Genomic DNA, 144179 nt, shown 5'->3' on the forward strand with positions numbered 1-144179 from the left:
CTGTACTTAAAATCTATGATACTCCCCCACTTAACATACTGTTTGGCTAGTTGGGCCCAAGCTTGCTGTACAACAGTAAGACCTATTCAGTCTGTCTACAAACAGGCTCTCAAAGTGCTTGATAGGAAGCCCAATAGCCATCATCACTGTCACATCCTTAGAAAGCATGAGCTCCTGAGTTGGGAAAATCTTGTGCAATACACCGATGCATGTCTTGTATTCAAGATCCTAAATGGCTTGGCTCCCCCTCCACTCAGTATTTTTGTTAAACAGAAAACCCAAACATATGGCAGCAGATCCACAAGGTCTGCCATGAGAGGTGACTGTGTAGTTCCCCTAAGGAAAAGCACCTTTAGTAAATCCGCTTTTTCTGTGAGAGCTTCCCATGTCTGGAATACACTGCCATCAGACACACATAACTGCACCACATATCACACTTTCACAAAATGCTTGAAGACATGGCTAAAGGTCAATCAGATTTGTGAACATGGTCCCTAGCTGTGTGTTGCCGTTTTCCATGTCTGTTGTCTGTAACTTGTGAGGTGTGGAAACACTTTGTTGCTTTTATGAATTTTGTCTTGCTGCTTTTTGTTCTATGTTGCTCTGTCTGTATGCTACGTCTTGCTTGTCCTATGTTGCTACGTCTGTATGCTATGTCTTGTTCTATGTTGTTATTGTCTATATTGTAATTGTTTTTAATAACCTGCCCAGGGACTGCGGTTGAAAATTAGCCGGCTGGCTAAAACCGGCACTTTTACTGAAACGTTGATTAATGTGCACTGTGTAAAAATAAACTTAAACTTAAAACGTTAACTTAATCCAATTGAGAATCTGTGGTATGACTTACAGATTGCTGTACACCAGCGGAACCCATCCAACTTGAAGGAGCTGGAGCAGTTTTGCCTTGAAGAATGGGCATAAATCCCAATGGCTAGATGTGCCAAGCTTATAGAGACAAAAATCCTACAATGTGATTTTCTGGAAAAAAAATTCTCATTTTGTCTGTCATAGTTGACATGTACCTATGATGAAAATTACAGGCTCATTACCTGTATTAACTGCACCTGTTTGAACTCATTACCTGTATAAAAGACACCTGTCCACACATTCAATCAAACAGACTCCAACCTCTCCACAATGGCCAAGACCAGAGAGCTGTGTAAGGACATCAGAGATAAAATTGTAGACCTGCACAAGGCTGCGATGGGCTACAGGAAAATAGGCAAGCAGCTTGGTGAGAAGGCAACAACTGTTGGCGCTGTTGAGGGAAGGAAGTTGTTGGCCAAGATCTCGCGATACATGGCCCCATCCATCCTCCCCTCAATACGGTGCAGTCGTCCTGTCCCCTTTGCATAAAAGCATCCCCAAAGAATGATGTTTCCACCTCCATGCTTCACGGTTGGGATGGTGTTCTTGGGGTTGTACTCATCCTTCTTCTTCCTCCAAACACGGCGAGTGGAGTTTAGACCAAAAAGCTCAATTTTTGTCTCATCAGACCACATGACCTTCTCCCATTCCTCCTCTGGATCATCCAGATGGTCATTGGCAAACTTCAGACGGGCCTGGACATGCGCTGGCTTGAGGAGAAGGACCTTGCGTGCGCTGCAGACGGCGTAGTGTGTTACTAATGGTTTTCTTTGAGACTGTGGTCCCAGCTCTCTTTAGGTCATTGACCAGGTCCTGCCGTGTAGTTCTGGGCTGATCCCTCACCTTCCTCATGATCATTGATGCCCCACGAGGTGAGATCTTGCATGGAGCCCCAGACCGAGGATGATTGACCGTCATCTTGAACTTCTTCCATTTTCTAATAATTGCGCCAACAGTTGTTGCCTTCTCACCAAGCTGCTTGCCTATTGTCCTGTAGCCCATCGCAGCCTTGTGCAGGTCTACAATTTTATCTCTGATGTCCTTACACAGCTCTCTGGTCTTGGCCATTGTGGAGAGGTTGGAGTCTGTTTGATTGAATGTGTGGACAGGTGTCTTTTATACAGGTAATGAGTTCAAACAGGTGCAGTTAATACAGGTAATGAGTGGAGAACAGGAGGGCTTCTTAAAGAAAAACTAACAGGTCTGTGATAGCCGGAATTCTTACTGGTTGGTAGGTGATCAAATACTTACAGTGGGGGGAAAAAGTATTTAGTCAGCCACCAATTGTGCAAGTTCTCCCACTTAAAAAGATTAGAGAGGACTGTAATTTTCATCATAGGTACACGTCAACTATGACAGACAATATGAGAAAAAAAAATCCAGAAAATGACATTGTATTTATTTGCAAGTTATGGTGGAAAATAAGTATTTGGTCAATAACAAAAGTTTCTCAATACTTTGTTATATACCCTTTGTTGGCAATGACACAGGTCAAACGTTTTCTGTAAGTCTTCACAAGGTTTTCACACACTGTTGCTGGTATTTTGGCCCATTCCTCCATGCAGATCTCCTCTAGAGCAGTGATGTTTTGGGGCTGTCGCTGGGCAACACGGACTTTCAACTCCCTCCAAAATTCTCTATTGGGTTGAGATCTGGAGACTGGCTAGGCCACTCCAGGACCTTGAAATGCTTCTTACGAAGCCACTCCTTCGTTGCCCGGGCGGTGTGTTTGGGATCATTGTCATGCTGAAAGACCCAGCCACGTTTTATTTTCAATGCCCTTGCTGATGGAAGGAGGTTTTCACTCAAAATCTCACGATGCGTGGCCCCATTCATTCTTTCCTTTACACGGATCAGTCGTCCTGGTCCCTTTGCAGAAAAACAGCCCCAAAGCATGATGTTTCCACCCCCATGCTTCACAGTAGGTATGGTGTTCTTTGGATGCAACTCAGCATTCTTTGTCCTCCAAACACGACGAGTTGAGTTTTTACCAAAAAGTTATATTTTGGTTTCATCTGACCATATGACATTCTCCCAATCCTCTTCTGGATCATCCAAATGCACTCTAGCAAACTTCAGACGGGCCTGGACATGTACTGGCTTAAGCAGGGGGACACGTCTGGCACTGCAGGATTTGAGTCCCTGGCGGCGTAGTGTGTTACTGATGGTAGGCTTTGTTACTTTGGTCCCAGCTCTCTGCAGGTCATTCACTAGGTCCCCCCGTGTGGTTCTGGGATTTTTGCTCACCGTTCTTGTGATCATTTTGACCCCACGGGGTGAGATCTTGCGTGGAGCCCCAGATCGAGGGAGATTATCAGTGGTCTTGTATGTCTTCCATTTCCTAATAATTGCTCCCACAGTTGATTTCTTCAAACCAAGCTGCTTACCTATTGCAGATTCAGTCTTCCCAGCCTGGTGCAGGTCTACAATTTTGTTTCTGGTGTCCTTTGACAGCTCTTTGGTCTTGGCCATAGTGGAGTTTGGAGTGTGACTGTTTGAGGTTGTGGACAGGTGTCTTTTATACTGATAACAAGTTCAAACAGGTGCCATTAATACAGGTAACGAGTGGAGGACAGAGGAGCCTCTTAAAGAAGAAGTTACAGGTCTGTGAGAGCCAGAAATCTTGCTTGTTTGTAGGTGACCAAATACTTATTTTCCACCATAATTTGCAAATAAATTCATTAAAAATCCTACAATGTGATTTTCTGGAAATTTTTTCCTCAATTTGTCTGTCATAGTTGACGTGTACCTATGATGAAAATTACAGGCCTCTCTCATATTTTTAAGTGGGAGAATTTGCACAATTGGTGGCTGACTAAATACTTTTTTCCCCACTGTATGTCATGCAATAAAATGCCAATTAATTACTTTAAAATCATACAATGTGATTTTCTGGGTTTTTGTTTTAGATTTACAGACCTCTACATGCTTTGTAAGTAGGAAAACATGCAATATCGGCAGTGTATCAAATACTTGTTCTCCCCACTGTACATCAAAAGCAAATATATACACTACCAGTCAAAAGTTTGGACACATGTACTCATTCAAGGATTTGTCTTTATTTTTACATTGTAGAATAATAGTGAAGACATCAAAACTATGAAATAACACATATGGAATCATGTAATAACCAAAAAAGCGTTAAACTAATTAAAATATACTTCAAATAGCCACCCTTTTCCTTGATGACAGCTTTGCACACTCTTGGCATTCCTGGAAGGTCATTCCAGTTATTTGTTGAACTGCTGTTCCCATGTTGACAGACTTCTCAGAAAACTGCGGAAGTATCTTAGGGACAGCTTCATAGAGTTCCTACAACTGAAGGGTAAACTAAACTCAACAAGCCTTTATTCTTACAACCTGCATGACCTGTCAAGGTGGCTTCAAGACAAGGCCCAGCAGCAGCGAATCTCAACCAGACTAGTCCAGCGCAATCATCAAAAACATGGGTAGAGCACCCGCAGAGAGAGGCAGACCCCCAGGTCCAGCATTACATCACAAGGTGCCCAAAGAATCCAAGAGCAAGACAGAGGAGTGGATTAAAGAGGGCAAATAATGTTAGAAGTATGGCCGGACCCACTTGCCTGAAGAGTGTAACCTGAAGAAGCCATGTTACGATTGTGGTGGGATACATTTACAGGTGCTTCATAGTGTGGCCCAGCAAGAATCCTCTGCTCCCCCAATGCGTGTACCTCGCCCATTCCAACCAAGTTGGTCGGGTTCTCCTGAAGGTGGTTCCAGTGCTCTTGAGAAATGCATCCAAGTAATTCACGACTTTTGCCATTCTAGATGATGGAGTAGAGAGAACAATGTTATTATTGCCTGAAGCTGCCCAACAACTCCAACTGTCAGGAGAGCAGGATACCCTTATCCTCCCTACTGTCAGTACTGACGTCACCCATCTCAAGGGCACAACAGTCAGCTTTGAGAGAAGCACTTTCTCCAAGCCTAAAAATAATAAGAATAAGTATGTGATCCATGGTGCCTTCACTGCCACAGAGTACACCTAGGCACCAAAGGAGAACCAGCAGCAGTCCATACAAGACTAGTGCAACAGTGCCATCTGACTTCCGCTGTCATGCCCTCTTAGACCCTGTACTGTCAAGTGGAGAAGCCAAGTTCACAGGTACTTGATGACCCTGCAGAACTAAAAGGACTCACCTTCTGCAGCTTTACTGTCACAGACTTAAAGAACCATATCCCAGATGCTGCTTAGTATGCTTCTAAAGGCACAGAAAACAGTTCCTCGGAGTAGCCGGCTCCGTAACCTTGCTCCTGAGCTGGACTACACAACCGGTTGTCACGTTCGTTTAAAGAAGGGTCGGACCAAGGCGCAGCGTGATATGCGTACATGTTTATGAACGATAAACACACGACAAAACAACAAAGGAAACGAAACGTGAAGTCCAAAGGTACAACACAACAAACCTTACACGGAACAAGAACCCACAACTAGACAGTGCCAAAAGGCTGCAGACCGCTCTGGCTCCGGAGTGGAGCCGCTGACCGGAGCTGGATCAGACACCGATGGAGCGGACTGCTCTGGCTCCAGAGTGGAGCCGCTGACCGGTGTCGGACCAGGCACCGGTGGAACGGGCACGGGCCGTGCCGGACTGGCGACGCGCACCATTGGCTTGGTGCGAGGAGCAGGAACAGGCCGGGCTGGACTGGCGACGCGCACCACTGGCTTGGTGCGAGGAGCAGGCACAGGAACAGGCCGGGCCGGACTGGCGACGTGCACCACCGGCTTGGTGCGAGGAGCAGGAACAGGCCGGACCGGACTGGGAACACGCACCACTGGCTTGGTGCGAGGAGCAGGAACAAGCCGGGCCGGACTGGGAACACGCACCACTGGCTTGGTGCGAGGAGCAGGAACAGGCCGGGCCGGACTGGGAACACGCACCACTGGCTTGGTGCGAGGAGCAGGAACAAGCCGGGCCGGACTGGGAACACGCACCACTGGCTTGGTGCGAGGAGCAGGAACAAGCCGGGCCGGACTGGGAACACACACCACAGGCTTGGTGCGAGGAGCAGGAACAGGCCGGGCCGGACTGGGAACACGCACCACTGGCTTGGTGCGGGGAGCAGGTACGGGGCGTACCGGACTGGGAACCGGCGCTGGAGGTCTATGACTGTCTCTGTCCTTTACACTCCGCGCCCTGTCCTCCTCCAGTGAGGACTCCTCCTTGAGCCCCCACGAGTGCAGTGGTCGGGGCTCCTCTCTTGGAGGTGGTGCTGGGGGATGGAATGGACGGACCCTGACCCGGACGTCCGCGGGTGGCCAACAGGTTATCCAGCCGTATAGATAAATACACCAGCTGGTCGGGGGTAAGGGTGGTGTCCCTGCATGCCAGCTCCCGACGAACATCCTCACGTAGACTAAACCGGTAATGGTCGATCAGGGCCCTCTCATTCCATCCCGCGCTGGCAGCCAAGGTCCTGAAGTCCAGTGCGAAGTTCTGTGCGCTCCTCTTCCCCTGTCTGAGGTGGAACAAGCGTTCCCCCGCCTCTCTCCCCTCAGGTGGATGATCGAAGACCGCCCGGAAGCGGCGGGTGAAATCCTCATAGCGAACCAACGCTGCATCTATTCCTCCCCATTCGGAGTTGGCTCTCCCCGAAAGACAGGAGATGAGGGCAGACACGCTCTCGTATCCCAAGGGAACCGGGTGGATGGTCGCCAGGTAGAGCTCCACCTGGAGCAGGAACCCCTGGCACCCGAATCCTACTGGGTCGAGGTGACGGAGGGGTGGACATCGGTGTGGGTTGATCTGAAGTTGATGGGGTTGTGGGAAAACCCACTCTCTCCCATCGCTCCATGGTCTGCAACATGCGATCCATGGCTGTGCCAAGATTCTGGAGCATCGTCGCGTGCTGCTGGACGCGCTCCTCCACTGGTACCGGAGGACTGGATGCACCTGCTGACTCCATGTGTTGTGCGTGTTTCTGTCAAGTGTCCATGTGCAGCGGTAGGACGGAGTCAGGCGCAGGACACAGAACTGAGTAAACAACGTACTTTACTTGAAAAATAAACAACCCTGATTTCCACGCAGGGAAAACACACCAGCTTACACAAGACTTAGACACCAAACAAAGAACAAACACGCACAAAACCATGTGGAACCAGAGGGTTAAATAATATAATGTAATGGGAACCAGGTGTGTACAATCAAGACAAAACGAATGGAAAAAGAAACGCAGAACACCGCCCGAACAAGGAGAGGCACCAACTTCGGCGGAAGTCGTGACATGTGGGCAGAACTGAAAAAGCGTGTGCGAGCAAGGAGGCCTACAAACCTGACTCAGTTACACCAGCTCTGTCAGGAGGAATGGGCCAAAATTCACCCAACTTATTGTGGGAAGCTTGTGGAAGGCTACCCGAAACGTTTGACCCAAGTTAAACAATTTAAAGGCAATGCTACCAAATACTAATTGAGTACTATTATTCTGACATTTCACATTCTTAAAATAAAGTGGTGATCCTAACTGTCCTAAGACAGGGAATTTTTACTAGGATTAAATGTCAGGAATTGTGAAAAACTGAGTTTAAATGTATTTGGCTAAGGTGTATGTAAACTTCCGACTTCAACTGTATGTGTGATTGACAACAGTAAAGTTTATTTACAACCATCAAATATGTTAGTTTACGGTCCACAAAGTGCCTGTAAATTAAACCTTCCTTTACAATCTGGAGCAAAGTCTTCAAGGGTTCATCAGTTTCAAACATATCATAAGCCAACATTGGACTTTCAATAAATTACCCTGGCATATGGAGCTAGTTTCCACGTTTTTAGAATGCTATTCACTACTACTGCGCTCCTCCCAAATGTCCACGTTGATGCATTCTGTATGTTACAGTAAGCAATACCATGTGTGTGGAGAGAACACGGCGAAGGAGAGGTACGATGAAGCTGCCAGTAGTAGTAAAAGAGAGATAAAACAGGTCAAATCCAAGACTGGGTAACGCTTTACCATAAATTGCCTTTTCCCCTTGTGTATTTACACAGTAATGATTACAGTGAGCTTAGTTTGTTACACAGTGGTATTATGTTATTACACCAGTGGAACTCCTTTATTATGCAATTATAATTAGATTACTAAGTAGCTACCACAACATGTTAATACTATGATGCTACAACGACAGGATCAAGCTTGGTATGGAAACACAAGCCATGCACTCCGAACTTCCAAGTGAAGTAAACCCAATGCCCAACAGTACAGTTGAAACAGTTACTAGGACAGATCGTCCACTCTTTTTTTTTTTTGCATGTTCCAAAGCTCTGGCCTTCATTTTGCCAACCAGGCAGACATGGGAGTGGGTGAAAATATAAACTAGACCACCACTTTCAAGGCCTCTGGATTCTCTGCTTCCAATAAGAGTACAAAGGGACATCCCATTTACATTTTACATTTTAGCCATTTAGCAAACGCCATGCTCTACCAACTGAGCTACATCCCTGCCGGACATCCCATTTACACAGAAATATAGAATATCTTTTTTTCCCCCACTTTCCATTAGTTTCCTAGACAGGCAATAGGTTTTTCTACATTTCCTAGAGGCCATACTAGCAGGATGAGGGAGTGTGTGAATGGGACGGCAAAGATGGATGATGTGATGATTTTCACAATATAAAGGTACAATAAATTGATGTTGCTTTCCCTGGGTTGCAATTTGCTATCCTTTTTAATGTATTCACAGCCTCTTGGGTGTTTTCAGTGTGACTGAACTGGACTGTATGCATGTCTGAAACAGTTCTATCATGTATCTCAAATAACACTATAATTTTACAATTATGAAGCAAGGAAAACAGAAAAAAATACTGGATTTGGGAAAAAACAAATACTATGGTATGTGAATACCCATGCTGAGAGCAAAAGTAATTAATTGATATTCCACATCACCTGTGAACCTATGGCATGTCTTCAAGCTGTCCTCTCACATGTGGACCAGTTGCCACCTTGACGTCTGGGTGTATTGTTGGACCTGTGACCCCACAAAATTCCTCAGGAATCAGAATATCCTAAATGCATTATGATAGTTTAGGGTTGTGTGACTAGTTTATCACTTTCAGAAAAACTAATAAAATAGATCAAATCATGAAGAAATGGTTTTCAGGAGTGTCGGCCGGTGTTACTAAAGGTTTTCAAGTTTGCTTGTAAAGATGATAGCAACTCCCATACATGACCACAACAACAATGTTTTCAGTTCATGGTGCTCTTTTATATTTTTTAAAAGCCTTTTTTGTTTTAGAGCTAAGAGTCCTATAAGGGTAAAAAAAAAGGGGGAATCCTTAGGGTGTCGTGTCCAACCATATGCGTCTCTGGCAAAATATTCCCAGTAAAAACAGCTTAGTTCGTGGTGCATGCCCAAAAACCACTGGTCATACCAAGACCTCAATATCAGGCGGTGTGAAAGGAAGGCCCGGAAAATCGTTAAAGACTCCAACCACCCAAGCCATAGACTGTTCTCTCTGCTTCCTCAAGGCAAGCGGTACTGGTGCATCAAGTCTGACACCAACAGGCTCCTGAACAGCTTCTATCCCCATGCCATAAGACTGCTAAATAGCTAACTAAATAGCTACGAAAATGGCTACACAGACTATCTGAGTTGACTTTTGTATTTCATTCTTATTTTTGTCTCTATGCACACTCACTGGGCCCTATACATTACACACACTGATACTCCAACCCACATACAAACACTCACTCCATCATTTGCTCACACACACATAATATGCACATACATTTATACTGACATTAAAACTTGGAACTTGGTATGCGAGGCTACTTTCCAAAATATGCACTGTGATTACAGTATATGTCCAGAAATGCATATATGTCTAGATGCAGGACAACCTAAAGATTTACCAGAACCCTTTAAAATGGATGTATGCATTTTGAAGCCCCTGCACTGTTGTGAACTCCCAAGGTACACAATGTTCAAGTACTGAATTAAAGAGGTGGTTGCCTAAAGAAGACTGGTTTGTAAGTGTGAGTACTCAGAAAACAGACAATTGCTAGCTAAAAGATAATGACAGAGAGCCAATGGTGTGATGCTCAAGAAAATAGGGCTTGTTACCTTGTCTCTGAAGAATTTTAAATTCTTCAAGGTCTGATTTTACAAGAAATACACCTGATATGTGTGACGTGTAAAACTACATTCTTCTAATTTTTTGTTTAATTTTTTATTTATCCTTTATTTAACCAGGTAAGCCAGTTGAGAACAAGTTCTCATTTACAACTGAGACCTGGCCAAGATAAAGCAAACCAGTGCGATAAAAACAACAAACACAGAGTTACATATGGAATAAACAAAACGTACAATCAATAACACAATAGAAAATCTATATACAGTGTGTGCAAATGTAGTAAGTTATGGAGGCAAGGCAATAAATAGGCCATAGTGCAAAATAATTACAATTTAGTATTAACACTGGAGTGATAGATGTGCAGAAGATGATGTGCAAATAGAGATACTGGGGTGCAAATGAGCAAAATAAATAACAATGTAAATAAAAATATGGGGATGAGGTAGTTGGGTGGGCTAATTACAGATGGGCTGTGTACAGGTGCAGTGATCGGTAAGCTGCTCTGACAACTGATGCTTAAAGATAGTGAGGGAGATAAGTGCCTCCAGCTTCAGAGATTTTTGCAGTTCGTTCCAGTCATTTGCAGCAGAGAACTGGAAGGAATGGCGGCCAAAGGAGGCGTTGGCTTTGGGGATGACCAGTGAGATATACCTGCTGCAACGCATACTACGGGTGGGTGTTGCTATGGTGACCAATGAGCTAAGATAAGGCGGGATTTGCCTAGAAGAGATGACCTGGAGCCAGTGGGTTTGGCGACGATTAGCATAAGCCCATGACTGAATTCAAATTCCAACTTGTTTCGCACTGTATAAGTATTGTTTTGTAGAGTAAATGTGCTTTCCTGCTCTTCACAAACAAGGTTGTTTTTCCACATTATCTACATCTTTTTATAGGCTTTGATTCAATAGAGTAGTGTACGACCAACAGTCCCTTAACTCATCTGTTTACAGTTAGGTTCACTCAGTGTGCTCGGATCAACACAAACTCCCATGTACACAGAATTCAAACAAAAGAATGACTTGTACACATTTACACATTGTAAAATGCAGTTCCTAATGACCAACATATGAGAGCGATGTCTTATATGGTAATTTATGAGTGCTTGTCAAATGGTCAGTTTGTGAAGGATTATTATATTTTTTTCCTTGTGTTTTATTAGGATAACCATTATCTGTTGTGAAAGCAGCTGCTACCCTTCCTGGGGTCCACACACACAACATGAAACATGACATAATACATACATTTAAAACAAAAGGACAATTTAGGTTCACACAGTGTGCTCTCTCTGATAAAACCAAAACTCCATGTGCATTGTTTTGCAATGAAAGTAATAACTTGTACACATAGTACACAGTGTCAAGTCATGCAGTTCTTAATGAACAACATACAGGGCCTACAGAAAGTCTACACCTCTTTGAACTGTTTTCACATTTTGTTGCATTACAAAGTGGAATTCAAATATATTTATTGTAATTTTATGTCATTGAACTACACAAAATACTCCATAATGTCAAAGTGAATAGAAAATTCTACACATTTTTACAAATGTAATACAATTAAATAAAACAATAGTCGTTGCATAAGGATTCAACCCCTTTGTTTAGGCAAGCCTAAATTAGTTCAGAAGTTACATTTTGCTCAACAAATCACATAAGTTATATGGACTCACTCTGTGTGAAATAATAGGGGTTAACATGATTTTTGAATGACTACCCCTTACTCTGTCCCCCATACAACATCTGTAAGGTCCCTCAGTCATGTATTGAATTTCAAGCACAGATTCAACTACAAAAGGCCAGGGAGCTTTTCGAAAGCCTCATAAAGAAGGGCAATGATTGGTAAATGGGTGACAATAATACATCCAACATTGAATATACTGTGTCTTTAAGGCCAGGCACAACACCATAATAGGGACCCCCCCTTTTCGAACCAAAGTACGTTCATCTCTAGGAGGCAGAACGCGTCTCCTTCCTGAGCGGTGTTACGGCTGCATGGTCCCATGGTGTTTATACTTGCGTACTATTGTTTGTACAGATGAACGTGGTACCTTCAGTCATTTGGAAATTGCTCCCAAGGATGAACCAGACTTGTGGAGGTCTACCATTTTTTTTCGAAGGTCTTGGCTGATTTCTTTTGATTTTCCCATGATGTCAAGCAAAAAGGCACTGAGTTTGAAGGTAGGCCTTGAAATTCATCCACAGGTACACCTCCAATTGACTCAAATTATGTCAATTAGCCTTTCAGAAGCTTCTAAAGCCATGACATCATTTTCTGGAATTTTCCAAGCTGTTTAAAGGCACAGTCAATTTAGTGTATATAAACTTCTGACCCACTGGAATTGTGATACAGTGAATTATAAGTGAAATAATCTGTCTGTAAACAATTGTTGGAAAAATGACTTGTGTCATGCACAAAGTAGATGTCCTAACCGACTTGCCAAAACTATAGTTTGTTAACAAGACATTTGTTGAGTAAACTGAATTTAGACAACCAAACGTCAAACACCTATTTAAACCCAATCACCATCTCTTCAAAGTAAGTTACTACAGACAGTATGGTCCAGTTTGTTACATTCTCGATGAAATGGCTATTAAATTATGAATGTCATGAGCTTTTAAATTATGGAGGCATGTCCATTTTAAAGTGGTTAGTATCCATGACATTTTGATGATAAACTATTTTTTACATTTTTATTTACTTTTTGAAAACACTAATATTAATGGACCAAAATACCAACAAATCTCAAAATTGATAGGTAGATGCAAAAATGTTATTTCAGCCTGTGGTGACTGGCCTTTAGCATGGTCAAGTTAATAATTATAATAATTTAATTTAAAATAATTATGTTGTGGATGATGTATTAAACCACCCATACACATTAAAGATGCAGTCGTCCTTCTGAACTGAGCTGCAGGACAGGAAGGAAATTGCTTAGGGATGTCACAATGAGGCCATTGGTGATTTTAAAATAGCTACAGAGTTCAATGGCTGTGATGGGAGAAAACTGAGGATGGATCAACAACATTGTAGTGACTCCACAATGATGCCCTAAATGATAGAGTGAAAAGAAGAATAAAGATATACTGAATAAAAATATTCCAGAACATGCATTTACAGTATATGCAACAAGGCACTAAAGTAACACGGCAAAGGAATACACTTTTTGGCCTAACTGCAAAGCCTTATGCTTGGGGGCAAATCCAACACAACACGTCACTAAGTAACTGGGGAGACTGGGGAGTTTTTCTGGATGAAAAGAAACGGGATGGAGCTAAGCACAGGCAAAGTCCTAGAGGAAAACATGCTTCAGTCTCCTTTCAGCAGGAGAATAACCTACAACACAAAGCCAAATCTACACTGGAGTTGCTTACCAAGAAGACAGTGAATGTTCCTGAGTGGCCAAGTTACGGTTTGACTTAAATCTGCTTGAAAAACTATGGCAAGACTTGAAAATTGCTGTCTAGCCATGATCTCCAACACCTTGACAGAGTTTGAGGAATTTTGAAAAGAATAATGGGCAAATATTGCACAATACAGGTGTGCAAAGCTCTTATGAGACTTACCCAAGAAGACTCCAAAGGTGTTTCTAACTTGTATTGACTCAGGGGGTTGAATACTTATCTAATCAAGGTACTGCATATTAGTGTTTTATTTTTCATTTATCTTTCAAAAATGTTTGAATTTTTCTTCTACTTTGACATTAGATAGTGTTTTGTGTGGATAGTTGACCAAAAAAAAGACAAATCCATTTTAATCCCACTTTGTAATGCTACAAAGTGTGGAAAAAAATTCTAAGGGGTGTATACTTTCTATTGGCACTGTTTGCCATATATTTTTCCACCAGTGTATGTGGTAATATATGCAGGTGTGTCAAATGGTCAACTTGTGCTTCAGGAGAATTTTCCTTAATGTTTGGGTGTGAACTTCAATGCTCTCCGAGGAGCTATCAGTCCAGGAGAATCTATCATCTGCTGATGTGTGCTAACCTTGCTACCTCGTTTACAACCTGAATCATGCATCTGTCGTCTTTAAACCTCTAAATAATTTATAACATGAGAGGGACCACGGACATGTCCTTTGTTTGATGGAAACCTGAATCTCTCCTAACTCTCTCCTTCGCTCAAAATTCTCTCTCTCCCCTCGCCTATACAGTATGTGATTTAAGTCCTCATTCGTTCTCATTCGGACCTACCAAACAACAAGATATTCGGGTTTAACTTATGAGGGCTGTGAAAAACAGGTGCAGCAGACAGCACTAATCAATGCGTATGGGCAGATACTAGCGTGTGAAGGGTTTGGGAGGCGGTAAGATATAATAGTGTGAATGTAAATCATTGAAACTGTTGGAGCAAAGCCAGATAAAATTGTGCCTCAAGTGAAGTGGAAAGTTTCTATTCCACTGGGTGCATGCCAAAAGCCCTGCGTCTATGACACTGAATGTGCATCCCAAATGACACCCTATTTATTATTTAGTGCACAACTTTTTTACCAGAGCTCTATTAGCCCTGGTCAAAAGTAGTGCACTACAAAAGGAATAGGGTGCCTTTTTGGGACGCAACCCATTTGTGCCAGACGGGTTAGCATTGATTTACAATTGCCCCGGCGTCTAATGTCTTTAAGGTGATGGTAACACGGCTCGTAAACTATGTTAATGTCTCGATGCAGGGAGAGATAGCAGAAAACATTGAAGCTGGATTTAAAGGCCCAGTGCAGTCAAAATTCTGTTTTTCCTGTGTTTTATGTCATATTGTACAACAGCTGATGGAACTAACTGTCACGATCGTTGAGAGATGGGTCAGACCAAAGTGCAGCGTGGTATGCGAACAAAACAATAAAACAACGTAACGTGAAGTCCTCAGGCTATACACATACAAGCCTAAACACGGAACAAGATCCCACAACTAAGGAAGGCAAACAGGCTACTTAAGTATGATCCCCAATCAGAGACAACGAGCGACAGCATAGAAATACAAAACCTAGAACACAAAACATTTCTAGCATAGATTCTCACGCCCTGACCAAACCAACTAAAGACAACCGGCCTCTCAAGGCCAGGGCGTGACAGTACCCCCCCCAAAGGTGCGTACTCCGGCCGCACCAACCTGACACATTAGGGGAGGGTCCGGGTGGGCATTCAGCCTCGGAGGCGGATCCGGCTCTGGGCGTGACGACCTCTCCCTCTCTGCCTCCCCGTTGCGCCCCTGGTCTGGTCTGGACCTCAGCGCGATGCTTCCCCTCTCCTTCCTCCCACAATGCACCAAGCCCTGTCTGGACCCTGGTGTGGGAGACCCCGTACCTGGAGAGGGGCTGACGTCTGGATCTGGATCGGCAATCCTCCCGCGATGCACCAGGCCCTGTCTGGACCCTGGTGTGGGAGGCCCCGACCCTGGAGAGGGGCTGACTTCTGGGTCTGAAGTGGAGCCGCTGATCGGAGCTGGACTGGGCACCGGTGGCGCGGACTGCTCTGACCCCGGAGTGGAACCGCTGACCGGAGCTGGACTAGGCACCGGTGGAGCGGACTGCTCTGGCTCCGGAGTGGAGCCGCTGACTGGAGCTGGACTGGGCACCGGTGGAGCGGACTGCTCTGGCTCCGGAGTGGATCCGCTGACCGGAGCTGGACTGGGCACCGGTGGAGCGGACTGCTCTGACCCCGGAGTGGAGCAGCTGACCGGTGCTGGACCAGGCACCGGTGGAATGGGCACGGGCCGTGCCGGACTGGGAACACGCACCACTGGCCTGGTGCGAGGAGCAGGCTGCTCCTGGGCACGCTGCTTGGTCCGTTTTTGGTGGGATCTTCTGTCACGATCGTTGAGAGACGGGTCAGACCAAGGTGCAGCGTGGTATGCGAACATGTTTATTAAACTCAACACACATAAACAAAACAAGAAACAACGTAACGTGAAGTCCTCAGGCTATACACATACAAGCCTAAACACAGCACAAAATCCCACAACTAAGGTAGGCAAACAGGCTACTTAAGTATGATCCCCAATCAGAGACAATGAGCGACAGCTGTCTCTGATTGGGAATCACACCCGGCCAAACATAGAAATACAATACCTAGAACACAAACATATAATTTCTAGCATAGATTCTCACACCCTGACCAAACCAACTAAAGACGACTGGCCTCTCAAGGCCAGGGCGTGACACTAACACTGTAAATGTGTGATTTGTATTAATCTGTGTTATTTCCTGATAGTTGCTGGTTGAATATACAATCTACACAGGACCTTCTAATCAGCAGGTTTGCATGGGCGGGAGTTTCAGTTTTCAATGGTGACATCACCATGCAGTAAATTAGTTAATAACAAAGAGTGTTCCAAACCTCTCTGCCAATAACAGCTAGTTTCCCCTTCCCCACTCAGACCTCTCCCAGACAGTCCTAGCAACATTCTTGCTTGAGAAATAGTTTGTTTGAGGTACTTAATTGTTACAGAGAAATAATTTGATATTAATACAGGTACTTACAGTAATTGTTACCCAGAAATTATTTGATATTACAGTTTTTCTCCATTGGTTTGGCTCATTTCTTGAAACAGAAATTACATTCTCAAAACTACATGGACAAACCTCCAAACCACTTGGCAATTGTTCACAACAGAATTGAATTTCTCATTCATTTCATCAAATTGCAAATGTCTAAGTACATGTCTCAATGTCTCAGTACATCTTTGCAAATGATTAAGTACAGGTAGCCTACATTTAGCACAATTTCCAAGTGAATAGATCTTGTTGATCTAAACTGATTGTTGATTCTCAGTCTAATGGTTGTTCGCTCCAAAACGTGTCAGCGTCATTTCATTGTATAAGTCATCACATGCACAATAGTCTGTTCAATTGTCAAAATTAGTCAAGAACATAATACCATGAATACCATATATGAATCCCTTGGAACATTTGATAAATTTATTACAGCAATTGACAGTCAGGTGAAACTAGAACTTGACTAACGAAGGAGGAGTTTCACACATCTCAGATGACCAATCAAACAGTATGTTTAGTTACCTGACAGGTGCTGTCCATGACTGTGAATGCTGCCAAACATGTATGTAAAGAGCTTGACCATGCAGGACCAGTACAATTTCTGAACATGGAGGCACCTGGCCAAGTAAATGAACAAGGGCAACTGCCTGCTCGAGGAAGAGGAAGAAGAAGAAGAGGAGGAGGAGGAGTAAGGGTGCGTGGTGGTGGAATAGGGGGAAGAGGCCGAGGAGCACGAAGACACCATGCTGTCCCGGATGAAATTCGGGCCACAATTATAGACCATGTCATCAACCATGGCCTCACAATGGCGGAGGCAGGTCGCCGAGTGCAGCCTAATGTGCCTCGCTCAACAGTCTCCTCCATCATCCAAACCTTTCGCAGGGAAAACAGGTATGTAGTCAGTCAATGATGGAATTATATGTTGTATAGGACAGGACACTGTGCATAGAGCAAGAAATATATTTATTTACATATTTACCTATTCATTTAGTGTGTGTGTGTGATAGGCCTACAGTAATATCTTACCTCAATGGGATGTTATGATACTAAAAATGACAAGAAAAACATTGGAGAAAATAAACTATGGAATAGTTTATTTTCTACAGTATTGATGATACAGTTTACAGTAGTATTCCAGTCACTGTGCAGTGATGCATTAGAATTGTGGTAAAGTTACTGTAAGTAAAACAACAATACAATTACATAGGTAACTCATTCTGTAAGGAATACATAAGGTATACATTACGAATGGAGTGTTGTCCTTTGACTTCTATATCTAGGATTGGACGACAACCTTGCACAGGTGGCAGAGGAAAACTTCTCAATGAACAACAAGAACAAGAGATCTGTAACATGGTGATGGCAAATAATGCCATCACATTGAGACAGATCCGCGCTGCAATCCTACAAGACAATGCCATATTCCAAAATGTCAACTCTATAAGCATCTCCACAATAGACCGGATATTGAAGAAGCATCAGATGACAATGAAGCAAATTTACAGGGTACCATTTGAGAGGAACTCTGATAGAGTGAAAGAGCTGCGGTACCAGTATGTACATGTAAGTCAGTTACTGGTTGTCCATCATTATAACATTTTTACAATTAAGCAGTGGTTCCCAAACTTTTTTGGCTTCAGTACCCACTTTACCTGATTTGTGTATCCAGGTAATCCAGGTATGGAAGTATTTGATTTATCTGACTTCAACATTTCGCCTAAAAACTGCAGCTTACTGTATGATGCAATTATCATTATAATCCTTATTTTGAAGAATATAACATACAATAAGAAAAGGGGTCAAAGAGCTGCAATTAGTGCCTCCCATGTAAATCTATCTAATACTGTGGGTTTTACTGTAACATTTCAGTAAGTCTAGTCATTGATGATTTCCCCCTCCCCTTTCTGTCAAATACCCCTGTAGTACCTCTGCATAGGGGTACATGTACCCCAGGTTTGGAACCACTGGAGTAGTGGCCAGTAGTATATTGAACTTGTGGAGAACATAGAACATTCCTATGTAATTGTCTGTAACTGTAGTGTATGACTCTTCTGTATGACTGATTTGATGTTTTCTTTTTTTACGCTATTGTAGAGAATAATGGCATTGGAAGGAAACGAGACCCATCACATCCTCGTGTTTGTGGATGAAGCTGGCTTCAACCTGGCCAAGGGCCGAAGACGTGGCCGTAATATTATTGGCCACCGGGCCATGGTGGATGTCCCAGGCCAGCGAGGGGGCAATATAACTATGTGTGCTGCCATATCGGAGAATGGTGTGGCCACTCACATCCCCAGTCTTGGCCCATACAATACACAGAAGCTCCTCATCTTCTTGGACCGCCTTCATGTTGATTTGATCCCTGAAAATGAGAGCGGTCTCGTAGGGCCTCACCTACCACAATATGTCATTGTATGGGACAATGTGAATTTCCACCGTGGCCCGCTCATCAGGGCCTGGTTCACTACTCATCCAAGGATGGTCATGGTGTTCCTACCACCTTACTCTCCTTTCCTCAATCCTATTGAGGAGTATTTCTCCGCTTGGAGGTGGAGAGTGTATGAGCATCGGGCTCAAGATCAGAGGTCCCTGCTCCATGCAATGGACGCTGCGTGTGAGGATATTACAGGAGATCAGTGTAGGGGATGGTTGCGACATGCACGCCGTTTCTTCCCTCGTTGCATCGCAAGGGAGAATATACGCTGTGATGTGGACGAGAATCTGTGGCCAGACAGACAGCAGCGTGTGGATGGCCAGGAGGGTGAGGACAGCGACCAGTGAAGAACTGTTAGTTGTGAAACTCCAGCTTTATTTACAGCACTGTAGGCTGCATATAATTTTCATTGTTTTTTGTTTGTGTGTTTATATTACAGTATATTATGCTGTATACATTTTCTTTTTACTCTGATGTATGGAAGTTACTTTATGTGTGTGAATGATAATGGTTACAATTTCCTTGGCAGTATGAGTGCAATGTGTGATGTCAAACCTTGGAGGCTACTCTTACCCTAAAATCCTATTTATTTTTTTTCAGTTTTATACACAATTGTATTCTGTTAGCTAGACAAAAAACAGTACAGTAACCATTGTCAATGAAGGACTGGGCTAAGACTGAAAGGTGGACATGAGGGATATTTCAATGGTCCTCTGCCATAGTGACAAAACATCTAAACATTTTGACTTGCAGTGCTTACACAATGCCAAAGGGACGAAGCATTTTGGGGGCACTGACTGTTTAAATGAGAAGGAAATTTAGTTTTGACACATGCGTGAACTGTTTTGGGAGAGGTATGAGCTTTTGCAGGTGAACCATGGTGTTGTGCCGAACCATCCACGTTATTTTGGCTAAAGCACCAAGAGTGTTGAGAACGTCCGGTCTGTTTCAAGAAATGAGCCAAAGCAATTGAGAAGGATCTTTGCCATTTTCGTGGCACTGACTCCTTATATGGGAAAGGAATTTAGTTTTGAAGCATGAGTGAACAGTTTTAGGAGAGATATGAGCTTTTGCAAGTGAGCTATAGTGTTGTGCTGAACTGTAAGACTGTTTTGCCAAATGATCTTAGAGTTTTGAGAATGTAATTTCTGTTTCAAGAAATGAGCCAAACCAATGGAGAAAAACTGTAATACAAATGTAGGATCTTAATTTGAGCCAGTTTGCTACAGCAGGACAATAATCCTGCTGCAACAGGGAATTAATAATTTAGGGTAATTTTTTGTAGGGGTTGATAAATGTTTTGTTTACGACAAATTAAGTCTGAAATGTTTAACTATAAATTACAAACATTAGAAGCCTGTTTAAACCTTGAATACACTACAAGTTTGCATTTCCTGCTGTGCAGGAATATTCTCAGCAACAAAAGAGTGATCTAATTAAGATCGGTATAAAAATGGCTACATTGGGTCTTTTACCTTACTGGTTTAATGGGACGTTACAGTGTATCTTATAACACACATTCAACCCGTGGATTACATAAATTGTGTGAGTAGGGCAAAAGTTCAGACAACACCTGTGCCCTCAATACACTAGGTCAAGGGTTAATTCCATTTGCATGTTGGTGTACATCATTCACTCTGTTACATCCAAGACTGTAGACTTATGAATGACATAATGAGAGGAGAGATGTCTGAGATTTGTGGGTAAAATAAGAACTGGCAAATCTTGGAGATTTGGTGCATTCCAAAAACTGTAGTTAAACAAAATGACATTAGCGACACCGTGTCATATTGGAATCCCCCTCCTCCCAACCGCTTAGACCTTTTTAGAAGTTAATTAAAGCCAGCTACCTTTGGAAAACCCCACATTCTACTAGCTCATTCCGTATAATACCCAAGTGCTTCCTTTTGGTGAACAGTGGAGTGTTGTCCTCCGCCCAAATCTAATAGGATCACTTACAGACAATTGAAGCCATGCCAGGAGCATCATGACCCGTTTAAGGAAGAAATACCAGCTGCCAACCTCCAGGCCAGCGGGCAGTAATTCAATATGATGTACTTTTGGGCACAGTAAAGCTGGATAAAGGTGCTTAGCATATCCCAAGTGGTAGTTAAGTGTAGCTCAGCTGGTAGAGCACGGCGCTTGTAACGCCAAGGTAGTGGGTTCGATCCCCGGGACCACCCATACACAAAAATGTATGCACGCATGACTGTAAGTCGCTTTGGATAAAAGCGTCTGCTAAATGGCATATTATTATTAATGTTTTAAGTGTTGTTCTCCTGCCCTGTAAATATGTTGTTCCCATGCATTTGATGGCACGTTACCTTCCTCATTGTGGTTTTATAGACGTTTAATACGGTTTATGTATGAACTCCTGTTTGAATATTTATGAAATGCACATTCTTATAATCGGTAACAAGTTTATTTTCTTTTGACTCCAGCCCTATTCGCTGCACTGAACGGATGTGGGTGGCGCAATACCTACTTATGGGTGCAAATAAAAAAACACTCACAAAAGCTCAGACGAATGCCAAGAAGCTGACACAGAAGTTTTAAAAAACAATAAGTGATACTAGCAAGAGTAATGTGCAGGTTTCTCTTTTCTTTGAAGTAGCCCTATGTGTACTGCACATAACAATAAGGTGGAAATGGCAACTTATGACATGATCTGTATTATTGATTTCATGTATGGTGTGTAACAATTGTTTGATTGCTGCCATCCTGGAAATATATGACAGATATATTTGGTATTTTATTAGGATCCCCATTAGCTGTTGCAAAAGCAGCAGCTACTCTTTCTGGGGTCCACACAAAACATGAAACATTACATAATACAGAACATTAATAGACAAGAACAGCTCAAGGACAGAACTACATACATTTCAATCTAACATATTGAAATAGCTTGATTCAATCTAATTTTCATGGTGAACATTCTCTAATACCTCATATTCAGAACGCTATTTTCAAGTTGTGGCAGGAGCTTCTTCACGTAATGAACCTATGCATCTGTCAATAGGGCACAATTCTGTACATCTAATTCAGATTAGGATGGCTATAATCCTGTTAGATTTGTTCCAGAACTGCTGCTAGACTGGATGGACAACCAGGCACCACCATGAAGTGGAGGTGGCAGTGTTGGGAGCGAGGCTAAGAAACACACTAGCTACGTAAATTAAGGCAAATTGTCTAACCTGTATAAGCATTTTAGAGACAAACTGAGAGAACTGTGTTTGCACCAATTTCCCACAAAGTCCTGCATAATATACACAAAAGTCAGATAAAATACAATATATTCCTAAATTTACCAATGCAGCCATTTTTATCTCAATATCAAATCATTTCTCGGTAACAATTAAGTACCTTACTGTGATTGTTTTAAATTTAAATGGTCAAAAAGAAACAAAAAGAGCATCTTAGCAAAATATAATTTCTCAAACAAGAATTTAGCTAGGACTGTCTGGTAGTGGTCTGAGAGGGGCCTAATTGGAGGAGCCTAATGGGAGGGATGTGTAACCTGAAAACGAGCTGCTATTGGCAAAGAGGAGGGCAAACTCTCTTTGTTTATTGGTCTATTTGGTGACATCACCAGGCGGTCCAAAAACCCCACCCAACCAAACAAGCTGAAATTTCAGGCGGCCTTTTCAAACAGCTCCCACACTAAAAGTGCATTATCATAATTTTCACAATTTCACAGTATTATTCCAACCTCATAGTGTGGAAATATATATAAAACACAAGAAAATCACGTTTTTGACTGCACTGCTCCTTTAAGCAAGGAATCTGCAATGTAAGACCTCACACTTTATCCCTTTGCCAAGCATGCATTGCAAAATCAGTGTATGCGTTTATGACAAAACCAATTTTTATCGGTGACCTGGATAGATTACACAAAGGTGTGCACTCTTGATTGTATGTTCATTTATATTATTGTGCCAGTTTATTCATTGTAAAAGGATTAAGTAAGATATAACAATTGGGACGCTTATAAGAAATCCCTCTACGACGAGCCATCAAACAGGCAAAACGTCAATACAGGTGTCACGTTTGTTTAAGGACGGGTCAGACCAAGGCGCAGCGTGATATGCATACATGTTTATTTACAACGAATACACACACGACAAAACAACAAACCAAACCAAACGTGAAGTCCAAAGGCTGAACACAAAACTAGCCTAAACACGGAACAAGATCCCACCACCCATAATTGCCAATAGGCTGCCTAAGTATGCGCCTCAATCAGAGACAACGAGTGACAGCTGCCTCTGATTGGGAAACACACCCGGCCAAACATAGAACTACAAACCTAGATCACAAACATAGAAAATACAACATAGAACATTCACACCCTGACTCAACCTATAAGAGTCCCCTGAGTCAGGGCGTGACAGTACCCCCCCAAAGGTGCGGACTCCGACTGCACAAACTTTACATAACAGGGTAGGGGCCGGGTGGGCATTCCGCCTCGGAGGCGGATCCGGCTCCGGGCGTGACGACCACATACTCTCCGCCTCCCGGTTGCACCCCTGGTCAGGTCTGGACCTCAGCGCGCTGCTTCCCCTCTTCTTCCTCCCACGAAGTACATCCTCCCACGAAGTACATCCTCCCACGAAGTACATCCTCCCAGGGATGTAGCTCAGTTGGTTGAGCATGGCTTTTGCAACGCCAGGGTTGTGGGTTCAATTCCCACGGGGGGCCAGTAAAAAGAAAAAATATATATATAAAAAAGAATAATGTATGCACTCACTAACTGTAAGTCGCTCTGGATAAGAGCGTCTGCTAAATGACTAAAAAATATATAAAAAAATAAATAAAAAAAAGTACCAAGCCCTGTCTGGACCCTGGTGTGGGAGACCCCGAACCTGGAGAGGGGCTGACGTCTGGGTCTGGACTGGAGCCGCTGACCTGAGCTGGACTTGGCACCGGTGGAGCGGACTGCTCTGGCTCCGGAGTGAAGCAGCTGACCGGAGCTGGACTGGACCCCGGTGGAGCGGACTGCTCTGGCTCCGGAGTGGAGCCGCTGACCGGAACTGGATCAGGCACCGGTGGAGCGGTCTGCTCTAGCTCCGGAGTGGAGCAGCTGACTGGTGCTGGATCATGCACCGGTGGAACAGGCACGGGCCGTGCCGGACTGGACACACGCACCATTGGTCTGGTGCGAGGAGCAGGCACGGGCCGAACCGGACTAGGAACATGCACCACTGGCTTGGTGCGAGGAGCAGGAACAGGCCGGGCCGGACTGGGAACACGCACCACTGGCTTGGTGCGAGGAGCAGGAACGGGCCGGGCCGGACTGGGAACACGCACCACTGGCTTAGTGCGAGGAGCAGGAACGGGCCGCACTGGGCTGACGACACGCACCACTGGCTTGGTACGGGGAGCAGGAACAGGCCCGGGCCGGACTGGTGACACGCACCACTGGCTTGGTGCGAGGAGCAGGAACAGACCGGGCCGGACTGGGAACACGCACCACTGGCTTGGTGCGAGGAGCAGGAACGGGCCGTACCGGGCTGACGACACGCACCACTGGCTTGGTGCAGGGAGCAGGAACGGGCCGTACCGGGCTGGCGACACGCACCACTGGCTTGGTGCGGAGAGCAGGAACAGGCCCGGGCCGGACTGGCGACACGCACCACTGGCTTGGTGCGAGGAGCAGGAACAGACCGGGCCGGACTGGCGACACGCACCACTGGCTTGGTGCGAGTAGCAGGAACAGGCCGGGCCGGACTGGGAACACGCACCACTGGCTTGGTGCGAGGAGCAGGAACAGGCCGGGCCGGACTGGGAACACGCACCACTGGCTTGGTGCGAGGAGCAGGAACGGGCCGGACCGGACTGGAGACACGCACCACTGGTCTGGTGCGAGGAGCAGGAACGGGCCGGACCGGACTGGAGACACGCACCACTGGTCTGGTGCGAGGAGCAGGAACGGGCCGGGCCGGACTGGCGACACGCACCACTGGCTTGGTGCGAGGAGCAGGAACGGGCCGGGCCGGACTGGGAACACGCACCACTGGCTTGGTGCGAGGAACACAGGAACGGGCCGGACCAGACTGTGAAGGCGGACTGGAGGTCTGGAGCGGAGAGCTGGCACAACCCATCCTGGCTGGCTGCCCACTTTCGCACGACACGTGCGGGGCGCTGGCACAGAACGCACTGGGCTGTGCATGCGCACTGGCGATATAGTGCGTTTCTCCGCATACCTGGGTTCCTTTATTAACCCCCGCTCCTTATGCTGCCTAACCAGCTCCTCTCTCCGTGCCTCTACTTCCTCCTTTTCCCTACGAGCCTCCTGCAGTGCCTCCTCTTGACTGGATCTCTCCCGCTCTATTCTATCAATCAGCCCCCGTAATATGGTGGCCTCCTCTCTTACCCGGCACTCCTCCTCCAGTGAGGACTCCTCCGGGAGCCCCCACGAGTTAGGGAACAGAAAATCATTGTCGTCGTCATCCTCCGACTCCTCAGTATAATACTGTTCCCACTCTTCTTCCCATGGTCGTAGGGAATCAATCTGGAAACCCACCGGGTGCAGTGGTCGGGGCTCTTCTCTCTCGCTCCCCGACCACCCCTTTAGCCCCCCCCAAAAAAATGTATTGGGGCTGCTTCTCGGACCGGCTTCTGTGTTGCCGTTGCTCCTCTCCTGCCTGGGCTTCCTTTTTCGCCCAGGGTCCTTTTCCCGCAAATATCTCTTCCCACGACCACATCTTCCCCACCTGTGTCCAGGGTGTACGGTCCTCCTGGGCACGCTGCTTGGTCCGTGTTTGGTGGGATCTTCTGTCACGTTCATTTAAGGACGGGTCAGACCAAGGCGCAGCGTGATATGCATACATGTTTATTTACAACGAATACACACGACAAAACAACAAACGAAACGTGAAGTCTAAAGGCTGAACACAAAACTAGCCTAAACACGGAACAAGATCCCACCACCCATAATTGTCAATAGGCTGCCTAAGTATGCTCCCCAATCAGAGACAACGAGTGACAGCTGCCTCTGATTGGGAAACACACCCGGCCAAACATAGAACTACAAACCTAGATCACAAACATAGAAAATACAACATAGAACATTCACACCCTGACTCAACCTATAAGAGTCCCCTGAGTCAGGGCGTGACAACAGGACTAAGATCGAATCCTACTATGCTGGCTCTGATGCTCGACGGATGTGGCAGGGCTTGCAAACTATCACGGATTACAAAGGGAAACCCAGCCATGAGCTGCCCAGCAACGCGAGCCTACCAGATGAGCTAAATGCCTTCAATGCTTGCTTCGAGGCAAGCAACTCTGAACCATGCATGAGAGCACCAGCTGTTCCGGACGACTGTGTGATCTTGCTCTCCATAGCCGATGTAAGACCTTTAAACAGGTTAACATTCGCAAGGCAGCAGGGCCAGGTGGAATACCAGGATGCATACTCAGAGCATGCGCTGAACAGCTGGCAAGTGTCTTCACTGACATTTTTAACCTATCCCTGACCCGGACTGTAATACCAACTTGTTTCAAGCAGACCATCATGGTCCCTGTGCCCAAGAACGCCAAGGTAACCTGTGGCCGCGCACGATTCCAACACCATCATCAAGTTGCTGACAATACAATGGTGTTAGGAATGATCACTGATGACGATGAGGCAGCCTATAAGGAGGAGGTCAGAGACCTGGCAGTGTGGTGAACAGATATGGCATGGGCCTTCAGATCCTCAAAAAGTTATGTAGCTGCACCATTGAGAGCATCTTGACTGGTGTTACAGAGGGTGGTAAGTACGTCTTAGTACATCACTGGGGCCGAGCTCCCTACCACCCAGGACCTCTATACCAGCCGGTGTCAAAAGATTGTCAAAGACTCCAGCCACCCAAGCCATAGACTGTTCTCTCTGCTACCGCACGGCAAGTTGGAACCAACAGGACCCTGAACAGCTTCTACCCCCAAGCCATAAGACTGCTAAACTAGACTGCTAAATAGCTAATCAAATGGCTACCCGGACTACCTACACTGACCTTTTTTTGCACTAACTCCAGGGGTGCAAGTAGACATTTCTTACAGGTACAGGACACCCAAGTGCATGCAAGCATTTCTTTATACAACAAAAATTACAGGGTAGCCTACTCTGCTGACATGGACAAACAGATAAATAAAAACAATGTTGTCTGATCCATATAATTGGCCTACGAAAAGGCTAGACACAAATACAATATGATGTCCATCTAACCTGGAGGAGGAAAATATTGTCCAAAAACGAACAAAAGTCGCACTGACCCAATTACAAAGACAGTGAATATGCACACTCACTGGGGATATGGCCGATGTTTTCCTCTGGTGCCAATAAGATACTGTTCGCTCAATTAGGTTAAGAATTTTGATAACTAAAAGACAGATTGGAGTCGTTTCATTGTCATCGCTTTACAGCAATAGCCATTTGCTTTCCAAACAGTTTTTCCGCGATTTTGAAATATTGCGATATGCCTGGCTGGGTCTCTCTGCTCTTCACTGACGGTCACAACTCAACAATTATCTATTTGGTATTTGCAGCTTGCACTGCCCAAATTGCGGGCCCTTCTGACTGTAGGCTATGCGATTTAAAACAATCAACAGCTTTTTTTAAAAGACGCTAATGATCCTCTGTGGCCAAATCATGCTTTCTGGCGTGGTAGTTATTTCTGTATAGACAGGAGTAAGCTAATTAGGCTATATCATTTTGGCAATTTAATTCAATTTACTTTAGGAAAAGCTTCCCCTCGCCTTATGGACATGCCGCCTATGACTTTTAATGTGGCATAAACACAACCAGTCATGATGTTTTCATCTGATTATCAAACATTCACTTAACAAAGGCGATCTTAACAAAAAGGCGCTCCTGTAGGCTACCTGCGCACATTTGTCCACTCACAAAATCATTTCAGCATCCAAACCTCAACAGTGCACTGTGCACCCGCAATACACCTACGTGTATTATAATGACATTCTGCAATTGTCATTAGGCGTACACTTGTAGCCTGAATTGATGAAATCACTGTTGTCCACGCGCGCCTCGGTCTCGGCCACTCATCCCCGCCTTGTCTGTAGGTGTCTTTGCCACTCGTCTCTGCCTTGACAAAATGTAAGTGTTCTCCTCAAACCACAATGCAATTTGGAGCATATACCACGCGGTTTCCAGTCAATTCGCAAATTTCTTATGCGGCTGACGTGCATTAATGTTAAATAATGGTGTAATAGCCTATAGTTGTTTGGGCATGTTGCATTAATTGGGATAGGCTCACGTTTTACCGGTACTGCATACCCCCGCTATTTTATTTTGGGTTTGGCCGATGCCAGGAGAATGCTACCTGCCCGAATGCATAGTGCCAACTGTAAAGTTTGTTGGAGGAGGAATAATGGTCTGGGGCTGTTTTTCATGGTTCGGGCTACGCCCCTTAGTTCCAGTGAAGGGAAATCTTAACACTACAGCTTACAATGACATTTTAGATGATTCTGTGCTTCTGACTTTGTGGCAACAGTTTGGGGAAGGCCCTTTCCTGTTTCAGCATGACAATGCCCCCGTACACAAAGCGAGGTCAATACAGATATGGTTTGTCGAGATCGGTGTGGAAGAACTTGACTGGCCTGCACAAAGCCTTGACCTCAACCCCATCGAACACCTTTGGGATGAATTGGAACGCTGACTGCGAGCCAGGCCTAATCGCCCAACATCAGTGCCTGACCTCACTAATGCTCTTGTGGCTGAATGGAAGCAAGTCCCCACAGTAATGTTCCAACATCATGATTTTGGAATGAGATGTTCGACGAGCAGGTGTCCACATACTTTTGGTCATGTAGTGTATCTGTAGGCCCCCCTCTCTCAGGAAATTAGCCTCTGCATCTACAGGTTAATTTACAGTGATATATCCTGCTCCCTGCTGGCTGTATTTCCTCCCCTGCTGGTTCCTATTAGCTTGAAAAATGCGAAACATACAGGAGTAGGTCATGAGGCCACAGTAAGCAGTAGCTTCTTTAGGAAAGGCAAACCATCACTGAGGAATGGATGCGTTGTGGGCCAAAAGAAGAGAAGTCTACTGATTGCAAACCTTGAGCCGCTAATTTCTCAGGTTTCAGGATGATTCATGTATCTTTTCTGGGGGGTCCAGTGACATCAAGTGCAAACTCTTCAAGGATCCATATTGAATTTAGAAATTTGACACAGCCGCCCTCAACAGCCACATCCAATTTGTTGTGATGTTTGTTTTTCCTGGAAACCATATAAACATAGTTCTTTTAGAAGATTTTACCTACCTAGTTGGGTCTGTCAGAAACCCTAAATGTTCTTGTTGCTGTTGTTTTATGCGGTCAATGTCAAGAGTAGATATCAGATGTCAGTGATAGTATCCATAAGGGCCTGCCTTTGGGATGTTTTATTGGCTCTATTGATCTAATTATTGTGACCTGACTAACTTTGCTTTGTTACATATCTTCCCATTATGCCAGATGAATCAACTTTAGTTTAGTTTTGCCTTGTGATACTAGAGGCCTATGCAGGCACAAAATCAGACAAGTCAAGAGACTTTCTAAAAATACGATTGTGCATTTGTCATGAGACAGAGATGAAAGGTTTTGCAGACTCTCGGATGTCACACTACATTTTGGCATCAGGGTCAAAATACTCCATTGCATCCAAGAGCGCTTGTTTGATGAGTAACCTTGCCTAAGAGCTGAAGACGTGCGCTAGCTGCCCAAACTCGTGCCTAGACATACAGGAGAGCCAAATTCAAATAAGCATTGACACAATAAGCATTGACACAATAAGCACTGACACAATACATTACATTATTCGATGAATGTGTTTCTCTTTTCCTTTTAAGATTAATGGTTTGGTCTGTTTTCACCAACAATAAGGTAAAGTATATCGAATGCATATGTTTTGGATACAGAGTATACTGGAGACTGACGGAAACCAACCGATCTGTCATCAAACTCGCATAATTAATTTTACTGACACAAAAAGATCCCACCATGTCGAACGAACAAATTATCTGTTGGCATTTATAAAATTGTACCGAAACTTCCTGTTTCCATCACAGCTGTCCTGATGTTTTTATATGGTATGACTTTACTCGCATAAAAACTGGATGAAAACGGGGTTTATGTCTTTATTATAAGCTAATATAGTTATGATAAATCTGTAAAGTATGTATGATTACTGCATCATAATGCAATATACCTATCAGCACAGATATCCTATTAAATCATAATTCATGTAAAAATCATAGCATGATTCTATATGTAATTCTATCCCTATCAGTTTTAAATTAAGTGTTAGAGATTATTCCTATGGTTTACAACTGAACTGCTGACTAGGTAGGCCCACTGAATGATGTGTGTCTTGATAAATCCCTGGTTTTCATCCTCCTAACTGTTCCTAAAACCTAATACATTTAGCTAGGCTGATAGGCCCCAAGCAGAGTTGATGGTGCTAGTAGATAAATCCTTTTAAATCCAACCTTCTTCCTGCAGCTTAAAAAAACATGAAAAGCATTAAAGAAAGTATTTAAATACCTGTGGAGATTGAGGGATGTGATTTGAATGAGCTACATGTTGTAACAAAGACTGACATCATCACCCCATTACTAATTTTCAATGATATTAAACAAGCTTGGCACTATTTTTTTCTACACATCTCATATTGTGTGACAGTCTTCGCTCCAAGTGTGTTCATGTAAAAACATAGATTTTTATTGAATCCTTTGTGGTTAGAGTGTCTGCCCTGTGATTGGAAGGTTGGGAGTTCAATTCCCGGCCAAGTCATATCAAAGACTGTAGAAATGGGTCCTAATATGTCTCTGCATGGCACTCAGCATAAGGAGATGGATTGGGGGTGTACTTGTACATCAAGAAATAGGCTCTGGCTTGTGCAAAGCTACTTACTTAATTTACTTGTCATAAGGGATATCAAGTTTATTGATCACACATATATTAGTCAACCAATCCCCTTCCATCTTGTTAGGCTCAGTTCAAAGACATATACAAAAAAATGTGAATGAAAATACAAAGGTAATTTGTAAGAGTAAAATGGTATAAGAACTCAACTGTACAAAATAAACAGAAATGATCAAATCAACAATGGAATATTTAGAGCAGTGTTTCCTATGGCTGGATTCAATCTGTATCTCAGAAGATCCGCGTTAAAATGTAAAGGTAATTTCCGATTGAGCTGATATTTGCAGTGTTTACCATGAATGCGGGAACATTGCCTTTAAATTTCAATCGAGCTATAACGCGGATCTTCTGCGATACGGATTTAATCCAGTCCTTAATCTTGGTCCTGGGGACCCAAAGGGGTGCACATTTTTGTTTTTACCTTAGCACTACACCCCTGATTCAAATCATCAAAGCTGGATGATGATGGTGAGGATGGATACTACATCTGAGCTTGATGATGGTCGAAGTCTGATGATGATGATGGATACTTTTGATGATGATCAAAGTTGGATGATGATCATGGATACTCCATCTGTCTTCAAGTCACGTAAAGGGCTCAGACTGATGCATCTAAATGTGCTGAGTATTAATGTCGAAAATGGACTTGACATTTGGGTACTTGTCTGAATGATTTGATCTCTGATAATGACATTGAGCTAAATGGTTATAATGTAAATTGTATAATGTACAGTGCCTTGCAAAAGTATTCATCCCCCTTGGCGTTTTTCCTATTTTGTTGCATTTCAACCTGTACTTTAAATAGATTTTTATTTGGATTTCATGTAATGAACATACACAAAATAGTCAAAATTGGTGAAGTGAAATGAAAAAAAAACTTATTTCAAAACATTCTAAAAAATAAATAACGGAAAAGTGGTGCGTGCATACAGTTGAAGTCGGAAGTTTACATACACCTTAGCCAAATACATTTAAACTCAGTTTTTCACAATTACTGACATTTAATCCTAGTAAAAATTCCCTGTCTTGGTCAGTTAGGATCACCACATTATTTTAAGAATGTGAAATGTCAGAATAATAGTAGAGAGAATTATATATTTCAGCTTTTATTTCTTTCATCACATTCCCAGTGGGTCAGAAGGTTACATACACTCAATTAGTATTTGGTAGCATTGCCTTTCAATTGTTTAACTTGGGTCAAACGTTTCGGGTAGCCTTCCACAAGCTTCCCACAATAAGTTGGGTGAATTTTGGCCCATTCCTCCTGACAGAGCTGGTGTAACTGAGTCAGGTTTGTAGGCTTCCTTGCTCGCACACGCTTTTTCAGTTCTGCCCACAAATGTTCTATAGGAGTGAGGTCAGGGGTTTGTGATGGCCACTCCAATACCTTGACTTTGTTGTCCTTAAGCCATTTTGCCACAACTTTTAAAGTATGCTTGGGGTCATTGTCCATTTGGAAGACCCATTTGCGACCAAGCTTTAACTTCCTGACTGATGTCTTGAGATGTTGCTTCAATATATCCACATAATTTAACTTCCTCATGATGCAGTGAATTATAAGTGAAATAATCTGTCTGTAAACAATTGTTGGAAAAATTACTTGTGTCATGCACAAAGTAGATGTCCTAACCGACATGCCAAAACTATAGTTTGTTAACAAGACATTTGTGGAGCGGTTGAAAAACAAGTTTTAATGACTCCAACCTAAGTGTATGTAAACTTCCGACTTCAACTGTATGTACAGTGAGGGAAAAAAGTATTTGATCCCCTGCTGATTTTGTACGTTTGCCCACTGAAAAAGAAATTATCAGTCTATAATTTTAATGGTAGGTTTATTTGAACAGTGAGAGACAGAATAACAACAAAAAAATCCAGAAAAACGCATGTCAAAAATGTTATAAATTGATTTGCATTTTAATGAAGGAAATAAGTATTTGACCCCCTCTCAATCAGACAGATTTCTGGCTCCCAGGTGTCTTTTATACAGATAACGAGCTGAGATTAGGAGCACACTCTTAAAGGGAGTGCTCCTAATCTCAGCTTGTTACCTATATAAAAGACACCTGTCCACAGAAGCAATCAATCAATCAGATTCCAAACTCTCCACCATGGCCAAGACCAAAGAGCTCTCCAAGGATGTCAGGGACAAGATTGTAGACCTACACAACGCTGGAATGGGCTACAAGACCATCGCCAAGCAGCTTGGTGAGAAGGTGAGAACAGTTGGTGCGATTATTCGCAAATGGAAGAAACACAAAATAACTGTCAATCTCCCTCGGCCTGGGGCTCCATGCAAGATCTCACCTTGTGGAGTTGCAATGATCATAAGAACGGTGAGGAATCAGCCCAGAACTACACGGGAGGATCTTGTCAATGATCTCAAGGCAGCTGGGACCATAGTCACCAAGAAAACAATTGGTAACACACTACGCCGTGAAGGACTGAAATCCTGCAGCGCCCGCAAGGTCCCCCTGCTCAAGAAAGCCCATATACATGCCCGTCTGAAGTTTGCCAATGAACATCTGAATGATTCAGAGGAGAACTGGGTGAAAGTGTTGTGGTCAGATGAGACCAAAATGGAGCTCTTAGGCATCAACTCAACTCGCTGTGTTTGGAGGAGGAGGAATGCTGCCTATGACCCCAAGACACCATCCCCACCGTCAAACATGGAGGTGGAAACGTTATGCTTTGGGGGGTTTTTTCTGCTAAGGGGACAGGACAACTTCACCGCATCAAAGGGACGATGGACGGGGCCATGTACTGTCAAATCTTGGGTGAGAACCTCCTTCCCTCAGCCAGGGCATTGAAAATGGGTGGTGGATGGGTATTCCAGCATGATAATGACCCAAAACACACGGCCAAGGCAACAAAGGAGTGGCTCAAGAAGAAGCACATTAAGTTTCTGGAGTGGCCTAGCCAGTCTCCAGACCTTAATCCCATAGAAAATCTGTGGAGGGGGAGCTGAAGGTTCGAGTTGCCAAACGTCAGCTTCGAAACCTTAATGACTTGGAGAAGATCTGCAAAGAGGAGTGGGACAAAATCGCTCCTGAGATGTGTGCAAACCTGGTGGCCAACTACAAGAAAGGTCTGACCTCTGTGATTGCCAACAAGGGTTTTGCCACCAAGTACTAAGTCATGTTTTGCAGAGGGGTCAAATACTTATTTCCCTCATTAAAATGCAAATCAATTTATAACATTTTTGACATGCGTTTTTCTGGATTTTTTTGTTGTTATTCTGTCTCTCGCTGTTCAAATAAACCTACCATTAAAATTATAGACTGATCATTTCTTTGTCAGTGGGCAAATGTACAAAATCAGCAGGGGATCAAATACTTTTTTCCCTCACTGTATTCACCCCCTTTGCTATACAATATTCACCCCCTTTGCCCCTAAATAAGATCTGGTGCAACCAATTATCTTCAGAAGTCACATAATTTGTTATTTAAAGTCCACCTGTGTGCAATCTAAGTGTCACATGATCTCAGAATATATACACCTGTTCTGAAAGGCCCCAGAGTCTGCAACACCACTAAGCAAGGGGCACCACCAAGCAAGCGGCACCATGAAGACCAAGGAGCTCTCCAAACAGGTCAGGGACAAAGTTGTGGAGAAGTACAGATCAGGGTTAAAAAAAAATATCAGAAACTTTGAACATCCCACGGAGCACCATTAAATCCATTATTAAAAAATTGAGAGAATATGGCACCACAACAAAATAAGGCAACAAAATAGGAAAAATGCCAAGGGGGTGAATACTTTCGCAAGCCACTGTATTTAGATGTTACAGGATAAAAAGTGGGTGGAGTGGCCATCTACGCCGAGTTTACAAAATATGCTCTTTCCATGACATTGACTGACCAGGTGAATCCAGGTGAAAGCTATGATCCCTTATTGATGTCACCTGTTAAATCCACTTCAATCAGTGTAAATGAAGGGGAGGAAACAGGTTAAAGAAGGATTTTTAAGCTTATTCATAGGGTGAATGGGCAAGACAAAATATTTAAGTGCCTTTGAACGGGGTATGGTAGTAGGTGCCAGGCGCACCGGTTTGAGTGTGTCAAGAACTGCAACGCTGCTGGGTTTTTCACACTACACAGTTTCTCATGTGTATCAAGAATGGTCCACCACCCAAAGGACATCTAGCTAACTTGACACAACTGTGTGATGTATTGGAGTCAACATGTTCCAGCATGCCTGTGGAACGCTTTCGACACCTTGTAGAATCCATGCCCCGATGAATTGAGGCTGTTCTAAGGGCAAAAGGGGGGGTGCAACTCAATATTAGGAAGGGTGTTCCTAATGTTTTGTACACTCAGTGTATGTTAAAGAGGACTGAACTGGCTGATTTAGCCTCGGTTTCAATCCTCCTCAATGGGAAATGTGGCTGTGAACGAGATTTGGGAGAGTATTTTATTTTATTTTCTCATTTAATGCTTTCAACATTTGTATATAAAATCTTAAAATGTATAGTTGGTTTGATGTTTTTAAGTGATTTAAATTTTTGAGCTATTTAAATGTTTTAATATTGTCCCATGTACATTGTGTAATTTACTGATCATCCCTAACTAGACCGATAGGGATATCCAAAGTCAAACCAAATTTACCACGGGCATTACGATCGGGTCACATGCAGCTGTGCTCCGAACTGATGATTACTTAGGTGCTGCCAGCTGTCAAATCAAATCAAAGTTTATTGGTGTTGTACAGCGTTTAGCAGGTGTTACAGTGGGCGCAGTGAAATGCTTATGTAACTAGCTCTTAACAATGCAGTAGAATGTCAAACAACCAATAATTAAAATGTTAAATAATATATACTAATACAAAAGAAACAAGAAATCAGGAACGGTGGGACGAATCCAATGAACAACTGAAATAACACTGTAGCAGTAATCAAAATGCAATCTAAAAATACAGTATGTACACCGGGAGAATTTACACAAGATATACTAGGAATGATATGCACAGCTACAGTTTGTCAAGAATCCAGTATTAGAAGCAGCTATGTCGGCGATACAGTATTTACAGTGCATTCGGAAAGTATTCAGACACCTTGACTTTTTCCACATTTTGTTATGTTACAGCCTTACAAGCTTGGCACACCTGTATTTGGGGAGTTTCTCCCATTCTTCTCTGCAGATCCTATCAAGCTCTGTCAGGTTGGATGGGGAGCGTTGCTGCACAACTATTTTCAGGTCTCTCCAGAGATGTTCGATCGGGTTCAAGTCCGGGCTCTGGCTGGGCCACTCAAAGACTTTCAGAGACTTCCTGCGTTGTCTTGGCTATGTGCTTAGGGTCGTTTTCCTGTTGGAAGGTGAACCTTTGCCCGAGTCTGAGGTACTGAGCGCTCTGGAACAGGTTTTCATCAAGGATCTCTCTGTACTTTGCTCCATTAATCTTTCCCTCAATCCTGACTAGTCTCCCAGTCCCTGCCACTAAAAAACATCCCCACAGCATGATGCTGCCACCACCATGCTTCACCGTAGGGATGGTGCCAGGTTTCCTCCAGACGTGACTCTTGGCATTCAGGCCAAAGAGTTACATCTTGGTTTCATCAGACCAGAGAATCTTGTTTCTCATGGTCTGAGAGTCCGTTAGGTGCCTTTTGGCACACTCAGAACGTCCTGTCATGTGCCTTTTACTGAGGTGTGGCTTCCGTCTGGCCACTCTACCATAAAGGCCTGATTGGTGGAGTGCTGCAGAGATGGTTGTCCTTCTGGAAGTTTCTACCACCTCTACAGAGGAATTCTGTCAGAGTGACCATCGGGTTCTTGGTCACCTCCCTGACCAAGGCCCTTCTCCCCCAATTGCTCAGTTTGGCCATGCGGCCAGCTCTAGGAAGTATTGGTGGTTCCAAGTGTAACCGGTGTGAAATGGCTAGCTAGTTAGCGGTGCGCGCTAGTAGCATTTCAATCGGTGACGTCACTCGCTCTGAGATCTTGAAGTAGTTGTTTCCCTTGCTCTGCAAGGGCAGCGGCTTTTGTGGAGCGACGGGTAACGGTGCTTCGAGGGTGACTGTTGTCGATGTGTGCAGAGGGTCCCTGGTTCAAGCCCAGGTAGGGTCGAGGAGAGGGATGGAAGCAAATCTGTTACACAAACTTCATTCATTTAAGAATGATGGAGCCACTGTGTTCTTTGGGACATTCAATGCTGCAGAAATGTTTTGGTACCCTTCCCAGATCTGTGCCTCGACACAATCCTGTCTCGGAGTTCTACGGACAACTCCTTCAAACTCATGGCTTGGTGTTTGCTCTGACATGCACTGTCAACTGTGGGACCTTTTATAGACAGGTGTGTGCCTTTCCAAATCATGTTCAATCAATTGAATTTACCACAGGTGGACTCCAATCAAGTCGCATAAAAATCGGATCAATGGAAACAGGATGCACCTGAGCTCAATTTCGAGTCTCATAGCAAAGGGTCTGAATACTTACGTAAATTATTTTTATTTTTAATACATTTGCAAAACAACTGTCTTCGCTTTGTCATTATGGGGTGTTGTTTGTAGGTTGATGAGGAAATTGTTTTATTTAATCAATTTTAGAATAAGGCTGTAACGTGACAAAATGTAGAAAAAGTCAAGGGGTCTGAATACTTTCCCAATGCACTGTAAATACACAATGTAAAAGGGGAAGTGTCCAGTGGTTCAATGTCTCTATAACATGTGACAGCAGCATTGGCTGTGTGTGTGTGTGTGCGTGAGTGTGTATGTTAGTGTGTTTGTGATTATGAGGTGTGTGTGTGTGTTTTGTGTGAGTGAGTGTGCATCACCTGGCTAATGATGGCTGTTGCAAAGTCTGATGGTCTGATAATAGAAGCAGTTTTTTAGTCTCTCGGTCTTGGCTCTGAGGAACCTGTGCTGTCTCCGTCTGTCAGACGGTAGCCGAGTGAACAGTCCGTGGATCAAGTGATTGAGGTCCTTAATTAAGTTCTTGGCCTTCCTTTGACACGAGTGCTGTAGATGTCCTGGTGGGCAGGCAGAGTGCCCCCGGTGATGCGTTGAGCAGAATGCTCCACCCTCTGGACAGCCATGCGGTTGATGGCGGTGCAGTTGCCGTACCAGGCAGTGATTCAGCCTGACAGAATGCGCTCAATGGTGCATCTGTAGATGTTTGTGAGGGTCTTAGGAGCTATGAAGAATTTCTTCAGCTACCTGAGGTTGTAGAGGCGCTGTTGTGCCTTCTTCACCACGGTGTCAGTGTGGCGAGACCATTACAGGTCCTCAGTGACGTGCACGCAAAGGAACTTGAAGCCCTATCCACTGCGGCTCCCTTGTTTTGTTGACGTTGAGGGAGAGGTTATTTCCCTGGCACCACTCCACCAGTGCTCTAACCTCCTCACTGTCTTGTCGTCAGCAAACTTGATGATTGAGTTGGAGTCGTGCGTGGCCATGAAATCATTGGTGAACAGTAAATACAGGAGGGGGCTGAGCACACTAGTGACACGAACAGCTGTGTGGTTGAGAGCTAGCACACTAGTTAGCTATCAAGTACACATACCTGCTGGAGCCAGAACAGTTTATATATATATTTTTTATATATTTTTTTTTTCGAGGGGGGTAGATTGTAACTTCCATCAATGTAATTTTCTGCATCACTTCCAATCCCCCATAAGTTTTCTTTCTCTCACAAATATATATATATATACATACATACATATAAATACATACAGTGAGGGAAAAAAGTATTTGATCCCCTGCTGATTATGTACGTTTGCCCACTGACAAAGACATAATCAGTCTATAATTTTAATGGTAGGTTTATTTGAACAGTGAGAGACAGAATAACAACAAAAAAATTCAAAATAATGCATGTAAAAAATGTTATAAATTGATTTGCATTTTAATTAAGGAAATAAGTATTTGACCCCTCTGCAAAACATGACTTAGTACTTGGTGGAAAAACCCTTGTTGGCAATCACAGAGGTCAGACGTTTCTTGTAGTTGGCCACCAGGTTTGCACACATCTCAGGAGGGATTTTGTCCCACTCCTCTTTGCAGATCTTCTCCAAGTCATTAAGGTTTCGAGGCTGACGTTTGGCAACTCGAACCTTCAGCTCCCTCCACAGATTTTCTATGGGATTAAGGTCTGGAGACTGGCTAGGCCACTCCAGGACCTTAATGTGCATCTTCTTGAGCCACTCCTTTGTTGCCTTGGCCGTGTGTTTTGGGTCATTGTCATGCTGGAATACCCATCCACAACCCATTTTCAATGCCCTGGCTGAGGGAAGGAGGTTCTCACCCAAGATTTGACGGTACATGGCCCCGTCCATCGTCCCTTTGATGCGGTGAAGTTGTCCTGTTCCCTTAGCAGAAAAACACCCCCAAAGCATTATGTTTCCACCTCCATGTTTGACGGTGGGGATGGTGTTCTTGGGGTCATAGGCAGCATTCCTCCTCCTCCAAACACGGCGAGTTGAGTTGATGCCAAAGAGCTCGATTTTGGTCTCATCTGACCACAACACTTTCACCCAGTTCTCCTCTGAATCATTCAGATGTTCATTGGCAAACTTCAGACGGCCTTGTATATGTGCTTTCTTGAGCAGGGGGACCTTGCGGGCACTGCAGGATTTCAGTCCTTCACGGCGTAGTGTGTTACCAATTGTTTTCTTGGTGACTATGGTCCCAGCTGCCTTGAGATCATTGACAAGATCCTCCCGTGAGGTTCTGGGCTGATTCTTCACCGTTCTCATGATCATTGCAACTCCACGAGGTGAGATTTTGCATGTAGCCCCAAGCCGAGGGAGATTGACAGTGCTTTGGTGTTTCTTCCATTTGCGAATAATCGCACTAACTGTTCTCACCTTCTCACCAAGCTGCTTGGCGATGGTCTTGTAGCCCATTCCAGCCTTGTGTAGGTCTACAATCTTGTCCCTGATATCCTTGGAGAGCTCTTTGGTCTTGGCCATGGTGGAGAGTTTGGAATCTGATTGATTGATTGCTTCTGTGGACAGGTGTCTTTTATACAAGTAACAAGCTGAGATTAGGAGCACTCCATTTAAGAGTGTGCTCCTAATCTCAGCTCGTTACCTGTATAAAAGACACCTGGGAGCCAGAAATCTTTCTGATTGAGAGGGGGTCAAATACTTATTTCCCTCATTAAAATGCAAATCAATTAATAACATTTTTGACATGCGTTTTTCTGGATGTTTTTGTTGTTATTCTGTCTCTCACTGTTCAAATAAACCTACCATTAAAATTATAGACTGATCATTTCTTTGTCAGTGGGCAAACGTACAAAATCAGCAGGGGATCAAATACTTGTTTCCCTCACTGTACATACAGTTGAAGTCGGAAGTTTACATACACTTAGGTTGGAGTCATTAAAACTTGTTTTTCAACCGCTCCACAAATGTCTTGTTAACAAACTATAGTTTTGGCATGTCGGTTACTAATGGTTTTCTTTGAGACTGTGGTCCCAGCTCTCTTCAGGTCATTGACCAGGTCCTGCCATGTAGTTCTGGGCTGATCCCTCACCTTCCTCATGATCATTGATGCCCCACGAGGTGAGATCTTGCATGGAGCCCCAGACCGAGGGTGATTGACCGTCATCTTGAACTTCTTCCATTTTCTAATAATTGCGCCAACAGTTGTTGCCTTCTCACCAAGCTGCTTGCCTATTGTCCTGTAGCCCATCCCAGCCTTGTGTAGGTCTACAATTTTATCCCTGATGTCCTTACACAGCTCTCTGGTCTTGGCCATTGTGGAGAGGTTGGAGTCTGTTTGATTGAGTGTGTGGACAGGTGTCTTTTATACAGGTAACGAGTTCAAACAGGTGCAGTTAATACAGGTAATGAGTGGAGAACAGGAGGGCTTCTTAAAGAAAAACTAACAGGTTTGTGAGAGCCGGAATTCTTACTGGTTGGTAGGTGATCAAATACTTATGTCATGCAATAAAATGCTAATTAATTACTTAAAAATCATACAATGTGATTTTCTGGATTTTTGTTTTAGATTCCATCTCTAACAGTTGAAGTGTACCTATGATAAAAATTACAGACCTCTACATGCTTTGTAAGAAGGAAAACCTGCAAAATCGGCAGTGTATCAAATACTTGTTCTCCCCACTGGACATTTTATGGACACATTCAATTTTACAATAATTCTAATTTGTTTGTTTTTACTCCTGAACTTCCTCTACCCTCAACCTCTCCGATCATTTTCATGATGTCCATCCGGTTTGCTTCTATATGCCATATCTTTCTAACTGAGCTCTTTCACAAAAGCTCTCAACCTATATACAGTTGAAGTCAAAGTTTACATACACTTAGGTTGGAGTCATTAAAACTCGTTTTTCAATCACTCCACTAATTTCTTGTTAACAAACTATAATTATGGCAAGTCGGTTAGGACATCAACTTTGTGCATGACACAAGTAATTTTTCCAACAATTGTTTACAGACAGATTATTTCACTTATAATTCATTGTATCACAATTCCAGTGGGTCAGAAGTTTACATACACTAAGTTGACTGTGCCTTTAAACAGCTTGGAAAATTCCAGAAAATGATGTCATGGCTTTAGAAGCTTCTGATAGGCTAATTGACATCATTTGAGTCAATTGGAGGTGTACCTGTGGATGTTTTTCAAGGCCTACCTTCAAACGCAGTGCCTCTTTGCTTGACATCATGGGAAAATCAAAAGAAATCAGCCAAGACCTCAGATAAACAACTGTAGACCTCCACAAGTCTGGTTCATCCTTGGGAGCAATTTCCAAACGCCTGAAGGTACCACGTTCATCTGTACAAACAATAGTACGCAAGTATAAACAGTATGGGACCACGCAGCCGTCATACCGCTCAGGAAGGAGACGCGTTCTGTCTCCTAGAGATGAACGTACTTTGGTGCGAAAAGTGCAAATCAATCCCAGAACAACAGCAAAGGACCTTGTGAAGATGCTGGAGAAACAGGTACAAAAGTATGTATATCCACAGTAAAACAGTTCCTATATCGACATAACCTGAAAGGCCGCTCAGCAAGGAAGAAGCCACTGCTCCAAAACTGCCATAAAAAAAAGCCAGACTACAGTTTGCAACTGCACATGGGGACAAAGATCGTACTTTTTGGAGAAATGTCCTCTGGTCTGATGCAACAAAAATAGAACTGTTTGGCCATATTGACCATTGTTATGTTTGGAGGAAAAAGGGGAAGGCTTGCAAGCCGAAGAACACCATCCCAACCGTGAAGCACGGGGTGTCACGATCGTCTAAAGGAGCGGACCAATACGCAGCGTTGCGAGTGAACATGATGACTTTATTAATTAAAGCAACCACGGAAAAACAACAAAAGACGATAGTGAAGTCCAACAGACAAAATACTGAACCTGGAACAAAAACCCACAAACAAACAGTGAAACACAACAGTTTAAATATGGCTCCCAATCAGAGATAACGAGCCGACAGCTGACACTCGTTACCTCCGATTGGGAGTCACACGACACCAATCAACGACCTAGAAATAGACACCCAGAACTCCCAACCTAGAAATAAACGTGACAGACATGCAAACATAAACAATCACCCAAAACCCAACAAAACAACATACACCCTGGCTCAAATACACAAGTCCTGGAGCCAGAGTGTGACAGTACCCCCCCCTAAAGGTGCGAACTCCGGGCGCACCAGCATACAGTCTAGGGGAGGGTCTGGGTGGCGGTTCTGCCCCTGGTCGTGGTCCCCATCCCACCTTAGTCACCACCCGCTTCCCTAGCCTCCTCCACATGACCACCCCCCAACTAAACCCCACTGGGTTAAGGGGCGGCACCGGACTAAGGGGCAGCACCGGACTAAGGGGCAGTACCGGACTAAGGGGCAGTACCGGACTAAGGGGCAGTACCGGACTAAGGGGCAGTACCAGGCTAAGGGGCAGCACCGGACTAAGGGGCAGCACCGGCCTAAGGGGCAGCACCGGACTAAGGGGCAGCACCGGGCTAAGGGGCAGCACCGGGCTAAGGAGCAGCACCGGGCTAAGGGGCAGTACCGGACTAAGGGGCAGTACCGGACTAAGGGGCCAGAACGGACTAAGGGGCAGTACCAGGCTGAATGGCGGATACTGGCTGGACGGCTCTGGTGGCTCCCGGCTGGTCGGCTCTGGCGGATCCCGGCTGGACGGCTCTGGCGGATCCCGGCTGGACGGCTCTGGCGGATCCCGGCTGGACGGCTCTGGCGGATCCCCGGCTGGACGGCTCTGGCGGATCCCCGGCTGGACGGCTCTGGCGGATCCCGGCTGGACGGCTCTGGCGGATCCCGGCTGGACGGCTCTGGCGGATCCCGGCTGGACGGCTCTGGCGGGTCCCGGCTGGACGGCACTGGCGGGTCCCCGGCTGGACGGCTCTGGCGGGTCCCGGCTGGGACGACTCTGGCGGATCCCGGCTGGACGGCTCTGGCGGATCCCGGCTGGACGGCTCTGGCGGATCCCGGCTGGACGGCTCTGGCGGATCCCCGGCTGGACGGCTCTGGCGGATCCCGGCTGGCTGGCTCTGGCGGATCCCGGCTGGGACGGCTCTGGCGGATCCCGGCTGGACGGCTCTGGCGGATCCCGGCTGGACGGCTCTGGCGGATCCCGGCTGGGACGGCTCTGGCGGGTCCCGGCTGGACGGCTCTGGCGGATCCCGGCTGGACGGCTCTGGCGGGTCCCGGCTGGACGGCTCTGGCGGATCCCGGCTGGGACGGCTCTGGCGGATCCCGGCTGGACGGCTCTGGCGGATCCCGGCTGGACGGCTCTGGCGGATCCCGGCTGGACGGCTCTGGCGGATCCCGGCTGGACGGCTCTGGCGGATCCTGGCTGGGACGGCTCTGGCGGATCCTGGCTGGACGGCTCTGGCGGATCCTGGCTGGACGGCTCATGGCTGGCTAACGGATCTGGCTGCTCATGGCTGGCTGACGGATCTGGCTGCTCATGGCTGGCTGACGGATCTGGCTGCTCATGGCTGGCTGACGGATCTGGCTGCTCGTGGCTAGCTGACGGATCTGGCTGCTCATGGCTGGCTGACGGATCTGGCTGCTCGTGGCTGGCTGACGGGTCTGGCTGCTCATGGCTGGCTGACGGATCTGGCTGCTCATGGCTGGCTGACGGATCTGGCTGCTCATGGCTAGCTGACGGATCTGGCTGCTCATGGCTGGCTGACGGATCTGGCTGCTCATGGCTGGCTGACGGGTCTGGCTGCTCATGGCTGGCTGACGGATCTGGCTGCTCGTGGCTGGCTGACGGATCGGGCTGGTCGTGGCTGGCTGACGGATCTGGCTGCTCGCGGCTGGCTGACGGATCTGGCTGCTCATGGCTGGTTGACGGATCTGGCTGCTCATGGCTGGCTGACGGATCTGGCTGCTCATGGCTGGCTGACGGGTCTGGCTGCTCATGGCTGGCTGATGGTGCTGGCTGGGCGGCTAGCGGTGGAGGCGGACCCCAGCCTCGGATTGCAGTCATCACCTCCAGCAGGGCGGCTCCCATCCGCATGAGCCGCTCCTGCCCGTCACGTAACCCGAGCCTCCAGTCCAGCATAGGCTGCGTCGGCTCCTGCTGATTCCATAGCAGGTGTATGATTCTGTCTGGCGGAAGGCTCTAGCGGCTCCGGTCTGGCGGACGGCTCTGAAGGAACAGGCCGGGCTGGGCTGGTGACGCACCCCGTAGGATACGTGCTTGGAGCAGGAACAGGCCGGTCCGTACCGGGAACACACACCACTGGCCTTAACTGGGGATCAGGAACGGGCCGGACCGGACTGGTAACACACTTCAGTCTCTCATGCCGTGCGACAACAACTTCCTCCCTCTACTCGCCAATGGCTCCCGTAATCCGATAGCCTTCTCTCCACATCTCCCTGTGGCAGCCTCCTGCTGCCCAGGCGCCCAAGCCATGTGCCCCCCCCCCAAAATTTTTTGGGTAGTACTCCCGGGCTTCCAGCCTTGCCTCCGTGCTGCCTCCTCATATCGCCTCCTCTCGGCTTTAGCTGCCTCCAGCTCTTCACGAGGGAGGCGATATTCTCCCCGTTGTGCCCAAGGACCCTTACCATCCAGTATCTCCTCCCATGTCCATGAATCCTTTATGGGTGGATATAAATCCTGTGTAGGTGGATCCTGTTGCCGCTTGACACGCTGCTTGGTCCTTTTATGGTGGGTTTTTCTGTCACGATCGTCTAAAGGAGCGGACCAATACGCAGCGTTGCGAGTGAACATGATGACTTTATTAATTAAAGCAACCACGGAAAAACAACAAAAGACGATAGTGAAGTCCAACAGACAAAATACTGAACCTGGAACAAAAACCCACAAACAAACAGTGAAACACAACAGTTTAAATATGGCTCCCAATCAGAGATAACGAGCCGACAGCTGACACTCGTTACCTCCGATTGGGAGTCACACGACACCAATCAACGACCTAGAAATAGACACCCAGAACTCCCAACCTAGAAATAAACGTGACAGACATGCAAACATAAACAATCACCCAAAACCCAACAAAACAACATACACCCTGGCTCAAATACACAAGTCCTGGAGCCAGAGTGTGACACGGGGGTGGCAGCATCATGCTGTGGGGGTGCTTTGCTGCAGGAGGGACTGGTGCACTTCACAAAATAGATGGCATCATGAGGAAGGAAAATTATGTGGATATATTGAAGCAACATCTCAAGACATCAGTCAGGAAGTTAAATCTTGGTCGCAAATGGGTCTTCCAAATGGACAATGACCCCAAGCACACTTCCAAAGTTGTGGCAAAATGGCTTAAGGACAACAAAGTCAAGGTATTGGAGTGGCCATCACAAAGCCCTTACCTCAATCCTATAGAAAAGGAGGCCTACAAACCTGACTCAGTTACACCTGCTCTGTCAGGAGGAATAGGCCATAATTCACCCAACTTATTGTGGGAAGCTTGTGAAAGGCTACCCGAAACAGTTGAACAATTTAAAGGCAATGCTACCAAATACTAATTGAGTGTATGTCAATTTCTGACCCACTGGGAATGTGATGAAAGAAATAAAAGCTGAAATATATCATTCTCTCTACTATTATTCTGACATTTCACATTCTTAAAATAAAGTGGTGATCCTATCTGACCTAAGACAGGGAATTTTTACTAGGATTAAATGTCAGGAATTGTGAAAAACTGAGTTTAAATGTATTTGGCTGAGGTGTATGTAAACTTCCGACTTCAAGTGTACTTATTATGGACACAGTATGCTTTACATTAGTTATCTTGTTGTTATTAGTTGTTGTTAGTTGTTATTAGTCCCATCCTTCAGCTCCATTCAACATCACCCATCTATCTCTTAACCATCCATATTGGATTTCTATTTGCCATATATTTTTCAACTGTGCTGTGATGTTTCACAAAAGTTCTGAACCCTTCTATTCTCAATGTTTCTACAGATTGTAAATTGAAAATAAACATTTTCGCTAAAAGTATTATAAATAAAATAATAAATAATACGCCATTTAGCAGACGCTTTTATCCAAAGCGACTTACAGTCATGGGTGCATACATTTTTTTGTGTGTATGGGTGGTCCCGGGGATCGAACCCACTACCTTACAAGCGCCGTGCTCTACCAGCTGAGCTACAGAGGACCACATAATTATTATATTATTGATCGATTGACTATGACTTTTCAGATCACCCAGTATTGCTATCTGCAGGGTTATCTCCAGGTAAATATTGCAATCCTTCAGCCATTCCTGGACCTGTGACCAAAAACAAGCTACAAATGGACATTACCAAAACAAATGATCTAATGATTCTGTGTCTTCGCAGCAAAATCTGCAGAGCTGGGAGGATTGTATCCCCCCATATTAATAACATTCTATTGGTAGCAAGAATTTTGTATAATAATTTAAACGGAAGAATTCTAAGTTTTGAATCCGGCGTCGTTTTGCGTGTCAGTTCTGTAGCCAGAACTTATTGAACCCAACTCTCACGAGGCACTACTTGGTGGGCGTGGTGTGTAATCGATCGTCACTACACGCCACACTCTGTGGTCCGCAGATAGACCTTCCTCAGCTAGTCTAGTTATCTGTATTCCAGTCCAATAATCCAGTCCGCTCTTTGCTATGTTAAATGTGTTATTTGTTCAAATTAATGTCTCAAATTCATGAATGTTGAATGTCAAAAGTTTAATCTGATAAACCACTGACGGGGAAGTTGCCCACTCAATTCAACATGTATTTTTCCAATATTAAGGTACAAGGTCTTACATGTATTGATTCATACTGCTTTTTTGATACATTTGCATGGGTGAGCTGGATGGATGCCACACACCACTAACTCAAGCTGAATTGGAAGAGGTGGCTGCAGCTATGGTCCATATTGTGTCTACAACCATCTCCGCACTGACAGGAAACGACACACACTGCTGTGAAAGATACTGCCTGACCCAAATGCTTCAAATGGCACAATTACATAAATGTCTGTCTGTTTGACTGGTGTTTATCAAACGGAAACCACCAGAACACTCTCCGTCACAATATATTCCAGAGCGTCTTCGCTTTCAGGAATGGGGTCATAATAGCTTACAGCCAAAACTGTTCAAATGCAATAATCAAATTCATAGGAAGACACATGCCCCATTGGCTTCAGAAACCGCCAGAAGTTTCAGTTTAATATATACCATATTGTAACTGAATATATCAATATTGAATTTGTATATTCAGTTAAATTGAATTTTAAAACTGAATGCAATATTCACTCAATTCAGTTTCAAATCATGAAATACAAGTTCAGTTTATGAGTTCAATGATTCAATTTGTGCAACACAAATAAAAATATATTAGTCAAATTCAATATCCAATTACAAATTCTAAATTCTGGAATTCAAATTCAATTTCTGTTGCCACTGAAATTGATCCAAGTGATTGTTTGATTGAACCTATTTTATAATGAACTAATGATTAATTACATGTTGACTACATATTTTATGATTGAATAAATCCTGACTGCTGTCTCTAGGTTGGGCTTGTCTGCCACAAACACTTGTAGCTGAATACATTGCTAATACTCCCCCAAAAACATCACCATTCCGATGCTGTTTCATTCTGTGTATCACATTAAACATTTACATAAACGTTTGTGTGTGCAACATTGTGGTATTTCTGTGTTGACAGTTGCAATGGTCAAAATAACAAGCAAAAAATAAAAAAACTACATTGAAATCTGAAGTTTTATTTTGGCATGACAAAGCGAGGGACTCTTATTTTGAAACCGGAAATCGCAGGACTTTATTTTGGCATGCCATAATAGAGGGTCTTTTATTTTGAAATTGGAAATCGGAGGACTTATATTTTGGCATGGCAAAGCGAGTGATTCTTATTTTGAAATCGGAAATTGCAGGACATTTATTTTGGCATGACATATCGGGGGACTCTTATTTTGAAGTATGTTACATCCAGCCCAGTTACATCCAGCATCCGGTAACTCTGAGCCATCGGATGCTGCATGCTGGATGTAACTCTCAGTTGGATGCTGGATGCTGGCTGTACCTCTGAACCGGATGCTGGATGTAACTCTGAGCTGGATGCTGGATATAACTCTGAGCCAGATGCTGGATGTAACGTTGAGCTGGATGCTGGATGTAACGCTGAGCTGGATGCTGGATGTAACGCTGAGCTGGATGCTGGATGTAACGCTGAGCTGGATGCTGGATATAACTGAGCTGGATGTTGGATGTAACTCTGAGCTGGATGCTGGATGTAACGCTGAGCAGGATGCCTGATGCTGGATGTAACGCTGAGCCGGACAATGCTTTATGTGATTTTAGAGAAAACCTTTATTGACCTTAAATTAGTATTGAATGAAGCATAAACTAAGTATATGTTGTTTTCCAGAGCGCATAAAAAATTACACAAATTATTTAGAAATGTGCACCTCGGATGGTGCCCACTGAGATCGTGTCCCTGCTTACAAATATCTGGGCATCTGGATAGACAACGGGCTGTCTTTTAGAAAGCATATTGATGAGTTAGTGAAGAAGTTAAGAATAAAAATAGTATTCTGCTATAGAAATAAGTCCTGCCTCTCGCTTAATAGTAGAAAGCAGGTCATTCAATCGACGTTCCTGCCGGTTCTAGACTATGGTGACATCATCTATATGAATGCAGCTGCCACTTCATTAAAGCCATTAGATGCAGTTTACCATAGCACACTTCGTTTTATTACGGGCGACAGATTCAGTACACATCACTGCATTCTTTACCATAAAGTAGGCTGGCCCTCTTTGAAGTCACGCAGGTCGATTCATCACTCTCTTTTTATTTAAAAGCTCTCTTACAAAAACTTTGATAATAACCTTTAGACGTACAAGTTACCATACTCGGTCTCAGGAAGGCTAACTCTAGAAATGCCTCCAGTCTCCTGAGAGTTAGGTACAACTGCTTTTACTTTCTACAGAGTTCCCTACAACTGAATGTTCTGGTGCCTCTCGGAGAGTTTAAAATGTTGATTGGGGACCTCTTTGCTGATGAATGTGATTGATTTTCTTGAATGTATTTGTAAAAATATATATTTGTTTTAGCTATATTGTATTTTGTAAATGATGTGTATGCAGGGCTCTCTTGTGAAATAGACATTGGTCCCAATGGGAATCCCTGTTAATATCAAGGTTAAATTAAATTAAATTAAGTTGAATATTTGAATCATCTGTGTAGTGTCGGCAAAAACAGTCAGAGCCCTTTACATGGTTTGAGGACAGATGGAGTATCCATGATCATCATCAAACGTTGATCATCATCAAGCACAGATGGAGTATCCATCATCATCATCATCATCAAGCTTTGATGATTTGAATCAGGTGTGTAGTGTGAAGGTAAAAACAAAAATGTGGACCCCTTTGGGTCCCCAGGTACAGGGTTAAGAAGCCCTGGTTTAGAAGAATAGCGAAGTTGATATATTGCAGCAAAAATGTGCAATGTCAAGCTGGCTAGTACATATAATATCCACACTAGCATATTACTAAGTATACTTGTCCAATACATCACTTCATACTATGTAATGAACGAGTTTGGATATTGGGACAGAGTTTAGTTTTTTAGTGTATCAGGTTCAACAAGCTTCAGTTAGTTGGCAGACGCCTTCTTTTCACAAATATTTTGTTGATAAGGCACATTCATCTTTGAGGTACATGACAACCAACATAACAAAATGAAATTGACTTAGTATACAAAGGACCAAAGTCTCGACCTAAATACGTAATTCATATGCATTTGCGAATTCGCCATTGCTTCCAGTGCAATGGAATGTAATTGCATTCGATGTTGACAAGCAAGAGAGAAGAACTCCACCAGCTGGGACAGTTCCAAGTCTATACCCACCTCCCTGTGTTATGATGCCATTGGCAGTAAAGCCACAGCTGCTGGCAGACTCAGTCTAAAAGTGTGGTGGAGAATGCTAGTGGTGCTAACAGTGTGCTAATCACAAGTTCTTTATTCTTTATTCTTCAGATCTCCATTAGTTGGCACCTTAGCCACTGCTAGTCTTCCTGGGGTCCAGTTAAGACTGGAACCATTCTTATGTTCTAAGTTCTGGAGCCTTGTAAGACGGAAGGAAAGGCAGGTACTGGAAGAACTTGAACCTCTGTAGACAGTTAGTACAAAAAGGTATATCGTAGCAGGACCGGTCTGTCATCATTGTGCTGCCATCCTCTGTCACTTTCTTACGCCAACTTTTAATGCCCCTCTCTTTTTCGGTACCTGTAAAAATGATTGAAAATTCATCATGAATCCATGTGAATCCAATTGTGGCCATACCTGACTGTGAAATCAGTGTCTTAGATGAGCGTTTAAGCTTGCACATGTGAAATGTAATCATATGGATGTATACTGTTGTTGTTATGGCTCACCTGGAATCGTGTTGTCCAATACAAATCCAAAGAACCCACCGATGAACATGTGCGTAGTGAAGAGAACAACTATAACTTGATCCAGTTCTTTTACCCCTGTGAATACAAAGAGATGGTTATCTACAGTATAAATACAGTACAAACAAGCTATGTTTCACCTATCATTGCATGTGTCTCCCCCTTACTGGTTTCGATAGATGATTTTGGTACAAGAGAGCCAGGATATTGCTTCAGGGGCCTTTGTGCCTTACCTGGAAATCAATCTAGCAGAATGTCTAATGTGGACGACATGTACAGTGCCTTCAGAAAGTATTCACACCCCTTCACTTTTTTCACATTTTGTTCTGTTACAGCCTGAATTTAAAATAGATTAAATGGAGATTTTGTGTCACTGGTCTACACACAATATCCAATAATGTAAAAGTGTAATTATGTTTACAAAATAATTACAAATGAAAAGCTGAAATGTCTTGAATCAATAAGTATTCAATGTCTTTCTTATGGCAAGCCTAAATAAGTACAGGAGTAAAGATTTGCTTAACAAGTCACTTAAGTTCCACGGACTGACTCTGTGTGCAATAATAGTGTTTAACATGATTTTTGAACGACTACCTAATCTCTGTACCCCACACATACAACTATCTGTAAGGTCCCTCAGTTGAGCAGAGAATTTCAAATACAGATTCAACCACAAAGACCAGGGAGGTTTTCAAATGCCTCGCAAAGATGGGCACCTATTGGTAGATGGGTAAAAATAGAAAAAACATTGAATATCCATTTGAGCATGGTGAAGTTAATTACATGTTGGATGGTGTATCAATACACCCAGGCACTACAAAGATACAGGCGCCCTTCCGGAGAGGAAGGAAACCGCTCAGGGATTTCACAGTGAGGCCAATGGTGACTTTAAAACTGTTACAGAGTTTATGGCTGAGGATGGATCAACAACATTGTAGTTACTCCACAATACTAACCTAAATGACAGAGTAAAAAGAGGAAGCCTGTACAGAATAAAATATTCCAAAACATGCATCCTGTTTGCAATAATGCACTAAAGTAAAACTGCAAAACATGTGGCAAAGAAATTAACTTTATGTCCTGAATACAAATAATTATGTTTGGGGCAAACCCAACACAACACTGAGTACCACTCTTCATATTTTCAAGCATGGTGGTGGCTGCATCATGTTATGGGTATTTATTTTTATTTAACTAGGCAAGTTAGTTAAGAACAAATTCTTATTTACAATGACAGCCTACACCGGCCAAACCCGGACGATGCTGGGCCAATTGTGCGCCGCCCTATGGGACTCCCAATCACGGCCAGTTGTGATACAGCCTGGAATCGAACTAGGGTGTCTGTAGTGATGCCTCAAGCACTGAGATGCAGTGCCTTAGACCGCTGCGCCACTCAGGTATGCTTGTCATCGGCAAGGACTAGGGAGTTTTTTAGGATAAAAAGAAACGTAATAGACCTAAGCACAGGCAAAATCCTAGAGGAAAACCTGATTCAGTCTGCAACAGACACTGGGAGGCAAATTCACCTTTAGCAGGACAATAACCTAAAACACAAGGCCAAATATACACTGGAGTTGCTTACCAAGAAGACATTGAATGTTCCTGAGTGGCCTAGTTACAGTTTTGACTTAAATCGGCTTGAAAATCTAAGGCAAGACTTGAAAATGGCTGCATAGCAATGATCAACAACCAACTGAGCTTGAATAATTATTTTAAGAATAATGTGCAAATATTGGACAATCCAGGTGTGCAAAGCTCTTAGAGACTTATCCAGAAAGACTCACAGCTGTAATTGTTGCCAAAGGTGATTCTAACATGTATTGACTCATGGGTGTGAATACGTACGTAAATGCAATATTTCTGTATTTCATTTTCAATAAATGTGCAAAAAGAAATGAATACCAATGTTTTTTCTTTGACATTATGGGTTATTGAGTGTAGATGAGTGGAAGAAAATATATTTCATCCATTTTGAATTCAGGCTGTAACACAATATAATGTGGAATAAGTCAAGGGGTATGAATACTTTCTGAAGGCACTGTATTTTTGTGCTCATGCTCTGTCACCTTGCCTTTTAAATAAGCCCCCAAGGGTATTAATAAAGTTGTGTTGAATCAAATTAGACATAAGGTAGGTACATAACACTAGCTGTGTTTGGCCATGGGAAAACACATCAAAAGGAACCTGTACAGTAAACAATAATCCGGGCAGGTGGTGAGGCATCGGTCAATAGTTCAGATCCACGACTTAGCTCCTGTAATTCCCAGGGGTTGTACTTTGTGCATTTAACAGGATCCTGAATGATAACCACCATGTTTAACCAATGCAGCAGCTGTGCTGCAAGCATCCTAACAGGGAGGTGAGGGGGGATGGAAGTGAGGACAGGTGAAGTCAATGAGAAGCACTGGTAAGGACGCTGGCCGTGGTAGCCGACTGTCCAAGTGGCGCCTAAACTGAGTCTTCTGACAGATTATTGTCACGCAGTGACACTGAGATTGGCCAAGAGGATTGGGAGGTAAGCCTGATGAAAGCATCGTACAGTCAGCTTATCCCATATATTTATCCCATATACTACATGTGACAGACTCACCTGTGTCAATGATGCCTGGGTTTGAGTGGAACCAGGTAGGCAGCACCAGGCCACTGAAGGTTGAGAAGCCCAAGATGAGTAAGTTCCTGGAGGAGTTCAGGTCCACGTACTGTTGGGAGCAGAGGAATCCATTAGAGTTGTATCTATTTCAACTTTAAGTTAAGTTATTTAGAAAAAACATATTCTCTTAAGCAATAACGACCTGACCAAGAGTTCTGTCTGATTCTACATCAGTCTTATCCTGGCTTCCTGATCATTTCACCACTCTACTGAAGCAGTGGCGGGTCAGGGCTTATTCTTTTTGGGTCAAGGTGTAACCGAGGGGGTTGCTGAGCCATGCTTGTGCCTAAGACCAGAATATTGTGTTAGCTCACTCTTGAAGGCTAGTTAAGGATCATATCACCTCCATTTTACCTGACAACCTAGACCCACTGCAATTTGCATACCGCCCAAATAGATCCACGGATGACGCAATTGCGATCACACTGCACACTGCCCTATCCCATCTGGACAAGAGGAATACCTATGTAAGAATGTTGTACAGTGACTACAGCTCAGCCTTCAACACCATAGTACCCTCCAAGTTCATCATTAAACTTGAGGCCCTGGGTCTGAACCCCGCCCTGTGCAACTGGTTCCTGGACTTCCTGACGGGCCGCCCCCAGGTGGTTAAGGTAGGTAACAACACCTCCACTACGCTGATCCTCAACACAGGGGCCCCACAAGGGTGCGTGCTCAGCCCCCTCCTAAACTCCCTGTTCACCCTTGACTCAACTCAATCATCAAGTTTGCAGAAGACACAACAGTGGTAGGCCAGATTACCAATGACGACGAGACAGCCTACAGAGAGGAGGTGAGGGCCCTGGCAGAGTGGTGCCATGAAAATAACCTCTCCCTCTCCCTCAACGTCAACAAAACAAAGGAGTTGATCGTGGACTTCAGGAGACAGAAGAGGGAGCATCCACATCGACAGGGCCACAGTGAAGAAGGTGAAAAGCTTCAAGTTCCTCTGAAATGGTCCACCCATACAGAAAGTGTAGTGAAGAAGGTGCAACAGGATTTTGTCTTGGCCCCTAAGACCCTCACAAACTTTTACAGATGCACCACTGAGAGCATCCTGTTGGGCTGTATCACCGCCTGGTACGGCAACTGCACCATCCACAACCGCAGGGCTCTCCAGAGGGTGGTGCGGTCTGCCCAACGCATCACCGGGGGCAAACTGCCTGCCTTCCAGGACATCTACAGCACCCGGTGTTACAGGAAGGCCAAGAAGATCATCAAGGACCTCAGCCACCCGAGCCACAGCCTGTTCATCCCGCTACCATCTAGAAGGCGAGGTCAGAACAGGTGCATCAAAGCTGGGACGAAGAGACTGAAAAACAGCTTCTATCTCCAGGCCATCAAACTGTTAAATAGTCACCACTAGCCGGCCTCCGCCCAGTACCCTGCCCTGAACTTTAGTCACTGTCACTAGCCGGCTACCATCCGGTTACTCTACCATGCACCTTTGAGACTACTGCATTATGTACATAGTCATGGAACACTGGTCACTTTAATAATGCTTACGTACTGTTTTACCCACTTCATAGAGTGGGAAAAAAAAGTATTTAGTTAGCCACCAATTGTGCAAGTTCTCCCACTTAAAAAGATGAGAGAGGCCTTTTTCATCATAGGTACACGTCAACTATGACAGACCAATTGAGGAAAGAAAATCCAGAAAATCACATTGTAGGATTTTTTATGAATTTATTTGCAAATTATGGTGGAAAATAATTATTTGGTCACCTACAAACAAGCAAGATTTTTGGCTCTCACAGACCTGTAACTTCTTCTTTAAGAGGCTCCTCTGTCCTCCACTCGTTACCTGTATTAATGGCACCTGTTTGAACTTGTTATCAGTATAAAAGACACCTGTCCACAACCTCAAACAGTCACACTCCAAACTCCACTATGGCCAAGACCAAAGAGCTGTCAAAGGACACCAGAAACAAAATTGTAGACCTGCACCAGGCTGGGAAGACTGAATCTGCAATAGGTAAGCAGCTTGGTTTGAAGAAATCAACTGTGGGAGCAATTATTAGGAAATGGAAGACATACAAGACCACTGATAATCTCCCTCGATCTGGGGCTCCACGCAAGATCTCACCCCGTGGGGTCAAAATGATCACAAGAACGGTGAGCAAAAATCCCAGAACCACACGGGGGGACCTAGTGAATGACCTGCAGAGAGCTGGGACCAAAGTAACAAAGCCTACCATCAGTAACACACTACGCCGCCAGGGACTCAAATCCTGCAGTGCCAGACCGTGTCCCCCTGCTTAAGCCAGTACATGTCCAGGCCCGTCTGAAGTTTGCTAGAGTGCATTTGGATGATCCAGAAGAGGATTGGGAGAATGTCATATGTTCAGATGAAACCAATATAGAACTTTTTGGTAAAAACTCAACTCGTCGTGTTTGGAGGACAAAGAATGCTGAGTTGCATCCAAAGATTTTTACTCAGTACTCGGCGGTCTCATTCTGTGAGCTTGTGTGGCCTACCACTTTGCGACTGAGCCATTGTTGCTCCTAGACTTTCCACTTCACAATAACAGCACTTACAGTTGACCGGGGCAGCTCTAGCAGGGCATAAATTTGACGAACTGACTTGTTGGAAAGGTGTCATCTTATGACAGTGTCACGTTGAAAGTCACTGAGATCTTCAGTAAGGCCATTCTACTGCCAATGTTTGTCTTTGGAGATTGCATGGCTGTGTGCTCCATTTTCTACACCTGTCAGCAATGGGTGTGGCTGAAATAGCCAAATCCACTAATTTGAAAGGGTGTCCACATATTTTGTAAATATAGTGTATTTATACTCCGGACTCTGACATTGCTCATCCTAATATTTATATATTTCTTAATTCCATTATTTTGCTTTTTAGATTCATGTGTATTGGTGTGTATTGTTAGATATTGTTAGATATTACTGCACTGTTGGAGTTAAGAACACAAGCATTTCGCTACACCCGCAATAACATCTGCTGAATATGTGTATGCGACCAATACAATCAATCTGATTTGATTTGATTTGTGGTCCACAGGAGACCCAGGTTCAAACTCATCAGGTCATAACGGCTTACAACTGGATCCTGGATCATATAAATATTATTTATGTTTTCTTGGAAAGACTCAATATAAGTCCATAAGCTTTGGGTCACAGACAGTCCAGAGAGTTTTGAGGAACCACTGCTCCAGTTTGCCTTATGGCAGCCATGCAGCTTGACAGCAAGTGCACAGCAGCCCCAGACCCCTGTACAGGTGCTAATGTTTTATCAGTGCTTCATGGATGAGCTGATTAGAGTAATGGTTAGAAAATATTTCAGTGTGAGAGGCTGCTCGCCCTAACCTTCCTTGCCAGCAGCATACTACCCTGCATACCACTGCTGGCTTGCCTCTGAAGCTAAGCAGGGTTGGTCCTGGTTGGTCACTGGATGGGACACCAGATGCTTCTGGAAGTGGTATTGGACATTGCCCTGCGTAGGGTGCCATCTTTCGGATGTGATGTTACACGGGTGTCCTGACTCTCTGTGGTCACTAAAGATCCCATGGCACTTAACGTAAGAGTCCTGGCAAAATTCCTTACCGAGCCCCATTCCATCATGGCCACCTAATCCTCCCCCTCATTCCTAATTGGCATGTGTCACTTCTCACCTCTCCTGCTGATGTGTGGTGAGTCTTCTGGCAAAAAAATGGTTGCCGTGCATTACCGAGGTACAGTGGGGGAAAAAAGTATTTAGTCAGCCACCAATTGTGCAAGTTCTCCCACTTAAAAAGATGAGAGAGGCCTGTAATTTTCATCATATGTACACGTCAACTATGACAGACAAAATGAGGAAAAAAAATCCAGAAACTCACATTGTAGGATTTTTAATGAATTTATTTGCAAATTATGGTGGAAAATAAGTATTTGGTCACCTACAAACAAGCAAGATTTCTGGCTCTCACAGACCTGTAACTTCTTCTTTAAGAGGCTCCTCTGTCCTCCACTCGTTACCTGTATTAATGGCACCTGTTTGAACTTGTTATCAGTATAAAAGACACCTGTCCACAACCTCAAACAGTCACACTCCAAACTCCACTATGGCCAAGACCAAAGAGCTGTCAAAGGACACCAGAAACAAAATTGTAGACCTGCACCAGGCTGGGAAGACTGAATCTGCAATAGGTAAGCAGCTTGGTTTGAAAAAAATCTACTGTGGGAGCAATTATTAAGAAATGGAAGACATACAAGACCACTGATAATCTCCCTCGGTCTGGGGCTCCACGAAGATCTCACCCAGTGGGGTCAAAATGATCACAAGAACGGTGAGCAAAAATCCCAGAACCACACGGGGGGACCTAGTGAATGACCTGCAGAGAGCTGGGACCAAAGTAACAAGCCTACCATCAGTAACACACTGCGCCGCCAGGGACTCAAATCCTGCAGTGTCAGACGTGTCCCCCTGCTTAAGCCAGTACATGTCCAGGCCCGTCTGAAGTTTGCTAGAGTGCATTTGGATGATCCAGAAGAGGATTGGGAGAATGTCATATGGTCAGATGAAACCAAAATATAACTTTTTGGTAAAAACTCAACTCGTTGTGTTTGGAGGACAAAGAATGCTGAGTTGCATCCAAAGAACACCATACCTACTGTGAAGCATGGGGGTGGAAACATCATGCTTTGGGGCTGTTTTTCTGCAAAGGGACCAGGACGACTGATCCGTGTAAAGGAAAGAATGAATGGGGCCATGTATCGTGAGATTTTGAGTGAAAACCTCCTTCCATCAGCAAGGGCATTGAAGATGACAAGTGGCTGGGTCTTTCAGCATGACAATGATCCCAAACACACCGCCCGGGCAATGAAGGAGTGGCTTCGTAAGAAGCATTTCAAGGTCCTGGAGTGGCCTAGCCAGTCTCCAGATCTCAATCCCATAGAAAATCTTTGGAGGGAGTTGAAAGTCTGTGTTGCCCAGTGACAGCCCCAAAACATCACTGCTCTAGAGGAGATCTGCATGGAGGAATGGGCCAAAATACCAGCAACAGTGTGTGAAAACCTTGTGAAGACTTACAGAAAACGTTTGACCTGTGTCATTGCCAACAAAGGGTATATAACAAAGTATTGAGAAACTTTTGTTATTGACCAAATACTTATTTTCCACCATCATTTGCAAATAAATTCATTAAAAATCCTACAATTTGATTTTCTGGATTTTTTTTTCTCATTTTGTCTGTCATAGTTGACGTGTACCTATGATGAAAATTACAGGCCTCTCTCATCTTTTTAAGTGGGAGAACTTGCACAATTGGTGGCTGACTAAATACTTTTTTTCCCCACTGTAGGTGCTGCATATTGGTGGTGGATGAGGTGAGTTTCCTCCTTATTATGCAAAGTGCTTTGAGTACCTGAGTTGGTAGAAAAGCGCTATATAAATTCAATCTATTATAACCTCTTCATGACACTTCTGTCATGTTTGATAATACAGTCAGATCCAAAGTTATTGGCTCCCTTGATAAAGATGAGCAAAAAAACTGTATAAAATAAATAATAAAAATACTGAGCTATATTTTGCATGCTCCAAAAAATGGGGGAATTATATTATTTTATACTAATACAATTGCTCAGAAAAAAAGAGATTTGGTTGAAGAAGTAAAAAATAAAAAAAATACTTGTGTCAAAATTATTGCCACCCCTAAAGATTATTATAAATTAAATCAAACAAAATAAAATCTACATTAACATTCAATTTGTTTATGTAGCTTAAAAATAAGCTTAAGGAACTCTATTGTGGCCTTCCATGGCTTCCTGTTTCACTGGGGAATAAAAATTAGGTAACATGCATTCATCACCATGGAAAAAGGCAAAGAACTCATAAATGAAAAGAAGGAAGTCACACCCCTCCCCAAACAGCATATGAACACATCATGAGTTATGGCAAATACATTTTTAGAATTACAGGAAATTAGACGTAAAACTGCAAAATTCTCTCAGACTCAATGCAAAATGTGTGGAATAGCATGAGAGTAGCTAAAACTGCACATTTTGTTCAGACGTTGTGGGGGTCCCCACGAGACTGTGGTACGCAATTGCCTGATAAAGGACAGAACGGAAATAAGTATTGTAGAGATTTATGATCCTTAATGATATTTTAAGCATTAACATACAGTTGAAGTCGGAAGTTTACATACACTTAGGTTGGAGTCATTAAAACTAGTTTTTCGACCACTCCACAAATTTCTTGTTAACAAACTATAGTTTTGGCAAGTCGGTTAGGACATCTACTTTGTGCATGACACAAGTCATTTTTCCAACAATAGTTTACAGACAGATTATTGCACTTTCCAGTGGGTCAGAAGTTTACATACACTAAGTTGACTGTGCCTTTAAACAGCTTGGAAAATTCCAGAAAATGATGTCATGGCTTTAGAAGCTTCTGATAGGCTAATTGACATCATTTGAGTCAATTGGAGGTGTACCTGTGGATGTATTTCAAGGCCTACCTTCAAACGCAATGCCTCTTTCCTTGACATCATGGGAAAATCAAAAGAAATCAGCCTAAACCTCAGAAAAAGAATTGTAGACCTCCACAAGTCTGGTTCATCCTTGGCAGCAATTTCCAAATGCCTGAAGGTACCACGTTGATCTGTACAAACAATAGTACGCAAGTATAAACACCATGGGATCACGCAGCCGTAATACCGCTCAGGAAGGAGACGCGTTCTGTCTCCTAGAGATGAACGTACTTTGGTGCGAAAAGTGCAAATCAATCCCAGAACAACAGCAAAGGACCTTGTGAAGATGCTGGAAGAAACAGGTACAAAAGTATCTATATCCACAGTAAAACGAGTCCTATATCGACATAACCTGAAAGGCCGCTCAGCAAGGAAGAAGCAACTGCTCCAAAACCGCTATAAAAAGCCAGACTACGGTTTGCAACTGCACATGGGGACAAAGAGCGTACTTTTTGGAGAAATGTCCTCTGGTCTGATTAAACAAAAATAGAACTGTTTGGCCATAATGGCCATCGTTATGTTTGGAGGAAAAAGGGGGTTGCTTGCAAGCCGAAGAACACCATCCCAACCGTGAAGCACGGGGGTGGCAGCATCATGCTGTGGGGGTGCTTTGCTGCAGGAGGGACAGGTGCACTTCACAAAATAGATGGCATCATGAGGAAGGAAAATTATGTGGATGTATTGAAGCAACATCTCAAGACATCAGTCAGGAAGTTAAAGCTTGGTCGCAAATGGGTCTTCCAAATGGACAATGACCCCAAGCATACTTCCAAAGTTGTGGCAAAATGGCTTAAGGACAACAATGTCAAGGTGTTTGAGTGGCCATCACAAAGCCCTGACCTCAAACCTATAGAAAATGTGTGGGCAGAACTGAAAAAGCGTGTGCGAGCAGGGAGGCCTACAAACCTGACTCAGTTAAACATGCTCTGTCAGGAGGAATGGGCCAAAATTAACCCAACTTATTGTGGGAAGCTTGTGGAAGGCTACCCGAAACGTTTGACCCAAGTTAAACAATTTAAAGGCAATGCTACCTAATTCTAATTGAGTGTATGTAAACTTCTGACCCGTTGGGAATGTGATGAAAGAAATAATTCTCTCTACTATTACTCTGACATTTCACATTCTTAAAATAAAGTGGTGATCCTAACGGACCTAAAACAGGGAATTTTTACTAGGATTAAATGTCAGGAATAGTGAAAAACTGAGTTTAAATGTATTTGGCTAAGGTGTATGTAAACTTCCGACTTCAACTGTACACTACCAGTCAAAGGTTTGGACACACCTACTCATTCAAGGTTGTTGTTTTTTTCTCCACTATTATTTACATTATAGAATAATAGTGAAGACATCAAAACTATGAAATAACACATATGTAATCACGTAGTAACCAAAAAAGCGTTCAACAAATCAAAATATATTTTATATTTGAGATTCTTCAAATAGCCACCCTTTTCCTTGATGACAGCTTTGCACACACTTAGAATTCTCTCAACCAGCTTCATGAGGTAGTCACCTGGAATGCATTTCAATTAACAGGTGTGCCTTCTTAAAAGTTAATTTGTGGAATTTCTTTCCTCCTTAATGCGTTTGAGCCAATCAGTTGTGTTGTGACAAGATAGGGGGGATACAGAAGATAGCCCTATTTGGTAAAAGACCAAGTCCATATCATGGCAAGAACAGCTAAAATAAGCAAAGAGAAAAGACAGTCCATCATTACTTAAAGACATGAAGGTCAGTCAATACGGAAAATTTCAAGAACTTTGAACGTTTCTTCAAGTGCAGTCGCAAAAACCATCAAGCGCTATGATGAAACTGGCTTTCATGAGGACCGCCACAGGAATGGAAGACCCAGAGTTACCTCTGCTGCAGAGGATAAGTTCATTAGAGTTACCAGCCTCAGAAATTGCAGCCCAAATAAATGCTTCACAGAGTTCAAGTCACAGATACATCTCAACATCAACTGTTCAGAGGGGACTGTGTGAATCTGGCCTTCAAGGTCGAATTGCTGCAAAGAAACCACTACTAAAGGACACCAATAAGAATAAGAGACCTGTGTGGGCCAAGAAACACGAGCAATGGACATTAGACTTGTGGGAATTTGTCCTTTGGTCTGGAGTCCAAATTGGAGGTTTTGGTTCCAACCGCTGTGTCTTTGTGAGACGCGGTGTGGGTGAACGGATGATCTCCGCATGTGTAGTTCCCACCGTAAAGCATGAATTCAAGGTACACTTAACCAGCATGACTACCACAGCATTCTGCAACGATACGCCATCCCATCTGGTTTGGGCTTAGTGGGACTATAATTTTTTTTTCAACAGGACAATGACACCTCCAGGCTGTTAAAGGGATATTTTACCAAGAAGGAGAGTGATGGAGTGCTGCATCAGATGACCTGGCCTCCACATTCCCCCGAGCTCAACCCAGTTGAGATGGTTTGGGTTGAGTCGGACAGCAGAGTGAAGGAAAAGCAGCCAACAAGTGCTCAGCATATGTGGGAACTCCTTCAAGACTGTTGGAAAAGCATTCCAGGTGAAGCTGGTTGAGAGAATGCCAAGAGTGTGCAAAGCTGTCATCAAGGCAAAGGGTGGCTATTTGAAAATTCTCAAATATAAAATATATTTTGATTTGTTTAACACTTTTTTGGTTACTACATGATTCCATATGTGTTATTTCATAGTTTAGATGTCGTCACTATTATTCTACAATTTAAGAAAATAGTAAAAATAAAGACAAACCCTTGAATGAGTAGGTGTGTCCAAACTTTTGATTGGTACTGTATATCTATGCAGATGCATGTTATCCTTGATGATACTTTATCAATACACACATATGTACAGTAGGTGTTTGAAATGATTGATCTAAACAGAACTTCAGTGAACCCATTTTTTCTATGATTTTTTTAACCTGAAGGTTGGAGATTCCCACAGCTGCAATCATTCCGAACATGACGAGGAACATGCCTCCGATGACCGGGTCTGGAATGGTGATGAAAACGGCCCCGAACTTCCCAAAGAGTCCCAGGATGATCATCAGGAGACCAGCAGTCTGAAGGACCAGTCTGCTGCCAACCTGGCATGGTGGGCACAACGAAAAGCGCACAGCATTACAAGTCATTAATCATTAACGTATGGGGGCTATCCGTCATGCTAACAGTGGCAGGATGACAGGCTGGCAGCCTTATTTGGGCCCTGAGACATCATGGGAACGCAACTAAGAACTGTCAGGAATTTCAGACCAAGATTCAACAATCAAGCCAAGAAAAGCTTAGGAGGCTTTACAATAACATCACCATCACATTCCTATACTGAACGTGGCCCAAAATAGTATATGGAGGACATACTTTAGTGATGCCCAGTGCTGCGATGTTCTGGCTATAGGATGTGGTGCCGTTCCCGCTGCCCCACAGCGCTGCCAGGATGCAGCCAATGCCCTCCACAGCGATACCCCTGTTGATTGCGTGGGTGGGCGGAGGAGGGGCACCGGACAGGCGGGCACAGGCGTAGTAGTCCCCAATGGACTCCATGGTGGAGGCAAGGACGCCAGCTATCATGCCCAACACCGAGGACACACTCACTGTGGGCATGCCCCATTGGCCTAAAGGGACAGAGAGTGGACAGATTAGCACACACACATTCATGTGCACACACGCACGCACATTCACAAAATATATATGTTTTCATGCACATACTGTACATTCCTTTTAATTAGAATTATTCGGTGAGACTGACAGAAAGACTACAGTTGTCTACAGTTTTCTTTAGACTTTCAACATTGTAATGTATTCTTTGACAGGTACTAATGCTACAGTACAGAAGAGGTGAACTTGGAGCGATAAACTATGAATTCCTTGCTCTTTAAAGGAGGTTGTGTGGTTTGCTCACAAATTCTTTGAGGTTGGGGCACATCAAAATGTAATGCATGCTAATTACTAATTGATGCGGCAGGTAGCTTAGTGGTTAAGAGCGTTGTGCCAGTAACCGAAAGGTCGCTGGTTCTAATCCCCGAGCCAACTAGGTGAAAAATCTGTCGATGTGCCCTTGAGCAAGGCACTTAACCCTAATTGCTCCTGTAAGTCGATCTGGAAAAGAGCGTCTGCTAAATGACTAAAATGTAAATTACAGTAAATGAAAATAAACTGTGTAAACAACTGGCCAATGATGAAAACAAATAATTAGTTGGAAGTCTTTCATCACTTGCAGTTGAAGGAATGGCAGTTTAATGAGCTAGGTTTGGCAGGTTCTAGAGCTGCGTCCTAAATAGCACCTTATTCCCTACATAGTGCACTACTTTTGACCAGAGCCCTAAGGGCCCTTGTCAAATTTAGTGCAGGATGTAAGTGAAAGGGTACCATTTGGGACACAGCCTAGATGAAAGAGGCTGCCTCCAGTAGGTGTACTGACAGACAAGTCTTAATTACCTATCCTGCTTTATGCAACAAGCTCTCACAGTGTCACTGCAGAATTAGACGTTTTTGATTTATTCTCCAAAAGTCAAATTTCAAAGTGTTTTTGACACCCTGGGTTGCTCCTCCTGCTCAGCATCGTTTCTCCAAATGTAACATTTTAAAGTTGCTCCAATCATCATATTTAAAACTTAAGGGATTCATCCTGAATGGTTAAGGTAAGGTTTAAAGGCCCAGTGCAGTCAAAAACATGATTGTCCTGTGTTTTATATATATTTCCACACTATGAGGTTGAATAATACTGTGAAATGGTGAAAATTATGATAATGTCCTTTTAGTGTAAGAGCTGTTTGAAAAGACCGCCTGAAATTTCTGCCTGTTTTGGTGGGATGGAGTTTTGACCTGCCTGGATACATTACCAGATGGTAAATTGGTTAATAGACCAATATGAAAGAGTTCCAAACCTCTCTGCCAATTGCAGCTAGTTTTCAGTTTCCCCTACCCACTCAGGCTATTCCCAGACAGTCCAACCAAAATTCTTCCTTCAGAAATTGCACTTGATTTTAATTTAAACAGTCTCAGTAAGGTCCTTAATTGTTATCCAGAAAGGATTTTATATTGAGATTAAAATGGCTGCATTGGGCCTTGAAGGTTTGGGATAGTAAAAATAAATGAGTGTCCACCACTGGAATTGAATACGCAACCTTCTGATCGGGAGTCATGGGATTATGCCAGGGGAGAAGGACTGCCCAATCTCATTGAAGCCACGGAAGTTCAAGGTCAACAGCGTTACTGCAGGCATTGTTAGCAGAAAACAGGATACCCCATTATACAGTGCCTTCAGAAAGTATTCATACCCCTTGACTTATTCCACATGTTGTGTTACAGCCTGAATTCAAAATGGATTCCATAATATTATTTTTTCTCACCCATCTACACACCAATACCCCATAATGACAAATTGAAAACATGTTTTAGACATTTTTGCTAATTTATTGAAAATAAAATATAGAAAATAAATAATTTACATAAGTATTCACACCCATGAGTCAATACTTTGTAGAAACACCTTTGGCAGCGATTACAGCTGTGAGTCTTTCTGGATAAGTCTCTAAGAGCTTTCCACAACTGGATTGTGCAACACTTGCCCATTATTATTTTTTTAAATTCTTCAAGCTCTGTCAAATTGGTTGTTGATCATTGCTAGACAACTGCTATTTTTATATGTTTGGAGTATATAGTGTTGCGCAAACATTATTCACTTTTTCATACATTTTGTTTTTTACCAGTTGGATGTGCATATATATATTTGTTCTTTCATCAGGAGTACATCGGCCCTTTTTGTTTACAAAGCTCTACTACACAAGCTTCCAACTTACCTAACTTCATTGTTGAAGTATAAAAACATGAGTTACCAAACCCGTTCACAGGGTTGGTTAACTGTTGAGGTTCCTCGGGTCTCCACCGAATGAGGTAAATCCGCTTTTAGTTTTAATGCGCCTCACTGCTGGAACAATTTGCAGAACTCATTACAATTGGATGTTCTGGTGCCGCTCGGGCAGTTTATGGTGTTGATTGAGGGCCTAGTAGCTGAGGAATGTAACTGTTTTTCTGCTGTTTTGTTTGACATTGTATTGGTTTTTGTATTGCTGTGATCTGTGGACCATTGGCAATGAGACCTTGGTCTCAATGGGTTTACCGTGAATAAACAAAAAATAAAAAATACAATAATAAATTATATTGCTCCATCTCACCTGGATATGGGACGTGGAACCATGGTGCGCTAGTGACGGCATCCAGGTTCACGTCAGTCCTGGCTGTGTAGCCATACTGGTCCGGCTGAGAGGGAAGGGCTTCGAAGATGGTTAGCAAGAAGCAGACCAACCAAGCACCACACATCCCAAACAAAGCCTGTGGGTGAACAGAAATGAGAAATGCATTGTTTAGTTTAGACATATTGTTTAGTTTAGACATCTCATTTAGACATATTGTTTAGTTTACACATCTCATTTAGACATATCGTTTAGTTTAGACATCTCATTTAGACATATTGTTTAGTTTAGACATCTCATTTAGACATATTGTTTAGTTTAGACATCTCATTTAGACATATTGTTTAGTTTAGACATCTCATTTAGACATATTGTTTAGTTTAGACATCTCATTTAGACATATTGTTTAGTTTAGACATCTCATTTAGACATATTGTTTAGTTTAGACATCTCATTTAGACATATTGTTTAGTTTAGACATCTCATTTAGACATATTGTTTAGTTTAGACATCTCATTTAGACATATAATTTAGACGTATCGTTTAGTTTAGACATCTCATTTAGACATATTGTTTAGTTTAGACATCTCATTTAGACATATTGTTTTGTTTAGACATCTCATTTAGACATATCGTTTAGTTTAGACATCTCATTTAGACATCGTTTAGTTTAGACATCTCATTTACACATATCGTTTAGTTTAGACATCTCATTTACACATATCGTTTAGTTTAGACATCTCATTTACACATATCGTTTAGTATAGACATCTCATTTAGACATATTGTTTAGTTTAGACATCTCATTTAGACATATTGTTTAATTTAGACATCTCATTTAGACATATTGTTTAATTTAGACATCTCATTTAGACATATCGTTTAGTTTAGACATCTCATTTAGACATATTGTTTAGTTTAGACATCTCATTTAGACATATTGTTTAGTTTAGACATCTCATTTAGACATATTGTTTAATTTAGACATCTCATTTAGACATATAATTTAGACGTATCGTTTAGTTTAGACATCTCATTAAGACATTTCATTTAGACATATCATTTAGACGTATCGTTTAGTTTAGACATCTCATTAAGACATATCATTTAGACATATCGTTTAGAAATATCGGTTAGTTTAGACATCTCATTGAGCCATCATTTAAACATATCCTTTAGATATGTTGTTTAGACATATCATTTAGTTTAGATATCATTTAGACATCGTTTAGATACATATAGTATTATGTTGCCACTTTGTGGCATGTTTTTGTTTGTATTTATTTCCATCAGACGTCAAGTTGAAAGGTGCATGGTAGGTGAGGGAAAAAAGTATTTGATCCCCTGCTGATTTTGTACGTTTGCCCACTGACAAAGAAATGATCAGTCTATCATTTTAATGGTAGGTTTATTTGAACAGTGAGAGACAGAATAACAACAAAAAAATCCTGAAAAACGCATGTCAAAAATGTTATAAATTGAGTTGCATTTTAATGAGGGAAATAAGTATTTGACCCCCTCTTCTGGCTCCCAGGTGTCTTTTATACAGGTAACGAGCTGAGATTAGGAGCACATTCTTAAAGGGAGTGCTCCTAATCTCAGCTTGTTACCTGTATAAAAGACACCTGTCCACAGAAGCAATCAATCAATCAGATTCCAAACTCTCCACCATGGCCAAGACCAAAGAGCTCTCCAAGGATGTCAGGGACAAGATTGTAGACCTACACAAGGCTGGAATGGGCTACAAGACCATCGCCAAGCAGCTTGGTGAGAAGGTGACAACAGTTGGTGCGATTATTCGAGGAATCAGCCCAGAACTACACAGGAGGATCTTGTCAATGATCTCAAGGCAGCTGGGACCATAGTCACCAAGAAAACAATTGGTAACACACTACGCCGTGAAGGACTGAAATCCTGCAGCGCCCGCAAGGTCCCCCTGCTCAAGAAAGCACATATACAGGGCCGTCTGAAGTTTGCCAATGAACATCTGAATGATTCAGAGGAGAACTGGGTGAAAGTGTTGTGGTCAGATGAGACCAAAATCGAGCTCTTTGGCATCAACTCAACTCGCCGTGTTTGGAGAAGGAGGAATACTGCCTATGACCCCAAGAACACCATCCCCACCGTCAAACATGGAGGTGGAAACATGCTTTGGGGGTGTTTTTCTAAGGGGCCAGGACAACTTCACCGCATCAAAGGGACGATGGACGGGGCCATGTACCGTCAAATCTTGGGTGAGAACCTCATTCCCTCAGCCAGGGCATTGAAAATGGGTCGTGGATGGATATTCCAGCATGACAATGACCCAAAACACACGGCCAAGGCAACAAAGGAGTGGCTCAAGAAGAAGCACATTAAGGTCCTGGAGTGGCCTAGCCAGTCTCCAGACCTTAATCCCATAGTAAATCTGTGGAGGGAGCTGAAGGTTCGAGTTGCCAAACGTCAGCCTCGAAACCTTAATGACTTGGAGAAGATCTGCAAAGAGGAATGGAACAAAATCCCTCCTGAGATGTGTGCAAACCTGGTGGCCAACTACAAGAAACGTCTGACCTCTGTGATTGCCAACAAGGGTTTTGCCACCAAGTACTAAGTCAAATACTTATTTCCCTCATAAAAATGTAAATCAATTTATAACATTTTTGACATGCGTTTTTCTGGATTTTTTTGTTGTTATTCTGTCTCTCACTGTTCAAATAAACCTACCATTAAAACAATAGACTGATCATGTCTTTGTCAGTGGGCAAACGTACAAAATCAGCAGGGGATCAAATACTTTTTTCCCTCACTGTACGTGCAGACAGGTGATATTTTGTAAACACATCTTACAGCTCTAAAATGTGGTTATTAACTTATTGCTGCTAGAATGTAGATGTAAGGTGTGTGCTTGTCTTGACATACAGTACCTCTTCCACACTATCATAAGTGAACTCCAGCAGTTCCGTAGCTGCAGGGTGGAACATCCTCATTCTGATCCTAAACGTTTAGTTCTCTTACACCTCTGCTTTCTGTTATGATTTCGACAACTGTGTGCCACTTCCCCAGCGGGCATATTTTGAGTTTCTGTAGAGGTGCATCGAGGAGTAGGTCGTGTTGTGCAAATAAGAATGACTAAACCCTGCTGTGAACTCCTTTTCATCTATGGTTTTGCTTTTTTTTCTATCACCAAATTTCTTCAACATGCCTTTTGGCATAGACTGTCCATTATTCATCACTCCCAAAGGAATGTATTAATCCTGAAGTGGTGTTAAAAGAGAAGGCACAGGGAGTGACTTTCTTATTATGGTTAGCTCCCTAGGTGTTCTGCTCATGTAGCGCACAGTGGGCCCGTTTCCTGGACCCAGATTAAATTTAGCCCGGTACTAAACAAAAAGCTCTCACAGTCTCACGTCAGAATCAGACGTTCACCATGTTTCTCAAACGTTAAATTTAGAAGTTCTTCCAAACTTCATATTTCGAAGTGTTTAAGGTTAAGTTTAGTCATGAACTCCACATTTTTAAGGTTAGGGTTAAGTTTAGCCATTAACTCCTAAATCTTAAGGTTAGGCATTAAATCAGAATGGTTAAGGTAAGGGTTAACGTTTGCGATGGGATGGGCTTAAAACAAAAATCTAAAAAACAACTTTCTATCGCTGGATTCGAAAATGCAACTTTTGGCACCGGAGGCAGATGTTTACGCCCATCCGCCGTGTTCTAGCAAAACCAAAACCTACTTGACGGTAACAGAGCTCACTGTTGCCCCTAGTGGCTGGTTTCTACGTCATCTCCCGACGTCCTCAGACATGGATGGACGTTCGAATACTGACTTGTATCACGGGTCACCTGGCTGGGACTAAAAGCATGTTGAGTAGAAAATCTCCATTGAACATGTTTCTTAGTCCAGCACTAGGCTTACTCTGTGTCAGGGAAACCAGCTCTCTGTGTAACAAGTGGATTGCAAAACTCTAAATGTATTAACGTTTAGCGGTGCACTTGGACTAGGGTTCCATGGATATCTGCAGCATGAGAGTAGCTTACTAATATGTTTATCTTACTAATATGTTCACAACAGCACAACTGAATCACCAGGCAATTAAAACCCCAGCTCAAGACAGTGAAACAAGTGATTGTTTCCACAGGCAAGTACCATTCTAGCATCCTGAGGACTGTGTTTGCCTTTAACCATGTGGTGAAGGGTGTGTTCTTGCATCTGACAGCAGGGGAGGTACTTCATATTAATAATTCATTACTGGGGGCCCATTCACTCACCCCAGAAAAGCAATTGAACCACTCCGATGTCACCCTCAGGGTGTTCGAGAGTTGAGTTAAAGGGATAGTTCATCCAAATTACAAAATGACAAATTGGTTGCCTTACCCTGTAATCACTCTATGGACAAGGTATGACAGCAATCCATGCTTTGGTTTAGTTTCCCTGGAACTCTTTCCACATGCTAACGTTTTAGCATTTGTGGCACAGATATCATTCAAGTCATGGGACTGACATTAGCATCTTTTGTGCATCATGTCAAAATCATCCAAAAGCATCTACAATTGAATGTGAAGCTCAACAAAGTCACTTATAGATGATTTGAACATGATGCGCAAAAATGCTAATATCTTGAATGGGATTTGTGCCAAAAATGCCAAAACATTAGCATTTAGCAACTAAACCAAAGCATGGATTGCTGTCATACCTTGTCAATAGACTGCTTTGTAATTTGGGTGAACTATCTCTTTAAGATGACTTAAATGCGTGAATTATCCCTCTCCTCCATTAGGGATTAGGGAAGGTGGCATTTACTTACTGTATACTTATGAGCCCTTGGAAAACCCCTGAATTACTGTGTAGAAAGTACATGTTGGGTCATTTCTGTTGGAGGATTTTTTTTTACCAAAAAGGATGGGCTTTATTCATGCTTATTCAAGCTAAGAACTGTAAGATATTTGTGGTTTAAGTATACATTTAATTTAGAACAATGGAGTTTTTATGGTAACAAATGTATGAATGGTAACAATGTTCATAAAAATGATTACAAGAAACGCATTTTCTTTAAACAGAAGTTGTATACTGTATACTGTAGGTGTTTATGCAAGGGCTATGAAGGGCTACGAAGGGTCACAAAGTACATGCAGAGTCTGTGCCTGAAACGTTGCAACACGTGTGCAGAATTAAAGTGTGGTGTATAAAATGGTGATGTACTGTATATATGAAGCAAGCATCTTTCAGCACAGAAAACAGGTATAATAACTTACTGAAAACAGCTTAAAGAGAGGATACTGGAAGACTTTCCACTTCTTATCCTTGTAAGCAATCAAAGGAACTTCAACTTTGCTCAGGTACTGAGAAAACAGAAGGATGAGGCACACTGTCCTGTTGGGATGAAAGACAAACACAAGGATTCTCACGTACATTGCACCACCTTAAGCCAGTGGTTTCTAACCCAGGGCCACAATTACTTACACATTTGAGTCATTTAGCAGACGCTCTTATCCAGAGAGACCTTCAGGAGCAATTAGGGTAAAGTGCCTTGCTCAAGGGCACATAAACAGATTTTTCACCTAATCGTTGTAGGAATTCAAACCAGCGACCTTTCAGTTACTGGCCCAACACTCTTAACTACTAGGCTACCTGCCGCCCCCATATATAGGCTTGACATGTTTTCATACACCTCAGCTTGGAGTGAGTTACCTCGAGGAATAACATGTCATTACATGCAGTTGTGCGAGTGTGCTCCCACCCTTTATTTAATACGTTAAGACGTTGCTTAAAGCTCACAACAAAAGGCTGCCACCCAAGGGAGATTAAGGCAAATCCTGGGTGATAAAACTAACTGAAAATGCATAGTGTATTAACAATAAACCCCAGAACATATTATGACAATCAAATGCATGTTATCTTACATTTTTACATTTTTAGTCATTTAGCAGACGCTCTTATCCAGAGCGACTAACAGTTAGTGAATGCATACATGTTTTTTATTTTTATATACTGGCCCCCCGTGGGAAACGAACCCACATCGCTGCCGGCCAAACCCTCCCCTACCTTGGACGACGCTGGACCAATTGTGCGCCGCCCATGGGTCTCCCGGTCGCGACAGAGCCTGGAGTCGAACCAGGATCTCTAGTGGCGCCACTCGGGAGACATATTATGTATTTGTGGGATACTGATGGTAACTATTTGTAGTTCGATAACAGTGCTCAGATGAGTGAGAACCTGTTCACTAAGTTTGCATCCCAAATGGCACCTTATTCCCTATGCGGTGCACTGGAGGGCCCCGGGCAACAGTAGGGCACTATATAGGGAATAGGGTGCCATTTGGGACTGCCTGGCCTTGGGTTTTATCTTTGCCATCTAATATTGTGACAGCTGTCTGAAGCCGGTCAAGGGTGTTCCCCACGATGCAGATCCTCTCTTCAACTCACAGCCCTGCTTCCAGGAATAAAGCCTTTCCTTTCTAATTCATTATCAACACGTCCAACCATGCAACCACAGTTTTGCCTCATTTTTTTACATTTACATTTTAGTCATTTAGCAGATGCTCTGATCCAGAGCGACTTACAGGAGCAATTAGGGTTAAGCGCCTTGCTCAAGGGCACATCGACAGATTTTTCACCTAGTCAGCTCAGGGATTAGAACCAGTGACCTTTCGGTTACCGGCACAACGCTCTTAACCACTAAGCTACCTGCCGCCCCATAGCAAACCTTCCCAGAACACAGGCTACTGTAGGTCTGTGACCCTTTTTTTTTTTTAAATGTACCTTTATTTCAAAAGGGAAGTCATAATGAGACTAAAGTCTCTTTTACAAATGAGCCCTGGCCTGCACAATACAAAACAAGTACATCAAAAGGCAAGTATAGATAAACATACAGTGCATTCGGAAAGTATTCAGACCCCTTCACTTTTTTCCAAAATAATTTACTTTACAGCCTTATTCTAAAATGGATTTAAAAAAAAAATCCTCATCAATCTACACACAATACCCCATAATGACAAAGCAAAAACAGTTGTTGTTTTTTATTCTGAAAATGTATAAAAAATAAAACACTGAAATATCACATAACACAAAGGTATTCAGACCCTTTACTCAGTACTTTGTTGAAGCACCTTTGGCAGCGATTACAGCCTCAAGTCTTCTTGGGTATGATACTACAAGCTTAGCACACCTGTATTTGGGGAGTTTCTCCCATTCTTCTCTGCATATCCTCTCAAGCTCTGTCAGGTTGGATGGGGAGCATCGCTGCACAGCTATTTTCAGGTCTCTCCAGAGATGTTCGATCTGGTTCAAGTCCAGCCTCTGGCTGGGCCACTCAAGGACATTCAGAGACTTGCCTTGAAGCCACTCCTACGTTTTCTTGGCTGTGTGCTTAGGGTCGTTGTCCTGTTGGAAGGTGAACCTTCGCCCCAGTCTGAGGTCCTGAGCGCTCTGGAGCAGGTTTTCATCAAGGATCTCTCTGTACTTTGCTCCGTTCATCTTTCCCTCGATCCTGACTAGTCTCCCAGTCCCTGCCGCTGAAAAACATCCCCACAGCATGATGCTGCCACCATCATGCTTCACCGGTCTGAGAGTCCTTTAGGTGCCTTTCTTGCAAACTCCAAGCGGGCTGTCATGCGCATTTTACTGAGGAGTGGCTTCCGTCTGGCCACTCTACCATAAAGGCCTGATTGGTGGAGTGCGGCAGAGATGGTTGTCCTTCTGGAAGGTTCTCCCATCTCCACAGAGGAACTCTGGAGCTCTGTCAGAGTGACCATCGGGTTTTTGTTCACCTCCCTGACCAAGGCCCTTTTCCCCCGATTGCTCAGTTTGGCCGGGCGGCCAGCTCTAGAAAGAGTCTTGGTGGTTCCAAACTTCTTCCATTTAAGAATGATGGAGGCCACTGTGTTCTTGGGGACCTTCAATGCTGCAGAAATGTTTTGGTACCCTTCCCCAGATCTGTGCCTCGACACAATCCTGTCTCGGAGCTTTACGGACAATTCCTTCGACCTCATGGCTTGCTTTTTGCTCTGACATGCACTGTCAACTCTGGGACGTTATATAGACAGGTGTGTGCCTTTCCAAATCATGTCCAATCAATTGAAATTACCACAGGTGAACTCCAATCAAGTTGTAGAAACATCTCAAGGATGATCATTGGAAAAAGGATGCACCTGAGCTCAATTTCGAGTCTCATAGCAAAGGGTATACTTATGTAAATAAGGTATTTGCAAAAATGTCTAAAAACCTGTTTTGCTTTGTCATTGTGGGGTATTGTGTGTAGATTTTTTATTTTTTTAATCCATTTTATAATAAGTCTGTAACGTAACAAAATGTGGAAAAAGTGAAGGGGTCTGAATACTTTCCGAATGCACTGTAAATATACACAATATACACATTAAGATACAAAACACAGTCAATTAAAACAAACACATTCTTCATTATAAAAATCCTCTGTCAGTTGTCGGAATTGCCCTAGGGACACCGAAGCATCCAGTCGAAATCAATTCAAATCAAATTTTATTGGTCACATGCGCCGAATACAACAGGTGCAGACATTACAGTGAAATGCTTACTTACAGCCCTTAACCAACAGTGCATTTATTTTAAACAAAACAAGTAAGAATAAAACAACAACAAAAAAAGTGTTGAGAAAAAAAGAGCAGAAGTAAAATAAAGTGACAGTAGGGAGGCTATATATACAGGGGGGTACCGTTGCAGAGTCAATGTGCGGGGGCACCGGCTAGTTGAGGTAGTTGAGGTAATATGTACATGTGGGTAGAGTTAAAGTGACTATGCATAAATACTTAACAGAGTAGCAGCAGCGTAAAAAGGATGGGGTGGGGGGGCAGTGCAAATAGTCCGGGTAGCCATGATTAGCTGTTCAGGAGTCTTATGGCTTGGGGGTAGAAGCTGTTGAGAAGTCTTTTGGACCTAGACTTGGCACTCCGGTACCGCTTGCCGTGCGGTAGCAGAGAGAACAGTCTATGACTAGGGTGGCTGGAGTCTTTGACAATTTTGAGGGCCTTCCTCTGACACCGCCTGGTATAGAGGTCCTGGATGGCAGGAAGCTTTGCCCCAGTGATGTACTGGGCCGTACGCACTACCCTCTGTAGTGCCTTGCGGTCAGAGGCCAAGCAGTTGCCATACCAGGTGGTGATGCAACCAGTCAGGATGCTCTCGATGGTGCAGCTGTAGAATTTTTTGAGGATCTGAGGACCCATGCCAAATCTTTTTAGTCTCCTGAGGGGGAATAGGCTTTGTCGTGCCCTCTTCACGACTGTCTTGGTGTGTTTGGACCATGATAGTTCGTTGGTGATGTGGACACCAAGGAACTTGAAGCTCTCAACCTGTTCCACTACAGCCCCGTCGATGAGAATGGGGACGTGCTCAGTCCTCTTTTTTTTCCTGTAGTCCACAATCATCTCCTTTGTCTTGGTCACGTTGAGGGAGAGGTTGTTGTCCTGGCACCACACGGCCAGATCTCTGACCTCCTCCCTATAGGCTGTCTCATCGTTGTCGGTGATCAGACCTACCACTGTTGTGTCGTCGGCAAACTTAATGATGGTGTTGGAGTCGTGCCTGGCCATGCAGTCATGGGTGAACAGAGAGTACAGGAGGGGACTGAGCACGCACCCCTGAGGGGGCCCCCGTGTTGAGGATCAGTGTGGCAGATGTGTTGTTACCTACCCTTACCACCTGGGGGCGGCCCGTCAGGAAGTCCAGGATCCAGTTGCAGAGGGAGGTGTTTAGTCCCAGGATCCTTAGCTTAGTGATGAGCTTAGAGGGCACTATGGTGTTGAATGCTGAGCTGTAGTCAATGAATAGCATTCTCACGTAGGTGTTCCTCTTGTCCAGGTGGGAAAGGGCAGTGTGGAGTGCGATAGAGATTGCATCATCTGTGGATCTGTTGGGGCGGTATGCAAATTGGAGTGGGGTCTAGGGTTTCTGGGATTATGCTGTTGATGTGAGCCATGACCAGTCTTTCAAAGCACTTCATGGCTACAGACGTCAGTGCTACGGGTCGGTAGTCATTTAGGCAGGTTATCTTAGAGTTCTTGGGCACGGGGACTATGGTGGTCTGCTTGAAACATGTTGGTATTACAGACTCAGTCAGGGACATGTTGAAAATGTCAGTGAAGACATTTGCCAGTTGGTCAGCACATGCTCGGAGTACACGTCCTGGTAATCCGTCTGGCCCTGCGGCCTTGTGAATGTTGACCTGCTTAAAAGTCTTACTCACATCGGCTACGGAGAGCGTGATCACATAGTCATCCGGAACAGCTGGTGCTCTCATGCATGCTTCAGTGTTGCTTGCCTCGAAGCGAGCATAGAAGTGGTTTAGCTCGTCTGGTAGGCTTGTGTCACTGGGCAGCTCGCGGCTGTGCTTCCCTTTGTAGTCTGTATGTACTGAAATGTACTGTATTTTGGAGATTATTCCAAACATAGGGTGCAAGGATATTAAAAGCTGATTTACGTAACTCTCTAGACACCAAAGCAGTCTCCAGAGTTAACCAACCCTATGAATGGGTTTGATAACTTGCCATTTTAAATCTTAACAGTGATGTTAGGAAAGTCGGAAGTTTGTGGAGCAGAGCTTTATAAACAAAAAGAGTGTAATGATGTGATCTATGTGACTTCAAAGCGGTCCAGCCAACCTTTGGAAAAATAATGCAATGATGAATAACAAAAATGTCTCCTGTGATAAAACAAAGGGCACTATGATAAATGGCATCCAGGGGTTTGAGAGTAGTAGCAGCTGCACTTTCATAAATAGTGTCACCATAATTAAGAACAGGTAGAAAAGTTGACTGCACAATCTGCTTCCTGCTGACTAGAGAAAAGCAAGATCTGTTTCTGTAGATAAAGCCTACTTTAAATCTTAGCTTCTTAACAAGCCCGGTTGTATGTTTTTTAAGGTATTTGTATGCAGGGACTCGTTTGATTATAGAACCATCCGATGAGTGAAGATGTAATCCAATCCTTAACAACTAATGTGGTTGCTGTGATAGTGCTGTGCCCTGGCCTAAACCCAGGTTGATTAATATTCAAAATACCATGCTTAGATAAAAAGAGCGAAGTTGCTTATTTACCAAAGATTCAAGAATCTCAGCTAGACATGGAAGCCTGGAGATGGGACGATAATTATCAAGATCACTACTATTCCCACCCATATTGAGTGGCAGTTAGCTAGCTAACAAGCTAGAAACGAACCAAAACATTGTTTAGAAAGTTGCTTTTAGTTGCCTGGTTTGCTAGATTGACATATGCTAAATTCATTTTTTTAAAGGATGGGTTTATTGGTGTTAAAATACCCCAGATATGCTCTTTTGGACCACCAGGCTGCTGATGTCATGCAGCCTGTAGTTTTTGTGTTCATAATTTTTCATAACGACAACGACAAGTTTGATGTCGGACAACAATAGAATGTTCATGATGTCACTGCGACAGCTGTATACAGACATGTCGATAGACATAGAATAAACCAGCTGATATTAGGTTTTTATAGTGTTATGATGTAATGTCATAGTATCGTGGGGACCAGATTAGAGTTACTAGATAAGTGGTTTGGGGCCATGGAGTCTACATTCCATTATGTCAAAGGAGATTACTGATGTTTATGATAGCATGATTGATGGACAGGATATACTGACTTGGGGTAAAGAGTAATAACATCAAAGAATGGGAGTGCCCATGATGATTACCAGATGTTCGTGGAGTGACTTGTAACAGAGTGTATATAAAGAGAGAGTGGATCTTTGTTATAGAGTGAGGGAGATGAGAGAGGCAAAGCTCTGTCATTCTGTTATAACTAACCATGTACATATTAAATACTAATATGAACTCCCCATCAAAAGTGTTTAAGTACATCCTTACATTCGTAATCACTTGATACCTAGAAACTCATCATAACACCAGCCTTTAGTCTTGAAATCTTTGGTTGTTTAGTACACTACCGTACTCACTCTGTTTAGCACATGGCCTTACATGTGAATCCTTAAAGAGATGGGTGGGGCTAAGGCTTAAGAGGGTGTGAATGATGCTGAATGGGTGTAGACAAAGAAGAGCTCTCCAGTAGGTGTACCAAAACATTCAAGGACCATTTTCTCAAAAGTGGGGTTGCAAGTTTATCAACTTTCCAAGCAGAATTACTTTCCAATTGTTCCTGTAGTGTATGATATACCATTTTCTAGCTCTGAGTCTCTACTTTTATCCAATGTAAAAAACACAATTTCAAATTTTGCTACATAAGACCGAATTGAGACGGTCGGTCACATATTCAGTTTTACATTGAAAAGGCTACAAAAACAGAGCTTCTATAGACCTACAAGAAGGCTTGGTCATTATCAGGCCCCACTTATTATTAATGGTTTGCACGCCTCAAGGTTGCATTGGTCACAGAACAAGTGTCAAATTATCTGAACTTTGAGTGCAGTGGTGCCAAGTGAAGCCTGTTCAAAACCTCTGCACTCCTCCATTGAATAAACAACAACAGTGAACGTCAGTTTTGGCAGGAATATAGCAAAATGCCTTTTACTCACAGGGCAGCTATTCCCCAGTGGGCCCCAGATTTCTTCCCGGCTTCTATGAAGAGTGAGAGGCCAATGAGGTTGATGGTGGGAGCGATGGCCAGGGGCCCGATAAACTTCAGCACTAGGCCCACTAGACCTGACAAGCCCAGGACTAGTTGGAGCAGGGACGACACCAGGATAGCCCCCTGGATCTGTGAATGACAAGGCAAAGATATTAGCGTGAGACTGCTTTATTCTCTGGAAGCTAATGCATTTCCTAAGTAAAATGGTTGGTTATGTTTCCACTTGCTACTGCAGAAATACACTGAGTGTACAAAATATTAGGAACACCTGCTCTTTCCATGACATAGACTGGTCAGGTGAATCCAGGTGAAAGCTATGATCCCTTATTGATGTCACCTGTTAATCCACTTCAATCAATGTAGATGAAGGGGAGGAGACAGGTTAAAGAAGGATTTTTAAGCCTTGAGACAATTGCGACATGGATTGTGTATGTGTTCCATTCAGAGAGTGAATGGGCAAGACAACATATTTAAGTGCCTTTGAACGGGGTAATAATAATAAAATAATATGCCATTTAGCAGATGCTTTTATCCAAAGCGCCTTACAGTCGTGCGTGCATACATTTTTGTGTATGGGTGGTCCCGGGGATCGAACCCACTACCTTGGCGTTACAAGCGCCGTGCTCTACCAGCTGAGCTACAGAGGACCACGATGGTAGTATGTGCCAGGCGCACTGGTTTGAGTGTGTCAAGAACTATAACGCTGCTGGGTTTTTCAAGCGCAACAGTTTCCTGTGTATATCAAGAATGGTCCACCACCCACAGGACATCCAGCCAACTTGACACAACTGTGGGAAGCATTGGAGTCTACATGGGCCAGCATCCCTGTGGAACGCTTTTGCCATTGGTCATGCTTGCAGATAGGGGGAGATTGCGAATGTCAATTCATCCCAGTCTGATATTGACATGGAAGCGGTAGGTCACGTTCTGAAATAGTGCATTCTATTTACGTATTTACAATGTGTACGAGTTCACTATGTACCTGTCCTGATGTATATACAGTGGATTCAGAAAGTTTTCACACCCCTTTACTTTTCTCACATTTTGTTGTGTTGTTACAGCCTGAATTTATATTATATTGAGATTTTGTGTAACCCATAATGGGGCCCCGTGTAGCTCAGTTGGTAGAGCATGGTGCTTGCAACGCCAGGGTTGTGGGTTCATTTCCCACTGGGGGCCAGTATGAAAAAATGTATGCACTCACCAACTGTAAGTCACTCTGGATAAGAGCGTCTGCAAAATGAGGCGGCAGGTAGCTTAGTGGTTAAGAGCGTTGTGCCAGTAACCGAAAGGTCGCTGGTTCTAATCCCAGAGCCAACTAGGTGAAAATTCTGTCGATGTGCCCTTGAGCAAGGCACTTAACCCTAATTGCTCCTGTAAGGATAAGGGATAAGAGCATCTGCTAAATGATGTGAAAGTGGAATTTTGTTTGTAGAACATTTTCTTAATTAATAAAAAATTGAAAGCTGAAATGTCTTGAATCAATAAGTATTCAATCCCTTTTTCATGATAAGCCTAAATAAGTTCAGAAGTAAAAATGTGCTTAACAAATCACATGATAAGTTGCTTGGACTCAATCCGTGTTCAATACTAGTGGTTAACACGATTTTTTCAGAACTACCCCATCTCTGTACCCCACACATACAATTATCTGTAAGGTTCCTCAATCGAGCAGTGAATTTCAAGCACAGATTCAACCACAAAGAACAGGGAGGTTTTCCAATGCCTCGCAAAGAAGGGTACCGATTGGTAGATGTGTATAAAAAAAAAAAGCAGACGCTGAATATCCCTTTGAGCATGGTGAAGTTATTTATTACAATTTGGATGGGGTAAAAATACACCCAGTCACTACAAAGATACAGGCATCCTTCCTAACTCAGTAGCTGGAGAGGAAGGAAACCGCTCAGGGATTACACCATGAGGCCAATGGTGACTGTAAAACAGTTACAGAGTTTAATGGCTGTGATAGGACACAACTGAGGATGGATCAACAACATTGTAGTTACTCCACAATACTAACCTAAATGACAGAGTGAAAAGAAGGAAGACTGTACAGAATAAAAATATTCCAAAACATGCATCCTGTTTGCAACAAGGCACTTACAGTGAGGGAAAAAAGTATTTGATCCCCTGCTGATTTTGTACGTTTGTCCACTGACAAAGAAATGATCAGTCGATAATTTTAATGGTAGGTTTATTTGAACAGTGAGAGACAGAATAACAACAAATAAATCCAGAAAAACGCATGTCAAAAAATGTTAGAAATTGATTTGCATTTTAATGAGGGAAATAAGTATTTGACCCCCTATCAATCAGAAAGATTTCTGGCTCCCAGGTGTCTTTTATACAGGTAACGAGCTGAGATTAGGAGCACATTCTTAAAGGGAGTGCTCCTAATCTCAGCTTGTTACCTGTATAAAAGACACCTGTCCACAGAAGCAATCAATCAATCAGATTCCAAACTCTCCACTATGGCCAAGACCAAAGAGCTCTCCAAGGATGTCAGGGATAACATTGTAGACCTACACAAGGCTGGAATGGGCTACAAGACCATCGCCAAGCAGCTTGGTGAGAAGGTGACAACAGTTGGTGCGATTATTCGCAAATGGAAGAAACACAAAAGCACTGTCAATCTCCCTCGGCCTGGGGCTCCATGCAAGATAAGTTGAGTCTATTCCTTGAAACATTGAACCGCTGTAGTTTACAACAATTCTAATTTCTAAAGTGGAAGTTGGGAGAGTTTTATTCGGGTGGTTCAGTGAAACAATTATAGTTTCTGAGGTGGAAGTTGGGAGAGTTATATTTTTTTGGTGAGGGAGGCCCTGCTCTCTCCTTTCCCAGATGTTTAGTTCATTTCATTCCGATCTCCTCTGCATTATTGTAGCCATCTGCTACAGCCTGTCAACTATGCCTCTGCCTATCCCTGTTCTCTCCTCTCCGCACAGGCTACACAAACGCCTCACACCGTGTGGCTGCTGCCTCTCTAACCTGGTGGTCCCTGCACGCACCACACAACTGGAGTTCCAGGTCTCAGGCAGCCTCTGGAACTGCCGTTCTGCTGCCAACAAGGCTGACTTCATCCCAGCCTATGCTACCCTCCAGTCCCTCGACTTCCTGGCGCTGACGGAAACATGGATTACCACTGAAAACACTGCTACTCCTACTGCTCTCTCCTCGTCTGACCATGTGTTCTCGCATACCCCGAGAGCATCTGGTCAGAGGGGTGGTGGCACAGGAATCCTCATCTCTCCCAAGTGGTCATTCTCAAATTTTCCCCTAACCCATCTGTCTATCTCCTCATTTGAATTCCACGCTGTCACAGTCACTAGCCCATTTAAGCTTAATATCCTTGTCATCTATCGCCCTCCAGGTTCCCTTGGAGAGTTCATCAATGAGCTTGACGCCTTGATAAGTTCCTTTCCTGAGGATGGCTCACCCTTCACAGTTTTGGGGGATTTCAACCTCCCTACGTCTACATTTGACTCATTTCTCTCTGCCTCCTTCTTTCCACTCCTCTCCTCTTTTGACCTCACCCTCTCACCGTCCCCCCCTACTCACAAGGCAGGCAATACGCTTGACTTCATCTTTACTAGATGTTGCTCTTCTACTAATCTCACTGCAACTCCCCTCCAAGTCTCCGACCACTACTTTGTATCCTTTTCTCTCTCGCTCTCCTCCAACACTACTCACTCTGCCCCTACACAGATGGCAACGCGCCGCCGCAACCTTCGCTCTCTCTCTCCCACTACTCTCTCCTCTTCCATCCTATCATCTCTTCCCTCTGCCCAATCCTTCTCCCTCCAATCTCCTGATTCTGCCTCCTCAACCCTCCTCTCCTCCCTTTCTGCATCCTTTGACTCCCTGTGTCCCCTATCCTCCCGGCCGGCTCGGTCCTCCCCTCCAGCTCCGTGGCTTGATGACTCATTGCGAGCTCACAGAACAGAGCTCCAGGCAGCTGAGCGGAAATGGAAGAAAACTAAACTCCCTGCCGACCTGGCATCTTTTCACTCCCTCCTCTCTACATTTTCTTCATCTGTTTCTGCTGCTAAGGCCACTTTCTACCACTCTAAATTCCAAGCATCTGCCTCTAACCCTAGGAAGCTCTTTTCCACATTCTCCACCCTGCTGAATCCCCCCCCCTCCTCCCTCTCTGTGGATGACTTCCGATCCTCGTTTGTTAAGTCTAATGACACTGCTGGTCCTGCTCACACTGCCCTACCCTATGCTTTGACTTCTTTCTCCCCTCTCTCTCCAGATAAAATCTTGCGACTAGTGACTGCAGGCCGCCCAACAACCTGCCCGCTTGACCCCATCCCCTCCTCTCTTCTCCAGACCATCTCCGGTGACCTTCTCCCCTACCTCACCTCGCTGATCAACTCATCCTTGACCGCTGGCTACGTCCCTTCCGTCTTCAAGAGAGCGAGAGTTGCACCCCTTCTCAAAAAACCAACACTCGATCCCACTGATGTCAACAACTACAGACCAGTATCCCTTCTTTCTTTTCTTTCCAAAACTATTGAGCGTGCCGTCTTTAGCCAACTCTCTTGCTATCTCTCTCAGAATGACCATCTTGATCCAAACCAGTCAGGTTTCAGAACTGGTCATTCAACTGAGACTGCTCTTCTCTGTGTCACGGAGGCTCTCCGCACTGCTAAAGCTAACTTTCTCTCCTCTGCTCTTGTCCTTCTAGACCTGTCTGCTGCCTTTGATACTGTGAACCATCAGATCCTCCTCTCCACCCTCTCCGAGCTGGGCATCTCCGGCGCGGCTCACTCCTGGATTGCGTCCTACCTGACCGGTCGCTCCTACCAAGTGGCGTGGCGAGAAGCTGTCTCCGCACCACGTGCTCTCACCACTGGTGTCCCCCAGGGCTCAGTTCTAGGCCCTCTCCTTTTCTCCCTATACACCAAGTCACTTGGCTCTGTCATATCCTCACATGGCCTCTCCTATCATTGCTACGCTGACGATACACAACTAATCTTCTCCTTTCCCCCTTCTGATAACCAGGTGGCGAATCGCATCTCTGCATGTCTGGCAGACATATCAGTATGGATGACGGATCTCCACCTCAAGCTGAACCCTGGCAAGACAGAGCTGCTCTTCCTCCCGGGGAAGGACTGCCCGTTCCATGATCTCGCCATCACGGTTGACAACTCCGTTGTGTCCTCCTCCCAGAGTGCGAAGAGCCTTGGCGTGACCCTGGACAACACCCTGTCGTTCTCCGCTAACATCAAGGCGGTGACCCGATCCTGCAAGTTCATGCTCTACAACATTCGGAGAGTACGACCCTGCCTTACACAGGAAGCGGCACAGGTCCTAATCCAGGCACTTGTCATCTCCCGTCTGGATTACTGCAACTCGCTGTTGGCTGGGCTCCCTGCCTGTGCCATTAAACCCCTACAACTCATCCAGAATGCCGCAGCCCGTCTGGTGTTCAACCTTCCCAAGTTCTCTCACGTCACCCCCCTCCTCCGCACACTCCACTGGCTTCCAGTTGAAGCTCGCATCCGTTACAAGACCATGGTCCTTGCCTATGGAGCAGTGAGGGGAACGGCACCTCCGTACCTTCAGGCTCTGATCAGTCCCTACACCCAAACGAGGGCATTGCGTTCATCCACCTCTGGCCTGCTGGCTCCCTTCCTCTGCGGAAGCATAGTTCCCGCTCAGCCCAGTCAAAACTGTTCGCTGCTCTGGCACCCCAATGGTGGAACAAGCTCCCTCACGACGCCAGGACAGCGGAGTCACTCACCACCTTCCGGAGACATTTGAAACCCCACCTCTTTAAGGAATACCTGGGATAGGATAAAGTAATCCTTCTACCCCCCCAAAAAAAAATAAAAAAATAAATAAAATGTAAAGTGGTTATCCCACTGGCTATAGGGTGAATGCACCAATTTGTAAGTCGCTCTGGATAAGAGCGTCTGCTAAATGACGTAAATGTAAATGTAAGATCTCACCTCATGGAGTTGCAATGATCATGAGAACGGTGAGGAATCAGCCCAGAACTACACGGGAGGATCTTGTCAATGATCTCAAGGCAGATGGGACCATAGCCACCAAGAAAACAATTGGTAACACACTACGCCGTGAAGGACTGAAATCCTGCAGCGCCCGCAAGGTCCCCCTGCTCAAGAAAGCACATATACAGGCCCCTAAGAAGTTTGCCAATGAACATCTGAATGATTCAGAGGAGAACTGGGTGAAAGTGTTGTGGTCAGATGAGACCAAAATGGAGCTCTTTGGCATCAACTCAACTCGCCGTGTTTGGAGGAGGAGGAATGCTGCCTATGACCCCAAGAACACCATCCCCACCGTCAAACATGGAGGTGGAAACATTATGCTTTGGGGGTGTTTTTCTGCTAAGGGGACAGGACAACTTCACTGCATCAAAGGGACGATGGACGGGGCCATGTACCGTCAAATCTTGGGTGAGAACCTCCTTCCCTCAGCCAGGGCATTGAAAATTGGTCGTGGATGGGTATTCCAGCATGACAATAACCCAAAACACACGGCCAAGGCAACAAAGGAGTGGCTCAAGAAGAAGCACATTAAGGTCCTGGAGTGGCCTAGCCAGTCTCCAGACCTGAATCCCATAGAAAATCTGTGGAGGAAGCTGAAGGTTCGAGTTGCCAAACGTCAACCTCGAAACCTTAATGACTTGGAGAAGATCTGCAAAGAGGAGTGGTGTCACGATCGTCGGGAACAGATGAGGACCAAGGCGCAGCGTTGCAGATGAACATACTCTTTATTAGTGAGACACGACCAAAACAACAAAAACGATAACGTGACAGTCAACGGTCTAACACAAACCAACTAGAACAAGATCCCACAACTAATGTGGGAAAACAGCCTCTATAAGTATGGCTCCCAATCAGAGACAACCAGCCACAGCTGACACTCGTTGCCTCTGATTGGGAACCACTCTGGCCAACACAGAAATACAATACCTAGAATCCCGACATAGAAACCCAACACATAGATCTACACACCCTGGCTCAACATAACAGTGTCCCCAGAGCCAGGGCGTGACAGTACCCCCCCCTAAAGGCGCGGACTCCGACCGCGTCAACCAAATACCACAGGGGAGGGACCGGGTGGGCACTCCGCCTAGGCGGCGGATCCGGCTCCGGGCCTGATCCCCGCTCCCTCTCCAAACCCCCAAAGTACCCCTGGTCCGGTCTGACCCCGCTGGCCGGAGCTGGACTGCACACTGGTGGAGCGGATTGATCTAGCTCCGGCGTGAAGCATCTGACCGGTGCCGGACCAGGCACCGGTGGAACAGGCATGGGACGTGCCGGACTGACGACGCACACCACTGGCTTGGTGTGGGGAACAGGCACGGGCCGTGCCGGACTGACGACGCACACCACTGGCCTGGTGTGGGGAGCAGGAGCGGGCCGGACCGGGCTGGCGACGCGCACCATTGGCTTGGTGCGGGCAGCAGGAGCGGGCCGGACCGGGCTGGCGACGCGCACCATTGGCTTGGTGCGGGGAGCAGGAAAGGGCCGGACCGGGCTGGCGACGCGCACCATTGGCTTGGTGCGGGGAGCAGGAACAGGACGGGCCGGGCTGGCGACGCGCACCATTGGCCTGGTGCGGGAAGCAGGAACAGGCCGGGCCAGGCTGACGACACGCACCACAGGCTCGGTGCGGGGAGCAGGAACAGGCCGGGCCAGGCTGACGACACGCACCACAGGCTCGATGCGAGGAACAGGAACAGGCCGGACCGTACTGGGGACACACACCACTGGCCCTATGCAGGGATCAGGAACGGGCCGGACCGGACTGGTAACACACCCCAGTACCTCTCGCCGTGCCTCCACACTTTCCTTCCCCTTTAATACCAGTGGCCCCCGTAACCTGGCGGCCTCCTCTGCCAACCCGCTGGACCGCTCTATCGCGGCCTCCTGCTGCCCCGACGTCCACGTCGTGAGCCCCCCCCCTAAAAAATGTCTGGGGGTCTCTCTTCCCCGTGGGCCAGGCCTCTATAGTTCTCGCCCAACTCTCGCTCTTCTGCTTCCAACTCCAGCCATTCTGCTCCTCATTTGGCTTGACCCAGTCGAGACTCTTCCTCCACTGTTCCCAAGTCCACCCTCTCTGCTCTTCATTAGGCTTGACCCAGTCGAGGTTGCCACGGAGATCTGCTAGCGACTCCCCTGGCGATGGCTCCTGGACACGCTGCTTGGTCCAGTTTTGGTGGGATCTTCTGTCACGCTCGTCGGTAAGTGATGAGGACCAAGGCGCAGCGTTGCAGATGAACATACTCTTTATTAGTGAGACACGACCAAAACAACAAAAACGATAACGTGACAGTCAACGGTCTAACACAAACCAACTAGAACAAGATCCCACAACTAATGTGGGAAAACAGCCTCTATAAGTATGGCTCCCAATCAGAGACAACCAGCCACAGCTGACACTCGTTGCCTCTGATTGGGAACCACTCTGGCCAACACAGAAATACAATACCTAGAATCCCGACATAGAAACCCAACACATAGATCTACACACCCTGGCTCAACATAACAGTGTCCCCAGAGCCAGGGCGTGACAAGTGGGACAAAATCCCTCCTGAGATGTGTGCAAACCTGGGAGCCAACTACAAGAAACGTCTGACCTCTGTGATTGCCAACAAGGGTTTTGCCACCAAGTACTAAGTCATGTTTTGCAGAGGGGTCAAATACTTATTTCCCTCATTAAAATGCAAATCAATTTATAACATTTTTGACATGCGTTTTTCTGGATTTTTTTGTTGTTATTCTGTCTCTCACTGTTCAAATAAACCTACCATTAAAATTAGACTGATCATGTCTTTGTCAGTGGGCAAACGTACAAAATCAGCAGGGGATCAAATACTTTTTCCCCTCACTGTAAGTAATACTGCAACAAACAAAAGGCTAAGAAATTAACTTTTTGTCCTGAATATAAAGCGTTATGTTTGGGTCAAATACAACACAACACATCACTGAGTACCACTCTTCCTATTTTCAAGCATAGTGGTGGCTGCATCATGTAATGGGTATGCTTGTCATTGGCAAGGACTAAGGAGTTTTTTTTAGGATACAAATAAACGGAATACAGGTACCGTGAGAGAAAAAAGTATTTCATCCCCTGCTGATTTTGGACATTTGCCCACTGACAAAGACATTATCAGTCTATCATTTTAATGGTAGGTTTATTTGAACAGTGAGAGACAGAATAACAACAACAAAAATCCAGAAAAACGCATGTAAAAAATGTTATAAATTGATTTGCATTTTAATGAGGGAAATAAGTATTTGACCCCTCTGCAAAACAGAAGGTTTTGCCACATACTTGGAGGCAAAACCCTTGTTGGCAATTACAGAGGTCAGACGTTTCTTGTAGTTGGCCATCAGGTTTGCACACATCTCAGGAGGGATTTTGTCCCACTCCTCTTTGCAGATCTTCTCCAAGTCATTAAGGTTTCGAGGCTGACGTTTGGCAACTCGAACCTTCAGCTCCCTCCACAGATTTACTATGGGATTAAGGTCTGGAGACTGGCTAGGCCACTCCAGGACCTTAATGTGCTTCTTCTTGAGCCACTCCTTTCTTGCCTTGGCCGTGTGTTTTGGGTCATTGTCATGCTGGAATACCCATCCACAACACATTTTCAATGCCCTGGCTGATGCCAAAAAGCTCCATTTTGGTCTCATCTGACCACAACACTTTCACCCAGTTCTCCTCTGAATCATTCAGATGTTCATTGGCAAACTTCAGACGGGCCTGTATATGTGCTTTCTTGAGCAGGGGGACCTTGCGGGCGCTGCAGGATTTCAGTCCTTCACGGCGTAGTGTATTACCAATTGTTTTCTTGGTGACTATGGTCCCAGCTGCCTTGAGATCATTGACAAGATCCTCCCGTGTAGTTCTGGGCTGATTCCTCACCGTTCTCAAGATCATTGTAATTCCACGAGGTGAGATCTTGCATGGAGCCCCAGGCCGAGGGAGATTGACAGGTCTTTAATAATCGCACCAACTGTTGTCACCTTCTCACCAAGCTGCTTGGCGATGGTCTTGTAGCCCATTCCAGCCTTGTGTAGGTCTACAATCTTGTCCCTGACATCCTTGGAGAGCTCTTTGGTCTTGGCCATGGTGGAGAGTTTGGAATCTGATTGATTGATTGCTTATGTGGACAGGTGTCTTTTATACAGGTAACAAACTGAGATTAGGAGCACTCCCTTTAAGAGTGTGCTCCTAATCTCAGCTTTCTGATTGAGAGGGGTTCAAATACATATTTACCTCATTAAAATGCAAATCAATTTATAACATTTTTGACATGCGTTTTTCTGGATCTTTTTGTTGTTATTCTGTCTCTCACTGTTCAAATAAACCTACCATTAAAATTATAGACTGATCATTTCTTTGTCAGTGGGCAAACGTACAAAATCAGCAGGGGATCAACTCCTAGAGGAAGACCTGATTCAGTCTGCTTTCTAACAGACACTGTGAGACAAATTCACCTTTCAGCAGGACAATAACCTAAAACACAAGGCCAAATCAACACTAGAGTTTCTTACCAAGATGACATTGAATGTTCCTGAGTGGCCTAGTTAGAGTTTTGACTTAAATCGGTTGTGGCAAGTCTTGAAAATGGCTGTCTAGCAATGATCAACAATCAACTTAACAGAGCTTGAATGATTTTAAAAAGAATAATGGGCAAATATTGTACAATCCAGGTGTGCAAGGCTCTTACCCCAAAAGACTAACAGCTGTAATTGCCACCAAAGGTGCTTCTACAAAGTATTGACTCAGGGATCTTAATACATATGTAAATGAGCTATTTCTGTATTTAATTTTCAATAAATGTGCAAACATTTCTAAAAACACGATTTTAGCATGTAAATCTTGGTGGGGTAAACTCAAAATTTTTTGGGGGGGATGCATGCCAGCAAAGCCACTACACAACACAACACTAAACAATGCAATAATTTCACTATAACAGTGACAAACGGTGCCCACAAACTGTTAGGGCCTACATAAAGGTGTCCCAACAGCAGAGAGTGAATCCTTACCACTGCTACACCTGGCTATCAGCGGAGCCTTGTCTGGCAGCGAAACAGTCATTCAGCCTCATGTGCTGCCTTTTTAAAAACCATAGCTGATATGGCTGACTTGCTTAAACAAATGTGGTAACTACTGACTCCTTGTGGATTTGTATAAGTCGATAAATCAAATCAAATGTTATTGGCCACATGCGCCGAATACAACAGGTGTAGACATTACAGTGAAATGCTTACTTACAGCCCTTAACCAACAATGCCTTTATTTTTTTATAAAAAAGTAAATAAAACAACAACAAAAAAGTGTTGAGAAAAAAAGAGCAGATGTAAAATAAAATAACAGTAGGGAGGCTATAAATACAGGGGGGTACCGGTGCAGAGTCAATGTGCAGGGGCACCGGCTAGTTGAGGTAGTTGAGATAATATGTACATGTGGGTAGAGTTAAGTGACTATGCATAAATAATTAACAGAGTAGCAGCAGCGTAAAAATATGGGGTGGGGGTGGGGGTGGGGGGGCAGTGCAAATAGTCCGGGTAGCCATGATTAGCTGTTCAGGAGTCTTATGGCTTGGGGGGTAGAAGCTGTTGAGAAGTCTTTTGGACCTAGACTTGGCACTCTGGTACCGCTTGCCATGCGGTAGCAGAGAGAACAGTCTATGACTAGGGTGGCTGGAGTCTTTGACAATTTTGAGGGCCTTCCTCTGACACCGCCTGGTATAGAGGTCCTGGATGGCAGGAAGCTTGGCCCCAGTGATGTACTGGGCCGTACGCACTACCCTCTGTAGTGCCTTGCGGTCGGAGGCCGAGCAGTTGCCATACCAGGCGGTGATGCAACCAGTCAGGATGCTCTCGATGGTGCAGCTGTATAATTTTTTGAGGAACTGAGGACCCATGCCAAATCTTTTCAGTCTCCTGAGGGGGAATAGGCTTTGTCGTGCCCTCTTCACGACTGTCTTGGTGTGTTTGGACCATGATAGTTTGTTGGTGATGTGGACACCAAGGAGCTTGAAGCTCTCAACTTGTTCCACTACAGCCCCGTCGATGAGAATGGGGGCGTGCTCAGTCCGCTTTTTTTTCCTGTAGTCCACAATCATCTCCTTTGTCTTGGTCACGTTGAGGGAGAGGTTGTTATCCTGGCACCACACGGTCGGTCTCTGACCTCCTCCCTATAGGCTGTCTCATCATTGTCGGTGATCAAGCCTACCACTGTTGTGTCGTCGGCAAACTTAATGATGGTGTTGGAGTCGTGCCTGGCCATGCAGTCATGGGTGAACAGGGAGTACAGGAGGGGACTGAGCACGCACCCCTGAGGGGCCCCCGTGTTGAGGATCAGTGTGGCAGATGTGTTGTTACCTACCCTTAAAACCTGGGGGCGGTCCGTCAGGAAGTCCAGGATCCAGTTGCAGAGGGAGGTGTTTAGTCCCAGGATCCTTAGCTTAGTGATGAGCTTTGAGGGCACTATGGTGTTGAATACTGAGCTGTAGTCAATGAATAGCATTCTCACGTACAGTGGGGAAAAAAGTATTTAGTCAGCCACCAATTGTGCAAGTTCTCCCACTTAAAAAGATGAGAGAGGCCTGTAATTTTCATCATAGGTACACGTCAACTATGACAGACAAATTGAGTATTTTTTTTCAAGAAAATCACATTGTAGGATTTTTAATGAATTTATTTGTAAATTATGGTTGAAATAAGTATTTGGTCACCTACAAACAAGCAAGAATTCTGGATCTCACAGACCTGTAACTTCTTCTTTAAGAGGCTTCTCTGTCCTCCACTCGTTACCTGTATTAATGGCACCTGTTTGAACTTGTTATCAGTATAAAAGACACCTGTCCACAATCTCAAACAGTCACACTCCAAACTCCACTATGGCCAAGACCAAAGAGCTGTCAAAGGACACCAGAAACAAAATTGTAGACCTGCACCAGGCTGGAAAGACTGAATCTGCAATAGGTAAGCAGCTTGGTTTGAAGAAATCAACTGTGGGAGCAATTATTAGGAAATGGAAGACATACAAGACCACTGATAATCTCCCTCGATCTGGGGCTCCACGCAAGATCTCACCCCGTGGGGTCAAAATGATCACAAGAACGGTGAGCAAAAATCCCAGAACCACACGGGGGGACCTAGTGAATGACCTGCAGAGAGCTGGGACCAAAGTAACAAAGCCTACCATCAGTAACACACTACGCCGCCAGGGACTCAAATCCTGCAGTGCCAGACGTGTCCCCCTGCTTAAGCCAGTACATATCCAGGCCCGTCTGAAGTTTGCTAGAGTGCATTTGGATGATCCAGAAGAGGATTGGGAGAATGTCATATGGTCAGATGAAACCAAAATAGAACTTTTTGGTAAAAACTCAACTCGTCGTGTTTGGAGGACAAAGAATGCTGAGTTGCATCCAAAGAACACCATACCTACTGTGAATCATGGGGGGTGGAAACATCATGCTTTGGGGCTGTTTTTCTGCAAAGGGACCAGGACGACTGATCCGTGTAAAGGAAAGAATGAATGGGGCCATGTATCGTGAGATTTTGAGTGAAAACCTCCTTCCATCAGCAAGGGCATTGAAGATGAAACGTGGCTGGGTCTTTCAGCATGACAATGATCCCAAACACACCGCCCGGGCAACGAAGGAGTGGCTTCGTAAGAAGCATTTCAAGGTCCTGGAGTGGCCTAGCCAGTCTCCAGATCTCAACCCCATAGAAAATCTTTGGAGGGAGTTGAAAGTCTGTGTTGCCCAGCGACAGCCCCAAAACATCACTGCTCTAGAGGAGATCTGCATGGAGGAATGGGCCAAAATACCAGCAACAGTGTGTGAAAACCTTGTGAAGACTTACAGAAAACGTTTGACCTGTGTCATTGCCAACAAAGGGTATATAACAAAGTATTGAGAAACTTTTGTTATTGACCAAATACTTATTTTCCACCATAATTTGCAAATAAATTCATTAAAAATCCTACAATGTGATTTTCTGCATTTTTTTTTCTCATTTTGTCTGTCATAGTTGACGTGTACCTATGATGAACATTACAGGCCTCTCTCATCTTTTTAAGTGGGAGAACTTGCACAATTGGTGGCTGACTAAATACTTTTTTTCCCCACTGTATGTCCCTTTTACTGCCCTGAATGCCTCTGCTGATCCCACAACTATTGCATGCAGTAATCATGTGCCTATGAACCAGAGTGATACTGTTAGCACTGAGGAGGTGTGCCCTAGTAGGAAGTCCACTGTGTGCAGCTCACCCTGCACTAACATAAACAACATGAGCATGTCTACCTCTGCTAAGCTTCCTAGTAAAGCAATAAAAAACAATCAAGCATCCCAGAAAGGTGCTAAAAATAGCCCAAGTCAACATATGTAGCTTAAGAAACAATGTTCATGAAATCAATAATTTGTAGCAACAGATGCCATTCATATTCTGACAATCTCTGAAACTCACTTAGATAATACATTTGATGATACAGTTGTAGCAATACATGGTTATAAGATCTATAGAAAATACAGAAATGCCAAAGGTGGAGGTGTGGCCGTTTATATTTAGAACCACATTCCTGTAAAGAGGATCTCATGTTATAGGAATATGGCTACAGGTTCATCTGCCTCACCTCAAGCCCATTCTGGTGGGAAGCTGCTATAGACCACTAAGTGCTAACAGTCAGTATCTGTATAACGTGTGAAATGCTTGATAATGTATGTGATATCAAAAGAGAGGTATATTCTCTGGGTGATTTAAATATTGACTGGCTTTCATCAGGCTGCCCACTCAAGAGAAATCTTCAAACTGTAACTAGTGCCTGCAACCTGGTTCATGTTATCAGTCAACCTACCAGGGTAGTTCCAAACAGCACAGGAATGAAATCATCAACATGTATTGATCACATCTTTACTAATGATGCAGAAAGTATCCAAATCCATCGGATGTAGTGATCACAATATAGTAGCCATATCTAGGAAAACCAAAGTTCCAAAGGCTGGGCCTAATATAGTGTATAAGAGGTCATACAATACGTTTTGTAGTGATTCCTATGTTGTTGATGTAAATAATATTTGTTGGTCCATGGTGTGTAATGACGAGCAACCAGACGCTGCACTTGACACATTTATGAAATAGCTTATCCCAGTTACTAATAAGCATTTACCCATTAAGAAAATGACTGTAAAAACTGTTAAATCCCTGTGGATTGATGAGGAATTGAATGAATAATGAATCGTGTGGAAATAATGTGGAAATTGAGCAAGTTGAGGTGACTAAACTGCTTGGAGTAACCCTGGATTGTAAACTGTCATGGTCAAAACATATTGATACAACAGTAGCTAAGATGGAGAGAAGTCTATCCATAATAAAGCACGGCTCTGCCTTCTGAACAGCACAATCAACAAGGCAGGTCCTAGGTTTGTCCTAGGTTTGTCGCTCCTGGACTACTGTTCAGTTGTGTGGTCAGGTGGCGGTCCTTCTTGTGGGCAAATTTTGTCATCAAACTTTGTCATCAAAGTCTGGCATCCTCTGGATTTATGGTGCTTTCAAGACAACTGGGACCTCGGAAAAAAACAAGGTCAAATCATGACGTCAGTGATCTTCAGGTCGGAGCACTAGAAAGAGGCCAGAGTTACCGACTTGGAATTTCGAGTTGGATGACCATTCAAAACTTATTTTACCAGTCGGAGCTAGTTCCCAGTTGTCTTGAACTCACTGAAGTCTGAGATTTCCTAGTTCCGAGTTTCCAGTTGTTTTGAATGCGGCAGAAGTCATGCTGGATTGACAGCATTGAAAGCATATTTCTGGCCCATGGTTTTGTGTGTGAATGTTTATCCTTTAAGGCTTGGAAACGAGACCCTTTCAGACAGATGTTTTAAATCCTTTAACCCAGATTTGGACCACACACCATCTCCACCGTATAGCAGGCAGGGGAAGCAAAATAGTAATTGCTTTGCAAGGCTTGCAGTTAGCCACTGTTTCCTTCCAAACCAGTCATTGTTGAATTTGCGATTTCCAACTTGTTATGTAATGTTTATGTCCAATGGCCGATGAGCACCGATAAGTTTTATCTATCATTTATTTTAATTTAACAAGGATCGAAAAGGATTTGCCAGTAGATTGTTGACATGATTAATGATGATAACTGCTTGTCTAGCTTGCTAGCTAAGATTTTGAAAGTATGATGTTGACATGATCAGTCCAATCAAAGCTACGGTAGATATAACGTGATTTGACGTCATTTTATCTGCGGCCAATGACCTTGAGCCTTCTATGGCAGCACCTAAGGGGTCTTGAACTGCCTAGCTCGCCCTGTAGATTCTGCAGTGATGTAGTGTCCCCATGAGTGACAGAACACTGAGCCAATCACGGCGCAACTAGAGAAGATTACCAATGCCTACACTCTGTATTTTCTGCTGGCTGCCCCTCCACCACAGAAAGCACTGAGCTAGGCTGGAACACCTGCATTTTGGAGCTGCCTTACTCAAGACAGCAAGAAAGAGACCATGTTTGTATGCGGCTTTATTCACTCAATTAATTAGTTTTTACATTGTTTGCAAACTGATATGTGACCCAATTATATATATTTATTTTTTAGTTAAACAGGTGGGGCTCTGAATGACTGGTCGCCACTGTATTGGGGGCATCCTGGGATGTGCTTTTGTATGTTATTGCTGTAAGAGTGAGTTAGCTAGCATGCTCTAATTGTAATGATCACATTAGCTCCCTGCTAATACACATACTGTTGTCCTGCATATCTAATGTGCTTCCTTGTGTGTATCGTCAGGTATTTACATTTATTGTACTTTGTATAATTTTCTTCATTGTTATGATGTTTGATTACAAAATACCCAGTCTGAAATTGACATGCATACATACTGTTGTCCTGCACAGCTACAGTGCTTTCGGAAAGCATTAAGACCCCTTGACTTTTTCCACATTTTGTTAAGTTACAGGTTTATTCTAAGATGACAAAAACAAACAAAACAATCCTGAACAATCTACACACAATACCCCATAATGACAAAGCAAAAACAGGTTTTTAGACATTTTTGCAAAGGTATTAAAAAAAAAAAACTGAAATACCTTATTTACATAGGTATTCTCCCCAATTTCGATATTCTCATCGCTGCCTCTCCCCAACGGGCTCGGGAGGTGAAGGTCGAGTCATGCGTCCCCCGAAACATGACCCGCCAAACCGCGCCTCTTAACACCCGCCCGCTTAACCCGGAAGCCAGCCGCACCAATGTGTCGGAGGAAACACAGTTCAACTGACGACCGTAGTCAGCCTGCAGGCGCCCGGCCCGCCACAAGGAGTCGCTAGAGAGCGATGAGCCAACTAAAGCCCCCCCGGCCAAACCCTCCCCTAACCCGGAAAACGCTAGGCCAATTGTACGCCGCCCTATGGGACTCCCGATCACGGCCGGTTGTGATACAACCCGGGATCCAACCCTGGTCTGTAGTGACGCTTCTAGCACTGCGATGCAGTGCCTTAGACCGCTGCACCACTCTCAGACCAAGGACTCTCAGACCATGAGAAACAAGATTCTCTGGTCTGATGAAACCAAGATTGAACTCTTTGGTCTGAATGCCAAGTGTCACGTCTGGAGGAAACCTGGCACCATCCCTACGGTGAAGCATGGTGGTGGCAGCATCATGCTGTGGGGATGTTTTTCAGCGGCAGGGACTGGGAGACTAGTCAGGATCGAGGGAAAGATGAATGGAGCAAAGTACAGAGAGATCCTTGATGAAAACCTGCTCCAGAGCGCTCAGGACCTCAGACTGGCGCGAAGGTTCACCTTCCAATAGGACAATGACCGTAAGCACACAGCCAAGACAACACAGGAGTGGCTTCGGGACAAGTCTCTGAATGCCCTTGAGTGGCCCAGCCAGAGCCCGGACTTGAACCCGATCTAACATCTCTAGAGAGACCTGAAAATAGCTGTGCAGCGACGCTCCTCATCCAACCTGACAGAGCTTGAGAGGTTCTGCAGAGAAAAGTGGGAGAAACTCCCCAAATACAGGTGTGCCAAGCTTGTAGCGACATACCCAAGAAGACTCTAAGCTGTAATCGCTGCCAAAGGTGCTTCAACAAAGTACTGAGTAAAGGGTCTGAATACTTATGTAAATGTGATATTTCATTATTGATTTTTTTATACATTTGCAAGATTTTCTATAAACCTATTTTTGCTTTTTCATTACTGGGTATTGTGTGTAGATTGATGACAAAAACATGTTTTTTAATCCATTTCAGAATAAGGCTGTAACGTAACAAAATGTGGAAAAAGTCAAGGGGTCTGAATACTTTCCGAATGCACTGTAATGTGCTTAATTGTGTCTATTGTCAGAATAAATACTGGCTGGGCATTCCTTTCTTTAAAAACGCAACGCAAGTGAGTTACGAAGTACGATGAAATCTGTTACACCTATAAAAATCCATCAATATTCCCTATAAACATCCATCAACGTTCACTATAATCATCCATCAACGTGTCTTAAATGTTTTAGGGTGTGTTGTGAAATGTAACAAAAAAATCCACCTAAAACCTGTCTTTACTGTCAAGACTTGTCTTGACTAAACGACCAATGTGTTCAATCTAATATGTTGGGTGAAGCAGTAAACACACAGGCACTGAACTGCAAACTATTTAAGGTAATTTATCTAGCCTAAGCCCTAAAATGGTCAGTGTCAAGAATATTTGTAAGGGCCTCCCTCGAGGCAGTCACCTGTCACTAGGTGTACTTTCTAATGACTTTTAAGGCTTATATAAGAAGCAGTGACTCATACCTGATGAGGGCTGAAATATCTGAAACGTTCTGTAACAAGCTGCAGCTGAGGATACATATTTAATTTTTAAAGTCTTACAGTCGGCAGTGTAAGCAAGTAAACTAAAGAAACTCCCTGAAAAAAAATACAGTTTGATTTAGAGTCCTGGGTTTCTTGGATATGAGTGAGTTCCAACAGTTTGTTAGCTTTTTAGCACTCACTATTGAATATAGACACAGTACATACAGAGGTGTAGTAGGGGATATACGCAGGTATATGCTGTATACCCAACATTTTTTTCAGTGGGCATTGCATATACTCACTTCTTAATCTCCACTGATGCGTATCAAAGTAATATAGTGGAGGTATACACCGTATCAATCATGTAATTCAATAGAGAAATCATGCACAAAGTAGCCTACACAATCGCAAAGCACGTGAACTATATTCACATGCACCATACACACATAGCTAGTTTCAGCAGAATATCAGGCAGCAAGATCCCGCAGCTCTCAACTGGTTGTCACATGGAGCAGCTCACAGAATTGAACGACATCGGTAGCCAGTAGGGTAGGAAAGATGTTTCAACTTATGATATCTACCAGTAAATGCTAACTAAGGCAACAATGGGTATGCAAACCAGAAATTATTTTTTTTGGGTCTGAAGTCATGGTTGAATCTTTGCAATACGCAATTCAGTCATCATGCATTGTAAAAATACACCTAGTTGTTTCAACTAATTATTATTAAGTAACTGGTTCCACAGCATTTTTCCAAATTGTTGGCCCAAACTTAGCTCCAACTTGAGAAAACGTAGGCAAAAATTCAGTAAACTTAAAATGATGTGTTTGCTCAACTTGTCTCATTTGCTCATTCAACTAGAAATAATTATTTGGGAGTCTTACCTAAAAAAAGGTTGTGGAATTGGTTACAATGCTTTTAACATACAATGTTTTCAACGTACATATTTGACACACGTTGACATACATGATTACATTGTGCATGTTCATTTATACAGTAACTATTATTCAACATGTCGTCACCTGGGATTTTAACTTCGATCCTCCAGCTACACCACCATGTATGTGCCAATTATCAGTTAATCTGACTATTCTATCATCATTGATTTGATTTACAGTACCTATTTCAGCAATTTTAGGTTATTAGTTATAGTTGTCTAATGTTGGTGGGGCATATTACTCTGTTTAAATTTGACTCCTTAATCACAATGATAAATAAAATAGTTTTTCTTGCGTGTACTTTTAACAGAGCTGAGATTTACTTTGATGTGCAAAGTGTAGCAATACAGGTGAAATTATTCATTGACACTGTCACAAATTCCTCTGAAGCTGCTTCGGCGTTCGTCGTCACCGGCCTTCTAGCCACTGCCGCTAAGCTCCTCATCTCATCATTCCATTTGTTTTGTCTTGTTTATTACACACACCTGGTTCATATCCCCTCATCAGTACCTGTATAAGTGTTCCCTCTGCCCCCTTGTCTTTGTGTGTGATTGTTTATTGTGGAGGTTAGAGAAGCTCGGTGGAGCGCCTTGTATTTTATATCGCCAGGATATTTCCCCATGTGGTTGTTGTTTCCAGTGCGCCTGTTTTGCGCACTGGAGTGTTTTGACGCATTAATGCGTAACTCTGTGTTTCGGAATAAATCCTGTTATTCTGTGATTTACCCTCCTGCGCCTGACTCCTTCGAAATCACTCATCACAGAATCACACACCAAGACATGGAGTCAGCAGGAGAGGAGCACATGCCTGGAGTCATGGCGCGGGTCTGGGAGCATTCTACGATGCTAGCCAGCTTGGGAGAAGCGATGGATCGGGTTCTCCAGGTCGTCCAACGCCTGGAGAGGAGAGGACCCAATCTTTCGGGACCAGCTGAGCGACCGGATCAAGCCACCCACACCCCAGCACCCAGAGGGATTCATATATCCCGACCAAAGGATTTTGACGGGACAGCTGCCAGGGATTCCTCCTGCAACTGGATCTATACTTCTCGACCATCAGCCCGGCTCCATCGGAGCGGGAGAAAGTGTCCGCCCTTGTCTCCTGCCTCTCGGGGAAAGCCCTGGAGTGGGCCAACGCAGTCTGGAGTGAAGGAGGAGCCGCGTTGGACAACTACGGGGAGTTCGCTCGCCTCTTCCGGGCCGTCTTCGATCACCCGCCCGAAGGTAGAGAGGCGGGCGAGCAGCTGGTCCACCTGAGGCAGGGGACGAGGACCGCGCAGAACTTTGCCCTGGAGTTTCGTACCCTCATCGACCACTTCCGGTGCCACCTGCAAGAGGACGTCCGAAGGGAGCTAGCCTGCCGGAACACCACATTGTCCTTCCATCAACTGGTGGACATGGCCATCTGGTTGGACAACCTGCTGGCTTCTAGAGGACGTCCTGGAAGGGGCCTGCCCTTTTCACCCCCACCCCAACCCGGATCACGAGATGATGGAGCTGGGTGGTGTGGCGATCCGGGAAAGCGGAGGACGACAGCGCCAGTGTCACTCTTGTGGCACGAGAGGACATTCTACTGCACGCTGTCGTCAGCGTTCTTTTGGGTCTGGAGGCGGCAGGCAGGGCACTCTCGCATCACCCCAGGTATTGAACACCCACACTTGTTCAGAGCCCTCTGCTGCGCACTGTACCCTACACATCCACTTCCCTGATTACACGGTAGTTCCCCAGTGTAAGGCGCTGGTCGATTCAGGCATAGCTGGAAACTTTATGGACAGGTCGTTAGCACATAGTCTAGGTATTACATTGGTTCCCCTATCCATTCCACGCTCCATCAGAGCACTTGACAGTCGACCATTAGGGTCCGGATTCGTTAGGGAAGTTACCGCACCAGTAACTAAAAGTCACCTTTTTTATTATTATTGAGTCTCCTGATTTCCCTGTTGTGTTGGGTCTTCCTTGGTTAGCACTACACAACCCCACCTTTTCATGGCCGCAGAGGGTTCTCACGGGGTGGTCGCGAGAGTGTCAGGGTAGGTGTCTAGCTGTTTCTGTTGGTTCAACCAAGGTGGAAAGTCCAGACACTACCTCCACCGTGCGCATTCCCCCCAAATACCTTGATTTAGCGCACACGTTTTCCAAAACGCAGGTGACCAAATTATCACCTCATCGGGCGGGGGATTGCGCAGTAAACCTCCGGGTGGACGCTGTGCCTCCCAGGAGTCATGTGTATCCCCTGTCGCAGGCTGAAACGGAGGCGATGGAGACATACGTCTCCGAGTCCCTGCGCCAGAGGTTCATCCACTCTCCACTTCGCCCGCCTCCTCAAGTTTATTTTTTCTGAAGAAGAAAGACTGAGGTCTGTGCCCTTGCATTGATTACCGAGCACTGAACAAGGGGACAATACGTTATAGTTATCCTGTACCCCTCATACCATATGTGATCGAGTCAATGCATGGGGCGCGCTTCTTCACAAAATTAGATCTCCGGAGTGCGTACAACCTGGTGCGAGTCCAAGAGGGGGGCGAGTGGAAGATAGCATTCAGCACAACCACGGGGCATTACGAATACCTGGTGATGCCGTACGGTTTGATGAATGCTCCATCCGTCTTCCAGTCCATTGTGATTGAGGTGTTTCGGGACATGCTTGGTCGTGGTGTAGTGGTCTACATCAATGACATTCTGGTCTATTCCGCTACGCGCGCCAAGCATTTGTCCCTGGTTCGCAAAGTGCTGGACCAACTGTTGGAACATGACCTTTATGCCAAGGCAGAAAAGTGTCTGTTTTTCCAACAGTCCGTCTCCTTCCTCGGATACCGCATTACCACCTCAGGTGTGGAGATGGAGGGAGATCGCATTTCAGCCGTGTGTAATTGGCCAACTCCAACCACGGTAAAGGAGGTGCAGCGCTTTATTGGCTTTGCCAACTACTATCAGAGGTTTATCCGGGGCTTTGGCAAGGTCGCAGCTCCCATCACCTCTCTGTTAAAGGGTGGGCCGTCCCGGCTCTGCTGGTCTGCTGAGGCTGACAGGGCCTTCAGTAACCTGAGGGGTCTGTTCACCTCGGCCCCGGTACTGGCCCTTCCCGATCCATCACTACCGTTCGTAGTGGAGGTGGATGCGTCCGAGGTAGGGATAGGCACTGTCCTATCTCAATGCTCGGGCACGCCACCCAAGCTCCGCCCCTGTGCCTTCTTCTCCAAGAAGCTCAGCCCGGCGGAGCAGAACTACGATGTTGGTGATCGGGAGCTGTTTGCTGTTGTCCGAGCCCTGACCGTGTGGAGGCACTGGCTCGAGGGGGTGAACCACACTTTCCTCGTCTGGAAGGACCATCGTAACCTGGAGTACATCCGGGCAGCGAGGAGGCTGAACCCTCGCCAGGCCAGGTGGGCCCTATTCTTCACTCGGTTTGATTTTACACTGTCTTAGATCCTGGGTACAAAGAACATGAAGGCAGACTCACTGTCATGGCTGTACGACACAGAGGAGAGGCTCATAGACAATACCCCCATACTCCCGGACTCCTGCATTGTGGTGCCGGTAGTGTGGGCGATGGACGCGGACATAGAGCGGGCGTTAAGCACAGAGCCATCTCCACCTCAGTGTCCAGCTGGGCTACAGTATGTGTCGTCTCTTGTCCATGACCGTCTGATCTATTGGGCACACACGTCCCCCTCCTCTGGTCACCCAGGTATCGGCATACAGTGTGCTACCTGACCGGAAAGTACTGGTGGCCTACCTTGGCTAAGGACGTGAGGGTGTATGTCTCCTCCTGCTCGGTGTGCGCCCAGAGTAAGGCACCTAGGCACCTCCCAGCGGGTAAGTTACAGCCCTTACCAGTTCCACAACAGCCATGGTCCCACCTGTGTATTGACTTTCTCACTGATCTTTTCCTCTTCCAGGGTAACACCCCCATCCTGGTCGTTGTGGACCGCTTTTCAAAAGCCTGCCGCCTCCTTCCTCTGCCCAGTCTCCCCATGGCCCTGCAGACTGCAGAGGCCCTGTTTACTCACATCTTCCGGCACTACAGGTTGCCAGAGGACATAGTGTTTGACCGGGGTCCCCAGTTTACATCTAGGGTCTGGAAGGCGTTCATGGAACGTCTGGGAGTCTCAGTCAGCCTGACCTCTGGGTTTCACCCCGACAGTAATGGGCAGGTGGAATGGGTGAATCAGGATGTGGGTAGGATCCTGAGGTCTTACTGCCAAGACCGAAAGGGCAGAATATGCCCAGAACTCTCTCCGCCACTCCTCCACTAACCTATCGCCATTTCAATGTGTTTTAGGTTATCAGCCGGTTCTGGCACCGTGGCATCAGAGCCAGACCGAAGCTCCTGTGGTGGATGACTGGTTTCGGGGCGCGGAGGAGACGTGGAACGCTGCTCATGTCCACCTCCAGCGCGCCGTGCATCGCCAGAAGGCCAATGCTGACCACCACCGCAGTGAGGCCCCGGTCTTGGTAACGGGTGATCGGGTCTGGCTCTCGACCCGGAATCTGCCCCTCCGCCTGCCCTGCCGGAAGCTGAGCCCGCGGTTTGTGGGGCTGTTCAAAGTCCTGAGGAGGATAAACGAGGTTACATATAGGTTATTACTCCCTCCAGATTACCGTATTAACCCCTTGTTCCATGTGTCTATCCTCAGGCCGGTGGTGGCTGGTCCGCTCCAGGAGTCTGAGGTGCGGGAGGTTCCTCCGCCCCCTCTGGACATCGAGGGAGCCCCGGCGTACTCCGTCCGTTCCATCCTGGATTCAAGGCGTCGGGTGGGGGGCCTTCAGTACCTCGTGGAGTGGGAGGGGTACGGTCCGGAGGAGCGGTGCAGGGTTCCGGTGAGGGATATCCTCGATCCCTCTCTATTGCGGGATTTCCACCGTCGCCATCCGGGCTCGCCCTGCTCCGCGTCCTCCTGGCCGTCCCCGAGGCCGGTGTCGGCGCACTGCTGGAGCTGCGCGTCAAGGGGGGGGGGTACTGTCACAACTTCCTCCGAAGCTGCCTCCTCTCCTTGTTCCGTCATCACCGGCCTTCTAGCCACTGCCGCTCCTCATTTCATCATTCCATTTGTTTTGTCTTGTTTATTACACACACCTGGTTCATATCCCCTCATCAGTACCTGTATAAGTGTTCCCTCTGCCCCCTTGTCTTTGAGTGTGATTGTTTATTGTGCAGGTTAGAGAAGCTCGGTGGAGCTCCTTGTATTTTGAATCGCCAGGATATTTCCCTGTGTGCCTTGTTGTTTCCAGTGCACCTGTTTTGCGCACTGGACTGTTTTGACGCATTACTGTGTAACTCTGTGTTTCGGAATAAATCCTGTTATTCTATGATTTACCCTCCTGCGCCTGACTCCTTCGAAATCACTCAACACAGACATGATGGTATAGCAGGAAGATCAGAATGCCGTAAATAAAGAGGTTGTGAGTTCAAATCCCAGGTGAGGACATGTTGAATATTAATTACTGTATAAATGAACATGCACAATGTAATCATGTAAGTTGAAAACATTGTATGTTATTAAAAGCACTGTGTGTGTAACTAGTTCCGCAGCCTTTTTTAGGTAAGATGCCCAAATAATAATTTCTAGTTAAATGAACATATGAGACAATTTGAGCAAACACATCATTTTAAGTCGACAGATTTTTTGCCTACGTTTTCTCACGTTAGAGCTAAGTTAAGGACATCTTTTGTTCAGGTAACACTTGGACCGAAAAGTTGAGTAAACAAAAAAAAGCATGTGGAACCAGTTACTTAATAATAATTAGTTGAAACAACTAGATTGTTTTTTACAGTGGGCACTGTTTGAATGAACATTTCGAAAGGCTTTCCCCAAAAATCTTCCCAATGAAGTGTTGGCTGCACAGTAGGCCTACCTGGCAGAATGATGATTTGTATCTTAATTTTTTATTTATTTTTAAAAATGTATTTGTATCAATCGGCAGGGCATTTGTCTAGCAGATTCTGCATTAAATGTTGGCTGCAAAGTAGGCCTACCTGGTAGAATGATATCATGATGATTTGTATCAATCAGGAGTGCATTTGTTTTGCAAATTCTTCCATCACATGTAGCCAAGGTGTAAAAATCTGCCTTTCTGCCCCTGAGAAAGGCAGTTAACCCCCACAACAACTGCTCCCGGGCGGCGATTATGTTGATTAAGGCAGCCCCCCGCACCGCTCTGATTCAGAGGTGTTGGGTTAAATGCGGAAGACACATTTCGGTTGAATGCATTAAGTTGTGCAACTGACTAGGTATCCCCTTTCCCTACATTGTACAGTTCAAAAACATCGCTAGCCAAACAATATTTTGCTAGGTGCGCAATTGAATGAAAGTGCACCCGATTAAAAATGGTCTCCTGATGTGGTTTAAGCATTGTTGTGGACATCTCTATTTTAAAAAAGTGTGACTTTGAGAGTGAAAACCTGGAAAAAAAACTATAGGAAAACATATAATCTTTTACACCTTTCCATCACCGAGCAGGCAGTTTGGGAAATTTTGGGCAACATTAGAGTATACCCACTTCTCCAGGCACCACTACACCACTGGATACATAAAGACACTTGGGTAACACTTTACTTAAAACATATACTAGGTATACTGTAGGTATAATGCATTATAATATAATAGGTATAATGCATTACTATGCAGTTAGGATGCATCGTGAGACTTGTCATGAGCATCTAAGACCCTTACAATGTCATGTAATCATCTCATAATGATCCGTAGAAAATAATAACTCATTTGAGACAGGTGAAAATGTCATGCATAGAGAGACATAACATATTATAAATAGTCATAAGTCAAACCATTATACCTGGATGCTGGATGTAAAGTGCTATCGACACTTAATACAATTGGTTTAGTGTCCTGAGTGGTATGGACATGAGTTCAGACAGTCACTTACTCCCTGCAAAAAATACCATTTTATTTAGTCTTGAGTTATAGTGATATGTCATATTAGTTCAGGAGGTTTGTTGTGTATCTATCACTTGTTGGATCTAGACCTCAAACATACCTCTCTCATGCGTGACTTCCACACCTCATCAGAGTCCATTAGCAGGGATTCAGTGGCGTTTTGAAGCTGCTGGGACACTGACGTGGCACTGGGGGCAGGGCACTGCCACTTAGGCAGGGCAAGGATGGCCAGGGTGGGGGTGATGAAGCTAAAGGTACCCCCCTGGAGGATTGGCAACCTGTGGAAAGAAAGAGGCAACCAGTAGAATGCATGGGTTAAGGATGGAATGGTCTGGTTCACCTGCCAGTTGTCTGCCTGGTAGCAAATACGATTAAAAGAGCACAACTCCCCTGGGCTCTTTAGATGAGTTTAGCTAACCTTTGACCTAAAGCTGTGTAGATGCAGATTGTCAAAGAAGCTCAAGTTAACTCGATCACGACATACCCAATATTATCCCAATGTCATCTCAATGGTCACGGAATGATCCCTGATACCTGGAGCCAAGTAATTATGTATAGTGACGATAAACTTAATTGAAATGGGTAGGTGGTTGGGTAGCTAGTTAGGTAGTTAGTTGGGTAGCTGGTTGGGTAGCTAGTTGGGTAGCTGATTGGGTAGCTGGTTGGGTAGCTGGCTGGGTAGCTAGTTGGGTAGCTGGTTGGGTAGCTGATTGGGTAGCTGGTTGAGTAGCTAGTTGGGTAGCTGATTGGGTAGCTGGTTGGGTAGCTGATTGGGTAGCTAGTTAGGTAGCTGGTTGGGTAGCTGGTTGGGTAGCTAGTTGCCTATTTGCCTGATTTCTTCCACTGGATGCATCCCTGGTCCAGTGGTTTTAGCCTTATACTACCAACCCATTTTGATCTTACAACAGTTAAGATACACTGAGTGTACAAAACATTAAGAACACCTGCTCTTTCCATGACAGACTGACCAGGTGAATCCAGGTGAAAGCTATGATCCCTTATTGATGTCACTAGTTAAATCCACTTAAATCAGTGTAGATGGAGAGGAGGAGACAGGTTAAAGAAGGATTTTTATGCCTTGAGACAATTGAGACATGGATTGTGTATGTGTGCCATACAGAGGGTGAATGGGCAAGACAAAAGATTTAAGTGCCTTTAGTAGGTTCCAGGCACACTGGTTTGTGTCAAGAACTGCAACGCTACTGGGTTTTTCACACTCAACAGTTTCCCGTTTGTATCAAGAATGGTCCGCCACCCAAAGGATATCCTAACAACTTGACACAACTGTGGGAATTATTGGGGTCAACATGGGCCAGCATCCCTGTGGAACGCTTTCAACACCTTGTAGAGTTCATACCCTGACGAATTGAGGCTGTTCTGAGGGCAAAAAGGGGTGGTGCAACTCAATATTAATAAGGTGTTCCTAATGTTTTGTACACTCAGTGTATATTCAGTGTCATTAACTGTATACTACTAGAGGGGACACTTATTAGCTCAAACCAGCTTAAATAAATAAGGTAGCTATTGTGTTATGTTGATGATAAATAACTGCTGGGCTGTGATAGACTCATCTGGGTGATTGTCTAGTCTTATAGTGATATATTGCCATACTGACCAATCCCACACCTGGGCTCTTTTGCTCTAACTCATGGCAACTCAACATAAGGCTTTGAACAGGAATTCTTAAACTGTGGAAGGCCCAGGCCCTAACCCTGTCCTCACCATACTGTACATTAAGGCGTTAAGCTGTCTGGAACTTTACTTTACAGATATTTCCAGAAGGATTACTTAGATGGATGGCGAAGATAGAGAAGGATTTATGTTAGGTTCAGATGTGTGTCTACTCAGGCATACATGCACACACGCTTGTCTATGTGTTCTTCTAAGCCTCTGTGGGTTTAAATGTGTTTGCATTTAAACATCCTTGTGCCTATACACTGAGTGTACAAAACATTAAGAACACCTTCCTAATATTGAGTTGCACCACCTCAACCCCCCCCTTTTGCCCTCAGAACAGCCTCAATTCGTTGGGGCATGGAGTCTACAAGGTGTCAAAAGTGTTCCACAGGGTTGTTGGCCCATGTTGACCCCAATGATTTCCCCAGTTGTGTCAAGTTGGCTGGATGTCACACAGGAAACAGTTGAACGTGAAAAACCCAGCAGTGATGCAGTTCTTGACACAAACCAGTACGCCTGGCTCCTACTACCATACCCCGTTCAAAGGCACTTAAATATTTTGTCTTGCCCATTCACCCTCTGAATGGCACACATACACAATCCATGACTCAATTGTCTCAAGGCTTAACAATCCTTCTTTAACCTGTCTCCTTACCTTCATCTACATGGATTGAAGTGGATTTAACAAGTGACATCAATAAGGGATCATAACTTTCACCTTGATTCAGCTGGTCAATCTAAGTAATGGAAAGAGCAGGTGTTCTTAATGTTTTGTACACTCAGTGTATATGTTTGTGCCCTTATGTGAAAGTTAAGCTGTTAAGGAAATGCCAAGAGGACTAGCTACCTGGTTCCGATAGTGGTCTGAAGCAGTGTGCACACACCCGACACAAAGAATATGGTGGAGATGAGTTGGCTCTTGGCGGCATTGTTGTCTCCAATACAGAGAGGCTCGGCCAGGATCAGAGGCACTGCAATGATGCCACCGAATGCCAGGATGTAATGCTGTTGACAGGAGCAGAAGAAAGACGTGTACATGAAATGTTACGGTCCAAGTCACAGTATATTGTTACAGAACAACACCTGAGAGACACATTGACATTTAATTGATATCACACCCAAATATAAATGTAAAAATACACTGTTCTAATACAAGGCGGCAGGTAGCTTAGTGGGTAAGAGCGTTGTGGCAGTAACAGAAAGGTTGCTGGTTCTAATCCCCAAGCCGACTAGGTGAAAAATCTGTCGATGTGCCATTAAGCAAGGCACTTAACGCTAATGTAAGTCGCTCTGGATAAGAGCGTCTGCTAAATATGTAAAATGTAATGATTAGGCTATATTCAGCCTTATTCTTTTTTCAGTCCGAACTGTTAAAGGGATAGTGATGAAGCCCTTTTTCTACTTAACTAAAGTCAGATGAACTCATGGATACCATTTATATGTTTGTGGTCCATGTAGACATCCAGCCATTGCGCTCACCCTAGTTAGCAATGGCTCACGAAACTACCTCTAACGTCCTTCAAACTGCACTCAATCAGAGACATAAAAATGGTATCCATAAGTTCATCTGACTCTGGGTAAGTAGAAAAAGGGCTTAATTGCCTAAATCTATCACTATCCCTTTAAAGCTCTTCACAGGTTTTGGTGGACAAAACCACATTTCACACATAATTTTCACATAATGCATTAATTGAAGTTGGATAACACCATTTTGGTCCAGGTCTTAGCTGGCCCTCCTCTTTTCAGTGCTAGCCTAATAAATCACCACAAACACCTGCCTGACATTACAAACACATTGTTGAAATCAGCAGTGTGAAAACATATTTGCTGAGTGACTTCTACAGAATATGCATGGTCCTTTAATTGTCCCATCAGCGCCTCTGTCACTTACTTGACATGTTAGCCCTGGGCTTTCAGTGCACAGGTGTGCAAATGCTTGTGTTATACTAGGCTAAACAAGCTAGGCTTGTCCCACCTAAGGTTAAGGATCAGGGCCCCTTTTGGGGGCTCTAGCCTTTTGGGGGCCCCACCTCATGGCAAAACATTTTAGTGGCCTCCCTCTTGACAGTGTAGAGAAAACATTTACATTTTACAGTTAATGTCCTGCAATTCTACACCTTTTGTAATGACTTGTGCCATGTTAATATGATATGAGAGAGAATGACTAATAAAATCAATGTGGGCCCCCTGGAGGTCTCTAGCCTTTTGGGGGCCCCACCTCACTATCCAGTTCCAGGCATAAGCAACATAATCGGTCGCTTAGGGCCCCAGTTGGGGTCTCAACTTAAGAAGTATTATTATTAAGTAAGAATACACCAGGTGCAATTTCAAAATGTGGCAGTTTTTGTCTTGTTATGTCAGTCACTGACAGACTCAATTAGCCATGTCAGCTAACAATTTTTAGATTGGTCGTTAGTCTAGCCAGCTATCTAAACTTGTATTAACCATGGCCGAATACCATATTGATTTTATTAGTCATTCTCTGTCATATCATATTAACATGGCATAAGTCATTACAAAAGGTGTAGAATTGCAGGAAATTAGCCAAAAAAAACATTTTTGCTCTCTACCCCATGGCAAAATGAGTAGAATTGCAGGACATTAACTGTAAAACGTACATTTTTGACACAGTGCAGTGGGAAAATAGTTGATAATTAGTCGATATTAGTCGATAATGACGTTTGGTTTAAAAGGATAGGTCAGGATTTTGGCAATGAAGCTACATTAACAGCAACAACAACAAAAAGTTAAGCACAGAAAAAGTTGTTAAATTACTAATAGGCCTACAGCTAATAGAACTACTGCTACAATTAATAATACAAGTTACTACATACATACAGTGGGGTCCAAAATTATTGACACCCTTGATAAAGATGAGCAAAAATGATGTATAAAATAAATATTTCAAATACTGAGATATATTGTATGCTAAACATATATATTACTTTATACTAATATAATTGCTCAGAGATCTTGTTTAACAAGTAATATTTATTTTATCAAAAAGGTAGGGTTCAAAAGGTAGGGTTCAAAAGGATTGACACCCCTGTTTTCAAAACCTTTCAATACCTCACCTTGCGAGGATAACGACACCGATACTTTTTCTAAAATGTTTTATGAGTTGGAGAACACATTGGGAGGGATCTTAGACCATTCCTCCATACAGAGTCCTTCCAGATCCTTGATATCCTTTGTCTGTGCTTATGGACTGCCCTCTTCAATTCAATGGGTTTCAAGCCCGGGAACTGAGATGGCCATTGCAAAATGATGATTTTGTTGTCAATTAACCATTTCTTTGTGGATTTTGATGTGTGCTTGGGGTTATTGTCTTGCTAGAAGATACTGTTCACTTGCGGCTACATTTCAGCCTCCTGGCTGTCACAAACGAGACTCCCGCTGTTCCTCCTGCTCACCACCAGAGGGAACCCTCTCCTGAGTATTAAACCCCTGAACTACATTTCCCACATACCTGGCTCTGATTACCGTTGCACCTGACTCCCATCAGTAGACTATTTAGGTGCTCTCAAACTCTCTCTCTTTGCGAAGTCTTGTTTACCCTGGTGATCATTTCTGAGCGTTTTCGCCTGTGTCTGTCTGCCCGTGGATTTACTCTGGACTGTTTTTCCCTCCTTGATTCTTTGCTGCCTGCCCTGGACTATATTCTTTACTGGACTGATTTTTGTAAGCTTGCTGCCTGCCCTGACCTTATGCCTGTACCTGGATTACGAGTTGCCTTATCCCTACTGTTGTGTCTGCTGGCGATTGACCCTGTTTGTACGACCCAGATTGTAATAAAACTGCAAATGGATCCTCACTCTCCTGGAGCGTCATTACACTGGCAGAGGCAACCAGATTTTTGGTTAAAATGTCCTGGTACTGGGTAAAGTTCATGATGCCGTTGACCTTAATAAGGGCCCAAGGTCTAGTGGAAGCAAAATAGCCCCATAACATAAAATATCCACCACCATATTTTACAGTAGGTATGGGGTTCTTTTCTGCTCATGCATTCTCATTTCGATGCCAAACCTGCCATTAGTGAGTGTAACCAAAGAGCTCTATTTTCATGTTGTCCAACAAATGTAAACACCTGGACTTCACTAAACAGCATTGGCACTTGGATTGGAACTGGTGCTTTGGTCAGATGACTTGAAAATAGAGCTCTTTGGCAACGCACACCAGTTTTGGGTTTGGGGTCGAAATGAGAATGCATAAGTGGGAAATGGAACCCTATTCCCTATATAGTGCACAACTTTTGACCATCAGTTATCATATTAAAAACTGTAAAAATGTGCCTCCACCCTATGGCAAAATGTGTAGAATTGCAGGAAATAGTGGCCCCCACCCACATAAAAAGTTACCCATCCCTGCTGTAAGTACAGAAATTTAGTTAACAAAGTTATGCAATACCCAATTCCCCTGTGTGAAAAAGTAATTGCCCCCTTACACTCAATAACTGGTTGTGCCACCTTAAGCTGCAATGACCGCAACCAAATGCATCCTGTAGTTGTTAGTCAGTCTCTCAAATCGCTGTGGAGGAATTTTAGCCTCAGCGACATTTGTGGGTTTTCAAGTATGAACTGCTCGTTTCAAGTCCTGCCACAACATCTCAATTGGGATTAGGTCTGGACTTTGACTAGGCCATTCCAAAACTTCAAATTTGTTGCTTTTCAACAATTTTCATGTAGATTTGATTGTGTGTTTAGGATCATTGTCTTGCTGCATGACCCAGATGTGCTTCAGCTTCAGCTCACAGACAGAAGGCCTGACATTCTCCTGTAGAATTCTATGATACAGAGCAAAATTCATGGTTCCTTCTATTAAGGCAAGTCATCCAGGTCCTGAGGCAGCAAAATATCCCCAAACCATCACACTACCACCACCATGCTTGACCGTTGGTATGAGGTTCTTACTGTGGAATGCAGTGTTTGGTTTTTGCCAGACATAATGGGACCCACCTCGTCCAAAAAGTTGACTCAAGTTTGCCCAAAAAGCGTCTAGAAGCACCTGGATGATCATCAAGTCTCTTGGAAGAATGTTCTATGGACAGATGAGTCAAATGTATAACTTTTTGGACGACATGTTTGTAGCTCAAACCATTCTGGCTACAGAATGAAGATCCGGCCCCGGGCTTCTTCGGGATCCACCCTTGTCTCACAAACACTGGATGCAGAAGAAATAGAAGAAATAGACGAATCCAATGGTACAACCTAGAAGTCTGTAGCTCAAACATACAATGTTTAAAAGGGGTTAATAGTCTTAAATAACTCAGGCGCAATGGTGGGACTTATTAATTAAGATATGGGCTGTTTCCTCTCCATTATGTTTTTTACCTTTGAGGAATGGTGACATCAAATATGGGGTGACTTTGAAGTGGGTAAGGAAAGACAGAGAAGGAGTGGGTGAGATGGGGACTTACAGTATATGACTGCTAGGAACCAGCATGCAGAACTATTTCCAAGAAAGGCTAGATGGGAAATTGTTATAGGAGGGAGACTTAACTCTAGACTAAGATATATTTATACAGGGGAAGAGGGAGTAGGTAAAGGATGTACATTTACATTTTAGTCATTTAGCAGACGATCTTATCCAGAGCGACTTACAGTTAGTGTATTCATCTTAAGATAGCCAGGTGAGACAATCACATATTACAGTCGTAGTAAGTACATTTTTTCTCAATAAAGAAGATGTCTGGTTCACAGCAGGTTTGGGGTCAATCCAATTTAAATTCAGTCAATTCAGGTAGTAAATTGACATTCCAATTCTAATTTTCCTCAAAACTTCTTAATTTTCAATTGGAATGGGTATTTCAGTTCACTTCCTGAATTGACTGAATTAAAATGGAATTGACCCCAACCCTGGTGGATAACACAGGGTACAACCTGCATTGTGTTGTTCCTTTACCTGGAAGCCCAGCAGGATGCAGAGATACCATGGTGGCCTATCATTGATGGAGTAGACCAGATCCAGGCCTTTGTTCTGGTCCTCCAGACCTTCTTCCAGGCCCTCTGTGTGAGACCCATCCATGTCAACCCTCTCTGACTGACCACTGTCCGGGCCCTGTGGAGGAAAACAACTGTCTTTAGAGGGGAAGTTGAAATGTGCGGTTTTGTTCCTTGTTCCATACAGTTCAGCTTTAAAGGGGCAATCTCCAGTTTAAACAATAACAAACTATTTCCCACCACTATTTTGGTAAAAAGCTGAGGGATAGGGCTGGAGAAATGTAACCACTCTCAAATTCATAGACAGAGCTATGGGTGTAAGAACTGACCATCAATGATATCAAAATTATAGTTTTAACTAAGTTTTGAGGCTATACGGTATATTTACAAACATTGGAGTAAAACAAGCTTATATTTTGGTATTTATAAGTTATATTCTTCAAGAATCAATGGGTAAATATCATTAATTTATAAGTCCAAATATGGATTTAGAAACTGCAGATTGCCCTTTTAAGTCAAAATCTGTAGTAGAACACGAAAGCTGATGATGTTAAATCTCTACTTTTGAGTGGAATTCCTTTTTTAAATTGGATTTTGCGATATATACTTATATACTGTACATACTTACATAAGCTTACATGTTTTGACCTAAAAATAACCCTCTGAGGCTACCCATCAAGCTACAAAAATGGACATCAAAGTAAATTATTATTATTATCATAAGAAATTCCCAAAACAATCTAAAAACCTAAAATTCTTGATGAAGTAGTTTTCTGAGAAAAACAGAACAGAAACAGTCCAACTACAACCACACAGGATTGTGTTAAATCCCTTTAACATTCTTCTTTGATGTCAAATTCTAAAAGAACAGCATGCCAACGACAACAAAAAAAAAACAAGAAAACAAGAAACATCTGCCTGTGAAGGAAGTCTTAGTGGTATTCCTACCATGCCCAGTGATTTTTATTTTACCGCAGGGAAAAAGGGTATGCCTAATATACGCTAGTGCTACTGTGTAACGGCCACAGTGAATGTTCAATCATTGAAATGACCCTTAGGAATCCATTTCCATGTCTCCATTATGGCCTGAGCTATGGATTCCCAGTCCCATCTTTTGTCCCATGCACCCTGTGACCGTGAAAGGGAAATCTATACCGAGTCTGATGGGAGCATGTGATAGGTGATATGGTAAAAAATGGCACCGGTGTGGGCAGCTAGTAATCCATTCTGACGGTAAACAGGGCCAAATAGTCCACAAACGCTGCTTGAAACCAGTCAGTGTCCTAAAGATAAAGAGGTCAGGCCCATGTTAACACGCATCCCACAGGCCATATTCCATTCCATATGCTGTGTGTGTTCCTTTGACTGTTTGAGGTAATTCACTATGGATTAAAACTTGTTTAAAAGAGGGATTGCTTGGTTGACTGAGCTCAAGTAGTATTGTTTAATCAGGCAAGAAGTTGATTTTAGCAATTATAAAGTAGCAGGTATAGATATCCCTTGCATTGTAGAGACACACACATGATGACGCTTATGTTCAGTCATACACCTTATTTGTGTCTACAAACACTTGTGTAACAATGAAATGCGGGCAGCTATTCCTAACATAGCTACCTTCATCATGACACCTAATCCCTCATTGAGGTAAGGTGAATGATACATATGAAATGTGTGGTATGAATACGTTTTCACTGGCAAGAGGTGGAGAGGAAGCAGGTATTGGGGGAAAAGGTTAAAGCAGGAATGGATAGCAATGTGTTCAACAGGTACAGAAATCTTACAACTGTCACAAAAAAAGCCTTAAAATCCACTCTGAAAGCCTTTAATCTCAGAACAGTACCTTCGATGCCTCATCACATGAACACAGTCATAGAATTCAACAGGACTTCTCAGAACCAATCCATGTGTCTTTGCTTGTTTGAGCCACAGAAGGTAGACTTATCCAACAGCTGGTTTCAGCGATATGTGCTCAGGTTACTATCTGCTAATCTTTTGCTGCCACCTAATGGATTTCCCCTCCACTTTCCTTTAAATGTGGATCACCATGTGCGCCATCCCATAACAAGGGATGGGCAACTCCAGTCCTCGGGGGCCGGAGTGGTGTCACACTTTTTCCCCATCCCTAGCAAATACAGCTGATTAAACTAATTGCATTTTAAACTGAAGATCATGATTAGTTGATTATTGGAGTCAGGTCTGTTAGCTGGTGCTGGGGATGGGGCAAAAATTTGACACCAATCAGGCCCACGAGGACTGAAGTTGTCCATCCCTGCCATAGACATTGATAGTAATGTTGTAATAGCTTAAATGAAGCGAGCTTTTCACTGCATGTGGGTGTGTAGCCCACTGTACATCATGCCACAGAGCATGATGGCCCTCTAAACCCAAATCATAACCAGATGGCCTCCCACTAGTACTTCCTTCACTTTCCTCATTCCATTTTAGAAGTATAACAGGCCAGTCTTGGCAATCAGTTACTACATTGCCACCTTACAAACACAACCAACTGTGGCTTTTCAACAACATTATGTATGGAAAATTACATTACATGACCAAAAGTATGTGGACACTTGCTCGTCGAACATCTCATTCCAAAATCATGGACATTAATATGGAGTTGGTCCCCCCTTTGCTGCTATAACACCCTCCACTATTCTGGGAAGGCTTTCCACTAGATGTTGGAACATTGCTGCGGGGACTTGCTTCCATTCAGCCACAAGAGCATTTGTGAGGTCGGGCACTGATGTTGGACGACTAGTCCTGGCTCGCAGTCAGCGTTCCAATTCATCCCAAAGGTGTTTGATGGGGTTGAGGTCAGGGCTCTGTGCAGGCCAGTCAAGTTCTTCCACACTGATCTCAACAAACCATTTCTGTATGGACCTCGCTTTGTGCACAGGGGCATTGTCATGCTGAAACAGGAAAGGGACTTCCCCAAACTGTTGCCACAAAGATAGAAGCACAGAATTTTCTAGAATGTCATTGTATGCTGTAGCGTTAATATTTTCCTTCACTGGAACTAAGGGGCCTAGACCGAACCATGAAAAACAGCCCCGGACCATCATTCCAGAGAATGCGTTTCCACTGCTCCAGTGTAATGGTGGCGAGCTTAACACCACTCCAGCCGACGCAATGAAGTGCTGACGTTGCTTACAGAGGCAGTTTGGAACTCGGTAGTGAGTGTTGCAACCGAGGACAGACAATTTTTACTCGCTACGCGCCTCAGCACTCGGAGGTCCCATTCTGTGAGCTTGTGTGGCCTACCACTTCATTGCTGAGCCATTGTTGCTCCTAGATGTTTCCATGTCACAATAACAGCACTTACAGTTGACCGGGGCATCTCTAGCAGGGCAGAAATTTGACGAACTGAGTTGTTGGAAAGGTGGCATCCTATGACGGTGCCACGTTGAAAGTCACTGAGCTCTTTAGTAAGGCCAGTAAGGTGAATGTTTGTCTATGGAGATTGCATGGCTGTGCGCTCAATTTTATACACCTGTCAGCAACGGGTGTGGCTGAAATAGCCGAATCCACTAATTTGAAGGGGTGTCCACATACTTTTGCATATATAGTGTATTATGGATATTTCTATTTTTTTTTTTTTTAAGTAGACAAGATCACTTCCATTTCTGAGCACAGCATTTAGTTCAGAACAGATGTGGAATGCAACCGTTACATTACTGTTTAATGCATCATGCTGTTGCTGAATTGATAATGAATACACAATATTTGTTCGTTCAACACTTTGGGATTTGGTGTCTGTCCACCGGACCATTACATTCTAAATGCTGGCATCTATCTGGGACACACAAACTGTTGGTTCAGATACACCTTCCACTTGTTGTCATGAAGTCGGAAAAACATTTAATGCCTTAACCCTCCCGTTGTCCTAGGGTCAAAATGACCCGCCACTGTGTTGAACCAACTTTATTTAATTTTTATATTTTGGGGATCATTTGTGAGAAGGAGGCAGTGAGACTTTAAAGAAAGTATCACTGCCTCCTTCTCACAAATGATCCAAAAAATATAACAATTAAATAAAGTTGGTTCAACACAGTGGCGTGTCATTTTGACCCTAGGACAACGGGAGGGTTATTAATTCAAACATTATCTCCAGACAGTCATGGACTCTAGTCATGGTCTCAATGTTTATCTTACACTTGTGAGGCTTGTACATTTCTACTCTGTGAGATTTTGATCCTTGTAAAAATATTTTACCACATGTTATTCATTCACCGCAAAGTCTTTATCTGGTCAAAATGCAGCAACAAAAGTAATTGTTGGAAATACTGCAGTAGAGATACAGTGTAGGAATTAGCAAACAATCTTCAACGTATACATTTCTTTCTTTTTTTTTTACTCAAATGATTGTATAATAATGTGCTATTAATTTGATTTATTGATTTTTTAGCTGATTTGATTTGACTATTTTAGGGTGTGTTACCTGGTCTTAGGGTTATTGACAACTGTGGGATTTGCCTGTTCTTCGCATTTTCCTAACTCAATGTGCTGGGAAAATGCCACGACATGAAGAAAGATGAATAACACTGCAGTTTAGTCCACCACAGTTGAATGCATTATATTGAATTAGCAATTAAATAAACTCATACATTTATCATAAACGTCTGCTTTGGCTCAGCCAATTGTTTCTAAAATGATTTTGTGCAGGCAGCTGTTGTTTTGGTTGTCTTGTTTGCTATGATAGGTTGGGGAGAAATATGCTTCGGGGGGTGAAAATAAAGTCTCAATCCAGCTGTGTACACTGAGCGCCCCATTCAGTCTGAAATAAATAAAAAATAGTAATTCAGCAACATTTACTTAAGCCCCATAACTATAATGCATTATTATACGAATATAAAACATTTTAAGACTTGTTTGTCATAAGTACGTACAGTACAACCCCTTTATCATGTCTTATTATCATCTTATAATCATCCTTATAACAGCTGGGGATATTGAATCGTTTCATTTTACCGTACAAAGGCAATACATGTAGCCGGCTATACACTGGTATCCCCAGTGGACCCGTTCGTACATAAAACCTTCTCCATTCAGGCTGCAAAGGCATCGATTTCATCTTTAACTCAATATAATGGCGAGGAATGCTAGTCCCGGATGCGGCGTATCGCGTTCAGCCAATCAGGTTGCAGCAGTCTGAAGTTTACCCCTGGCTGAACACAATGCGCAACATCATTAGCCACGTTAGCATGGTTGTGGAAAAATGTGTTTCATAAAAAAGTACGCACATTTTCCCAGTTTTTTCCTTCTTTTCGCCATTAAATCGAGTTAAGGAGGAAATCAACGCCTTTGCAGCCTGAGTGGAGGTTTTATGTACGAACCGGCTCACGGGGGATACCAGTGTATAGCTGGCTGCATGCATTGCCTTTGGATGGTAAGATGAAACGACTCAATATAGCCTTAATTCATCCTGGCTAACTGCCTTTCTGAGTCAGTTTTCTAGACGTTGATTACCATTAAGGCTTTGCAGTGGGAGACAGAACTTATGCATATAAATAAATAAAAATGCCAATTGTATGGGAGAATATTTAAATTATTCCTTAGGAGTCAAACACGTAGTTTATAGGTTATAACTGTGTTATTATCATTTTAATGTCATTTCTTGTCATTTCTATATATATTGGTTTTGCATTGCATGACTGTTTTTGATAACGACATATCTATGCTACATGCTGTGGAATCAAACAATGTTTTCCATTGATCTACCCAGTCTGTTCAGTATGCTCTGGGCAAATTACATTCCACAGTAGCTTAAATTCAGCTCTAGTTTCTAAGATGAATAACTCAGCCCTTTGTTTTCCTCCTGTGCAGAAGTAAACCAGCATGAATACAGTTGGGAAAAGTTCCCACATCCCACTAAAATGATGTTCATTTCCCCTCTCGATTGAGACCCAACATCATGAAATTCAGCATAAGAAACCAAAGATTTCAAGGAACCAATGAACACTGAACATACATTTGAGAGTATGTGATACTTAATGCGGTGTGATTTGGCAGTTCTTCAGTTGTTTTGAGAGAGTGAAGCAGCACTTACCCTAAAGGCAGGGTTGACCGTTCCCTGATCGCTCAATCCTATCTCAACTTTGGGGTCCTGGGTAAGATGCATGCTGGTGCGTAGGCACAGAGACAGTGGTGGCTGGACGCTGAGGCTCACAGGTACCCCTCAAACTTCTCAAAACGCTACACACTCACTGGAAAACGCTGAGAAACTCTGGACCTTAGGAAAGCATGAAGGGCCACGTCACGTTGTCAAGGAAACCACAGCTTAATCACTAGCAAAAAGTTGTTGTATAACCTCCAAACTTTTTGTTGTTTTACCCCCTGACCTTTTGTCATGTGTCTGTTGTGATGTTGTAGTGGGTAATATTTGTTATATATGCATATTATATTCACCTCACATGCGCCTCATAATAAGACTATGCAATTAATATGTTAACAAAGTCTATTAAATTAATAATCTGACTCCATAAGATGATTTAGCAATATGCAAGATACTATAGTTAAGTTACAGTAATAGGCAATCAAGAAATGTCTGAGAATGGAATTCTAAATACAATTGTATTTAATTAATTTGTAAATTGAATGATTACATTTACAAGGTATAAAGCTTAAGTTACAAAGCATTAACATGCATTAATAAGCATGGTCAGAGAGGGAGAGAGACAGAAACCATGGCTTGAGCCATGGCCCATAGAAAGAAAGAAAGAAAGAAAGAAAGAAAGAAAGAAAGAAAGAAAGAACGTTTCTCACCACAGCAGTTCAGGAACATAAAAAGAGAACGATACAATGAATCTGAGACCTTTACAACATCTGAGTTGTTTGGATAAAAAATCTGAGTTGTTGACCAATAGCATTACTGTAAAGTTAACCTCCAATCAGATATTAGACCTACAGACCTGTAAAGACAACATAACCTCTGCTACCCAGGGGTGTGACAATGGGGGCTGGTGAGATCAACACTGATGAATCCTTGCACACAGTTGATAAGAGTCACTTCGGGGCTGGGCTGTGTAATGTCTCTGCAGACCAAACCCCTTCCTTTAATTCATTGATGTGAATGGAGATGATGACACACTATACACAGGCACATGCTAACACACGCCAGTGTGCGCGCACACACACACACACACACACACATGCACACAGTCTTGAACAACTAACTTTGTGGGGACACACAATTCAGTCCCATTTAAAATCCTATTTTCCCTATCCCCTAACCCGTACCCTTAGCCTAACCCGTACCCTAACCCGAAAACCTAACCTTAACCCTAAACCTATCCCTAGCTCCTAAGCCTAACCCTAAAACTAACCCTAACACTAATTCTAACCCTAAACCCTCTAGAAATAGCATTTGACCTTGTGGGGACCAACAAAATGTCCCCAGTTGGTCAAATGTTTGTTTGTTTACTATTCTTGTGGGGACTTCTGGTCCACACAAGAATAGTTAAACACGTCCACACATACCATACACACATTGAAATAACATTGAACTATTTGCATGGACTCTCTCCACACACACACACACACACACACACACACCACACACAGTCATAATTGCTGTTACTACTTACTATGCATTTTAAGCTGCTCAATTAAGACACTATCAAGTCACCAACTTGATAGTGTCACTAACCAAGTTACGACCGCCCCCAGCCTCTGGAATGCCCTCCCAGACCACCTGAAGGCACCACCGAGTCTGGGCTCCTTTAAAACGAGCCTAAAAACCTTTCTCTTTAGGAAGGCCTTCTGTCGATAGCTGTGCTCCTTGGTGTCCTCGTCCCTTGTAGCGTCAGCTGGGTTCTTTGTGTCAGTTGCCGTGTCTAGCGGCATCCATTTATTTTCTAAATGGTTTTTATTTTTTATTTTATGCACTTTGGGATTATTCTGTATAATGAAAAGCGCTGAAAAAATGTAAGAAATTATTATTATTACTATCCACTTTAGCACATTTCGTAGTATTTACTGTATATTCGTATTGTGTATACATTTCCAACACAAATATTTTGCACTACTTTGTATTACTTATTTGTTTACATTTTTATAAAGTGTACTGCACTGTTTTGGAGAGCTTGTAAGCATTTCACTGTAGTGTTTACACCCTGTATCCTGTGCATGTGACGAACAAACTTTGATTTTCTAATGAAATATCATTGTTGGTTGGTGAATCTAATTTCTGCTTCACTTTATTGTCAGGTTTCACATGTAGTTATCACCACAACATTTCCAATAAACAGCAAAGGACTTGGTCTGTATCTCTGAGAAAAACCCTCGACAGTATACAGTAATACTCTGTTCTACTTCTTACACTTATCTAGTGTAGAAATTGGGTTACGGTCGTCATATGATTATTTATGACATGCATTGTCCATTAACTGTTTTAGTAGCTAGGTTTCCATCCAATTGTCGAAGGAATTTCATGCAAATATTTGAAATATTTCCACCAAATGCACTTGTTGCAGATAACAATCAGTGCGTGATGACGAAGTGCACACAGCATTTTATTTTTCACTCAAGTTTTCAGAATGACTGCAACAACAATAGTTTTTCCAATGCATAGCTGCTCTTACTGACACATTTCGATCTCAATCGGTCAACGCTTGCTTTTTGGTGAGTGTGGTTTCCTTTATAGGCAATTGACCTCATAATCAGATAGGCACAGATGCAAAGACTATATTTTTGGGGAGATGCCATCACCTTTTATTTTTTACATACATTACATTCTGTCAAGATTTTATACATTTTGAAGACGCAACGTGTTCCACATGCTCCTTTCCACTGGTGTTCTTCTTTAGACATGCAGGGAAAAAAGTACCTATAGAAAGTCTACAGCCCTCTTGGATTTTTCCACATTTTATTGTGTTACAAAGTGGGATCAAAATGAATTTAACTGTAATTTTTTTGTCAACGATCTACACAAAATACTCTGTAATGTCAAAGTGGAAGGGAAATTCTCACATTTAAAAAAAAAGATTAATGAAAAATAAAACTTTGATTAGATGAGTATTCACCCCCCTGAGTCAATACATGTTAGAAACACGTTTGGCAGCGATTACAGCGGTGAGTCTTCTTGGGTAAGTCTCATAAGCGCTTTGCACACCTATATTGTGCAACATTTGCCCATTATTCGTTTCAAAACTATTCAAGCTCTGTCTGTGTTAGGGATCATGGCTAGAGAACAATTTTCAAGTCTTGCCATAGATTTTCAAGCAGATTTAAGTCAAAACTGTAACTTGGTCACTCAGGAACATTCACCTCCTTCTTGGTAAGCAACTCCAGTGTAGATTTGGCCGTGTGTTGTAGGTTATTGTCCTGCTGCAAGGTTCATTCCTCTCCCAGTGTCTGGTGTAAAGCAGACTGAAGCATGTTTTCCTCTAGGACTTTGCCTGTGCTTAGCTCCATCCCGTTTCTTTTCATCCTGAAAAACTCCCCAGTCTTTGCCGATGTCAAGCATACCCATACCATGATGCAGCTACCACCGTGCTTGAAAATAAGGAGGCAGTTATTCAGTAATGTGTTGTAACTCCCCAGTCTCCCCAGTTACTCAGTGATTTGTTGGATTTGCCCCCAAACATAAGGCTTTGCATTTAGGCCAAAAAGTGTATTCCTTTGCCGTGTTACTTTAGTGCCTTGTTGCATATACTCTAAATGCATGTTCTGGAATATTTTTATTCAGTATATCTTTATTCTTCTTTTCACTCTATCATTTAGGGCATCATTGTGGAGTCACTACAATGTTGTTGATCCATCCTCAGCTTTCTCCCATCACAGCCATTGAACTCTGTAGCTGTTTTAAACTCTCCCTTGTCTTTATAGTTGAATCTGTGCTTGAAATTCAATACTTGACTGAGGGACCTTACAGATGTTGTATGTATGGGGGACAGAGGAATGGGTAGTCATTCAAAAAATCATGTCAACCCCTATTATTTCACACAGAGTGAGTCTGTATAACTTATTATGTGATTTGTTAAGCAAAATTGTGGCATAGAACTGAATGTTCACAATGTGTAGCATGTGACACTATGGCATAACAAGAAGAAAGGCCGTAAACTTGAAATGCTTTATGTTTTCATAAGCTTGTGAGACTTTTGAGGTCAGGAACTTTTGGAATGTAACCTCTGAACAGCAATCCACAGGAAACCCAGTCACCCCTGTCAAACCAAAACGAATTCCTACTTATAGGGTAGTAACATTTTTATTTTTTATTTTATTTTATCTTATTTTATCAGGGAGTCTGTCACGGATCCCCCCGGTACTGCTGCTCATTCCGTTCACCAGTTCCGGAGGTCTACGTCACCGGCCTTCTAGGCGTCACTGACCTGGTTCATTACCACCAACCCCGGACTGTGTTGTCTCATTACGCACACTTGGTTCCCATTCCCCCTGATTAGTATGTGTATATATGTGCCCTCTATTCCCCATTGTCCTTGTCGATTATCGTCCCATGTCCGTTGGTCTCGTGAGTACCGTGTATAGTGATCTTGTTGTTTACGGGTCTCGTCCCGTGTATTGTGTAGAGGTTACACATCGCTCTTTGTTTGAGTTACATCCCTTTTGTATATACAGTGGGGAAAAAAAGTATTTAGTCAGCCACCAATTGTGCAAGTTCTCCCACTTAAAAAGATGAGAGAGGCCTGTAATTTTCATCATAGGTACACGTCAACTATGACAGACAAAATGAGAATTTTTTTCCCAGAAAATCACATTGTAGGATTTTAATGAATTTATTTGCAAATTATGGTGGAAAATAAGTATTTGGTCAATAACAAAAGTTTCTCAATACTTTGTTATATACCCTTTGTTGGCAATGACACAGGTCAAACGTTTTCTGTAAGTCTTCACACACTGTTGCTGGTATTTTGGCCCATTCCTCCATGCAGATCTCCTCTAGAGCAGTGATGTTTTGGGGCTGTCGCTGGGCAACACGGACTTTCAACTCCCTCCAAAGATTTTCTATGGGGTTGAGATCTGGAGACTGGCTAGGCCACTCCAGGACCTTGAAATGCTTCTTACGAAGCCACTCCTTCGTTGCCCGGGCGGTGTGTTTGGGATCATTGTCATGCTGAAAGACCCAGCCACGTTTCATCTTCAATGCCCTTGCTGATGGAAGGAGGTTTTCACTCAAAATCTCACGATACATGGCCCCATTCATTCTTTCCTTTACACGGATCAGTCGTCCTGGTCCCTTTGCAGAAAAACAGCCCCAAAGTATGATGTTTCCAACCCCATGCTTCACAGTAGGTATGGTGTTCTTTGGATGCAACTCAGCATTCTTTGTCCTCCAAACACGACGAGTTGAGTTTTTACCAAAAAGTTCTATTTTGGTTTCATCTGACCATATGACATTCTCCCCAATCCTCTTCTGGATCATCCAAATGCACTCTAGCAAACTTCAGACGGGCCTGGACATGTACTGGCTTAAGCAGGGGGACACGTCTTGCACTGCAGGATTTGAGTCCCTGGCGGCGTAGTGTGTTACTGATGGTAGGCTTTGTTACTTTGGTCCCAGCTCTCTGCAGGTCATTCACTAGGTCCCCCCGTGCGGTTCTGGGATTTTGCTCACCGTTCTTGTGATCATTTTGACCCCACAGGGTGAGATCTTGCGTGGAGCCCCAGATCGAGGGAGATTATCAGTGGTCTTGTATGTCTTCCATTTCCTAATAATTGCTCCCACAGTTGATTTCTTCAAACCAAGCTGCTTACCTATTGCAGATTCAGTCTTCCCAGCCTGGTCCAGGTCTACAATTTTGTTTCTGGTGTCCTTTGACAGCTCTTTGGTCTTGGCCATAGTGGAGTTTGGAGTGTGACTGTTTGAGGTTGTGGACAGGTGTCTTTTATACTGATAACAAGTTCAAACAGGTGCCATTAATACAGGTTACGAGTGGAGGACAGAGGAGCCTCTTAAAGAAGAAGTTACAGGTCTGTGAGAGACAGAAATCTTGCTTGTTTCTAGGTGACCAAATACTTATTTTCCACCATAATTTGCAAATAAATTCATTAAAAATCCTACAATGTGATTTTCTGGATTTTTTTTTCTCAATTTGTCTGTCATAGTTGACGTGTACCTATGATGGAAATTACAGGCCTCTCTCATCTTTTTAAGTGGGAGAACTTGCACAATTGGTGGCTGACTAAATACTTTTTTTCCCCACTGTATACTGTATATACGTGTTGGGTGGAGTAAATTAAACCCCTAATACGTATTCCTGCACCTGTCTTCAAGTCATTATACAACGTGACAGAGTCATACTGAGACCAAGATCTCTTTTACAGGTGAGCCTTGAATTACATAAATTACAGAAAATACACACATCAAAATATAAATACAAAATGCAAGCAGAAGGAAAAACATTCATTAAAAACAAACATATTCATCAGTAATAAGGTCCTCAATCAGCTTTCTGAATTGCCCTAGAGGCACCAGAACATAACATTTAAGAACTGAATAATCTGCTTCCTACTATTTAGCGAGAGGCAAGACCTATTTCTCTAGAAGAAGCCCATTTTTATTCTCAGCTTCTTAACTAACTCATCAATATGCTTTTTAAAAGACAGCTTTTCATCTATCCAGATGCCCAGATATTTGTAAGCACGGACACGATCAATATGGAAACCATCCAAAATACATATGCTTAAATCATCAGACTTCTTTTTATGCGCTCTAGAGAACAACATATACTTAGTTTTACCTGGATATAGTACTAATTTCAGGTTGATCAAGTTTTTCTATTTTACAATGCATGTCACACCTATGAAAAATTTATCCAATAAAATTACACTACATATTGTTATTTCAACTGATCTCCCAAGTTTACAGAATTGCTTTTGAATTGACCCCAACCCAGTTTAAGCCCTTTGCCTTGGTTTCCAGAAGTTGTCCTCTCTGTTCTGTTGTCCATTGACATTTGGAATACTGATTCATAAACAGATAATTTTAACTTTGAAATGTTAACAATCAACGATGAGCTATCAGACCAGTTGTTCCTTCTGGGCAGTATTCTGACTTATGATCTGCGCAAACAGCTCAAAACTTTTTATTGATCCTGGACGTCAAGACAGTTTCAGGATTTGGCCTTAAGATACTAAACATAAAATAGTATTAGAACCACCAGTTCTCTAAATAGGCTGGCTTTCCCAGTAAGTATATCCTCTCCTCTTTTCTCTCCTCCAACCCTCCCTGAACTAAAAACACACGTTCCCCCCTCGTGGTTCTCTAGTCACGGATGCTCAAGTATCAGACATGCTTTAGAGAGACATGGTTATCCGACAAAGGACTTAGAAACACTATGGATATGTTCCAAATGGCACCATATTCCCTATATACAATTGTGCACTACTTTTGACCAGGCCACATAGGGCTTTGGTCAAAAGTAGTGCACTATGTAGGGAATGGGGTGGCATTTGGGATGCACATGGATCTAGTATGTTCCACATGCCAAAGTTGTACTCATTCACTTAAAAAGGGGACGTGAAATCCATTCACTGCCATGTTAGGATATAGATTGGTGTTCATTGTTCCAAGCTGTGTCGGAAAATTGAGATTAGATACAGTGAATCATATGAAACTCACATGTTTTGGAGAGCCACACAGATGTGAATGGGTACCTTTCAGCTGTCCGGAATAGTTGTTTCAAACACTACAACATAATCATTCAAGCATATGTATGTAGTCCCGTGTGGCTCAGTTGGTAGAGCATGGCACTTGCAACGTTAGCAGGGTTGGAAATTAACACCTGCAACCAGCCAATTGCGGGTAGATTTTGTCATTTGGCAGTAAGAATGCCTATTTCACTAGCCAAAAAAGACTTGGGGAGAACCGGAACAAAAGTAACAGTTTTTGTTTTTTTCCTAATTACTCAGAGATTGATAGTGCTAGAGACACCATATTTTATGACAAATAATTTATATATTTCCTCTACCAGCAACTGTCATTTCAATTCTAGGGTAAATAAGTTTAAATTAAATAGACCGAGAACAGAACTACCGCAACGTTACTTTTGTACCTGCCGGTGGGGCGGGTGTAACACAGCCTTCGGACGGAAGTAACAGTTGGCGATAAGTGCACAATATCTGTCTTATCTCCATGTTTCTGGTTTGTAATGCTCATTATGTTAAACAAATGTACTATCAGCCATAATTTTAGGTTGTGTCGATTTGAATAATTAATGCTATAGGTTCGTCAACATTGCAATGTTGCGCAAACACAATATTTTCCGAACTTAAATGGATCACATAATAGCTATATTAACCATCAATTTCTCATCTCACTTTAATGGGAATGTGGTAGGAGATGTTTTTCACCATTTTCAATGACTATTCATGGTTATTCCTACCAACCAGGTGCACTCAAGCTGTCCTTGTCATGCGTCTTCATTCTCTTCACAAACGGCAAACTCATCATGCTTATCACATTTCCATGGTATAAGGTAATTGACCACCAGAAATATAAACGCAACATACAACTATTTCAAAGATATTACTGAGTTACAGTTCATATAAGGAAATCAGTCAATTGAAATAAATTCATTAGGTCCTAATCTACGGATTTCACATGACTGGGAATACAGATATGCATCTGTTGGTCAAAGATACCTTTAAAAAAAGGTAGCGGCATGGATCAGAAAACCAGTCAGTATCTGGTGTGACCAAACAAAAAACTAATAATGCAACACCTCCCAGCACAACGCCTCTCCCCCATGTGACCTACTTGTTGTGTGTACTGACATGTACGGTATGTGTAACTGATAGATGCAAACACACACACAATACATGTTAATGTTTTTAAATGTATTTAAATTGTAAAGTCTTTTGTCTGTAATGTATTTTTCGTTATATGTCGGACCCCAGTAAGACTAGCTGTCACCATTGGTGTCGGCTAATGGGGATCCAAATAAATCAAATCAAATTTGCCTCATGCAGCGCGACACATCTCCTTCGCATAGAGTTGATCAGGCTGTTACTTGTGGCCTGTGGAATGTTGTCCCACTCCTCTTCAATGGCTGTGCAAAGTTGCTGGATATTGGCGGGAACTGGAAAGCGCTGTAGTACATGTCGATCCAGAGCATCCCAAACATGCTCCATGGGTGACATGTCTGGTGAGTATGCAGGTCATGGAAGAACTGGGACATTTTCAGCTTCCAGGAATTGTGTACAGATCCTTGTGTCATGTGGCTGCGCATTATCATGCTGAAACGTGTTGGCGGTGGATGAATGGCACCATAATGGGCCTCAGGATCTCGTCACGGTATCTCTGTGCATTCAAATTGCCATTGATAAAATGCAATTGTGTTTGTTGTCCATAGCTTATGGCTGCCCATAACATAGCCCCACCGCCATCATGGGGCACTCTGTTCATAACGTTGACATCAGCAAACTGCTTGCCCACATGACGCCATACACGCTGTCTGCCATCTGCCAGTACAGTTGAAACCAGGATGAGTGAGGAAGACGAGCATGTAGATGAGCTTCCCTGAGACGGTTTCTGACAGTTTGTGCAGAAATTCTTCAGCAAACCCACAGTTTCATCAGCTGTCCAGGTGGCTGGTATCAGACGATCCCGTAGCTGAAGAAGCTGGATGTGGAGGTCCTGTGCTGGAGTGGTTATACGTGGTCTGCGGTTGTGAGGCCAGTTGGATGTACTGCCAAATTCTCTAAAACAATGTTGGAGCTGGCTTATGGTAGAGAAATTAACATTAAATTCTCTGGCAACAGCTCTGGTGGACATTTCTTCAGTCAGCATGCCAATTGTACGCTCCCTCAAAACTTGAGACATCTGTGGCATTGTGTTGTGTGACAGAACTGCACATTTTAGAGTGGCCTTTTATTGTCCCCAGCACAAGGTGATCATGCTGTTTAATTAGCTTCTTGATATGCCACCCCTGTCAGGTGGATTGATTATCTTGGCAAAAGAGAAATGCTCACTAACAGGGATGTAAACAAATTTGTGCACAAACTTTGAGAGAAATTTGGTTTTTGTGCGAATGGACAATTTCTGGGATCTTTTATTTCAGCTCATGAAACATGGGGCCAACACTTTGCATGTTGCATTTATATTTTTGTTCAGTATATTTTTAACCACTAACCTGTCGATAAAAACGTCTGTTAGAAGCTGATCCATCAAGTCAATTGATTAAGGCATAATTCTAATGATGTCATATCAGTGGCTGTCGGTGCCGTTTAAGATGCGGGAGGAGGCATTCTATTACACCATATTGGATGACTGTCATTCATTTTCCAGCCACCCAGCTCAATGTAACATCGATAGGTTTAGGCTTCTACATGATACTCAAATTGTCTCTATACCCATCATGAGGTCGCTACAACATAGCCTATGAATGAAAGTTTACGACGTACACTACCGGTCAAAAGTTGTAGAACACCTACTCATTCAAGGGTTTTTTACACAGTAGAATAATAGTGAAGACATCAAAACTATGAAATAACACATATGGAATCATGTAGTAACCAAAAAAGTGTTCAACAAATCAAAATGTATTTTACATTTGAGATTTTTCAAATAACAACCCTTTGCCTTGATGACAGCTTTGCACACTCTTGGCATTCTCTCAACCAGCTTCATGGGGTAGTCACCTGCAATGCATTTCAATTAACAAGTGTGCCTTCTTAAAAGTTAATTTGTGGAATTTCTTTCCTTCTTAATGGTGGGGGGGGAGGGGGGGGTGTATACAGAAGATAGCCCTATTTGGTAAAAGACCAAGTCCATATTATGGCAGCTCAAATAAGCAAAGAGAAACAACAGTCCATCATTACTTAAAGACATGAAGGTCAGTCAATTCGGAAAATTTCAAGAACTTTGAAAGTTTCTTCAAGTGCAGTCGCAAAAACCATCAAGCGCTATGATGAAACTGGCTCTCATGAGGACCGCCACAGGAATGGAAGACCCTGAGTTACCTCTGCTGCAGAGGATAAGTTCATTAGAGTTACCAGCCTCAGAAATTGCAGCCCAAATAAATGCTTCACAGAGTTCAAGTAACAGACACATCTCAACATCAACTGTTCAGAGGAGACTGCGTGAATCAGGCCTTCATGGTCGAATTGCTGCAAAGAAACCACTACTAAAGGACACCAATAAAAAGAAGAGACTTGCTTGGGCCAAGAAACACGAGCAATGGACATTAGACCGGTGGAAATGTGTCCTTTGGTCTGGAGTCCAAATTGGAGATTTTTGGTTCCAACCTCTGTGTCTTTGTGAGATGCGGTGTGGGTGAACAGATGATCTCTGCATGTGTATTTCCTACCGTAAAGCATGGAGGAGGAGGTGTTATGGTGTGGGGGTGTCATGACTTCCGCCGAGACTGCCTCCCCTCCTTGTTCAGGCAGGTTTTGGCGTTCGGCGTCACCGGCTTACTAGCTACTGCCGATGCATTTATCATCACTCCATTTGTCTTGTCTTCAATCACACACACCTGGTCCTTATTCCCTCATTAGTCATGGTATAAGTGTTCCCTCTGCTTCCTTGTCTGTGTGGGTGATTGTTTATTGTGGAGGTTAATGAAGCTCGGTGGAGCTTGTGTATTGTGTATCGACGGGAGTATTTTTCCTGTGTGCCTTGTATTTTCCAGTGCACCTGTTTTGTGCCATGGAGTGTGTTTGACACATTTCTGCGTAAACCTGTATTTTGCGGATTAAAGCCTGTTATTCTGTGATTTACCTTCCTGCGCCTGACTCCTTCATCACCACCTCATCACAGAATCACCCACCCGTTATGGAGTCACTGGGAGAGACGCACATGCCTAGAGTCGTGGAACGGGTCCAGGAGCATTCAACTATGCTAGCCAGCTTGGGTGAAGCGATGGGTCGGGTTCTTCAGGTCGTCCAACGCCTGGAGAGGAGAGAGCCGGATCTGTCGAGACCAGCTGGTCAACCGGATCCCGCCACCTACACCCCAGCACCCGGAGGGATACAGATATTCCAACCAGAGGAGTTCGACGGGACAGCGGCGCTGTGCCAAGGATTCCTTCTCCAACTGGAGCTCTACTTCTCCAGCATCCGACCGGTTCCATCGGAGCGGGAGAAGGTGTCCGCCCTCGTCGCCTGCCTCTCAGGGAAAGCCCGGAGGGATACAGATATTCCAACCAGAGGAGTTCGACGGGACAGCGGCGCTGTGCCAAGGATTCCTTCTCCAACTGGAGCTCTACTTCTCCAGCATCCGACCGGTTCCATCGGAGCGGGAGAGGGAGAAGGTGTCCGCCCTCATCTCCTGCCTCTCAGTGGGCCAACGCGGTGTGGTACGAAGGAGGAGCCGCGTTGGAGAACTACGGGGAGTTCGCTCGCCTCTTCCGGGCGGTCTTCGATCACCTGCCCGAGGGTCGAGAGGCGGGCGAGCGGCTGGTCCACCTGAGGCAGGGGACGAGGACTGCGCAGGACATCGCATTGGAGTTTCGGATGCTGGCAGCGGGGTCCGGGTGGAACGAGCAGGCCCTGATCTAACATTTCCGGTGCCATCTGCGGGAGGATGTTCAACGGGAGCTAGCCGGCCGAGACACCATGTTGTCCTTCAACAAACTGGTGGACATGGCCATTCGTTTGGACAACCTTTACCAGTTCCACCATTATTTTATTTTTTATTTAACCTTTCTTTAACAAGGTAAGCCAGTTGAGAACAAGTTCTCATTTACAACTGTGACCTGGCCAAGATAAAGCAAAGCAGTGCGATTAAAAACAACAACACAGAGTTGTTTTTTATTTTATTTTTTATTTTATTTTAAATCTTTTTTTAAATTTATTTTTATTTTTGGGGGGGAATGGATCAGCTTAATATTGCAGATAGATTGTATCTTCTATCAATGTAATTGTCTGCATCACTTCCAATCCCCCATGTTTTTTATTTTATTTATTTTATATATATATATATACTCCCCTTTATTACTTTTCAACCCCACCATCCTTTCCCTACTTGGAGTAAATTAGTGAACAACAATGCCCAGGCCTCTACTTCCAGTCTATACTTACTATCTACACCTTATGGACAGAGTTAATTTTACAATAATTCTATATATATATATATATATATATATATATATATATATATATATATATATATATATATATATATATATATATATATATATTTTATTTGTATTTATTTTTTGCTCCTGAACTTCTTCTACTCTCAACCTCTCCGATCATTTTCATGATGTCCATCCGGTTTGCTTCTATATGCCATATCTTTCTAACTGTGCTCTTTCCCAAAAGCTCCCAACATACAACCTATATACTTATTATGGACACAGTATGCTTACATTATTAGCTATCTTTGTTATTATTTGTTGTTATTTGTTATTAGTCCCATCCTTCAACTCTATTCAATACCTCCCATCTATCTCTTAACACCATCCATATAGGATTTCTATTTGCCATATATATTTCAACCGTACTGTGATGTTTTACAAAAGTTCTGAACCTTTCTATTCTCATTGCTTCTACAGATTGTGAATTAAAAATAAACATTTTTGCTAAAAGTATTATTATATTATTGATTGATTGACTATGACTTTTCAGATCACCCAGTAATGCTATCTGCAAGGTTAGTTCCAGGTAAATATTGCAATCCTTTAGCCATTCCTGGACCTGTGTCCAAAAACAAGCTACAAATGGACAGAACCAAAACAAATGATCTAATGATTCTGTCTCTTCACAGCAAAATCTGCAGAGCTGGGAATATTGTATCCCCCATATAAATAACATTCTATTGGTAGCAAGAATGTTATATTTTAATTTAAATTGAAAGATTCTAATTTTTGAATCCGGGGTCGTTTTGCGTGTCAGTTCATAAACACTATGCCATGGGATCGGTACGTCAAAGATCTCTTCCCAACTATTTTGCAATCTATATGGGACGGCTGTCAATCCTTTGGTCCTTAAGTGAAACTGATATACTTTTTTATTTATCACAGTTTTCCTTAACCAATTATGTTCTTTAATGCAAGGCCGACAGACAAGTTCCTTACTTTCTCCCCCTTCCACTTTCCTCTTCCACTTTTGCGGTAAGGCTGCAATTATTTGGTTGTAATTTTGGGTAGAGCAGACATTTCCATATGTTTTTGTTAGCTGCATGTGCGACATAACTCCACCAGTCCTACCGATGATATCATTTACGAAGATTATACCTTTTTTAAACATTCTGTCAAAAAATAAAGGTTTTTTGTCAATTAGTATATTTGAATTTAACCACAATATTTGTTGCATTATTTGTTCTGTCGTTTCTGGAGGATTAAATTGAAATTGCAACCAACTTTCTATGGCTTGTTTTAGAAATAGTGACATTTGGGAGATTATTTCCTTTTCAAATAACTGAAAGTGAGAGGTTGTAATCTGAATAAAGGGAAAAAGGCCTTTCTTGAACATTGGGTGAGACAATCTTACTAATTTGCTTGAGAACCAGTTCGGATTTAAGTATAACTTTTTGCAATTCGTTCCAGTCATTGGCAGCAGAGAACTGGAAGGAATGGCGGCCAAAGGAGGTGTTGGCTTTGGGGATGACCAGTCAGATATACAGTGGGGGAAAAAAGTATTTAGTCAGCCACCAATTGTGCAAGTTCTCCCACTTAAAAAGATGAGCGAGGCCTGTAATTTTCATCATAGGTACACGTCAACTATGACAGACAAAATGAGAAAAGAAAATCCAGAAAATCACATTGTAGGATTTTTTATGAATATATTTGCAAATTATGGTGGAAAATAAGTATTTGGTCAATAACAAAAGTTTCTCAATACTTTGTTATATACCCTTTGTTGGCAATGACACAGGTCAAACGTTTTCTGTAAGTCTTCACAAGGTTTTCACACACTGTTGCTGGTATTTTGGCCCATTCCTCCATGCAGATCTCCTCTAGAGCTGTGATGTTTTGGGGCTGTCGCTGGGCAACACAGACTTTCAACTCCCTCCAAAGATTTTCTATGGGGTTGAGATCTGGAGACTGGCTAGGCCACTCCAGGACCTTGAAATGCTTCTTACGAAGCCACTCCTTCGTTGCCCGGGCGGTGTGTTTGGGATCATTGTCATGCTGAAAGACCCAGCCACGTTTCATCTTCAATGCCCTTGCTGATGGAAGGAGGTTTTCACTCAAAATCTCACGATACATGGCCCCATTCATTCTTTCCTTTACACGGATCAGTCGTCCTGTTCCCTTTGCAGAAAAACAGCCCCAAAGCATGATGTTTCCACCCCCATGCTTCACAGTAGGTATGGTGTTCTTTGGATGCAACTCAGCATTCTTTGTCCTCCAAACACGACGAGTTGAGTTTTTACCAAAAAGTTATATTTTGGTTTCATCTGACCATATGACATTCTCCCAATCCTCTTCTGGATCATCCAAATGCACTCTAGCAACTTCAGACGGGCCTGGACATGTACTGGCTTAAGCAGGGGGACACGTCTGGCACTGCAGGATTTGAGTCCCTGGCGGCATAGTGTGTTACTGATGGTAGGCTTTGTTACTTTGGTCCCAGCTCTCTGCAGGTCATTCACTAGGTCCCCCCGTGTGGTTCTGGGATTTTTGCTTGTGATCATTTTGACCCCACGGGGTGAGATCTTGCGTGGAGCCCCAGATCGAGGGAGATTATCAGTGGTCTTGTATGTCTTCCATTTCCTAATAATTGCTCCCACAGTTGATTTCTTCAAACCAAGCTGCTTACCTATTGCAGATTCAGTCTTCCCAGCCTGGTGCAGGTCTACAATTTTGTTTCTGGTGTCCTTTGACAGCTCTTTGGTCTTGGCCATAGTGGAGTTTGGAGTGTGACTGTTTGAGGTTGTGGACAGGTGTCTTTTATACTGATAACAAGTTCAAACAGGTGCCATTAATACAGGTAACGAGTGGAGGACAGAGGAGCCTCTTAAAGAAGAAGTTACAGGTCTGTGAGAGCCAGAAATCTTGCTTGTTTGTAGGTGACCAAATACTTATTTTCCACCATAATTTGCAAATAAATTCATTAAAAATCCTACAATGTGATTTTCTGGATTCTCATCTTTTTTAGTGGGAGAACTTACACAATTGGTGGCTGACTAAATACTTTTTTTCCCCCACTGTACCTGCTGGAGCGCATACTACGGGTGGGTGTTGCTATGGTGACCAATGAGCGGGGATTTGCCTAGCAGTGATTTATAGATGGCCTGGAGCCAGTGGGTTTGGTGACGAATATGTAGTGAGGACCAGCCAACAAGTGCGTACAGGTCACAGTGGTGGGTAGTATATGGGGCTTTGGTGACAAAACAGATGGCACTGTGATAGACTACATCCAATTTGCTGAGTAGAGTGTTGGAGGCTATTTTGTAAATGACATCGCCGAGGTCAAGAATCGGTAGGATAGTCAGTTTTACGAGGGCATGTTTGGCAGCATGAGTGAAGGAGGCTTTGTTGTGAAATAGGAAGCAGATTCTAGATTTTACTTTGGATTGGAGATGCTTAATGTGAGTCTGGAAGGAGAGTTTACAGTCTAACCCAGGGGTGTCAAACGTCCGGCCCACAGGCCGGATCAGGCCTGCAAACGGGTTTAATCCGGCCCGCGAGATGATTTTGAAAAAAAAATATTTTTGTAAAGTATAAAAATGCGCTGCAATTTTTCAATAAAATAAACTGCTGTTCCAATTGCGTCCACTGGATGGCGCAATAGCAATTGTGTTAAGCAAGCAAACTGTTTATACCGGGGCAGAGCAAGTATGTCAAGCACGTGCAGGCAATGAGCTACTTTGTTTTGCCCGCGATATTTATTACGGCTTCTACTTTTAACATTATGTGCTTTGGCACCCTCATTGCCCCAATATGTCTCTGTCAAAAAAGAGAAAAGTGGACGCAGAGTGCAGAGTGTTCCAAGAAAAATGGTCATCCTATTTATTCACGGAATTGAATGGGAAAGCTGTATGTTTGGTGTGTTCAGAGCATGTTGCAGTGCTGAAAGAATATAACCTTCGTCGCCACTATGTGAGTCTTCATGCCGACAAATATGACAACTTTCAAGGACAGCGGAGATGAGAGAAGGTGAATGAACTGTTGGCGGGTCTGAAGAAACAGCAGACTGTGTTTACTCACAGCCGAGACATCAGTGACGCTGCAGTGAAAGCTAGCTACCTCATTGCTAATGAAATCGCAGTGGCTTCAAAACCATTTAGTGAGGGTGAATTTGTAAAAACATGCATGATGAAGGCAGCGGAGATTGTGTGCCCTGAAAAGCGGCAGGCTTTTGCAAATATCAGCCTGACAAGAAACACAGTTGCAGACAGGATTTCCGATCTTTCAGTGGATTTGGACAGCCAGTTGAAGCAAAAAGTAAAGTCATTTATTGCGTTTTCGGTTGCAATTGATGAAAGCACGGACATTACAGATGTTGCACAACTGGCCATTTTCATCCACGGAGTTGATGACACATTGACCGTCACCGAGGAGTTCGTGGAGTTGGTGCCGATGACAGATACAACGACAGTAGCTGATATTTTTACCGCACTCGTCGGCGCGCTGGACAGGTTCGGAGTGGACTGGTCCCGCGCTGTCAGCCTTGCTACAGATGGTGCGCCCTCAATGATCGGGAAAAAAGCAGGCATTGTGACAAAGTTCAGAGAGAAAGTGCAATCTGCAAATGGAGGACGTGATGTTTTGACTTTTCACTGTATTTTGCACCAGGAGGCTTTGTGTTGCAAGTCATTAAAGATGGATAACGTCATGAAGGTGGTCATCCAAACTGTTAATTTCATCCGATCCAGAAGCCTGAATCACCATCAGTTTGACAGCCTTCTCAGAGAGAAAGACCACATCTATGGCCTGCCATACCACACTGAGGTAAGATGGTTAAGCCGAGGTGCTGTACTGAGGCGTTTCTTTGATTTACGAGAAGAAATTGAACAGTTCATGGAAGAAAAGGGCAAACCAGTGTTAGAATTTCATTCCGCAGAATGGATGCAGGACCTTGCATTTATGGTGGATGTTACAGAGCACCTGAATAACTTGAACAAACAGCTGCAAGGGCACAACAAAGTTGTCACGCAGTATTATGACAGCATACGTTCTTTCAAGTTGAAGCTGTCATTGTGGGAGACGCAACTTGCCGGTGGTGATGCAGCTCACTTCCCCTGTCTGAAAAATGTGTGCACGACCCAACATGTGGCAGACATGAAGCGGTTCAAAGATAAAATAACGGGACTGTTACGGGAGTTTGAGCAACACTTTCAGATTTATGTTTATATGTTTTTATGTTGATGTGCTATTGTTTTTAATTGATTTTATTTTATGTGTATATTTAACCTATTCTTGACTCTGTGGTTCTTGCACTTGTTTGGGGAACAGGATTTCATTATTTTTATCTACATTTCTGCCTGAGAAATGACACCCTGATATAGTTCTGTGATCTGTGATATACTTCTGTGAATCACTGAGGCATTGTGTGTTTGTGTGTTCTTTGTCCTCAGAACTTTCAAATAACTTGAGGTGTTTTATGATTAATAGTGATGTTGTGCTTTTGGACACTGTCCTCAGGCTCCAGCTTTATGTTTATATGTTTTTATGTTGATGTGCTATTGTTTTTAATTTATTTTATTTTATTTGTATATTTAACCTATTCTTGACTCTGTGGTTCTTGCACTTGTTTGGGGAACAGGATTTCATTATTTTTATCTACATTTCTGCCTGAGAAATGACACCCTGATATAGTTCTGTGATCTGTGAAACAGTTCTGTTAATCACTGAGGCATTGTGTGTTTGTGTGTTCTTTTTCTTTAGAATTTTCAAATAAACTTGACGTGTTTTATGATTAATAGTGATGTTGTGCTTGTACTATTTTGGACACACTGTCCTCAGGCTCCAGCTTTATGTTGTATGTTGATCGTATTAAAACAAAGAAAACAATCTGAAGTTGTTGTTTTTAAGTTATATATACCATGATTTTTCCGGTACGGCCCACTTGGGAATAGATTTTCCTCCATGTGGCCCCTGAGCTAAAATGAGTTTGACACCCCTGGTCTAACCAGACACCTAGGTATTTGTAGTTGTCCACATACTCTAGGTCAGACCCGTCGAGAGTAGTGATTCTAGTCGGGTGGGCGGGTGCCAGCAGCGTTCGATTGAAGAGCATGCATTTAGTTTTACTTGTATTTAAGAGCAGTTGGAGACTACGGAAGGAGTATTGTATGGCATTGAAGTTCGTTTGGAGGTTTGTTAACACAGTGTCCAATTAAGGGCCCGATGTATACAAAATGGTGTCGTCTGCGTAGAGGTGGATCTGAGAGTCACCAACAGTAAGAGCGACATCATTGATATACACAGAGAAAAGAGTCGGCCCAAGAATTGAACCCTGTGGCACCTCCATAGAGACTGCCATATGTCCAGACAACAGGCCCTCCGATTTGACACATTGAACTCTATCTGAGAAGTAGTTGGTGAACCAGGCGAGGCAGTCATTTGAGAAACCAAGGCTATTTAGTCTGCCAATAAGAATGCGGTGGTTGACAGAGTCGAAAGCCTTGGCCAGGTCGATGAAGACGGCTGCACAGTACTGTCTATTATCGATTGCGGTTATAATATCGTTTAGGACCTTGAGCGTGGCTGAGGTGAACCCATGACCAGCTCGGAAACCGGATTGCATAGTGGAGAAGGTACGGTGGGATTCGAAATGGTCGGTGATCTGTTTGTTAACTTGGCTTTCAAAAACGTTCGAAAGGCAGGGCAGGATGGATATGGGTCTGTAACAGTTTGGATCTAGAGTGTCACCCCCTTTGAAGAGGGGGATGACCGCAGCAGTTTTCCAATCTCTGGGGATCTCAGACGTTACGAAAGAGAGGTTGAACGGGCTAGTAATAGGGGTTGCGACAATTTCGGCGGCTAGTTTTAGAAAGAAAGGGTCCAGATTGTCTAGCCCAGATGATTTGTAGGGGTCCAGATTTTGCAGCTCTTTCAGAACATCAGCTGTCTGAATTTGTGTGAAGGAGAAGCGGGGGGGGCATGGGCAAGTTGCAGCGGAGGGTGCAGTGCTGGTGGCCGGGTTAGTGGTAGCCAGGTGGAACGCATGGCCAGCCGTAGCAAAATGCTTGTTGAAATTCTCGATTATTGTAGATTTATCGGTGGTGATAGTGTTTCCTAGCCTCAGTGCAGTGGGCAGCTGGGAGGAGGTGCTCTTATTCTCCATTGACTTTACAGTGTCCCAAATCTTTTTGGAGTTAGTGCTACAGGATGCAAATTTCTGTTTGAAAAAGCTAGCCTTTGCTTTCCTAACTTCCCTAAAAAGTTGCATATCGCGGGGGCTATTCCATTTTAATGCAGTACGCCACAGGATGTTTTTGTGTTGGTCAAGGGCAGTCAAGTCTGAGGAGAACCAGGGGCTATATATGTTCTTAGTTCTGTATTTTTTTGAATGGGGCATGTTTATTTAAAATTGAGAGGAAATTACTTTTAAAGAACAACCAGGCACCCTCTACTGATGGAATGAGATCGATATCCATCCAGGATACCTGGGCCAGGTCAATTAGGAAGGCCTGCTTGCTAAAGTGTTTTAGGGAGCGTTTGACAGTGATGAGGGGTGGTCGTTTGACCGCGGACCCGTTACGGACGCAGGCAATAAGGCAGTGATCGCTGAGATCCTGGTTGAAGACAGCGGAGGTGTATTTAGAGGGTAAGTTAGTCAGGATGATATCTATGAGGGTGCCCATGTTTCCGGATTTAGGGTTGTACCTGGTAGGTTCGTTGATAATTTGTGTGAGATTGAGGGCATCTAGTTTGGATTGTAGGATGGCCGGGTTGTTAAGCATATCCCAATTTAGGTCACCAAGCAGTACGAACTCTGAGGATAAATGGGGGGCAATCAATTCACATATGGTGTCCAGGGCACAGCTGGGGGCTGAGGGGGGTCTGTAGCAAGCGGCAACAGTGAGAGACTTATTTCTGGAAAGGTGGATTTTAGTAGAAGCTCAAACTGTTTGGGCACAGACCTGGATAGTATGATAGAGCTCTGCAGGCTATCTCTACAGTAGATTGCAACTCCACCCCCTTTGGCAGTTCTATCTAGACGGAAAATGTTGTAGTTGGTGGCCTTCCTAAGCCAGGATTCAGACACTGCTAAAACATCAGGGTTGGCGGAGTGTGCTAACGCAGTGAATAACTCAAATTTAGGAAGGAGGCTTCTAATGTTAACGTGCAGAAAACCAAGGCTTTTACGGTTACAGAAGTCAACAAATGATAGCTCCTGGAGAGTAGGAGTGATACTGGGGGCTGCAGGCCCTGGGTTATCCTCTACATCACCAGAGGAACAGAGGAGGACTAGAATAAGGATACGGCTAAAGGCTTTAAGAACTGGTCTTCTAGTGCGTTGAGTACAGAGAATAAAGGGGTCAGATTTCCGGGCGTTGTAGAATAGATTCAGGGCATTATGTACAGACAAGGATATGGAAGGATATGAGTACAGTGGAGGTAAACCTAAGCGTTGGGTAACAATGAAAGAGATAGCATCACTGGAGGCACCGATTGAGCCCATCTCGGCATGTAATGGGGGGTGGAACAAAGGAACTATTTGAGGCAGTTTGAGAGGGACTTGGGGTTCTACAGTGAAATTGTATAATAAGAACTAAATGGAACAGCAATAGGCAAGGCATATTAACATGGGAGAGAGGCATAAAGCAATCACAGGTGTTATTAGAGAGAGATAAGACAACAACTGGTAATGGCGATAAAGTTTGGGCTGAGGCTAAACAGATAAACAGGGCAGGGTACCGGGTAAAGGAACAGTCCAGCAGGCATCAGCTGTGCAACTGAGTGATCATAAGGTCCAGTGAACAGCAATATGTGAGTCCGAGAGCAGTTCGAATTGGTACTACAGCACAGCGATCAGGAAGCACGGCTGTCATTTGCGTGTGCTAGCGGGCCGGGGCTAGCAGATGGATCTTCGTGGTCGTCGCAACGGGAAGCCTGTTGAAACCACAGACAATTACGTCGGCAGACCAGTCGTGATGGATCGGCGGGGCTCTGTATCGACTCTAGGAGGTCCCGTCCGGTTGACAGAGAGGTAGATAGCCGGGAGATGTGCCTGACTCAAGGCTAGCTCAAGGCTGATTAGCCAACAACAATGTTCATTTGGTTGCAGCTAGCTAGTTGCGATTATCCAGTGTTAAAGGTCCAGTGATTCAGTGAAAATCTGAATAACGCGCTGTGCAGACAGTGCAGACTGGCCGATAATAGTCCAGGCTAGAGCTGGCTGGTAGGTAGTGCAGGCCACGGACAATGATGAAAAACCGCTAACGGTGGCTAATAGCAAGTAGCTAGTTAGCTGGTTAGCTGGCTACTCCCGTCCGGTAGACAGAGAGGTAGATAGCCGGGATTTGGGCCTGCTTGAGGCTAGCTCAAGGCTAACTGATGCTTGCTTCGGGGGCAGTGGTGATTAGCCTACAGCAACATCCATTCAACATCCATTCGGTTGCGGCTAGCTAGTTGCGATCCTGTGTTAAGGTCCAGTGATTCAGTTATTCCGGCAGAAAATCCGATGTTCTGGGTGAAAACCGCTAACAGTGGCTAATAGCAAGTAGCTAGTTAGCTAGTTAGCTGGCTGGCTAGATTCAACTGGAGATTCTAGATAAAGGTGAGTAAATAATATAATCCATTCTACATTGAGTGAGGCGGGTTGCAGGAAAGTATATTTAGTAGAAGGATGAAAAGTGTGATAGGGAAATATGTACGTAAAATACAAAAAAATACAAAAAACTGGCTATTTACATGGACACACAAGAGAACACGACCGCACTGCTACGCCATCTTGGAAATCAAGATGACCATGGTCTCACCTAAGTGTTGATTTTCTAACTGATCTTCCCCTCTCTCAAGGTAACACCACCATCATGGTCGTTGTGGACCGCTTTTCGAAGTCCTGCCGCCTCTTTCCTCTGCCCGGTCTCCCCACGGCCCTACAAACTGCGGAGGCCCTGTTTACACACGTCTTCCGGCACTACGGGGTACCAGAGGATATAGTGTCTGACCGAGGTCCTCAGTTCACGTCCAAGGTCTGGAAGGCGTTCATGGAACGTCTGGGGGTCTCGGTCAGCCTGACCTCTGGGTTCAACCCCGAGAGTAATGGGCAGGTGGAACGGGTAAATCAGGACGTGGGTAGGCTCCTGCGGTCCTACAACCAAGACAGGCCGGGGGAGTGGTCGGTGTTCTTGCCATTGGCAGAATATGCCCAGAACACTCTCCGCCACTCCTCCACTAACCTAACGCCTTTCCAGTGTATTCAAGGTTACCAACCGGTTCTGGCACCGTGGCACCAGAGCCAGACCGAGGCTCCTGTGGTGGATGACTGGTTTCAGCACGCGGAGGAGACGTGGGATGCTGCCCACGTTCACCTCCAACGCGCCGTGAGTCGTCAGAAGGCCAACGCTGACCGCCACCGCAGTGAGGCCCTCGTCTTTGTACCGGGGGATTGGGTCTGGCTCACGACCCGGAATCTGCCCCTCCGCCTGCCCTGCCGGAAGCTGAGCCCATGGTTTGTGGGGCCGTTCAAAGTCCTGAGGAGAGTCAACGAGGTCACTTATAGGTTATTACTTCCCCTGATTACCGTATTAACCCCTCGTTTCATGTGTCTCTCCTCAGGCCGGTGGTAGCTGGTCCGCTCCAGGAGGCAGGAGGGTGAGGTGCGGGAGGTCCCTCCACCTCCTCTGGACATCGAGGGGGCCCCGGCGTACTCTGTCCGTTCCATCCTGGATTCGAGGCGTCGGGTGGGGGGCCTTCAGTACCTTGTGGAGTGGGAGGGGTATGGTCCGGAGGAACGGTGCTGGGTCCCGGTGAGGGATATCCTCGATCCCTCCATGTTACGGGATTTCCACCGTCGCCATCCGGCTCGCCCTGCTCCGCGTCCTCCTGGCCATCCCCGAGGCTGGGGACGACGCGCAGCTGGAGCCGCGCGTCAAGGGGGGGGTACTGTCACGACTTCCGCCGAGGCTGCCTCCCCTCCTTGTTCGGGCAGTTTTCGGCGTTCGGCGTCACCGGCTTACTAGCTACTGCCAATCCATTTATCATCACTCCATTTGTCTTGTCTTCAATCACACACACCTGGTCCTTATTCCCTCAATAGTCATGGTATAAGTGTTCCCTCTGCTTCCTTGTCTGTGTGGGTGATTGTTTATTGTGGAGGTTAGTGAAGCTCGGTGGAGCTTGTGTATTGTGTATCGACGGGAGTATTTATCCCGTGTGCCTTGTATTTTCTAGTGCGCCTGTTTTGTGCCCTGGAGTGTGTTTGACGTATTTCTGCGTAAACCTGTATTTTGCGGATTAAAGCCTGTTATTCTGTGATTTACCCTCCTGCGCCTGACTCCTTCATCACCACCTCATCACAGGGGGTATTTTGCTGGTGACACTGTCTGTGATTTATTTAGAATTCAAGGCACACTTAGCCAGCATGGCTACCACAGCATTCTGCACAGATACGCCATCCCATCTGGTTTGGGCTTAGTGGGACTATCATTTGTTTTTCAACAGGACAATGACCCAACACACCTCCAGGCTGAGTAAAGGCTATTTTACCAAGAAGGAGAGTGATGGCGTGCTGCATCAAATGACCTGGCCTCCACAATCCCCCGACCTCAACCCAATTGAGATGGTTTGGGATGAGTCGGGCCGCAGATTGAAGGAAAAGCAGCCAACAAGTGCTGAGCATATGTGGGAACTCCTTCAAGACTGTTGGAAAAGCATTCTAGGTGAAGCTGGTTGAGAGAATGCCAAGAGTGTGCAAAGCTGTCGTCAAGGCAAAGGGTGGCTATTTGAAGAATCTCAAATATAAAATATATATTGTTTAACACTTTTTTGGTTACTACATGATTCCATATGTGTTATTTAATAGTTGTGATGTCTTCACTATTATTCTACAATGTAGAACATGAGTAGGTGTTCTAAAACTTTTGACCTTTAGTGTAGGTGCACAGGTCAAGAGAAGAATGTGAGTAATCAAGGTGACAGACATTGACACATTCAATAACGCCTTGAACACTCTTGCCTGCATCTAGCTGATCTAGGGTGTAATCATTAGTCCAACAGTTGCAACCGAGAGTTTCTATTGGACAAATTCCAATGAATGAAACCTCATTTCGTTCCGTTTGCTTCCGTTTAAGAAATGTTTTCAACAGAATCAGCAGAATGAATATAACCCTGATCACAAGCAAACACAGTTCACCTTCATTTTATTTATTTTATTTTATTTCACCTTTATTTAACCAGGTAAGCCAGTTGAGAACAAGTTCTCATTTACAACTGCGACCTGGCCAAGATAAAGCAAAGCAGTGCGATAAAAACAACAACACAGAGTTACATATGGGGTAAAACAAAATAAAGTCAAAAATACAACAGAAATAAGTAGATATACAGTGTGTGCAAATGTAGCAAGTTATGGAGGTAAGGCCATAGCAGCCACATACAAACAGAATGATCACTTTGCTCATTGTATAATTCCTTCTGGCATCTACACGCTCCCTTCTTCTCACCTTTACCCTTCGCTTGTTGACTT

The 144179-nt window shown here is 43.9% G+C and overlaps 1 protein-coding gene across 1 annotated transcript; it reads right to left on the bottom strand.

Annotated features, from left to right (window-relative positions):
* Nucleotides 1–46642: 46642 nt before the first annotated feature.
* si:dkey-106n21.1 (solute carrier family 23 member 2) lies at nucleotides 46643–119871 on the bottom strand. Its single transcript, XM_041837035.1, has 13 exons — nucleotides 119454–119871; nucleotides 118738–118920; nucleotides 112654–112809; nucleotides 107600–107757; nucleotides 105176–105353; nucleotides 78400–78581; nucleotides 71138–71255; nucleotides 65891–66047; nucleotides 63075–63328; nucleotides 62639–62803; nucleotides 53208–53316; nucleotides 50600–50695; nucleotides 46643–50450 (listed from the first exon to the last, which is right to left on the bottom strand). The coding sequence occupies exons 2-13, from the start codon at nucleotides 118807–118809 to the stop codon at nucleotides 50269–50271; spliced, it is 1827 nt and encodes a 608-aa protein (XP_041692969.1). The 5' UTR covers nucleotides 118810–118920; nucleotides 119454–119871; the 3' UTR covers nucleotides 46643–50268.
* Between the last annotated feature and the right edge of the window lie 24308 nt (nucleotides 119872–144179).

Source organism: Coregonus clupeaformis, chromosome 19 (genome assembly GCF_020615455.1).
Source record: "Coregonus clupeaformis isolate EN_2021a chromosome 19, ASM2061545v1, whole genome shotgun sequence".
NCBI lineage: Eukaryota > Metazoa > Chordata > Actinopteri > Salmoniformes > Salmonidae > Coregonus > Coregonus clupeaformis.

Excerpts from the sequence above, each read along its gene's own strand:
- si:dkey-106n21.1 (XM_041837035.1), bottom strand. The coding sequence starts at position 118,809 with ATGCATCTTACCCAGGACCCCAAAGTTGAGATAGGATTGAGCGATCAG. Across the intron at positions 78,582-105,175 it reads GGAAGTCACGCATGAGAGAG|ATCCAGGGGGCTATCCTGGT; the intron begins GTATGTTTGAGG and ends TGTCATTCACAG. Across the intron at positions 53,317-62,638 it reads TGGGAATCTCCAACCTTCAG|TACGTGGACCTGAACTCCTC; the intron begins GTTAAAAAAATC and ends TGCTCCCAACAG.